Source organism: Manihot esculenta, chromosome 1 (genome assembly GCF_001659605.2).
Source record: "Manihot esculenta cultivar AM560-2 chromosome 1, M.esculenta_v8, whole genome shotgun sequence".
Classification (NCBI taxonomy): domain Eukaryota; kingdom Viridiplantae; phylum Streptophyta; class Magnoliopsida; order Malpighiales; family Euphorbiaceae; genus Manihot; species Manihot esculenta.
Window position 1 is genome coordinate 6193379 of NC_035161.2, and position 144179 is coordinate 6337557.

At 34.8% G+C, this 144179-nt stretch overlaps 10 protein-coding genes across 24 annotated transcripts in view; 5 read left to right on the forward strand and 5 right to left on the reverse strand.

Annotated features, from left to right (window-relative positions):
* Nucleotides 1-13762: 13762 nt before the first annotated feature.
* Nucleotides 13763-17866, forward strand: LOC110625167 (probable WRKY transcription factor 3). The gene is made up of 4 exons (XM_021770721.2): nt 13763-14361; nt 15406-16058; nt 16139-16297; nt 17089-17866. Exons 1-4 carry the CDS (start codon nt 13912-13914, stop codon nt 17351-17353), a joined length of 1527 nt encoding a protein of 508 aa, XP_021626413.1. The 5' UTR covers nt 13763-13911; the 3' UTR covers nt 17354-17866.
* Nucleotides 17867-18121: 255 nt separating this feature from the next.
* Nucleotides 18122-26570, reverse strand: LOC110623232. Of its 3 annotated transcripts, none has more exons than XM_043954370.1 (10): nt 25437-26202; nt 24915-25286; nt 24738-24821; nt 24323-24625; nt 23868-24006; nt 23578-23740; nt 22848-22976; nt 22146-22340; nt 21405-21527; nt 18122-18742 (listed from the first exon to the last, which is right to left on the reverse strand). In XM_043954370.1, the coding sequence occupies exons 2-10, from the start codon at nt 25192-25194 to the stop codon at nt 18632-18634; spliced, it is 1527 nt and encodes a 508-aa protein (XP_043810305.1). In that variant the 5' UTR covers nt 25195-25286; nt 25437-26202; the 3' UTR covers nt 18122-18631. The 3 variants fall into 3 exon arrangements, with proteins under 3 accessions (XP_043810305.1, XP_021623854.1, XP_021623860.1); XM_021768162.2 differs by lacking the exon at nt 25437-26202 and adding an exon at nt 26266-26570 and having other exon boundaries at nt 18124-18742; XM_021768168.2 differs by lacking the exon at nt 25437-26202 and adding an exon at nt 26266-26570 and having other exon boundaries at nt 18128-18742; nt 23868-23997.
* Nucleotides 26571-51451: 24881 nt separating this feature from the next.
* On the forward strand, nt 51452-57038 carry LOC110625177 (probable protein S-acyltransferase 22). Of its 3 annotated transcripts, none has more exons than XM_021770744.2 (10): nt 51452-52118; nt 52211-52324; nt 53301-53711; nt 54031-54099; nt 54188-54259; nt 54793-54921; nt 55028-55108; nt 55235-55423; nt 55812-56596; nt 56674-57038. In XM_021770744.2, the coding sequence occupies exons 1-9, from the start codon at nt 52077-52079 to the stop codon at nt 56592-56594; spliced, it is 1890 nt and encodes a 629-aa protein (XP_021626436.1). In that variant the 5' UTR covers nt 51452-52076; the 3' UTR covers nt 56595-56596; nt 56674-57038. The 3 variants fall into 3 exon arrangements, with proteins under 3 accessions (XP_021626436.1, XP_021626426.1, XP_021626445.1); XM_021770734.2 differs by having other exon boundaries at nt 51453-51976; nt 52070-52118; nt 55812-57038; XM_021770753.2 differs by lacking the exon at nt 51452-52118 and adding an exon at nt 53089-53209 and having other exon boundaries at nt 52220-52324; nt 55812-57038.
* A 2182-nt stretch (nt 57039-59220) lies between these two features.
* On the reverse strand, nt 59221-60593 carry LOC110600797. Its single transcript, XM_021737678.2, has one exon. It carries the CDS (start codon nt 60404-60406, stop codon nt 59384-59386), a length of 1023 nt encoding a protein of 340 aa, XP_021593370.1. The 5' UTR covers nt 60407-60593; the 3' UTR covers nt 59221-59383.
* A 4824-nt stretch (nt 60594-65417) lies between these two features.
* LOC110618535 lies at nt 65418-67465 on the forward strand. The gene has a single exon (XM_021761680.2). The coding sequence runs from the start codon at nt 65785-65787 to the stop codon at nt 66865-66867; it is 1083 nt and encodes a 360-aa protein (XP_021617372.1). The 5' UTR covers nt 65418-65784; the 3' UTR covers nt 66868-67465.
* Nucleotides 67466-77686: 10221 nt separating this feature from the next.
* Nucleotides 77687-78446, reverse strand: LOC122723893. Its single transcript, XM_043957935.1, has 2 exons — nt 77981-78446; nt 77687-77733 (listed from the first exon to the last, which is right to left on the reverse strand). The coding sequence occupies exons 1-2, from the start codon at nt 78444-78446 to the stop codon at nt 77687-77689; spliced, it is 513 nt and encodes a 170-aa protein (XP_043813870.1).
* Nucleotides 78447-85154: 6708 nt separating this feature from the next.
* LOC110617807 (protein UXT homolog) lies at nt 85155-89244 on the forward strand. Of its 5 annotated transcripts, none has more exons than XM_021760818.2 (7): nt 85155-85470; nt 85547-85721; nt 86687-86716; nt 87220-87321; nt 87412-87519; nt 88571-88625; nt 89021-89244. In XM_021760818.2, the coding sequence occupies exons 2-7, from the start codon at nt 85630-85632 to the stop codon at nt 89087-89089; spliced, it is 456 nt and encodes a 151-aa protein (XP_021616510.1). In that variant the 5' UTR covers nt 85155-85470; nt 85547-85629; the 3' UTR covers nt 89090-89244. The 5 variants fall into 5 exon arrangements, with proteins under 5 accessions (XP_021616510.1, XP_021616524.1, XP_021616515.1 ...); XM_021760832.2 differs by having other exon boundaries at nt 85550-85721; XM_021760823.2 differs by having other exon boundaries at nt 85156-85470; nt 85566-85721.
* Nucleotides 89245-93445: 4201 nt separating this feature from the next.
* On the reverse strand, nt 93446-97493 carry LOC110631348 (protein argonaute 7). Its single transcript, XM_021779149.2, has 3 exons — nt 96849-97493; nt 95088-96327; nt 93446-94975 (listed from the first exon to the last, which is right to left on the reverse strand). Exons 1-3 carry the CDS (start codon nt 97213-97215, stop codon nt 93517-93519), a joined length of 3066 nt encoding a protein of 1021 aa, XP_021634841.1. The 5' UTR covers nt 97216-97493; the 3' UTR covers nt 93446-93516.
* Nucleotides 97494-117360: 19867 nt separating this feature from the next.
* On the reverse strand, nt 117361-135564 carry LOC110625196 (CSC1-like protein At1g69450). Of its 7 annotated transcripts, none has more exons than XM_021770796.2 (12): nt 135410-135564; nt 134707-135039; nt 134405-134560; nt 133048-133111; nt 131543-131752; nt 129904-130083; nt 129055-129353; nt 128212-128488; nt 122382-122651; nt 121619-121852; nt 121339-121506; nt 117361-117714 (listed from the first exon to the last, which is right to left on the reverse strand). In XM_021770796.2, exons 2-11 carry the CDS (start codon nt 134985-134987, stop codon nt 121345-121347), a joined length of 2133 nt encoding a protein of 710 aa, XP_021626488.1. In that variant the 5' UTR covers nt 134988-135039; nt 135410-135564; the 3' UTR covers nt 117361-117714; nt 121339-121344. The 7 variants fall into 7 exon arrangements, with proteins under 7 accessions (XP_021626488.1, XP_021626480.1, XP_021626474.1 ...); XM_021770788.2 differs by lacking the exon at nt 117361-117714 and adding an exon at nt 118712-119376; XM_021770782.2 differs by lacking the exon at nt 117361-117714 and adding an exon at nt 120579-120655.
* A 5332-nt stretch (nt 135565-140896) lies between these two features.
* LOC110625234 (26S proteasome non-ATPase regulatory subunit 11 homolog) overlaps nt 140897-144179 on the forward strand; it is a 4197-nt gene continuing 914 nt past the window's right edge. Inside the window, exons 1-2 of the mRNA XM_021770840.2 lie at nt 140897-141050; nt 143570-144179. The exon at nt 143570-144179 is cut by the window's right edge and continues 914 nt beyond it. Coding sequence (XP_021626532.1) covers nt 143594-144179 — 586 coding nt within the window. The 5' untranslated portion in view covers nt 140897-141050; nt 143570-143593. The remainder of the gene's footprint in view (nt 141051-143569) is intronic.

Below are 144179 nucleotides of genomic sequence, written 5' to 3' on the forward strand. Positions count from 1 at the left end.
ATAATACCCCAAACGATCTAAACTCAGCTCAGGAAGGTCAGCAGTTCTCTTTCTCTAGTCCTACCACCCCCTCCAACCAACCACCAGTGTTGTTTAATCCCTCACCTTGCTCGACATCCAACCAATAACTTCAAGCCATGGCTCTTCAACTATAGAACACTGCCCACTGGCTGGGGCAGATGCTACAGTAGAGGGGTCTCAATACCCTATTAAACATACCCCCTATAGTTGAAGGGATCCATACCACTAAGCCTCAACCCACCTTCAACTACCAAATCCCCCGGCAAACTAGTCGGAGAACTGAAGAAGGGAGTAGAGGAGCCGGTAGAGAAGAGGAGCCATCAGTCAGGGCCCGAGGAAGGAGGGTAAGAGAGCTTATTGAAAATGATGAAGCAGAAAGCTATTCTACGGGGACAATGGCGAGGATGGAAAGTAAAGAATGGGGAGAAGGGTATCGTTTGGAGAAGAGGCAAACATAGATCAAAAGTTACAGAGAATGAAGGAGCAGCTCCTAGCTGAGCTAGGGGCAAAAGACAGTAGCCAGACCTTCTTACCCACATCCTCACCATTTTCTGGGTGGATCCAGTAGGAGACCATCCCTAAAAAGTTTATGATGCCACCGATGGCTACGTATGAAGGAGCAGGGAACCATCAGGAGCATATCTTGAACTACAAAACGTTCATGGAGCTCCAGACGTTGTCGGACGCTTTGATGTGTAAGGTCTTTCCCACAACTCTCACAGGACCAGCAAGGGCTTGGTTCAACAGCCTGGAGGCAGGAAGCATTAAAAGCTTCAGGGACCTCGCCAACATTTTCATCAGCCGGTTCATAGCAGGGGTCCCGACTGAAAGAAAGACCAGCTACTTGGAAACAGTCTGGCAAAGGAAGAATGAATCCTTGAGGGAGTATGTGACCCGTTTTAACATAGAGGCCTTGCAGATCCCAGAGTTAGATGAGAGCCGCACCGTGGAGGCCATGCAGAAGGGGACCACATCCCCTGAGTTTTTTGGATCGTTGTGCAGAAAACTTCCAACCACCTTAGCAGAACTGATGAAGAGAGCCAAGAAGTACATCAGGCAGAATGACACCTTGACAACCAACAGGTTCACCAGGGAGGCTGGGGACAGGGGAAAAGCAGTAGAAGAAAGGAGGTCGGAGAGACTAGAGAGATGACAGAATAAAGGGCCTGAGGTGTATAGGCAGCCTTAGGACAGGAGAGAGTAGAGGGCATACCAGCCCCGGATCCCAGAGGCAGTTACTCCCTTAAATGCATCCAGAGCCAAAGTGCTCATGGCAGTACAAGACAAGGACTTCCTCCAATGGCCTAAACCCATGAAAGCCGACACTAGCTAGAGGGATCCTGATAAGTACTGTCAATATCATCGCACCCATGGTCATGATACCAACAACTGTTACCAATTGATCAGTGAAATAGAAAGGCTGATAAAGAAAGGGCATCTTTGGAACTTTGTAAAAAAACTAGAAGGAGAGAGGCCCCAGCAGAATGTCACAGCAGAGAGGCCCCGTAGGCAAGGAGCATGGCCCATGAATGATGGCTCCAGCAGAACCATCAATATGATCATAGGAGGGACTAGAGACCGGATGAGCAGAAGAGGGAGGAAGAGAAGCCGAAGTGGGGAAAGGAGCAGCAGTGAGGTCTTGCAAATAGTAGAACACTCTCCAATGACCATCTCTTTCTCCCCCGAGGATGCTCACGAGATTCAGATACCCCACAATGATGCTCTTGTCATTGAAGCTGTCATTCACAACTACAGGATCCGCAAGATCCTAATCGACGATGGGAGCAAGGTGAACCTGCTACCCTACAGGGTTTTCCAGTAGATGGGGATATTGAAAGAGTAGCTAGTAAGGGATCAGGCCCCAGTCAAGGGGATTGAGGGAACCCGAGTGGCCGTAGAGGGGAAGGTGAAGGTGGCCCTAACCTTGGGAGAACCACCCTTGTCTCGGACTCACTACGCAGTTTTCCTAGTGGTGAAGCTCCCATTGAGCTACAATGCAAACTTGGGAAGGCCTGTGCTATATGACTTCAAAGTGGTGGCTAGCATCAGATACCTGACCATGAAATTTCCAATAGAGACAGGGGTAGGAGTAGTCCGGGGATGATAGGAGGAAGCGAGAGTAGTGTATCTGGCCACGGTGGCAGAACTAAGTACAGCACCTAAGGGGATAAACCCGGAGGTAATGGAGGTCCGGGATGAAAAGAAGGAGGCCAAAACAGAGCCCATTGGAAAGCTAGAGACGTTCTCACTATCAAAAAAAGAGATAGACAAAGACTTCAGCCTCAACGCGAGCCTTGACGACGAGCAGAAAGCGGCAGCAATGGCCCTAATTCGAGGACATGCCTCAAGCTTCACCTGGAAGCCTTCTGACATGCCGAAAATAAATCCCGAGGTGATGACCCACAAGCTCAACGTCCTCCCCGGAGCGAAGCCAATAAAATAGAAGAAAATGGTGTTCGGAAAGGAGAAACAACAGGCCACCAGAGAAGAGGTCTCTAGAATTTAGAGGAGGCAGGGTTCATTAGGGAAGTCATGTACCCACAGTGGTTAGCAAACCCTAAGCCAATGGCAAATACAGAATGTGTATAGACTTTACTGACCTGAACCAAGCTTGTTTGAAAGATTGCTATCCCCTTCCTAACATTAATAAAATGGTCGATTCTACGATCGATTTTGATTATATGTCGTCCCTTGATGCAATGTCTGGTTATCATCAAATTCCAAAGGATAGGTCGGATGAAGAGAATACCTCATTCATAACTGAAGATGGGACTTATTGCTACAGGGCCATGCCCTTTGTGCTAAAAACGCAGAGGCGACATACCAGAGACTATTGAACAAAATCTTTAAAGGCCAGATAGGGAGGAATGTAGAAGTGTATATAGATGACATGGTAGTGAAGAGTCAGACCTTCCAGCAGCACTTGGCCGACCTAAAAGAGGTATTCGGAGTGCTGGAACAACACATAATGAGGCTGAACCCGGCAAAATGTGCTTTCTTCATCAGAGGGGGGAAATTCCTAGCTACATGGTCAGTGGAAAGGGCATTGAGCCAAACCCGGAGAAAGTGGAATCCATACTAAAGATGCCAGAGTCGACCTGCGTAAGAGATGTGCAGAGGCTCACAGGGAGGGTGGTAGCACGCAACCGATTTATGTCAAAATCTGCAGAAAGGTGCCTGCCATTCTTCAAGAAGCTAAGAAAAGTACCCAACTTCGAGCGGACAGAAGATTGCCAACAGGCCTTCAAAAGCCTCAAGCAATACCTCGGTTCACCACATGTGCTCAGCAGCCCTTTAGCCAGAGAAGAACTAATCTACCTGGCAGCCTCAGAGCAAGCCATAAGCGCGATACTAGTAAGGGAAGAAGGAGGAGAGCAAAAGCCAGTCTTCTATGTCAGCAAGGTGCTCAAAGATGCCAAGGTCAGATACCTAAACACAAAGAAGCTGGCATTCGCTCTACTGTCGGCAGTAAGAAAGTTCAAAGTCTACCTTGAGAGCCATCAGGGAGTTGTGAGGATAGATCAGTCTTTGAAGAAAATTCTTCACAGACCGGAAACATCAGGTTGGATGCTCGCTTGGTCTGTCGAAATCAGCCCATATTGTCTTGAATATCAACCTCGGATAGCCATCAAAGCTCAAGCCCTTGCTAACTTCATAGTAGAGTGCTCCTTCAATGAAGAGCAACCAGAGCTCAGTAGAGAGTTGCCAGGAGCAGCAGGGGGAGAGAGCGAAGGACAGCCCTTACGGGAATTCAACTGGAAGTTGTTTGTAGATGGGGCGTCTAGTGTTGAGGGCAGTGGTGCTGGAATACTGTTAAAAGGCCCAAAAGGATTCAAGGTCTGTTACGCCCTACGACTAGAGTTTACAACTTCTAATAATATGGCAGAATATGAAGCCCTAATAAACGAGATGCTGATAGTAATGGAAGTTGGGGCAACTGATCTTAAAATAAGCAGTGACTCCTAGCTAGTGATTAATCAAATAATAGGAGCATACCAAGCAAGGGACCCCATCATGTAGAAGTACCTGGTGAAGGTAAGAGCTATGAAAGCCGAGCTCGGCAGGCAGGGAATTGTGGTGCAATACCAGAGGATACCTTGAGAGGAGAATGAAGAAGCAGACTTATTTAGCCGGTTATCTGAAGAAGAATTAGAACAGCTCCCAGACGAAGTATACATACAACACATCAGCATTTCCACTTTTGAAAAGCCCACCGCAATAATGCAGATTGAGGAAGGGCAGAACTAGATGACCCCGTACCTGGAGTACTTAGAGAATGGGAAGCTCCCTGAAGATAAAGCTGAAGCGAGAAAAATTGCAGCCCGAGCTGCCAATTATCAAGCAGTAAGGGGGACTCTATACCGAAGGGGGAATCTAGCCCGTGGCTTCGATGTGTGGGCCCAGATGAAGCAGCCAAGGTGATTGAGGAGATACATCAGGGAGTCTGTGGAGCGTACAAAGGAGCAGGCACGTTGGCAAACAAAATTTTCAGGTAGGGCTACTATTGGCCCACAGTTAAAAAAGAAGCAGAAGAATTTGTCAGGAGATGCGACATATGTCAAAGGTTTGCCAACGCCATTAACCTCCCAGCCACACCCCAGTCCAGCATATCCAGCCCTTGGCTATTCTCACAGTGGGGCATAGACATCCTAGGTCCTTTCCCTAAGACCACGGGGCAAAAGAAATTTGTGATAGTAGCAGTGGAGTACTTATCAAAGTGGCCTGAAGCTGAGGCTGTCCCCACCATCACAGCACGCAAAGTGATAGACTTCGTCTGGGGCAACATCATCTGCAGATTTGGGATAGCGAGGACGCTTATCTCAGATAATGGAAAGCAGTTCGACTGCAAGACCTTTAAGGATTTCACGAGGAACATGGGCATCTAGCACAAGTTCTCCTCGGTAGCCCACCCTCAAACCAATGGCCAGACGAAGGTCACGAACTGAGCTATCCTTCAGGGATTAAAGAAGCGACTGGATGGAGCAAAGAAGAATTGGGCGGGCGAACTCAATAGCATCCTATGGGCGTTCAGGACAACCCCTCAGATGCCAACAAAGGAAACACCATTTGCACTAGCATTCGGCACCGGGGCAGTAGTCCCCATCAAGCTGTAAATCCCTTCTCACCGTGTCCAGTTCAACAATGAAGACACCAATGGTGAAAAGCTGAGAAGCCATTTGGATGCCTTAGAGGAGATCAGAGAAGAAGCTCAAGTGCGCACTGCCACTTGTCAACAAAAAGCAGTCTGCTACTACAATCAGAGGGTTAGGGAAAGAAGCCTGAAGGTTGGAGATCTAGCCCTGAGGAAACTAAAAGCTACGGGGAAAAGAGCAGCAGTAGGAAAGTTGGTACCAACCTGGGAGGGCCCCTTTAAGATAACTAAAGTTGTCAAGCCTAGATTATACCGGATTAAAGACCTACAGGGGAACCCGAAACCTCATGCTTGGAATATCCAACACCTGAAGATGTACTTTCCTTGAGATATGTACAATGTAATATTCTGTACCCTGAAAATATTAATGAATGAATGAAAAAGACTATTATTATCATCCTATGTGTCTCAATTATTCCTTAAAAAAGAAGAACAGGCACTGGAAGCCCTCAGTGAGGTGGGTGACTGGCCTCAGAAAATAACCGCCAGCACCATAAAATCAAGCTGAGAGGGATTGAAGCCCTTAGTGAATTGGGTGACTGGCCTCAGAAAATGACCGCCAGCACCACAAAATCGAGCTGAGAGGGATTGAAGCCCTCAGTGAGGTGGGTAATTGGCCTTGGAAAATGACCGCCAGCACCATAAAACCAAGCTGAGAGGGATTGAAGTCCTCAGTGAGGTGGGTGACTGACCTCAGAAAATGACCGCTAGACCACAAAATCGAGCTGAAAGGGATTGAAGCCCTCAGTGAGGTGGGTGACTGGACTTGGAAAATGACCACTTGCACCACAAAACCGAGCTGAGAGGGATTGAAGACCTCAGTGAGGTAGGTGACTGGCCTCGAAAAATGACTGCCAGCACCACAAAGCCGAGCTGAGAGGATGAAGCGATAATAAGGCCAAAGAGCCTAAATCCCGTGCAAGGCCAAAGAGCCTGGAAGCTACAGTAAGGCCAAAGAGCTTGAATCCCGTGCAAGGCCAAAGAGCCTGGAAGCGACAATAAGGCCAAAGAGCCTGAATCCCATAAGAGGCCAATGAGCCTGGAAGCAACAGTAAGGCTGACAAGCCTGAATCCCAAGCGAGGCCATGGAAAAGTTGAGCTAAAAAAGAAGCAAAGTCTCTAGTGAGGTCGATAACTAGCCTCAGACAATAACCGCCAGCGCCACTAAATCGAGCTGCGAAGGGAAAAGTCGACAAAGAAAACAACGATGCTAAGCCTCCCCTCAAAAGAAAGGCTAAGGCAAAACAAGAAAATAAATAGACAGACTAAAATATAGCTTGTGCAAGGCCCAACACGGAAACAAGGAAGCAAGTCCGACCTCAGTAACGAGCTCGAGACACCTAAAAACCAAAAATAAAAATATGAGCTCCCGTTGTTGCTGAATAGATGGGCTCACAGTTTAGACAGACTCACAACATGTAAACACCCAAGCAGAATAAAGCTAAGTGTGGAAGAAACAGTAGAGAGCCGAGCTCCCTATACGAAGAGGCCCACAAACGCAGAACACACAAAAAAATAAATGAAAGCAAATGGTCGTGCTCTCAGCTCGGATTAGCTCGTGGTGAACAAATACTTAACAAGATAAACTAAGTAGAGAAAAATGACAGAAGGTCGAGCTCCCCATCCAAGCGGGACACATAACTCAAAATATTTAACCCACACTATCTGTTAGAAGGTTACATCAAGAAGGATAAGGTGTCCGGGCTCGTAACAGGGACAGACTCAAAAAATCATCTCATGCGAGACACTCATACAAACAAGTTATTGTTCTAAGTATTATACATACGAGCTCGCAATACTGAGGAAGGTTGTGAGCCAATGACGAAAATGCCCTCATAAAAATAAGAAAAACCCGCGAGTCAGAAGCATTAGCCAGACACCAAGCTCTTAGTCCGAGCTTGTTCGTTTGCTAAAGACCCAGAAGAGATAGCCTGGTCCATTAATTAAGTGAAGTTAAATAAGTTGGAATTTGCTAAGTAAGCATCCAATTTAAGGCTTTTATGATTAAGTTAAGTTAGAAGAAGTTCACAAGTCAGATGCAAAAGGTAAGTTAAGTCTTAAAGGGTTTAAACAGGCTGGCAAAGCCAAAGAAGCGACCTATGAAGAAAATAGTCTAAGTTTAACATAGGCTGAGGTAAAATATCATTCATTATCATATTTACGCTTTCAAGTCGCCATACATCCAAACATCAAAAAGAAGGAAATAAAAAGGCAAAAAACATCTTTATTCATTTATTCAAAGGTACAGAAGAAGAAAAAATAACATCTTTATTCATTTATTCAAAGGTACAGAAGAAGAGCTCGAACTAACAAGGTTGTTCAAGGGCTTATTTACACTATCCTCTCCTTGGGGTCCAGTTGGCAGAGGAGGAGCTCCCTTAGGTAACGGGTTGTCATCCTTTTCGTAGCACACCTCCTCGCCGTCAGAATCTACTTTAGGAGCTCGAAAGTTTGCCAACGAAGTGGAGGGGGCATCCCTGGCTGCCTTCAGACCTTGATTGAATCCGGAGGCAAACATGCGGAAGGCTGAGTTGTATAGTTCTTCTTTCATTGCATCAAAAGCCTTGTACTCCGTAAGTCGCGCTTCGCAGGCCTGCTCAATCTTGGCCTTCAGCTCAGTAGAGTCCTTGTACTCCTGCAGGCGCCCCTCATAGGCCAACTGGACCCTGTTCTCTGCAAGTCTGGCTTCCTTGAGCAAGGCAAAACACCTCTCCTCCAGAGCAGTAACCTCTTAGCGGAGTTGCTGTTGCTGAAGCCATGACTCCTCCGCCGCCAAGGCCATGCCTTTCAGGTCCTCGATGTGCTTATTGAGCTCCTGCTCAAGGACAACAACCCGGGCCAAGGCTTCCTCCCTCTGAGCCATCATCACCTCGTACCAGGCCTGGGCTGCATCACGTTCAACCTTAGCTGCCTCACATTAGGCTCAGGCCTCGTCGCGTTGAGCTCTGGAATCATCCTGCTCACGATAGGCCTCCTTCAGAGAAGACAACTGTGCCAAAGCCTCGTCACATCGAGACTCTGCCACAAAAGCCCACTTGGAAGCCCTGTCGGCCTCATCCCTCATCCCAGCCAAGTGAAGGGTCAAGTCATCAAGATGGCTCTTAAGAGCAACTATGTGCCTGTGAGCATCACCAATCGCCACGAGATTCTCCTCATGGCGGACTTCATCGATCTGCAGGTCCATCGAGCTCTGAAGTCGAGCTCTGAAGGGATTCATCCCGAGCATCGATTTTCATATAAATGCCTAGTGCCTAGCAGAAGGAGACAACAAGCAAAGTTAGAAAACAACCAAAGCAAAGCAAACTCAAAAATGACAAAGTGACTTACCATAAGGAGCATCTCTCGAAGGCTATCTCCCAGCTCCTCTCGGGACCGTGAGAAAAGGCCACCTGTTGCCTAGTGGAGCAGGTCAAATGGCTGGCAAGGGCAAGGAAGCACGAATCCGAGACATCAGATATCCCACCGAACATCTTCTCCCGCAACAGCTTGGCAACAGAGGTCGCCGCGGACCCAAGAGTTATTTCTACAGCGTTAAGGAGCTCATTGTCAGGAGCAGAAGACAACAGCTCCACAGTTTGCTTTCTTTTCTCAGCAAGAGGAGGGGGAGTGACCTCGAGCAACTTAGCCACGCGAGCCCTCGTGGAAGCCTGGCCCTCAGAAGGGACCTCGGTAGATGGAGCTCGCTTGCCAGTAGCTTCTTTGATCATGATACCACCACTGACAACGGCCTGTTTGGGACGAGGTGCAGAAGGGACGACCTCAGCCCCTCCTTTAGAGCCTCCCTCCGTAGATTCTTCAACGACAATGGGCTCTTGAGAGGCTAGAGTGGAGGCTGGCTTGAGCTGAGGAGCAGCAAGGGATTTGGAAGAGCTCAGAGTCTTACCGCAAGTGGAAGCCTTAGAGGCATAGGAACGAGAGTCCTTGGAAATTGGCACCAAAGCCTGAGAAGAGATAGGGGCAGGAGAAGCAGTCCAGCTAGCTTCCCAGGGAGAAATGACATGAGCGATCTCTCGAGTCACGTCGATTACAGATCGACCAACCCAGAAGGCCTCTAGGGCGGCTCTCATGTTCTCTCGGAACAAGGTGAAATTCCTCGGTGTATTGATTTGCTCCATTGGAAAATTAGAAGCTGCGAAAAATGAAAATACCCAAACAGTTAGAGACAAGTGCAAGAAAAAGTAAAAATAGGAGAAAAAGAGAACATTAGCAAGCAAATACCAGCTTCTCAACGGTCCTGGAGACTGGACACGAACATGCACTTCTCGACATCATACTTCCGAGAAACAGAGGTCAGTCTGAGAAGGCATATCTGTTCAGAAAGGGACAGCTGAGGAAGGTCATTACAGCCTGGGGGCACATCCCTCCATGAGAGGTCTACCTCCCAGGTTATCCCAGAGCCTTCCTTCAGCTCCACACCAAAAAACCTTCAACCCGACCCTTGATGGAATCCTTATACCCCGAGAAGATAGACAATCCTCCTCGGGGAGCAAAATAATAAAACCCCTGGCTAGCCCTGACCAGACGAAAGAAGGTGGAAAATAGGACGGTAGAGGGAGTAAAGCCCCAGTATAAGTTGACGGACTCGAAGGAGCACATGAAAAGAATAGAGTTGGGTGAAAGTATGCAATGGGTGACTCCAAAATATCGGAAAACCTCAATAAAGAAGGGAGAAAAGGAAAAAGTCAAGCCAAAATCATGTTGCTTGATGAAAAAGACCAAGCTACGATCTCGCTGAGGATCGATCAGACCCGATGGAGGAGGAACGGGGAGAACGATCCTCTCATTGCGGAGGGGAGTCCTAATATGATAAATGGAGGTATCCAAATAATCTTAAGAAAAGAAATTAGTGAGGGAAGAAGGGGTGATACAAGATTTCAAATTCATGACAGCGGGAATCCTAGGGGCAACCATTAAAGAGCAAGAGACGTACCTTAGAGAGATTTTTGTAGGAGATGGAAGGAATGAAACACAGAGCAAAGTGAGAAGAAGAGTCTGGAGAAAATTGAGATTTTGAATTTTGAAAAGAGTAAAGGCAAGGAAAGGACGTTTTTGACAGAAGTCATCCTCGGGCCGCGCGGTCATAATAGGGTAAACCCCCTCATCACTCATGAAATAACTGCTGCGGAGGTAAAAGGGCACTTGATGACCGCCAGACTTCCTACACCTAGGGCAAGGCCGGGCCCTAAAAAAGAACGCAGGCCTAAAGCCCATCAAGCCATCCTCAAGCAAAGCGGCCCACTACAGTGACTCCCAGTCCGGCCACATAGGGCAGGCCGGATGGTTCATGAGCGCGGGCCCAACAGGAGAAGCTTAGCTCAGTGATGTGACAGAAGGTAAGGGAAGCAAGTCCAGTCACTTTGCAGCCCTGTCCGCATGTGCGCCGGGAGGAATTAAATAGTCGTCTGGTGTGGAGGTACGGATCTGAGTGACAAAGACAGGTGGCATTGTAGTAGAGAGGCGGATAGACGTCACTAGCGGACAAAAGGAAAAGGAATAAAAAGGGAGGGATGTGATTTTCCCTGACCAAGTTTACACACTCACTGTAAACTCTATTTTCTGGATCTCAGAATATCACCTGTTAATTAATGGAATTATGAATGAAAAAAGTCTCTAATTTGAATGATCTAATTATAAAGAGATTTAAATGTTCAATTTTAAAAATATAGACTTGAATCTATTAATAATATTAAAATTTAGAGATTAAAATATATTTTTTCTTTAATTTTTTTTTTTCTACTTCATCTTCATACAAGAGATTAATCTTATCATAAATCATTAAATTGTGACAAGTTACTCTTATATAGGTTTGACTTTTGCTACCTAATAGATCAATCTTCTTTTTGCTTATTAGGTAACGAATGTCAATTGCCATAACAAAAGTCGGCAGCTACTATTCTCTAATACTATTTGATGAGTTTTTTGATATGGAAAAATATGTAAACAAATATTTTATAATTTCATTCCATTTAATTTTATAATATATAATTTAATTTATGACAAAATAATATTCATAGTAATACACGATTAATAAATAATAACAATTACTAGATACCGTTAAAAAATATTAATATAAAAATAATACTTGCGTCATCTTATTTTTAGGTCTTCTTCATCTTCGAACTATATATTTTGATAATCAAGAATCTCGCGTTTTATATTCTATATGCTTAATATATATGCTCTCTAACATACATAGTGATTTTTATTTTTATCTAAAATTGTATTTTATTGTTTGGAATTAAAATTTTAATTTAATTTATTTATTTTTAATCAAAATTTTTTAATGAGAAAATTGCTTTTTTTAATTTAAAATATTTTTTATTTTAAATAAATTAAAATTATATAATTTTATAAGAAGTTATTTAAATTATTGAAAAAATTATTATTTAATACGAAAATATTCACTCGTTAATTCATTAATTTCAAAAATTTATTAAAATATTTCTATTAAAATATTCCTGATGTTTTAAAAAATCTATTAGTTAATTATTTTATTAATTTTAACCATTAAATATTATAAAACAATTAAAATATTTTTAATATAAAAAGTCTAATTATTTAATTTTTAAAAATTTAATCAACTAATTAATAGATTTTTTAAAATTATTATCTATTTTTTTAAATAGTCTTACATATAAATTAATTATTATAATTTTATTTTATTTAAAAAAATTATTTAAAATATTTTTTAATATGTAATAAAATTTAATATTTATAAAATAAATATTTTTAAAAAAATAGTTAATTTTTTTTAATATGTATAAAAAAATAAATAAATAAAAATTGTGAAAGGAGGATAAAATATTTAAAATGAGGTCACAGGAAGAATCCTGGAGTGCCAGTTTGTCAAACATGAAATGATCTGTGTACTGTCTGTGATTGAAAACAAACAAAAAGCACAGCAATCTATCTACGCTCTTCTCCACCTTTCCATTTATTTTCTCCATTTCAAAACGTGCTTCCTTCCGCCTCCTAGTTCTTGCCTTTTCCCTAAATGACCATTTTACCCCAAGCCGCTTGCTCAAAGCTTTTTTACACTAGGGAAAAATTTTAGGGAAGAAGCAGGAGAAAATTAAAAAAAATATATTTTTTATTTGTAGTGGAGAATGAAAAAGAAGTTATTTGAAAGTAAAAAAGAAAGAAAATTATATTTAATTTATGATGCAGTATTCGTTTAAATTGAAAAAATTAATTAAATTAAATTAATTTAAAATTTTAATTTAATTTTTTTTATTTCGGTTGAATTTAATTTTTAATTTTAAAAATTTTATTTATTTCAATTCAATTTTATTTTAATAAAAAAATGAAAAAATTAATCGATTAGTGATAATAATATATTATTTTTAATTTTTATATTAAAATTAAAATATTTTAATTAAATTTTTAAATATTAAAAATAAAGTATAAAAAATAAAAAAAATTATTAAAAATTTAAATCGATCAAACCGAATCAAATTGAATCAGATTGATTCGATTTGATTTAATTTTTGATCAAAATTGATTCGATTTAATTTTTATACTAATATTTTAATTTTTAATTTATTTAATTTAATTTAATTTTAAATCGAGCAAATTAAATACTCACTTTTTAATGATAGTACAATTTTTAAAAATTTTTTTTTATTATTTTATAATTTAAAAAGAAAATAATGAGAAGAAAACCTTATTTTCATTTTGTTTATTTTTTCTCTTTTTTTCAAATAAAAAAATATCAACTCGTCATTCTTTTTTTAAATTTATTTTTTCTCTCTATGTTTTGACACCTAAATAAAAGATTATAGATTACAATTCGTAGAGTCCTATTTTAAATTTATCATAATTATAATTTAAAAATTAAATTAATTTTTTAAAATTAACAGTAAATTATAATATAATTTGTAAAATTTTATTTAACTAGTAAAATAAATTTTAAAACAAATATTTTTATTTTAATATTTTTTTATAAATTCTATTATTTATCTCTTATTTTCATTTTTATGTACATATCATATATTAATTAAAATTTAAAATGAGAAATAACACTTTATATATTAAAGCATTTCATTTTATTTAAGATAATTGATATAAAGTAGAATTCATATAATTTATCATGTTGTTGAGCAAAAATATTTAATAAAATATTTTAATATAAATTTATATGTAATAAATATTTATTATGGGCGGAGGGAGGGTACTGTAAGGGACACGTGCCGTATTGACGACCGAAAAATAGTTTGAAGGGGATGAAGGTACTGCAACGGCACCACCGACAGTATTACAGTGCGCAACGGTATCCTACTAAAAAAAGTTTCTGACTCCGCCACTGCATATAATAAATTTATTATTATATATAAGAAATATAAAAGATATTTATTTTTAATATAAAATTTAAATTAAAAGATTATATTTTAATGAATAAAAAGTTGTAAAGATTATATTATATTTTATTATTAAATTTTTTAATTTTAATTTAATTTTATTATTATAATTGTAATAAATTATAAAAATTTTCCCACCTTGAATTAAGCGTGCCACTCGTGTCCAAAATGGTAATTTTAGAATTTTTGGAGTCGGAAATTACAAAAAGAAAATTGGTTTTAAACTTGGTTATCTGCAGCGTGGACTTTTTGCTGAATTTCAGATCCTCTTAAGCTAAAGAAAAAGAGAAGAGAAGAAAGAAAGGAAGCTTTTGTAATGTTTGGATAGACAGAAAAAGTGGTTAAGCGCTCATCCAGACTGTAACACGTTTCTTCAATCTGATGGCAGACAATGGTTCCCGCCACCCATCGCCGCCGGTTTCTTCTTCTTCTCTTCCTCCTTCATCGTCCAAATCCTCTTCTGCTACTTCTGCCCGCCCTACCACTATTGCTCTTCCGCCTCGCTCCTCTAATGAATCTTTCTTTACCTCTGGTCTTGGTGTGGGCTTTAGTCCAGGTCCTATGACTCTGGTCTCTAGTCTATTCTCAGATTCTGATGACTTCAAATCTTTCTCTCAGCTTCTCGCGGGCGCAATGGACTCTCCTGCCGCCAATAGCAACAACAAATCGCCCTTACCTCCCGTTCCTCAGGCAGATAAAAATTCTGCTGCTAACGTAAGCAGGCCGGCCAACTTGTCCATAGCTCCTCCGTCGCAGATGTTCACTGTGCCTCGCGGGCTTAGTCCGATGGTCTTTCTGGATTCACCTGCGCTCGGACTCTTATCTCCTGAGGTAGTTCTAGTTGAGAGTTGAACTGTTTGACGGAATCATTTATAAGCAGCTTTTTTTTTTTTGGCTGAACATTGCATGGTGTTAGAAATATATATGCCAATTTAATTCTCTTTCTTTTTTCTTTTTCCATCGTGATGTATCAATCTTCCAAAAATCATAAGATTCCGTTTGAATAGGATTGCATTTGAAATGATTGAGAATTTGGATGTGTGTTTGAAGGCTGTTGTAATTTTGGAATTATATTAGTTGATTTATCTAGAAGTGGAAACTGGAAAAAGTAGTCAGGATTTCAGGAATGGTGAGAAACTGTCACCTCGAATCTCCATTATTTGTGGACCAGTTTTGTTTAATGCTAGCTTCATCAGTGTGACAATATTATTTAATGCTAGCTTTATCTTGATATATGCAAAATGTGAATAATTAAATTTGGATGATAGATGTTATTTTTACCTTTATATGCTAATTAAGGTGCACTGTGTCTTTTAGCCATCTTGGTTGCTCAATCTAGACTGCGATGCATGATTGTTACCTCACTCTGCTTAACATGATTGTGTTATCAGCTACCAGGTGCTTATACTGTAGTGGACTATAATTTTTGTACTATTCTTGTTTCAGAGCTTTCATTCGTCATTGTGTAGGAAATGCTTTAGCTCCTCTTTTGCTTCATTTATAGTTTTTTTTTTTTTCCAGATGCTTCATTTATGGTTTAATATTGTAATTTTGCATCTCCCTCAATGTGACATGGTCATATATCTCTGTGCATAAACTGCATTTTACTGATGCTCGAACAACCATTCTGAAGGCAAATCAAAGTTCAAACTGAATCGCAGTGTGTAGTAGAGTCGTGAAACTATGGGAAGAGTAGCAAGATAAGCATCTTGAAAAATACTTCTTATATTTGCACTTATTATTTGAATTGGACGAAGGTTAATCTCATAAAGACGTAATAAGCCTGGAGTTGTTTGCAAAGTATGTCTCTCTGCTAATAGTTGAAAGGCCATTCTATTAACGCTTACTTATTTTAATGGTTTATGAGGATTGTAGGGAAACATTGGAATGAGACGTCAGCAGGCTCTAGCTCAGGTTACTGCCCAGGCTGCACAAGTCCATTCTAATATGCATATTCAAGCACACTATTCATCTTCTTTACCATCAGCGCCGGCAACATCTTCAACACCATTATCATCAATCCCAGATCCTACTGCTTCTGTTCAGGAATCTTCAGACTTCTCTCCTGATCAAAGATCCCAAGCTTCTTCACTTGTTGTTGATAAACCTACTGATGATGGCTATAATTGGCGAAAATATGGGCAGAAACAGGTGAAAGGCAGTGAATGTCCTCGAAGTTATTATAAATGCACACAACCAACTTGTCCTGTCAAGAAAAAGGTTGAGCGATCTCTTGATGGTCAAGTAACTGAAATTATCTACAAGGGGCAGCACAACCATCAAGCTCCCCAACCCAAGCGTGCAAAGGATGCGGGAAGCTTGAATGGAAACTCAAGTAACCAGAGTAAATTTGAACTAGCTTCTCAATTTCAAAGCGGAAATGTTAACAAGTCAAAAGATAGAAAGGATCAGGAATCAAGTCAAGCTACACATGAACTTTTATCTGGGACAAGTGACAGTGAGGAAGTTGGTGATACTGAAACTGGTGTAGATGAAAATGATGAAGATGAACCTGATCCCAAGAGAAGGTACTTTTGTATGACTAAATGTTTCAACGGGCATAAACGTCTTAGTTTATTATGCATGTCTAAAAGTTTTTGTTGTGCAGAAATACAGATGTCAAGGTAGCAGATCCAGCTTCTTCGCATAGGACTCTCACAGAATCTAGAATCATTGTGCAGACTACCAGTGAAGTTGATCTTTTAGATGATGGCTATAGATGGCGCAAATATGGGCAGAAAGTTGTCAAAGGCAATCCTTATCCAAGGTTGGTTTCCTTAGCCTATATGATTGTGGCTTTTAGCTGCAATGACATATTGATAAAACATTATTCCTTGGTTCTGATAATCATTTGGTATGGTAAGCATTCCTTGTGGCCTACATAATTGAGATTGATAGCCTGTTTGCAGTGTTCGGATTGTTACACATTGGTGATCTGAGAAGCCACATGTCTCTCTCTCTCTCTCTCTCACACACACACACACTCGCGCATTTAGATGACATTGATATTTGCTGGTCATTATGTCATTTCATCATTAACATTTGGATTCTTTTATCCATTGAGTCTTTAATATTTACTATCCCTGCTTTGGGAGGCTTTCTCCAGTATTACGGGTGTTGTCGTGAAACCATGTCTTCCTTGAGAAAGGTGACATCCTTTATGCTGCTGGTATCATTTTGAGCACTTCGGTTGCTATTGCAATTCTGTTGAGAGAAAATATTTGTGCACATACTGCAAGGCTTAGTTTCTTTATGACCTAAGTTGCCATCGCACACTGTGTTGAGAAAACAGTTTATCTAGTTTTGCTTGATCTTAGATCTTTTCATGTCAACATTTACCCCATATTTGGAATGGATGATTTTGAGAGAATTCAATTCTTTTCTATCAATTTTTTTATTTGGAATGGAAGAATTCATTTCATTTTACTTTGTAAAATTTTTATTTTCAAAAAAAAAAAAAAAGAAATCTTTTATAGGAATTCATATGAATTTTTTTTCTTACAAAATGAATAATGTCAAACAAAGGGTTAAGATGTGATCTCCTTCCATGATCTACAGGAGCTACTATAAATGCACGTCTGCAGGCTGCAGAGTCCGTAAACATGTTGAGAGAGCAGCAACGGACCCAAGAGCAGTTATAACAACGTACGAAGGCAAACATAATCATGACGTTCCTGCTGCTAAAGGTAGCAGCCACAGCACAGCCAACAGTAACTCATCTGAGCTAAGACAACAAAATGTAGAAAAGAATGCCTTGGATCACCGGACTAAAAATCAACCTCCTATCACACGGCTATTGTTAAAAGAAGAGCAGATAACATAATGTCCATGGATCATCTTGAAAAGCAGGATATGAATCACGAACTTGATGTAAGATATCTTTGCTGATAATCTTTTTTCATGGTTTTAGAGGCTATTATTTTGATCAAGATCCTTATAACCGAATACCATATACACAAGAAAAAGGAAAAGGTAGAAAGAAAAAAGATAAAGAGAGAAGTCAATCTGGAGCTCACTTTCTTGGATTGATTTACAAGTTAAATATTTGCTGTATGTAAAACTGGCTAGCAGATGTATATTTCATTGAAATCCTGCATAAGTTAAATATTGTTGTATGTAAACTGGCTAGCAGGTATATATTTCTTTGAAATCCAGTTTTCTTTGCATTCTTTTGTACATTATCTGGGAACTAATGTTACCTATAGTTCACGGACAATCAGTACACTATAGATTTAAGACACGAACATAAGTGGATCGCTCTATATAAAAATTAAAAGAGATTCACTTGTTTGTTTCTAGTTCGTGATGGACTGGGTCTAGACAAGTTTTTCCTTTCATAATTGTTGTATTTGGCTTTAATGCAGAAATTTTTATAGCCTTATCATCTGTTGAGTTGGCTTTGTTTTTGACTGGTTTGGTTCAAAAGATTTCACATGGTTCAGCCTTTAATTTTGCTATGAAGCCGAGTCATCAGCCCTATTGGTTTATGTTTTGACTAGTGACTAATTGAAGCAAATGTACAGTGGCTGATGAATACTGGGTGACTTCTCATCCTCCCAGAACTTGAAGATAATTTAATAATGGTAGAAGAAAAAAATAATAATTTTTGGGCTTTGCTGTGTTCCTGTGCCGTACTATAGCTGCCATGGAAGTTTATAACTTGAATTCAATCATGGCCTCTGCAATCTAAAGTCGGTATGAACAGGATCATCTTAGATCCGATAGAGTTTAAGCAGATGGAGAAAACAGTCCGGTTATGAATCTGAATTGGACCATAGCCGGGTTTTTATAGTTGAAAAAAATCAAACTTATCTCCCAGAGTTGATTTCCAATCCTTTGTTCTTACAAATTTCATTATCATAATGAAATAGAAAAAATAATACAGAATTATGGATAAAATTGAGAAGAATTCACTTTTTTGTTCAAAGATATAAACCCCATTAAAAAAAAAAAAAGCAGAAGAGGAATTTTCTTTTCCATTTTTTTGGCCATCTGTGCTGGTGACGATGGTCATGTTTCTACTACAAAATACATCTCTTAATGGATTTGTATGGCAGAATAATTTTGTTGCAGAGGACTTAATCTGAAAGTGTAAAAAAAATCAATCATCTCTAGTTACGATGGTGGGTATTTGGCCACGATTAACTAAATCAATCTTATTCAAACGCACACAGCATAGAGCTTGCTCTGGCAGTTCCTCTGGTTTTTGTGCCTGCCGTGGAAAAAAACAGTTCAGCTTCTCACACTTTGATTCCAAAACAAGTAAATGAAGGATGGCAAGTAGAGAAAATAGCTTAATGGGTGAATTACTTTCAGGTTCTTGTGTTTTGTCGAAGTTTACTACTTAGTTCCTATTTCTAAACACTTAATTAAAACTTCTTCCTTTTGCCAAAGAAAGACTAATCAACTTGTTTTATACTTACATATTTATACTATTTAATTTCATAATTTCAACTATATATACATTATTTAACTATGCAATTTTAGATATTCATATTATTTTTTACCACTCTCATAAGTTATAACAAAGTGACAAGCGTTTTATTTGACAAAAGAACTAAAAAGTTTAATTTTATAAGTAATTTATAATACAAAAATTACTATTTAATTTTTATAATATAATAAAATTCACTAATTGATCTATCAATTTTCAAAATGTACTACTAATTATTCTTTCCGTTAATTTTAGTCGTTCAATATTTTATTGTTTAGTCTTTATGATTTTAAAAAATTCATTAGTTAGTTTCTCAAATTTTTATAAAATCTATTAATTATTCACTTTGTATTAGGGTATTTTAGATTTTTTTTTATAAATTAACAGATAGATTAATCAGTAGACTTTTTAAAACGTTAAAAATATTTTAATATATTTTTTTAAAATAGAAGATCAATTGCCATACTACAAGAATTAAATAGTTATTTTTTTTTTTATAATATAGTATATGAGGTTTAACAAAACCCACAACTTAATTTCTATCATTTTATTTCTATTAATAAAATAGTCTTTTTATTAAAATTCAGTGTTAGAGTATAACAATTTAGTCTTTCGAATTTAAATTTTTATGACAATTTAGTTCCTTTAATTTTTAGTAATAAAATTTATAATAATTTAATCTTATTATATTAATATTTAGGGATAATGAAAAAAAACATAAATAATTTATATTTTAACAAATATACCCCAAATTATAAAAATAAACTAATATACCTTAAACTAACCACTTAAATTTAAACCTTACCGTTAAATTTAATGGAAATACCAAGTTATTATCCTAGTTATCACCAAAAATTAATATTTCAATATAATTGATAATTATTGAAAAAATTCTAAACTTTATTAATTTTAACAATTATACCCTAAACTTTCTTTTTAATAAATATACCCCAAATCAATATTTCAATTTTATTTAATTTTTAATTTTAATTTAGTTTATTTATAATTTTGGACGATATATTTTGAAGGTCCAATAACTCATTTTTTAAATTTTTTTGTATCAATAAGTGAAACTTTTTGCGTAGTTATAAATGATAAGTGTTGTGAAAATATTGACTCTAGTAAATTAAGAATCATAATTCTCTCAATTTAAAAAATTAATTATATCCATTTTGACTAAGCTGAAAATCAATAATCTGCTTAATAAATATGAAATGAATAAATTCATTATATAATATATAAAATATAGTCATAAATTAAATTTATTTTAGCATTTTTTATTAATTAATTGGAATGGTAGTTGACTTCCAACTTTATTGAAATAGATATAATAAGTATAATTAATTCTCAGATAGTGAGGAATGTGATTCTTAATTTACTAGTAGTATTATTAGCACAACACTTAATACTTATAATTAATAATTACATAAAAAATTACATGTATCGATATAAAAAAATAAAAAAAATAAAATATGGACTCTTAGAAATACGTTATCTAAAATTATAAGTCGAATCAAAATTAAAAATCAAACAAATAAAAAATTAATTTGAATTATATTTGTTAAAGAAAAAGTTGAGAGTATAATTGTTAAAATTAATAAAATTTATAAATTTTTTATAATTATATATTTAGATTATATTAAAATATTAATTTTTAGTGTTGACTAGGATGATTGACATGACATTTCTAGATAGATATAAATAAATTTAAGTATAGATATAAATAAATTTAAGTGATTAGTTTAAAGTATATTAATTAATTTTTATAATTTGGAGTATATCAGTTAATACGAATAATTTAAGATTTTTTTTTATCATGATCCTTAATATTTATAATAATTTAGTCCTGCACGACTAATTTATTAATAAAATAAAAAATCAAAAAATTAAATTATTTACTATTAAAAACAAGTAGAAACTAAGTTATAGGTTCTACTAAATCTCAGGAACATAATTACTGTAAATTACCCTACAAAATATAGGCATTTTAATGGTGTGATTTAGAAATACGGACTAAATAGTAAAGTTGACAATCTACAAGGACCTTATAGTAATTTACCTTAGTTTAATTCTGTTAGCTCAAGTAAACAGGAACAAGGAAAACCGTAACACAAACACAAGTGAGGAACAAAGTGCTGTTCTATATCTATTCTTTCATCTTTGAAATCATTTTTCTTAAATTAATACTCTCTTCGTCCTATAAAATTTGTTGATTTTGCTTATTCGCACATATTACGAAATATAATTTTTTTTATTAATTTTTTAACTATACTCAAATTAAATACGTTAAATTTTATTAAATATTAATATTAAAAAATATTTTAAAATTTTTTTTAATAAAATTAAATAGAATTATAATAGTCAAATTATCGGTCAAACAAAATAAAAAAGAAAAAGATAGAGAGAAATTATGAAACAGGATTAGCTACTAGATCAATACCTGAATTGTTAATCCCACATTAGCTATCCCATCCTTCATACGATCTCTGAAAGCTTCAAGTCCTTTTCGAGATATGTAGCTGAACCGGTGTATATCTAAGTCGATCTCCAAATAATTGGGTCCCTGCAGGGAAAAAAAAAACTTTTCTTCATAAGCAACGCGCAGAAAGGCTTCGAATCGATTGCAAGACTCAAATGGGATTTACTGGCTAATGGCAATCCCAGTTCAACATTTTAGCTGTATCCCATTGCATTATCTTGATTCTTATATTTATTCAAGGAAACTTACTATTTGATTTCTATATTTTAGAAAAATTCATTAGTTAGTCTCTCAGTTTTGAAAAATATATTAAAATATCTCTATCTTTTAAAATATCTACTAATTAGCTCCTCCGTTAATTTTAATCGTTAAATATTGTAAAAAAATCTAAAATGTCTCGATAGATAGAGAGGGACTGAATAATAAATCTTTTTATAAAACTAAAGGATGAATTAATATATTTTTTCAAACTACAAAAACTAAATGATAAAATATTTAACGGTTAAAATTAATATAATAACTAATTAGTAGATTTTTTAAAATTTTAAATATATTTTAATATATTTTTAAAATTAAGAGACTAATTAATGAGTTTTTCCATAATATAAGGACTAAATATTAAATTATCCTTTATTCAATGAGTGAATATCAAAATTAAGCAGTGGAATGTGAATGTGAAGTAAGAGAAAAATTATTCTTTACCCTGTGGAACTCGTGCTGAGGGCGTGAAAGAACTGGCTTGTCATTATAAGCATTTATAAGCTTCTTTTCTGTAGAACTCAACTGCAAGTCCTCTGGATTAACCAGCCCTACCAGAATTTTTAGCCTTTCTCTGTAAGGAATTGTTGACTCCTTTGCAAAGCATCTAACCTTCTCCATGTCATCTTCAACCAGTTTCTGATGTAGAAAGCAACAGTAATCAGCTAAAATAATATAAAATGGAAAAAAGGAATTATATGCTTTGCATTTTGCAGTCACACAAAAGCAAAGAATCAAGCAAGTGATTTATGCATTTTGCTCCAACCACCCACTAGATGGATTGGCTAGGCATATATGGGAATCCCATGGTGATCAGAGTTCAATTTCCCTCCCCTATCCCAAATATCTAAGGAGAAAACAAAAAAATCTATGTATTTTGCTTCTGTCAGATAAGAACTTTGAGCTCAGTGATTGTGCCTGCAAGTCACCTTATCAGTCAAACTACTTTCTGTAGAGTGAACAGGTTGATCTAAGGCAATTAGGATAGGCTTTCTTCACCAGATTTGAGGTTTTTTTAATGGGCGCCGAGGAGATATTACTACTGAAGAATTAGTAACTCTCTTTGAACAAAGGGCCTAGACTTTGCATTTTGATCAACTGAAGATCACATAACAAAGGGTGTCTGAATAATAGTTCAGAGAATACCTTGATGGACTCTTGAAAATGAGGAGATATCTCTTTGTCGAAATTCTCAGATAGTCTAAAATATAATACAAGGCTCATGCCTTCTCCATCACATTCACCTTGGAACATGGCGACAGGATAAGTGGGAAGCTGCAATGAAAACACCCAGAATCAGAACGTGAAATCCTCCACCTAAGAAAGGGAAGCAAATATCATAATTTTCCAACTTCATCTAATTCATTTCACTGTTAATATTTAGTTAAAAAATTCAGGTTTCCTGTTTGCAGTTCACTCTACTCCAAATCACAGTTCTGGTAAAACAATTCCCAAGAAATAAAACAAGAAATTCACTTAAGTGCAACTGCAAATTTCTCTCTCTTTTCATATATGGGAAGAATGCCTTTTTGTTTTAGGCTGAACTGATTGAAACTGTAAAGTACTGTTAGAATAGGTGTACAAATCTAAGGCACACATAATCACAGTATAGAGAAGAAAAAAAAAATGGAATTTAAGATTTATGCAGTTTGGGTTAAAGTTTATGTTCATGGAAAAAAAGGTTGCAATTGCAGCATGATCTTTTCAAATTGCATCATAATTGACCAAAAATAAAATCATATCCAAAATACAAAGCCACATCACAGCTTGCTCTTTATCTCTGTAAGAATGAAACTGCTTTCTCTATCCATAATAAACTCTGAAGAGAAAAACTCAAGGGAATGACAGATATTAAGAAAAAAGAGGGAGGGATTACCTGTATGTTAACAATCAGAAGTGATGGCACATTCTCATGTGGCTGCACAAAAGGAAGCTCAAGGTGTTGAGCAATATGACTTATCTTTCGAGGGCATGCAAATAAATCAGCACCCATTGGTATATAGGGGCTGAAATCTGGAGCAGGGGACTTCTGCTTATCTCTGCATAATTAGTTTTTTGATGTTCAAACTCCATGAGAAAAACAGCAAGGAAATGGAAAAACTTCAAAAAACATTCCTGCACTAGATATGCAGATATGACTTGAGACTACAGTATGCAATAACATGCCTGAAATAATTCTCGCCTCGAAGTTTAAAAACTGAAGGTGAAACCTCAGACCAACATCCTGGAGTAGGCTTCTCTCCTTTTGAACTTGGAATTAGAAATCCTGCTCTCGGGCGATATACCAATCTCCCAGCTGCACCAGCTTACACATTGATTCATAATTAGTGAAGAGCAACACTTGTATTCAAACCATTTACAAAAGCTGCAATTTAATTTTTTGCACCTCTATCAAAATGTTCAATTCACAGGTTACAGACATCTGTCATGAATGGTTCTATGAACAAAACATGGCATTGGAAAATAGAAATCATGACCATGTACTTTGCATTTCATTGTATATCATGTGTGGTAGGGATTAGTAAGAAATACACCATATTGCAGATCTGCATTAAGTTTCATAGGAATATTCAAATAATTAAATTCTAAACACACTTAAAACAGCAACTGTGACTACTTACAGAATTGGGTCTTTTCCTGTCCATCGCAGGATTTCCTCTTTAAAGAAACCATAATAACTGTTGATTTCCTTCTAATGTCTTGAACTTTCTCTCCAGAGTCACAAGTGAGCTCTTTAAGACCTTGGAAACTTCCATAGGGATCATCAACTACTTTCTTCGTCTTTGTAGCAATGTCATAATCTTTAGGAACCCCTCCGTCTATTTTCAGGTAACTTTCATAAAACCCCTCATACTTGCTTCCAGTATCTAGGAAGCGTGATGCAGTTCCATACGCAATTGTATTACCAACAGAACCAAAACCATCTGGCAGACCAAAGAAGCCAAAAAAGAAGAAAAGCATTGGCTACCAATAGAAGAGTCAGAATTCAAAAAATAAAAAAAGTCACTTGGTTGTGATGGAATGAGAATGTATTACCTCCATGCACACTACTGAAGTCATCATCCGAATCTGAGTCGATAATACTGACAGAATCAAACCATACTTCCTCTTGGCATATTCCTGCAAAGATCGAATTATTGTGCAATGAGATATGTATGATCTTTCGAGGAGTTAGTATTGCACTGAAACATCGAATAGAGGGAGAGAACATACCATTTGAATCAATTTGGCTATGGTTCCATTGTAGCTGAGTTAGATGGAAATTCTTGTTAGAAGCTTCAGATCTTCTGCAGGTAGTTGCAGCACCCTTCTCAAAATCAAGATGAACATACTCGCTAAGGGTATAATCTCCTACTGCAGAAGAATCACTAAACCGTTTGATAGGTGCATCAGGAATAGCAGTGGAAAGCTTTTCTCTGCGTTTGGTTGATTTGTAGTGGCGTTTCCTATGCAATCTTGTTCTTCTGTCGGCTGTCGAGACGCAACCACCCATTGTGATTACAACTTTATATAAACACCAAACTTGTAAATGTTTATTTCAAAGAGAAGGCACCAAGAATACAAGCCTGAGGAAAGAACAGGAATCTGCAATATTTTCAAGCAAAAAAATTTATCAAAGTGGATGATTGAGTAGAATTCCAATTCTAGAGTAAGGACTATTAACACGAAACTTATAGCACTTAACCGTGAATATCAAGATAGAGAAAAGCTATAAAGAATAACAAGAGCACCCACAGATTAAAACAGTTGTAAAAGAAGAAAGTTCATTTTTGTTGCCTTCAGGTGATGAGAACTTCTGCAGAAAATGCCATGTCATTTTCTTGCAGGTTTCCTCGCCAATTTCAATAATTTTCCGGTGGTTTCAAGTTCTCACAAGCCTATTATCATACAACTAAACGTCTGTCCAGGATGATATCCCAATTGATGACATCATGAACAATTTAAGGCCCAAGAATGAGCAGGAAGGTAACAAAATCATGAATCAGGAAAGGAATCAATTTGGGTTTGATATAAAATATGTAATTCTGTGTCTGCAAGCATATGATAGAATCAAATGAGTTTTTATTAAAGAAATAAAGTGAATCATCAGAGTACAAAAGGAGAGAAAAGATTGCTATGAGACAACATCATATAAGATAGAAAAACAATAAGTAAATCCAGATAATTAGACAGCCAAGTTATGTACTAGACAAATGATGAAACATGAAAGGTATTAAGTCCTTATCAGAAAGTACACATTACTCCTAATTAAAATTTGATGTCCTGAAACATTAGGTTTTTTTTTTAAAAAAAAAATTTAAAAAGGACCCATTTTGAGCATCAGACAGAATCCCATCAACAACAACAAAATCATCAAATTGGGAAATATAATTTTCTACAACAGGAAAGAAAAGAAGAAACCTGTGAAGATACAAACAAGTAACAACAGAACATTGATTCAAATGAACAGAGGCAATGCATGAATGAAAGGACAACATCACCAAATCAAAATAAAGAAAAGAAGACAACAAAGGATTAAAAAGAGACAAAAACAAGAAGAATAAGAAAAAGAAGAAGAAAGAACCTGAGAAGAACGAAGAATTTGGGGGAAATCCCAGCAAAATAAATCAGCAAATTTGGATTTCCCCCATTTCCTTCAATCTATGAGACAACAACCACCAGCAGAAGCTGTAAATCCCACAAATAATAAGAAGAAAGAGAAACAGAGACAGAGATAGATGATGTCATGCAACACAATGCAATATAACAGCTTGAGGTTCCGCTTTCTTAGGATCCTATTTTTACTGCTAATTTCTAGACTCTGTCTATATATTTTCTTTTTCCAATTTTTTGCTTCTCTGTTTTTTTTTTTTCCATGCTTTGTCTGTTGCTCCAGCTTTCGCGGGCAATTCGCTTTAAGACGGAGAACCTCCGCCTACCCCGCTCAGACCGGCCGCGGTCCGGTTTGAATTTGGGGTGAAATTGAAACCGGATTGTAGCATCATCATGTGTTTTGAGTCAGAATGAAATCAGATCAAATAATTTAAGTCTGATCTGGTTCAATATTTCTTTTCAAAATTTTAATTATTAGATTTATTAAAAATAAATTTGAGATATAATTTAAAACAAATAAAAATATATATATTTGTATTATATTTATTATGTTAATCATCAACAATAGTTACATTTCTTTTAATTTTAAAATAAAAAATAGCATTTTTTCTCCGTATTATAAAAATTAAATAATAACTTTTTTAATAATAATAATAAATTTTATTATTTCATTTATAACATTACAGTAAAAAAAATAAATTTTAAATAAATTAAATATTTACTCTTAATTTTAATTTAATAATAAATATATCTGAATAAATCTGAAAAGTTTTAAATTTTATTCTCTTAATTTTTAATTTTTTATTTAAAAATAAAATAAAATAAATATAATTTTAAATTTTTAAATTAAAATATTTAAATATAATATATACACTAAATAAAATTTAATTTTGTATTAAAAACCTAACAAAAATAGTTAAACAGAGCAAAGGTCTTTATCGTGTCAGAGTGGCATTGCAAAAGTAAGATTTGTTATACAGGATTACACGCTCGTGTGCATGTGTGCTAACTCATATGTGAAAATGACTTCTCAGTAATTAATAAGAAACAAACAACTAATTATAAATTAATTAATTAATAATATCATATTACTATTTAATTTCTATAATTTTATAAAATTAATTATTTAATTTCTCTATTTTTAAAAATATATTAATTAATTTCTAATTTTCTCATACCATTAATTATTTAATTTCTTATTTTTTTAAAATTTAATCCCTCCGTTTTCTTAAGTAATTAGTAATGTATGGATAACTAAAATGTCCTTATTTCTAATTAATTTTTATAATTATTTAGTTTTTATATTTTAAAATTATAATAATTAATTTCTATTTTTTATCATAATCATATAGTCACTATAATTTTAAAATAATAATTATTTAGACTTTGTTTATTTATAGAAATAGTTTATATTTAGAAAATATTTTTTATAAAAAATAATTTTTAATAAAATAATATTTAATTTAAATTTAAAAAATAAATTTATTAATAAATTTATATAAAGATATATTAGTAAAATTCTTAAATTATAGTAAAACGACTTCAAAACATTTTTTTAAAATAGTTTAATTTTTCTTTTGATTAAGAAAATATTTTCTATTAATTGGTTTTTCTGAATATTTTAAATGTTAATAAATATGATAAATATTATTTTTAAAGAATATTTTTTGTAAAATAAATTAATATTTAATTTTTATAATTTATGAAATGTAGTAAATGGTCAACGTTTAAAAAAGTTAAGGATTAACTTATGTATTTTTAATATAAAAATCAATTAATTCATTTCACTAAATTATATAAAATAAATAATAATATTTCACAAGTTAATAGTAGAAAAAAAAATATATTTTTAATTTTATTATAATTATACCCATATTTTTTTATCAATTAAAATATTATCTTTTAAAATTATTTTAATTATATCGTGTACCATTAAAAATTTCATTTTTAATGAAATTGTTACGTGACTTATTATATTAATGTTATATCACCATGCTACAACAGTAAAATTTATATAACACCATGCTATATTAGTAAAATTTAAAATTAATCGTTAAAAAAATTCTATATTTTATTTTTATTATAATTTTACTCTATACTTTTATTTTTTTTAATTAAACTCAATATCTTTTAATATCTAACTAAATACCCCTATCATTATTTATATAATTGAAAACTTATAAAATTATTAAGATATTATTTTTTATTATTAAATATATTTAAAAATTATTGTTATTATTATTTAATTTTATTTTATTTTTTATCAATAATTTTTATATTAATAATAATTTATCTTGATTTTATTTTGATTAAAATTATCATTAATTTTATCTTAAAATTTACTTGCGAACTATTAACGTGGCGAATGATGTTGCAATTTTATCAAATTTTAAAGGTAAAAGTAATAATAAATACAATTAAAATAACTTTAAAACGTTAAATTTTAAAAACTCTTAATTAAATATTTAACCTTATGAGTTGGAAGGATATGGGTGGCTAAAGCAAAACCGCGACATAAATTTGGGTAGAAAGACAATTGGACGAAAAAGAAAGGATTAAAAAAATAATTTCCCATAGCTTAATCCAAAGCTTTTCCCTACCATGAGGTATGCATAATTCATTTTCTATGAATGCTTCAATCATTGCTATCTCTTTCTTCATAAAGCAATGTGTGCATAAAATAGTAACAATTTTTGTAATGGGTGTGAGTGGTGAGCATTCGGTCGGTTCGGTTCAAAACCGAACTGAACTAAATAAATCAAAAATCAAAATTTTAGTGTTTATAAAAACCGAATCAAACCGATTTTGGTCAGAAACCGAACCGAACCGGTCTGATTCGGTCAATTCGATTCAGTTTGATCGGTTTCGATTTTTAATAATTTTTAAATTTTTTACACTTTATTTTTAATATTTTAAAATTTAATTAAAATATTTTAATCTTTATATGATTTAATTTCTCTATATTATTGAAAAAACATATTATTATCACTAATCAGTTCGGTTCGGTTTTTTCGGTTTTTTCTGATCAAAACCGAACCAAACCGAAATAACCGAAATTTCTAAAATTAAAAACTGAATCAAACCGAAATGTATAAAAAATCGAACCAAAATTTTAAATCGATTCGATTCAATCAATTTTTTCAATTAGAACCGAATACTGCTCACCGTAGATGATCAATTTAAACATATTAAAATATATAATTTTATATTAAAAATATGTAATATCAAATAATAATTATATCTATAATTATTTTCAAATGTATTAAGAAAATATAATTTAAATAATAAATTTTATATTTTTTTTCCTAATTTACCTCCACTCATTATTATATTATTAAGTTCTTTTTCTAATCAATATATTTTATATTTTTAATGCACATTAAAACTTCATTTATTTGTTCAAAATAATTTATATTTAAAAAATATTTTTTATAAAATAAATAGAGTTGAAAAAATATATTCAAAAGTTATTAATAATTATTATCAAGAAAATAAAAATAATTTATAAATTAAATTAAAAAAGGAAGTGTATATTTATGAAATAAATAGAATAAATCTCAAAATGAAAGATAAATTTTGGATAAAATAATTTTTTTAAAATAAAAAGAAAAAAATAAACGATTTAAGAGATAAATACCCATTAGTTTTATAATTTTTATCTATATTTTTTAATTATTTTAAAATTATTTAAAAAAAACTATAAAGGTATATAAATGAACTATTATAATTTTATTTTATTTTATTTTTAAAAAATTTTTCAAATTATTTTTTAATATTTAAAAAATATTAAAAATTAATAAAAAATTATATTTTTTAATATGTATAAAATAATAAAATAAATAAAAATTATAAAACTCTAGAAGTAATTGTATTTAATAAATATAAATAGTATATTCATTTAAAAAACCCATAAAAAAATAATTATCCTTTCTTCGTTTAATTTAATCGGTTTAATATATTAAAAATTAAATGAAATCAAATTGATTTGATTCTATTCGATTCGATTTAATTTTATTTGATGGATTTAAATTTTTAATAAATTTTTTATTTTTTTAAACTTTATTTTTAATATTTTAAAATTTAATTAAAATATTTTAATATTGATATAATCTAATCTCTAATATTATTGAAAATAATATACTATTATTATTAATTGATTCGATTCGATTTTTTATTTTTATTTTTTATTAAAATCGAATCGAATTAAAATAATTAAAATTTTTAAAATTAAAAATCAAATTGAACTGAATTAAAATAAATAAAAATTAAATTAAAATTTTAAATTAATTTAATTCCATCTATTTTTTTTATTTGAATTGAAAATTCCTGCATACAATTACAGCTGTAATTACTTAGAGGTGAATTTGCATTTGCATGAAATGTGCTAGAGACGTGAGCAGATATTGGAATTCGATACCCAAGCAAATCCCATATGTATATTTTAACAACAATTATTAGAAAGCTTTGCTTGTGATTAAGCATTTAAGATTATGATTAATTAATTAATTAGTAATACTAAAAAGGATTGATTAATGGAAGAAAGTGTGCGGAAGTAGCGGGTTAGGGTTCAGCAGTATTCGGTTCAAATCGAAAAAATCGATCGAATCGAATCGATTTAAAATTTTGATTTAGTTTTTTATACATTTCGATTTGATTTAATTTTTAATTTCAGAAATTTTGGTTCGGTTCGGTTTTAATCAGAAAAAAATCGAAAAAATCGAGTCAAAACGATTAGTAATAATAATATATTTTTCAATAATATAGAGAAATTAAATCATATTAAAATTAAAACATTTTAATTAAATTTTAAAATATAAAAAATAAAAAAAATTATTAAAAATCAAAATCGATCAAATTGAATCGAATCAAACCGAATTGAATTAAATCAGGCCGATTCAGTTTGATTCGTTTTCTGATCAAAATCGATTTGATTTAATTTTCATAAACACTAAAATTTTAATTTTTAATTTATTCAATTCAGTTCAATTTTGAACCGAACAAACCGAATGCTGACCCCTAACTGAGGCCATAAATGCACTTTCATTTAGATAGCTCAAGCTTAGTTTGCCTTCGTCATCTCACCACCTCCCTTGAGCCAAAGACCCAAGAGCCCACTTAAATCATAAACTATCCTATAATAATTAAAATTTTAAATTAATTTAATTTAATTAATTTTTTAGATTTAAATAAAAAAATATTTAAAATTTTTATAAAAAATTTATTATTTTAATACTAAATTGATGTGATATTCAACATTATATCAATCTCAAATTAATATGAAATTCACCATTAATTTTATTTTTTATTTTTAATTTATAATATCTTTCTCTATATATTCATTAATATAGATAAAAACGACACATTATTGTAAAAAATAATAATTAAATATTTAATTATAACAAATTAAGAACTTTTTAGCATTGAGATTAAGAGTGAAAATACATTTTTTCAGAAAATTATCATTTTGAATGTTGTTAAAAAAAAAACAGTTTATTTCAATATTTTTATAACTAAATTATATAAAAAATAATTTTTAATACTTTGTAATTATTATATTTTAAAAAATATTTTTATCAATAGCGGTCATGTTAAATTGCCCTTGTTAGGTAGGTGCTAAATAATTTTTGAACGAAAACTTCTATAACTATTTATTTAAGGATAAACTGTAATTTAATCCTTCTAATTTAATGAAATTTAACCTCTCGTCCCTCTATTTTTAAAAACTTTCAATTTAATCCTCCACATTTAAAAATATTTCATATCCAGAAAATACCCTCAGGGCAAATTCAACATTAATGGATCATAAAGACAAGGGAGTGGGGAATCATATGCATTAATTGATGTAAGAAAAGGGTCAAATTGAACACCCAAATCGATGGAACCATTTCTTTTTTTTTTTTTGTTCTTTTAAGTTTGCCAAGTTGAGAAATGACAAACATTAAAATCACCATGTTACCTTAAATTTATTACCATTTTGCAAGCTGTAAGGTGGCACGTGGATATAGCTGTGTGGCTGGTAACGGTCGGATTTTGGGTCAGAATAGGATGGGTGGTTTAAAGTTAAGATAATTGAAACCGAATTTTAAAAAATCCTTCTACTTTTTTTTTTATTTTAATTTTTTTAAAATTTAGGCTAAATTGATTTTCTAATAAATTATTTTCTATGTTTATTTAGGTTTTCAAACTCTATTTATAAATATTCTTTCATCTGATATTGTTTTAGAAATTTTCGTTTAGTATTTTGAATTTTAGATTTTATGTGTTATAAAAAACTAACAGCAATATTTGAATATTAAATTTTATATAATTTTAATTTTTTTTAAAAAATAATTAACACATAAAATTAGTAGAATAATAATAATGACCGCTGAATCTCATTTACTCTAGAAGTTTGTTTTCAGCAGACCGGTCTAACATTTTAAGTCTTGACTCTAACACATGGGATAGATCGAGTCACCCGCAAGTTCAGATCCAATAATCAGAAATTCAGCCCGTTGATGTAACGTGATAAAAGATATTAGATCCAGTCACTTCACATTTCTGCACACATGTGCATTAGCAGAAATTAAATGGCCGTCTGGCACAAAAAAGGGTTTGACACTCTTGTACGCACAGAGACAGGTGACACTATAATAGAGAGATCGTTAGACGTCACTAGTAAATAAAATAAAAAGAATAGACATTTAGAACATCAAATAAAATAAAATTTTAAAAAATATTAAAAAATTTTAATATATTTTTTAAAATAAATAAATAAATAAATGAGTTATCCACAGTATTGAAATTAAATAGTAATGTTGTTTTAAAATATTTGTTTAAACTATATTTTAAAATAAAAAATATAAATTTTATTATATTTTAATTGAATTATTTTTATTCCCATTTTGATTTTAAATTACACCAATTTAATTTATTCAACTTATTGGGATCAGGACTCTGCATTTCAAACGCTTTGGGAATCCTTCATTGCATTTAGGATTACTAGGCAGCTTCAAATCTGGTCAAATTTCCCATTAAAAAATAATAAAATTTTCAATATAATTATATACCAAAGTATGGAGACAAATCCAAGTAAGAGATTTATTTTATATAAAATGTATGATAAGATTTAGTTATTATATATATAGATTTTATATATTTGTATTTTAAATTTATAATAAATATAAAATATAAAATTTATTTTTTTGGGTAAATTGTTTTAGGAAATCAATATTTAAAATAAATAAATAAATTCAGTTGATGGGCCATTGATTCATGGTGGTCCAAGAAGAGCTGAAAAGTTAAAGACAGTAGGACCGTAGTTGGCCCACTTGCCCTGGACTCAACCAACATGCAATTATTTCTTATTTATATTTTGACTCTATTAAATTTAAATATATTGGACACCCATATTTAATTCATATCGAAAAAATCGATCGAATCGAATTAATTTAAAATTTTAATTTAATTTTTTTATTTATTTTGATTTGATTCAGTTTTTAATTTCAAAAATTATAATTATTTTAATTTGATTCGATTTTAATAAAAAAATAAAAAAAATCAAATTAATTAGTGATAATAATATATTATTTTTAATAATATAGAGAGATTAGATTATATTAAGATTAAAATATTTCAATTAAATTTTAAAATGTAAAAAATAAAAAATTTATTAAAATTTCAAATCGAATCAAATCAAACTGATTTGATTTAATTCAATTTCTGATCGATTCGATTTGATTTTTATAAATACTAAAATTTTAATTTTCAATTTATTTAATTCGATTTAATTTTAAACCGAGCCAAATACTTATCTCACGGCTAATTATCGATCACCGCTAAAACTTAAACCGACATAAAATTTATATTAAATTTAAATTTAATATTTATTAATATATATTATTTTTTAAATTAAAATTAAATAATAAAAAAATTATTTTACTAAAAAAATATTTTTTAAAAAATATTTCTCAAATAAATTAAATATTTTTATAAATAAATAAATATAAAAATATATGATTTCTATTTTATTAAATTTGCCTTGTTTAAAATTAGAAGGTTTTGAATTCGAATCCAGTTAATAATGTTTTTCAAAAGAAATATTAAAAAAGAAAAAAGATTTTACTAGTGTGTAAAAGCTAACAGCAGGCTTCACAGACCATCTAAATAAAGCCCAATAAACTTTAAGTTTTGTTTTACCAACTCATTTGAACCTCCAATCCCAATGCTCCAAATGGCAATCAAGCATACCATTAATTTGTTTTTTTTTTCTTTTCAATTTGATTGCTGAGTAAGGCATAAATTCAAGACATTATAATTCTAAAAATGACAATGAAATTATAGAATTAAAATTCATCTATAAGATTAATTACAATGCAATTATTTACTTAAATTTATTTACACTTTGTACTTAAATTAAAAAAAGTTTATAGTTTTGAAAGTAAATATTATTAATTTAATATATAAATATTTATTTATAATATCTAAAATTAGATATTTAAATTTTGATAATTTTAAATTGTGCTTTAATTTTTTTTCCATTTTAAAAAAAGATAGTTCATCCAATCTTTTACTATAGAGTAAAGTTTTAATTGTTTTGGATATTTTGTTAGAAGTTTTGAATATGTTAATTGAAATGTCTAAGTGTATAAACTTAGAATCACAACTCCTAGTAAAAATAAATTATTACCATTGAAATAAAAAATTTCGTAATTCAATTTATTTATTTTTTATAATTTTTTATTTAAAATAAAATAATTTATCGATTATCTTTGATGATCTCAGATCCAGAAAAAAGTAGGATTTCTTTGTATATAAGAAAACTTAGTATGAGTAGATCGTGCTTCTCTTTTTTATTCATTTTTTCTTTACCTTCTAGTGATACATAACCGCCATCTTGCTATAGTACCACCTGTCACTGTCACATAGAATTGTACGTATGGGCGTACCTGCTTGCCCATCCTGGTTAGGCGGTCATTTAATTCCCTTCCGGCGCCCGTACTGATAGGGTCACGGCATAACTGGACTTGCTCTCCTACTCCCCGTCATGTTAGATGAGCTGGGTCCTTTTCTGATGAGTCTGAGCCCTCGGTCAGCCAGGCCTACTTCAACCGCGGGTTGGGTGGTGCGCTGATGGGTCAGCTTATGTAGTGAGTTCTGATGGGTTTTGGCCCTGGCTCTTCTTCCAAGGCTCGACCTTAGCCTGAGTGCTAGTGGTCCAACGGTCATCAAGTGCCCCTTACCTCCTCATTAGTTATTTCATGATTAATGAAGGGATAAATCCCTAGGTCTCCATTATAACCGCGCGGCCCTGGGGAGGCTCTCATCAAAACATCTCTTCCCTGCCTTCACCCATCTCAAATTTGTGCTTTCAATTTCTCTCTAGACTCTTCTTCTTGCTCTGCTTCCTCTAATACGTCTTTCCCCCTTTCTGCGAAATTTTTCCTGAAGTACGTCTTAATTTTCCTTATGGCCACCGTTAGAATTCCCGATGTTGTAGGTCTGAGGTCCACGATCACCCCTTCCATTCCTTCCAATTTTTTCTCTGCTGACTACATAGACACCTCCATCTATAGGATTAGGGCTCCTCTTCGCAATAAGAGAATTATTCTTCATGTTCCTCCACCAACGGGTTTGATAGACCCCCAACAAGGTCGTAGCTTGATCTTTTACGTCAAGCAACGCGACTTCAGGTTAACCTTTCCTTTATCCCCCTTCTTTATCAAGGTATTTCGTCAATTCAAAGTGATCCCTTGCATGTTATCTCTAAATTCTATCATCTTCGTGTGTTCCTTCGAGTCAATAAGTTTGTGCTGAAGTTTTACCCCTTCTATCACTCTGTTTTCTACCTTTTTCCGTTTGGTTCAGACAAATCACGGGTTTTACTACTTTTTCCCCCGGGGAGGGTTGTCCATCTTCACGAGGTACAAAAACTCAATAAAAGGCTGGGCTGAGGCCTCTGTGGTGGTAGAGCTGAAGGAGGGCTTTGGGATCGACTAGAATATTGATCTCCTCTGGAGGGAGGTTCCCTAGGGCTGTAACGACCTTCCTCGGCTACCCCTGATGGACCAGATTTGCCTTCTTTGACTGACCTCTGTTCAAAGGAAGTATGATGTCGAGAAGTGTATATTCTGTTAGGAAATTCAGAGATTTACTGCAACCCAAACACACAGCGGAAAAAAATAAAATCTCTGATTTTCTTCCCGGGATCCGTGTGCTTCGTTTAATTTGAAAAGAAGGATAAGTTACTAACCTGTTAGACTCGACGAGAAGATACAATCTCGGACTCAAGGTGCTGCTTTTCAATGAACACCCGCTATGGTATCCACACGAACGTCTTCTATCCTTCTAGAGTGCTAGCTCTCTTAAGGATGGATAGATTATGTGCTCCATAGTCTGCAATTGATAGACTGAATTTTCTAAAAACGTTCACTACAGAATTCGTAGAATGAGTTTTTATATGTTTCAGTATTTTATTTTCCCACAACTCTTTTCGTAAAAGAGTTATGTTCAAAACCCACTATCACGATCTCACAGATACTCAAATATTTTATGTGATAGAGTTGTGTTCATAACCAACTACCACAATCTCGCAGATACTCAAATATCTTATGTGATAGAGTTCTTTATCTGTAACAATTACAGATAGACTGCAGATCCTTTTATATATTATTATCTTATAATAATAAATAATTACTATTAATAATAATAACACTTTATTATTATTAATTATACTAATGGGCTTTTAGCTCATTAATAGCACATCAATAACGTTCTTGTGTGTGACCCAATAGGCTCACATTAATTGGCAATAGGCCCAGTCCCATAAGGCTCATAAATCATAAGTGGCCTCTAGTAAGACATTATGACTACCCAACTAATATGAGGATCGATAGTCCAATAAAGCCTAATAAATAGAACATGTACTAATCCCTTTGTCACACGATATCTAGTTTGAACATAAGTCATGGTCAATGTCAAACTTATAATGTTCAAACTTATGATTTCTCGATCTCTAAGTAGACTGATAAATTCAAATGATATTGATCACGCTATCAATTCATTTGAGCACGGCCATGCATTTCTCAGTCTCACTTATCGAGGGGCCCAGAAGATATCTCTCTCAAAGAGAGGGACAAATTCTATCTTGATTATTCAATATCCTCTACATAATTTCTATTATGCTCAATCATAACCTTTATGATTGTCCGATTAAAGACAATGTTTGGTTATGTCAAAATATAACAGTTCTTATGTTGGAAACTATGACAATCGCAAGTCAAAGGATTAAGACATAACTACTTTAAGATCCACTTATGACAATAACCCATGTAGTGATCTCAGTGCGAGTCCATCCAATACTTTATTCTCTAACAAGTATCTATGATTATTGAATTATATCAACATATACATAATCATCTCATGATTATCAATCAATAACCATACTAGTTATATTTTATTATTATCAACATAATAATAAGTAACCACGGATGTTAATCATTATTATGTAACATGCAAACAAATAATAATGATAGTAAAATCTCTTTTATTAATAACCAAAACGACATATAAAAAAAGTCCAAGATAATGGCCTAGGGCAAATACACTAACATATACATGTCTAGTCTTCGAAATTGCGAGGAAGCTGGTACTCATTAATGACTGTTTTCCTGTCTTTTTCTTCCCCCTCCCCCCTTTTTTTTTCTTGTTTAGTTGTGTTTTTCCCTTTATTGTGCTTGGCCTTAACTTGTGCTATTTTCATTTTTTTAGCTTCCACCATGCCAGTGGATAAGATCAGGCCACCTAAGAACTTCACCATGTCCAGGGAGAGCATGAAGGCCACTCTGGAGGCCTTCAAGGCAGGTTGGTCAGTCGCGGATGTGATCCTCGAAGTTTTTCATGCGGTCACTCCTACTGTGACAGGTCGGACTGCTGCCCCTACTTCTTCTCAGGCGCTGGTGCCGTGGCTAAAGGCTCTCGGTCTGCGGCCTCCAAGGCCTTTACTCATGGCAAGGCTCCAGCCTCCTCCAAATCTCCGGCGGCTTTGAAACCCAAGTCAACTGAGAGTGGATCCAAGGGGAGGACCGAGGTCGCTCATTTCGCGATTCAATCCCGTCAGGCTGCTGCTGCCATCGTAATTGGCGGGGCTACTAGCAAGCGAGCCTAAACTTCTGAGGCCTCCCCTGAGGGCCGGGCTGCCAAAAAGGCGTGCGCGGCCCGGCCTACAAAAACTGCTCCTCCTTCCTCCATAGACAAAGGGAAATAGGTCGCGGAGCAGCTATCCCCGGCTCCTGACAACGAGTTCCTCATTGCCACTGAGGTGACTCCGGATTCTCTGCCAGCCTCTGTGGCTGAAATGCTGTGCACTCAGATGTTTAGGGGAACTCCGGACATCTCAGACCCTCGCTTCCTCTCTCTCGTTAGCCACCTTGCTTGCTCCACCACTCAACAGGTCGCGTTTAATTCCCCCTCCCTGGACGATCTCAGAGATAGCCTGAGGGAGATGTTCCTTATGGTAAATCATTGTTCCTTAAGGGTATTTTTAGTAATTTTGCTTTCTCTAACTCTGTTTTTCTTTCAGGCTTTCGGGATCTTCCTCGAAATCGATGCGAGGAACCAGTCTTTTCAGAGCTCGATGGAGCAGTGCCTCATCGAGGAACGGAGGGATGAGAACATCATTGCCATCGAAAATGCTCGAGGGCAGCTCATTGTCTCCCAAGGGATTATTGAGGACCTTACCAAGCGGTTGGGAGACATGAGGGAGGAAGTGGCTCAGGCCGCTGAGCGCGTCTCCTTGGCCGAGTCTTAGCAGGATGAGGCCTTGTCCCAACTGTCTTCCCTGAAGGAGGCTTGCCAGCAACGTGATGAGGCCCGAGCTCAACGGGATAAGGCTTTAGCCCACGTGGACACTTTGCAACAGGAGGTGAATAAATATATTGAGAACTTAAAAGGCATGTCCTCTACGACGGAGGAGTCTTGTCTCCAACAGCAGCAACTTTGCCAAAAGGTCATCGCTCTGGAGGAGAGATGCTTTGCACTTTTGAAGGACATCAGGGCTGCCGAAGATAGGGTCCAGCTGGCTTGTGAGGAGCGTCTCTAGGATTATAAGGACTCCGTTGAACTAAAGACCAAGATTCAATAAGCCTATGAAGCACGTCTTGAAGAGTACAAGGCCTCCGACGAAATGAAGGAGAAAGTGTACCGTGAGGCCTTCTGTATGTATGCTTCCGGCTACAATCAAGGCTTGAAGACAGCTAGAGATTCCCCCTCCACTCCGTTAGCAGTCCTACGAGCCCCCGAAGTTGATTCCTACTGCAAGAAGGTGCCCTACAGAGAGGACGACAATTCTCTGCCCAGGAGAGCTCCTCCCCCGCCAACTGGACCTCAAGGAGAGGACACAGATAAGTCTTTGAACGATCTTGTTAGTTCAGGCTCCCCTTCCCCTATTGTATCTGTAACACACTCTAATGAATAAATAAAGATATTTTCTTTTGTATACTTGTCTTTGTTTTTATTTATTGTGTTCTGTCTCCTATTTTTTGACTTGGAACTTTGTGTATGGTGGCCTGTGGATGTTAATAGTTTTGTAAATTCCTTCTTAGTATATTTTTGTTTGTATACTTAGACTATTTTTGACTGTATGATTTTCTTTACTCTTCCGAGCTGTTTAGTCCTTTGAAACTTAATTTGACCGCGCTTATTTCTGCTTGTATACTTTTTGCTTGTATACTTAACCAATTTTCTAAGTGTGTGACTTTCTTTACTTTTCCAAGCTGTTTAGTCCTTTGGGACTTAGTTTAATCGCACTTATGTATTGAATTACCTTTGTTTCCCAGCTTGCGAGCTCGTTTTAACTTATCTTGGTGTGAAGTACCTTGGGTTGTATGTTCAGCTCGTAAGCTTAACTTGCTTAGCTTACTTATCTTGTATTAACGAATTTAGGCTGTCATTTGCGCAATCTACCAAGTGGATATGTCCGGGCTATGAGCTCAGTTATATATCAAAATTTTTATTATGTATTCGGCTTGTAAGCCTTTCTCTGTTTTTACGGGAGTACATAAGCTATTTTTCTACGACCTCTCCTGGGTCACGAGCTCGGTTATATCATACTTAGCTTATTTTCACGTATTTGCCTTGTGAGCTCATCCATGGTTATGGGAACGGTTTGTCTTATATTTAAGCTATTTCCGCGTGTCATGGGCCCTTGAGCCCGTCCGTACTGTGAGTTCGGACGCTTTATATTTAGGCTTTTTTTTTCGTGTGTTTATGTCCTGTGAGCCCGTCCGTGTCGTGAGTTCGGTCATTTTAGATTTAGCTTATTTTATTACTTGTTTATAGGCTGCGAGCCCGTCCGTACTACGAGCTCGGTCATTTTTATGCTTAGGCTATTTTTGTGTGTTTATAGCTTGTAACCCCGTCCGTATTGCGAGCTTGGTGATAGAGCATATTTTAGACCATTTTATCATGATGTTATTGATGTTTATTTACATCTTTTCTGCCTAATTTTGTGGTTTTGATCTTGTTTTGCAGATATTAGGTGTAAAGAGATAATCTGGTGAAAATGTGCAGACACTTCAGCAGTCAGATCTTCCTATTTAGGCAGCAAGATTTCAAGAAGACGCACTTGCCTCTCTTGCATTCAGCATTCAAGATTTAAAATTTAAACGAAGGCTCCACCTAAAAAGGAAAGATTGGACAGCATATCTTTCCCTCTGCATAACCCCATCCGCGTGCCACCTTCCTCTGAAGAGCCATCTGCGCGTCTCTTTCCTTCTGAAGACCTTGCAACGCTATTCTTTCCTTTTCAGACACAACTTGAGCAGCAAACAGCCTCTTGGGCAGGAAGTAAGGACCTAGGGCAACACTTTCAACTATAAAAAGACATATAAGGAGCCTCCCCAGGCTTTTTCTAGACCCTCTTGGACACACCTACGGGATTGCAAGTGACAATATCTCTTCTTCATCTCTTTCTTTATTTTTGGTTTTTGTTTTAGCCATGAGTGGCTGAAACCTTTTTTTCTAGTTGAAGATTGGTTGAAACTTTAGTTGTTTTATGGATCGGGAAATCTGAATATATATTGTTTACCTTTTGTTTATTTAATATTTATGCAATTTCATGCTTAATTCTATTATTGCTTTGTTATTTTGATCAATGTGGCCAGTTGATTCTTGATTATAAGGTAATATATTGTTAGTTTGAATAATTTTGAGTCCGTAATTGCTTGGATTGTTCAAACACAAGAACACTTGGTGTAAAAACTAAGGAAGTTGCATAATCTAGTAATATCACCATGCGTTTGGGTAGTTAGGATGGGATCTCTCTATCTCTTCATGCAATTAACAGTTGTTTTGATGCCTAAGGCCCAAGGACATTCCTTGGCAACTTGTTGATTAGTAATTAATTAGAGAACGTTCCCTAATTGGTTCAATCTTAAGGAGAGACATGGTGGTGAAAAGCGTTTTCCATCTCCATAACTAATCTATTGAATCAATCAAAAGAACATAAGTTTCAATGATCAATCCCAACAACTGAAGTGGATCCAACTCTTCAACTAGAGCTTTCTCATATTTGATTTCCCTTTTATTTTATTATTCACTTATTTAATTGCTTTCAATAGTTGTTAAATTGAATCAATCTCATAACCCCCCCCATTTTACTTTCAGTTTAGTTGGTTTCAGATTTATCTCGTTTCAATTTATTTTGCTTTCAGTTTCACTTTCAGTCAATTCTCTTGGTCTTTTTAAGAAAAATAGATAAGTTTTCAATTTTTTGTGGATTCGATCCTTTACCACTATCTGCAGTAGTAATATTGTTGATAACCGAAAAGGTTATTTTTGACCGGTTTCGACAACCGCGAGTCACTTGGTCGTTTTATACTTAGCTCATTTTATTAAGTGTTTATAGGCTGTGAGCCCGTTCGTACTGCGAGCTCGGTTATTTTTATACTTAGGCTATTTTGCTTACTTAACTTAGCTTTTCTTTTGCGAGGGCTCAAGTCCTTTACTTATTCTTTCTGCGTTGATCTTCTTCCCCTCAGCTGGTTTTGTGGTGCCGACGGTCATTCTCCGTGACCGGTCACCTACCTCACAGAGGGCTTCTTCCTCTCATCTGGATTTGTGGTGCCAGCGGCCATTTTTTGAGACTGGTCACCTACTTCACTGAGGGCTTCTTCCTCTCAACTGATTTTATGGTGCCGACGGTCATTTTTCGAGACCGATCATCTATCTCACTGAGGGCTTTTTCCTCTCAACCGGTTTTGTGGTGCCAGCGGTCATTTTTCAAGATCGGTCACCTACCTCACTGAGGGATGATCTGAGATCCAGAAAAAAGTAGGGTTTCTGTGTACATGAGAAAATTTAGTCTAAGTGGGTCGTGCTTCTCTCTTTTATTCCTTTTTTCCTTGTCCTTTAGTGACGCATAACCGCGACTCTACTACAATACCACCTATCACTGTCACACAAAGTTGTACGTATGGGCGTACCTGTCTGTCCATCCTCGTGAGACGGCCATTTAATTCCCTTCCGGCGCCTATGCTGATAGGGTCGCGACATAGCTGGATTTGCTCTCCTACTCCCCGTTATGTTAGATGAGCGGTGTTCCTCTCTGATGAGCCTGGACCCTCAGTCAGCCTGACCTGCTTCAACCGCAAGTTGGGTGGTATGCTAATGGGTCAGTTTATATAGTGAGCTCTAATGGATTTTGACTCTTCTTCTAGGCTCGACCTCGACTTGAGTGAGAATGACCCGGCGGTCATCAATCTTATTTAATATAAAATAATTTAATTATTTTAATATAAAAATTTAATTTAAAATATAATTAAAATCACACATAATCTTATAATAATTTATTTTTTTTATAAAGTGTTTCGGCAGAAACATTAAAGTTACATTAAATATTGAAATTAACAAAATTAATTAAATTTAATTTTTAATTTATATAAAACTAGTTGTTTGCTCGCATGCCGTGTGTGAGTGTTAAAATATATTCTTTTTATTTTATAATTTTTATCTTTTTTTTAATTATCTCAAAATTATTATCAAAATTTTTTAAAATTATATGAACATATAAATTTATTATTATAATTTTATTTAATTTTATTTTATTTCAAAAAAATTTCTCAAAATATTTATTGGTATTTAATAAAGTTTAATATATTTAAAATGAATATAATTGAGAAGTTAATAAAAAAATTATATTTCTTATGAAAAATAAAATGGATAAAATTATAAAATGAAAAAATATTATATTACTATTATATAGGATAATATAAAGTTATTTTATAAAAAAATATAAAATTATTTAATAAAATAATATTTTTCTATATGAATTCATTTGGCTTACTAAAAAAACAAAATATTTTCTCTTCTATATCTAAATTATCTTTTAAAATTTAAAATAATATATAAAAAAACTATTGATTAAATTTTTAAATTAAAGAATTTCAACATAAGAAAACAGAACTGCGTGAAAAATTACAGAAAATGAAGATTATACTAATGCAGTCTAGTATTCTATATAAAATGAACATATAAATGTTACAATTTTTATAAAAAATAAAGAGATTAAAATTATTATAATCATTAATATAATATATTATAATAATTCAAATTCAAATAATTTAATTGTTCAAAATTTGTAAATTAGAAATACTATTTTATTTTTTGTTATACTTTAATTATTTATATTTTTTTATAAATTATTTAAATTTTAAATAAAATTATAATTTGATAATATTTTATGAAATTAATTCTATTAATTTTTTAATTATTTTATATTTTATCACAATTAATATTTTTTTAATAAATTTAATCGATTATATATATTTATCCTATATAATTATTCACATTAGAAGAATAAAAATATATAACATTTGCTAATTAAATTATATTAGATGTAATTTTAAAAATTGTCAAATTAATAAACTAACATTATTATGAGATAGTAAAAAAATTCTTACATAATATTTTCTTATGCATTTATATATATATTGATAATGATTTATTTTATTATTTAAATATTTTTTATACGGTAGTTATTCAATTTATATAAATATATTTTAATATATATTTTAATATATATAAATATATTTTAATTTATATATTTATATTTAATTTATATAATGCTTTAAAAAAATATTTAATTTATATAAATATATTTTAATATTTTATTTATTATTAAAATAAAAATACAATAATTTTTTAATAATAAAATACAATAAAACTTTTATTACAATCTTAATAATATATTACATTAAAGAGTATTAGATACTTAAAAGGTTAGTAACAAATAATATAATAAATTGTATTTAATGTATTAAAAATAGAAAATTAAAAAAATTATATATTAATAGTGATAATAAAAATAATAAAATATATTTAATTATTATTTTATATAGAAATTGAAGGACTGATGTTCAAATTTTTTAAAAGAGTTTGAAACTTTTGGATAAAAAAAGAGAGATCATACGATTAGTAAATGACCCAAAAGATGATAAAACGAGGTGACGACCGGTTGACGGGGTGATTTGCTGAAAGGCCGACCTACCAGAAGGAGGACTAATTTACTTAATGGAAACAGGGTTTAAGTAAGACTTGCCTGATAAAAGAAATGTCAGAATGCTCTAAAGCTCAGAATGCACAGATTTTTTAACATGCTCGAAATGTCTGAAAGGATTAAAATCAACAACAGCGTTTTGTTTAACCGATTTATTTAAAAGAACTGAGAGACTTTTTAGTATTTTTATTGGGGTCAAAATTGTTGAGTATGCTATTTAAGGAGTAAACGTTAATCTGTTTTTGATATGCGAAGTGTGAAAAAAAATGTGAAGTACGAAAAGTGAAAAAGCGTTATAATCGTTTTTTCTCTGACATTTGTTGATTTGTAATCGAGTATGATTGTTTTCTTTTCTGTAACTTATCGTGAATAAATGATTTTTTTTTCCGAGACGTAAGAGGATTCTCAAAAAATTGATTGGAACTCATAAAATTTATTTGTGTTTTTCTGTAACTCATCGTGAATAAAGGATTTTCTCTTTCGAGACGTAAAAGAATTCTCAAAAAATCGATTGGAACTAGTAAAATCTCTGTATTTTTTTCTCTATTTTTTTATTTTTTTATTTTCTATTACGTGAGTGACTGAGAATCAAAGTTTAAATCTCACAATAAATGATATCAGAACAGCCACAACAGAAAAAATATATATATATATAAAATTATAAATTTATGTAATATGTCAATAATTTTTTATATATTTATTATTATTCACATGAGTGGTGAAAAATATGTAGTATCAATTAATTAATAATATTAGTTATAATATTTTTTTCATTTATTTATTATTAAAAATAAAAATAATATATATATTAAACTTTTTATTTTAATGTGATTAATATATTATATTAAAAAATTATAAGAAATTAAAAAATCACGTAATAATAATAATAATAAATTAAAAAATTATATATAAATTATAATATGAAAATATAATTTAAAAATAAAAATAAAAATAAAATATATTATTTATCCATTTTTCCAAACTTATCCAGTTATATATATATATAATATTAATTTATAAAAGAAAGAGTTGAGTATTAGATGACCAGCCTTGTCATCATAGCTATTGAGAGGTTTAATATGTTCCCCTTTTGAAGACAAACTATATCTGTGTGTTCAATCAATGAAGAAAATAAGAAAATTTAATTAAATTAAGAGAAAAACAAAGTGGGAATCTCTAGTTTTCCACATCAATACATAACGTAACACAATGTGATTTCTCTTTCCATGAATTGGGATTTGACAAAATCTTCAACTTATGAATTGTGTTTAATGAAAGCAATTGATAATCTTTGGTTTCTTTTCTTTCTTTTTTATTTGCTCCCAAATTAAGCAATTTCTTCTTTTTTGTTTTTGCTGTCATTTGGACCTTATCAACTTTTTGCTTGACATGATGGATAGAATTTATCTCATTAATATTGAATTTCTCTTTAAAAAAATTAGTATCTATAATAATTATATATTAACTATTAATTATTAATTATAATAAAATTTATTATAATTAATAAAATATAAATAAATAAAATATATGTGAAAATTGCTCCAAATTAATATTATATATATTAATTTATTTTAAATTTGATTAAAATTTATTTTAAATTACCTGTTTCAAATTTAATTATTATTATCCGAATAAAAAGAAAACTCATTTAATCTTATATATTTTAATTAATAACTTATATAAAAATACTTTTCATTAATATTTTTCATTTAAATAATTTTATTATTTTTAAAAATTATTAAATTATTAAATTTAAAAATAATATAACTTTTTCATAAATATTATTATAAAATATATATTTTATATTAATTTAAATATTTATAAATACCCGATATATAAAACTCGAATCCATTTCAAATTTGACTATAATTATTTAAAACCGTCGTATTGAATACTCAATAATATTCAAATCTGTTGCCATTCTTTTTTTTTAAGTAAAACTATTGATTGTGTTAATAAAATTTTATCAAATAAAAAAAAGGTATCATTTCAAACAAAAATATGATTATACCTAATAGATTCTCTAATCAAAGTATGAGCAGTTAGAGTAGCATTACGACGAATCCATCTAATATAAATATCAGTTCTAAAGTCTAATAAAGATTTACAATTATTCAAAATTAAATCATCGAATAAGATAATTTGACAAAAATGCTTCTCAAATATCTGTCTAAACCTTGTATAAAATAATTTGATAAAAATATTCCTTTCTACGAGATAAAACTCAAATAAAGTTTTAAAACTGACGTTGTCGTTATGAATTCAAAAGCTCATAATAATTGGTAAACTTAAATCCGTTGGTATTCTAAAGATTTAATGACAATAATAAAATTGTTAAATTATATTATAAAAATTATTATTTTTAAGATTGTAAATCCTTAAATTATGATTAATAGTGGAAGCTAATCATGTGGAAGAAGAAAAAAAAAAACTTTTGGCTTGATAAGACCTCCTCCATTATCTCAATTTTCTTTCACCACCTTGGGTAAATAATTGAGGAATTTTTTTTTTAATAAAAAAACTTTTAGTATAAGAAAATTTTCTATTAGAGTTTGATGATTCAATTTTTCATAATTATAATCTTATCATATCCAAAATGATTAGTGTAGTTAATGAGAATTATGAGTTTTTTCTAATTAAAAATAGTTCAACTCTATTATGAATACACTAACTCAATACCAAAATATTGTACTTCAAAATTATTAAAAAATAATTTAATCTCAATGAATGGACAATGATATCTAGACATATAAAAGAATTTTTTTCTTATAATTTGCTTAATTAAATACCAAAATAATAAATTAAATAACCGTAATAAAAGGGTGAACAGATAAATCGAAAAAATTGATTAAACTAAATTAATTTAAAAATTTAGTTCGATTTTTTATACATTTCGATTTGATTCGATTTTTAATTTCTAAAATTTCAGTTATTTCAATTTGGTTTGATTTTGATAAAAAAATAAAAAAAAATTGAATCGAACCGATTAGTGTAATAGTATATTATTTTTAATAATATAGAGAGAATATATCATATTAATGTTAAAATATTTCAAAATTTTAAAATACTTCAAAATTTTAAAATACTAAAAATAAAGTTTAAAAAATAAAAAATTTATTAAAAATTTAAATAGATTAAATCGAACCGAATCGAATTGAATCAGACTGATTTAATTCAATTCGATTTCTATTTAAAATCAGTTCGATTTGATTTTATATAAATAGTAAAACTTTAATTTTTAATTTATTTAATTTGATTTGATTTTAAACCAAACCGACTGAATGATAACTCTAATTATTATAATATTAAATCAACATTTAATATATTTCTTTTGAAGAGAGGGAGGGTCTCATACACCATATTTGAGTGGAGGTTTCAAAAGGATTTTCTAAGATTCTCTACTCTTCGAGACAGTTGAAAGGTGTTGAGATTGCTCACTAACGTTAATTTTGGACAGAGTGAGTATTCGCTCGATTCGATTTATAATTAAACTGAATTAAATAAATAAAAATGAAAATTTTAATATTTATAAAAATTAAATCAAATTAATTTTAATAAAAAACTAAATCGAAATGATAATTCGATTCAATTTAATTTGATCGGTTTAAATTTTTAATAAATTTTTTATTTTTTATATTTTATTTTAATATTTTAAAATTTAATTAAAATATTTTCATCTTAATATAATTTAATATCTTTATATTATTAAAAATAATATATTATTATCACTAAATCGATATAGTTTGATTTTTTTAATTTTATTTTAATTAAAATTAAATCGAATTAAAATAATTAAAATTTTTAAAATTAAAAATTAAATCAAATTAAAATAAATAAAAAATTAAATTAAAATTTTAAATTAATTCAGATTTTTATTCTCTCGCCCCCTAATTTTGACATGTTCATAAGCTCTTTGTTTTTTTATCTCTATAATTTTTTTTTATTTTTAGCAGCCTTGCATGGTGCTTTTCTTAGTGATACTTCCTCCGTGTCAACCAGTAGTTTGTACTTAGATTAAAAATTAAAAATTTTTAAAATATTTTTAAAATATTTAATTGATTTAATTTAAAATTAAATTAAATTAAATTAAATAAATTAAAATTACAATTTTTTAAAATATTTTTTAATATTTAATAAAATATAATATTTTTAAAATAAATATAATTAAAAAATTAATAAAATTATTTTTAATATATATAAAAAATAAAATAAATAAAAATTATAAAACGAAAATAATAATAATTTACCTAACCTAAATTATTTAAACGGTTGCATGTTTACTCACTTGATAAGTTCAAGTATGAGTTCAGTTATTTTCAATTTTTTATTAAAAAACAATAAATAACAATTCATATTATATTTATAATAGAGCATAACGTAATACTAAATTGATAAAATTTAAAATAAAATTCATTAATTTTAAAAAATTTCATCTATTTATTTTTTACTTATTTCCAATGAAAATAAATGGAAGATATACAGGTCATAGATCACGGGCTTGTCCCGTTAAGGATAAGATGCCTTTGTTTTTATGTATGAATGCATCCATCAAGTTTTCAATTTTTATAATAAAAGTATGGGAAAATCACTTTTTTAGTTCCTTTATAGCGTAATTAATAGATTTGTCTTTCTATTTTTAGAATTCAACACTTTCGTCTTTAAGATTTAATTCCATCAAAATTCAAGGTCTTTCTGTCAAAAGATTATGTTAAGTCAATAATTTTCACTTGGTTAAAGGAAAGATAATAAATATAATTTAAAAAATATCCTTATCAATAATAAAATGAGAAATTACTATTTATTTCTTATAGTATGAAAAGATTCGCTATTTAATTCTTCAATTTTAAAAAATATATTAAAATATTCCTGATATTTTAAAAAGTCTACTAGTTAGTTCCTCTATTAATTTTATCACTAAATATTTTATAATTTAATCCCTATAGTTTAGAAAAAATTATTATTTGGTCCCTCAAATTATTAAAAAATTTACTAATTAATCTCTCTATATCAGGGGTATTTTAGTTTTTTTTTTAGAATACTTAACGACTAAAATTAATGAAAAGACTTACTAGTAGACTTTTTAAAATGTTAAAAATATTTTAATAAATTTTTCAAATGGCGAGCATCGACAGCTAATGATATCACAAAAGCAATTTATATTAAGTTTTAACTTTTAATTCTTAATAATTTAAATTTTATATATTTTAATTTTTATTATCTTTACGGAATTTGAATTTTAAATTTATTAAATTTTTTATTTATTTATGGAGATTGAGTTTGAGATTTTCTTCCTTGAATTTTGATGAAATTAAATTTCAGAAACTAAAGTGTTGAATTCAAAAAATAGAGGGACAAGTATATTAATTATATAATATTTTAGGGACGAAAATATATTTTTTCCTTCAATTCTTTGAGAGAGGGACCTATAAATTTATAAAAATTAAATTTTAAGGATTAAAGTATTGGATTCTAGAAAGGGTAGTTCGGTCATTTTTTCTGTCACTAACGGTATTTTTGACAGAAGGGCCTCTAATTTTGACGGAATTAAATCTCAGAGATGAAAGTGTTGGGTTCTAAAAATAGAGAGACGAATTCGTTAATTACGCTATAATACCGAAACTAAAAAGTAATTTTTTCTAAAAGTATTTTGATTTTTTTATTTTTTATTACCAAACAGTTATTTAACATATTTGTGGGTTAATTAAAAAAAAAATGTTATTTAAAAATTTTTTGTATTACATTATTTTTATAATTAACTCATACTATGTTGTTTGAATAAAAAATTATATTAAAAAAATTATTACAATTAAATAATAAAAAATAAAATTTTCAGCAAATAATTTTTTGTTATTTTTTTATTGAAACAAAAGGGCCATTGCATTTATTTATCATCCGTTCATCGAACCTAATATCTGACAAGAAAATGCCAACTGCATCACTAAAAAAAAAAAAAAATTGAAAAATGCTATTCAAATAAATAAATAAACAAATTCCCCAATAGTCTGTCCCTCTCCTAGGGCCTTATCGCCATCTCTCACCCTCTGTTAGGTCACTCTCCTTCCGCTCTGCCATTGCATATGGTGAAAATCCCGTTTTGTCTTTGGTTTCAAACTTATGCTTATAATCTTCTTTTCCATTTTTTTTTCAAAAAATACATAAATAAGAAAATTTATTATGTAATATTTATATTATAGAATTATAAAAATATAAGTAGAATTTAAATTTATTTATTTATATAATATTAATTTTAATTTATTCAACGAAATTATTCGTAAATTTAATCATAAATTTAAAAATAAATTGAATTTATAAATTTTAATGTACTAAATATTATAAAGTTTAATATTTATTTATTTATTAAATGAGTTTAAATGAATTTAAAAATTAAATTTGAATTTTAATAATTTTTTTAATAGAATGATTAAATATTTAAATTTTATAAAATATAAAATTTTTAATCAAATAAATTTGAAATGGGATAAAATAGGTGATTTTATAAAAGTTCACAAACTTAATAGTATTTTTAAAAAAAAAAAAAAAAAAAGAAATTACTGCTGGCAATTGGTGAGAAGAGAAGCTTTTGAAAAGAGAGAGGGAGAGGTAGTTGGCAATTACAAAAGTGAAACTAATGAACTGTCTGCTGCAGGAGGCAGTGGGTTGTATGGCACATGATTTGCCCAGAGAAAAAAGGTGACTCTACAAGCACCAAATCTAAAAGTAAACACACAGCTTGCTCGGTAATTATAGCCATCAAGCCAAAAACATTATCTCTCTCTCTCTGTCAGATCCTTGTTTGCTCAAGTTGAAAGAAAAAGAAAAGGCTTTTGCTTGAATAGAAACAAAGAGATAAAATCCCAAATCCAAAATCAGTCTTCCTCATCCTCCTTTTCATTCCTTTTCACCTTCCAAAACCTTTGGGTATGATTTGAGTAAACCAGACAAAGGTTTCCTTATTCTCCATTTTCTATTCACTCCCAGCAAATTTGCTCCTTTTTCATGCTTTTTCTCTTTCCCATCTCTCTTTGATTAGAGTTAGGCCCATTACAATGATGGCCTCGCATGGACCTTTTGTTTTGGTTGGTAATGCAGTGGAGTGAATGGTCTTTACTGTTTCTTCCTTGACAAATGTGGGAAAGTGAAGGAAAAATAAGTAAAATCCAAGTCATTTTTTTTTCTTGAGGTTTTTTCTTTTTGGTTTTTACCCAATTATATATTTTCGCTCCTGGGTTGTTGCTGCATTTAGGCTAACAATGAGGAAGCATGGATGGCAACTTCCCTATCACCCCCTTCAGGTACTTCTTCTTTGAATTTGTTCTTCTATTTTCTTGTTATTATGTTTGTTACTTATTGTCGTTATTTTGTTTGTTTAATTTTCCCTGTGAAGGTGGTGGCTGTTTCTGTGTTTCTTGCTTTGGGGTTTGCTTTTTATGTGTTCTTTGCTCCATTTGTTGGGAAGAAGGTATTTCAATATATTGTGATGGGAATCTACACTCCTTTGGTAAGCTATTTCTCATCTTTCCTTTTTTTTTGTGTGTTAGTTGAATAATCTTCTAGTAGGTTGAACAACTGAGATCTGTGCCTTCTTTGCTTGTTGATTCCGATGCATATGTTTGTTCTATGTCCTCTGTGATTTGATTTTCTTTTCCAACTACAGTTGTGTTTAATTTTTGTTCTTGATTTCATAGATCCTTGTGTATGAGACCATATTTACTTTAGTTGATAAGGGAAAATAACTTGCTTGTATTTTGTTCATCGTGACTACTAACTCTATACCACATGTATTTTAATTCTGTTTTATTGAAGATCTGATTTTCTCACTTGTTTAGACAGCAACTGTAGTGTAAATTTCCTCAGAATACTATCTCTATAATGCTTTTTTGGGTTAAGAAACTTGGGATGTTTTCCAAGTGTATTTCTCACTGTGAGTCCCAAATTTGCTTTTACAGGAAAAAAGCACCATATTCTAATACTCTCTAACTAATATATTTAAAACAATTTTTTTCTCCATAACAGCTCCAACAACAATGTCAAACAAACACTAGAGCAACTTCTTAATTGTGGTCAAACTTGGCCCTTTCCTTCGTAGTTAATTCTTATATTTTAAAATTGCTCTAAATGTCAAATTCTTCCTCAATTTCGTTTTGAAACTTTATAGTCAAAGTAAAAAATCTATTATTTTCAACAATGCATTCTTTCATGGTATAGTGAATTGAAGCAAAAATGAAAATTTAAGGACTTAATTGCACAAATTGAATGTTCAAGGGCCACATTTGGAACATTGTGAGTTTGAGGACCAGATTTAGATGCTTCTACTTGGAATTGACAATGGTTAATTATCAAACTTCTGTTGCAGCCAACATAAAGTTCTGATTTTATATATAAGGTGCCAATGATAAATTTCAATGTTTGACTTTGTGTTTCCATTTTACTTGTGGCATCTACTGCTTGGAACTTGACATCTATTTTCTTTTCAGATTACATGTGTCTTTGGCCTATATATTTGGTGTGCGGCGGCTGATCCTGCAGACCCTGGAGTTTTTAGGTCCAAAAAGTATCTCAACGTTCCACATGATGGAAAGCATGCCCAACAAAAGGATTCTAAACTAGGTGTAGGAGGGGAGTCAACTTCATCAATGCATGATGCAAATGCTTCCACTGTCGAGGGTAAATCTCCAAATAAGGGATCAGAGGTTGCAGATGCAACTCTGAAAATGTCCAATACTGATTTTGAGCAGAAGAATGCAACATCAGGAAATTCATCTTGCCTCCTTTGGGCTTTGTTTCCATGTGCTCTTATATGCAATTTGTGTGGTTCGCTTGATGAATCTTCATCACAACAGATGAGTGAAGATGGCATGTTCTATTGCAGTTTGTGTGAAGTTGAGGTTGGTATAACTTCCAAATCAGTTGCTTTCTGTTAACTTCACAAAATTCAAAATTTTTCTTCCTCTTTTGTAATCTATGATAACCTAGAGAAAGGGTCTATTCATTTGTCTTTGAGATGATTTAAATAAGGTAATGTAGGAATTTTTAAGTTCTGCCAAGCAGATCACCTTATAAAAGTTATCTGTTTATGTGATTCATCTGCAGATATTAAGTTCACAGGCCTTACTTGTATCTAAATTATTGATTTTCAGATCTATCATATTACTTTAGCATCAGATTATAAAAAGTTTATGCTTATCAAATTATTACCCTGACCAGGTTTTCAAGTACAGCAAGCACTGTAGAGTTTGTGATAAGTGTGTGGACTGTTTTGATCATCACTGCAGGGTACAAAGGATCTTGACTGCTGGACGTTTCCATTCTTATTTTGACTTGTTCTTATATTTCTTTAGTTCACTTGTCCATACTTTTGCAGTGGCTTAACAACTGTATAGGCAAGCGGAATTACAGACAGTTTTTCACCCTAATGGTTTCTGCTCTCCTCTTGGTAAGCTCAAGTCTCAATTCTGCCTTACCTGGAATCTTCAAATGGTCAGGCCAGTCATCAACAAATTGCAACTGCAAATCCTGTATTAAACTGTTGAAAGTTCATGGATTCTTCGTGTCTCAAATACTTCCATCCTTCCCAATGCAAATTTCTTCATCCCTTTTATGATGAGACATAATCCATCATTGACCATTTGTGTAAAGGACCTTCAACATTCCCACCGAATTATTTCCAGAACATTCAGTCATGATTTTAACCCTTTTTCATAGAATCCTCTAGTTGCTATGCAACATTGCTTTGTTGTGGCATTGGTGGCTTATGCCTTTTTTTTTTTTACTCAATTTTTGCCCAAATTAAATCCCAAATTCTTTGACATAGTTTTTGCATCCTGATTTGCTGCTTTGATTTTCCCAAGCGAGATTGGCAGGACTGAAGATCACCAGAGTAAGAATTTTATTTTTCAGTCATTTTCATTTTAATTGATTATTGACAGGTATATACATGGTTTGTGCACCTTGGGCTTGAGATTGCAGCTTATTCTACAATGGACAACTGGAATCCTTGTACTTGTATGCTGTTTTCTTGAGCGGAAGCGATTCTCTGTGGATATCTCCTCCAAATTAGGAAGCAGTTTCTCTTTGGTCCCATTTGTTATTGTTGTGGTGAGTTTTGTTTATCTAGCAATATAAAGATCAATAAACCCAATTTATTGCTATTTTACTAGTTTTTTCATCAGATGAAGGTAATGTTATTGTTATATTGTTGCAGGCACTGTGCACCATTTTGGCTATGATTGCCACCCTGCCACTTGCTCAGCTTTTCTTCTTTCATATCCTCCTCGTTAAGAAGGTGACATTGATTTATGAATTTCCCTTGGCTTCTTGATGCATAGATATCTTTTTTAGAAATTTCTGGATGTGTGGCAGCCTTTAATGCAGTTTTTGAATCAAGTAAATATGCCCTTTTTGTGTATAGGGAATCAGCACATATGACTACATTGTAGCCCTAAGGGAGCAGGAGCAGGAGCAACAAGGAGTTGGAGGCCAGCAGAGCCCCCAGATGTCTCCTGCCAGTTCACTTACTGGATTGAGCAGTGCAAGCTCCTTTTCTACTTTCCACCGTGGCGCATGGTGTACACCACCTCGCCTGTTTGTGGAAGATCAGGTACTTCTTCATATCAGTCAATTTCTGGAGACTACTTATGATTGTAAATTGCATATTGTTTTATGGGATTTAACTTGAACACTTAAATATTTGTGTTCCAGGCTTATAAATCTGCCATAAATAATAGTTTTAAGCTGTTTTATGTTTGAAATTATGTGATTTGTAAAGTCGAAAGTATGAATTGTTTGTTCAACCATTCTGCACTTTAGCCATGCTCATCCCCAAGTTAAATGACTTGTGCACTGAACTGTTTTTCTTCTCTTTTTTTCCCCTCCCTTTCGCATCGGATTTTGTGTGTCAACACTTGGTATTTGCACTTCAATTTTATCAATGTTGCAACAAGGTGTCCAAGTTTTATTGCATCTGCAATTTTCTTTTTCCTTTTCAGTTTGACGTTGTTCCTCCGGAGACTGGATCTGTCAGTTCCTTGGGAAAAAAGACAGCCAGAGAGGAGCCAATCAGGAAAAAGAACTCAGCAGCAGTAAAGATCAGCCCATGGACATTGGCCCGATTAAATGCAGAAGAGGTTTCAAAAGCTGCAGCAGAGGCAAGAAAGAAGTCCCGAATCCTGCAACCTGTGGTGAGACGGGAAGCCCCATTTGGGCTAGAAGGAGTCAGTAGCATTGACAGCAATGGCCACCGGATGGTCCCAAGGCCTGACAATAATAGAAGGAGAGTTAATAAGAGAGTACGCCTCCCAGCTGACATTCCTATGGAGCCTGTAACCAAGGTTTCTGGTATGGCTGCCGAGACGGGTTTCTCTGGGACATCAACAAATTTGGCTCCTCTTCAACTGGAGGCAAGAAGTGCTTTCCAAATTAGCCGAGCAATGTCAAGCTCGCCAGGAGTTGTCGCTTCTTCTCCAGAAAGCAGTTTAGAATCGCCTGATATCCACCCATTTCGCGTTTCATCATCAGGAGCTGAAGAGTCTAGGAGGCTCACAGGTCTATCAGTTGCAGGTGCTGCTTCTCACAGTGGAATCCCACTATCCAGGTCCACTAGTGATGGATATGAAGCATCCGGAGGGGAAGATAGCGACAGAGTGCCTCCTAGACTTGTCCAGAGGTCGACAAACTGGAACCTTCTCTTCCATCCTGATCAGGATGAGAGTGTTGTTAGATTGAAAGCATCATCATCTTCATCTAGCCAGGCTAACAACAGGAAGCTTTGACTGTGAGTCAATGATGAATGAATATTGCTTCATTTTGATTTCATTAAGGGGAAAAGCTCTACATTCTTTCATTTTTCAGCGAAAAACATTTGGAGGACTACTAGCCTAACGGGCTAATCACGTTGCTCATTGATTTGGCATTTAAGTTTGGAATGTGGAAACAAGGCTTGAAGAAGAGGACAAGACAATGGTGTAAAGAGGTTCCAATTGTTTGTGTTTCTTGAGCCACAACCTCAGCTCTCATGAGGTCTCTTTGTAGCCTTTGGTCCCTGGCTCTTGCACTTGGGACTCACAGTCACAGGCTGACAAATTGGTTGTGTTGTTTATATTACTCTCATTTGTAATCATTTGATGGGCTTTTGTTAGGATGAGTTCATATGGATGGCTTTTGTTGAACATTTTGCTTCTTCTCTCTGAAAAGCGCTTTGGCCATTTTAATTTTTATACTGTGGTTCTAAAGTTCTACCGGCTTGATTATAAATTTACCGGAAAGAAGAGGCTTGAACGTGTGATGAAGAAAAGTATTGGTATCACTTCTGCTCGGTTACTTATCATTGACGTTTGTTGTTCTTTACTTTGTAATAGAATTTTATTAAAGTTAGGGAAAATAATTATTTAGTCTTTCAGATTTAGTTAAATTTATTAGTTAGTCTATTAATTTAAAAAATTTATTAAAACGTCTTTAAAGTATTAAAAATATTTGTTATTATTCTACTGTTTAGCTTGTATAGTATGAATAAAATTTATTATTTGATTTCTTAATTTTATAAAAAAATTAAATTAATTAGTTTTTCAATTTAGACTTTATTAGCATTAAAATTAGTGAAGGGATTAGTTAATATATTTTTTAAAATATTTTGGAGATATTTTAGTGTGTTTTTTAAAACTAAAAGATTAATTAATAAGTTTTATTAAATTTAAAAGACTAAATAATAATTTTTTTAAAGTTAATCCAATTTAAATAAGGAAAGAAATAATTTCTATTAAGTACATGGATTATTAAAAAATTCACTAATTTATTAGCATTTTAAAATTATTCAATTAAAATATATAAAATACAAGCTATTTAATCATTCTTCAAATAAATCGTTAATTTATTTAACTTTTAAATTAAAATGCATAATTATTTAAAATTATATGGATTAAATAATATATATAATTAAAACTATAAAAATTAAATAGTATAAATAATTTAAAATAATTAAAATAAAAATATTAAAGAGTTGAATTTTATGAAATATAAAAGCACTTTTTAACTGACTATTTAATGGGAATAAAATAGTTAATTTCATAAAGTCGGGATATGAAATAAGGTAATTATTGTTAAATTTCACACGTTAAGTCCTTGATAAGTTAAATCAAAGAGCAGAAAGGGGAAAAATTAACAATAATGATATTTTTTATTTCAACAAGTTGACTAACGACTTCAATATTCATGGGAAAAGTTTAACATTGGAATTATGTGTTACACTTCCCAGCAAAAAATGGAATGGAGGCGTCATTACTCTGATGCAAAGTGGCCATCAATGGATAGATTCTCTGAACAGTACAAATCTAAGAAAATAACATTCAATCAAGTTCTTCTATTCATATAAAGAGAACTCCTCTAAAAGTAAACATTTGCCATTCATAAATTCAAATCTGTTTAGCTGTGCTATTTGAACTGTTGGCATCTGCGTGACCTGAATACTTGTTATAGATTGATCCACTTAATGTCAACCCTGCTCAAATTGAATAGTCATTTGCTGTTTCAGAAGTCCTTTGGCAAACCTTAAAATGAAACTATTTAAATGTACAATTTGAAATTTTCTACAGTAGAGACACCTGCTCATAGCCTCATATACACAATTGGAAGCTATGCAATGATTTATCAGTAGAAGGCCAAACAGAGAGATCCTCTCAAATTACACTTCAATCTCACAAATTTCTTTCCAAAATGCTTTGAATTTTCGATCTGCTGTTTCTACTCAAAATCATACATAGATCACATATTCAGTGTCTAAGGGACTTCCTATAACACCATTTTAAATGCCAGACCTCATCAGTGCTCTTAGAATTTCTAGGCTCAAAAATATTACACAGGTTCATCTTTCTTCAAGAAGTTCTATATATCTCTCTAAAGTTCCATGTACGCTAATTACATTCTATTTTCATTACTGCAGTCAATTTTTGCATAAATCGAAATTTCTCCCCTCAACAGTGGAAACAAGGTCACTGGGAGGCTTTGATTTACAAGATTAGTTAAACAAAAAAGCTCAGCTCCTCCTTTGGAGATGCAACATAAAATGCAAACAAGCATGTTTCAACTTGCCCATTTGAATAGTGTCAGCTCATTATAAGCATTTCAAGCTTAATTTCCAAGCACACATGTTTCAACTTGCTCATTTGACACAAGTTATATTTGAAGTTGAATAAATCTATATGTTTCACATTGCAAGCCAACATCTACTGTTGGTTGTTAGTTGATAGAAATATAGCTGTAATTACTCACCAACTCTTCTTCAAATCATGGGATGCTATCATTTCAAACAGTAGTGTCAATAGAGATTAATTCTTCATAACAAAGGCTTGTGTACAGAAAGCAAGCCAAAAAAAAAAAAAATCTAGCCATAAGCAGCAACAGACATAAACCAAAAAAAAAAAAAATTCTAATCATAACCATCAAATGTATAGTGGTATTTACAAATTTAATATTCTAACCACATTTTTTTATACACAAACTATTAGGTATTACAATCAAGAAAACAGAACATCCTGGAGAGAAAGGCATTACAAAGCCACTGACCTTGTTAGTTTTGTAAAGTATAAGCAACAGATACAAGGTGAGGAACTTTTCCATCATCAAACGGCAAGCTGATATACTCCCTGGCAAATTCCTCAGCAATTTCCCAAGCAAGCTCCCCATGTACAGCCTTGCAATACATATACAAAATAGTATTTGCAGCGCTATAGTAAAGAAGCAACAGCATTAGTAGTGTTGAAGTTACTACAATTTGCACAACAAATGCACAACTCTTCCATCCACCATTAGTGCCAATACCCAGTGTGATCCCTGAAACAGAGCTAATGAATAACAAAACACCCACCAAAAACCCAAAAAACAAAGATAAAGCCAAAGCCAGCCCTCTCATTCCCTTTATGAGAAAACTACTCCGCTTCAATGGCTGAAGACCCCAACTCGATTCCACTACCACAATAACGCCAAATAGAAACCAATTAACTTGCAAATAAACTAAAACCAATATCAAAACAATCGAAACAATTACAGAGAACACGATAAAATAAGGAGAAAATAACTCGACTTGAAACCCCAGAAGCTGAATCCCCATAACAACCACAAACAAGAGAAACCCAGTTGCGACAAATATGGCCAGAACAATAATTTGAGCTAAAATCGTTGTTATTATGAGGGGAAAGAAAGAAACCAAAGCCGATCTAATAGATGCTACGAGCTTGACAGGTCTACCATAGAAGCCATGGAGAACACTGTAGGTGATAGAACCAGCAGCAAGAAGGCCAAAAACAAAGACAAAGAGGGAGAAGAGAAGTGAGAGAACAAGGGTTTTGAGAGTAACAAAATTAGATGGGTCTTGATCAAGGAGGAAGGAAGTAGAGAGTAAGATTTTAGAATTGAGAGTGGAGGATGGAGCGAGGAGATTCTGAAGGGTAGGGTAGACAGTGAAAGAGAAGGAAAGAGGAAGAAGAAAGAAGACTGAGAGAGCGAGGAAATGGCGGGTGTGGGCATTGATGATGCGTTTTGATTCAGAGAAAACTGTGCAGAGGTCGATAGAAGGAGGTGCTGCAGTCGCCATGGAAGATTTGGGGATGATGGGGTGGAGAGAACAGAGAAGAATCCGATTGATTGGGAGGGAAAGGTCTGTCGTAAAGGTTGATGGCGTAAAGAAGATAACGAGCAAATGAGTCGCAAGCGATCGATTGGAAATTTTGTTTCCTGTTGTTGTTTGGTCGTCAGCTGAGGTGGGCTTTGGCGGGTGGCGGGCCTGCGGCGAAGGAGGAATGATTGAAGGGAAAATTTATATTTACTCCTTCACGTATAACAAAATTAATTAATTAATCTTCATATTTTTAAAAATGAAAAAAAAATTATCTATTAACTATTTAAAAATATCAAGTTTAATTTTTTATTTAAAATTTTCATAATTTATCATTAAAATATTAAATATATCCAAATAAAATTAAATAAATTAAACAGCACTTCAAATATTTAAAATGTTTTATTTTTTTAATTAAAAAATATTTTTTATTAACTAAATTTTTTTAGTGTTTCAAATATTAAAAAATATAAAAATATAATTTAAAAAATATTTTCCCTCAAATAAATAGAATCTTAGTTAAATTTTTAAAAATATATTAATTATTTAATATATTAAATAAAGTAATTAATTAGTTTCATGGTGACTGAATAATAATTTTTATTATTTATATATATATACAATTTTTTTTGACATAAACGAATAATCATGTAATAAATAAATTGTTTAATTATTTTATTTCTTAAAAAATATATCTATTAGCAGTTATTATTTTATGAGACTTATGTTTTATATATATATATATATATATTGTATGAAATTACTAACGTAATATATAATTTCTTGTTACTGAGAGATGCAAGTACTTATTAGTAACATTAAAAAGTTTGGTTATTGTATTTTATATAATAATCTAATTTGTAATTTAATATATTAGTGATAATAAATAATAATCGCTCAAAATAAGAACTCAAAATAAGTCATGAGTTTTAACTGCGTGGTAATAATATAATAAGTCAATACATAGTCCCACATGTAGAAAGGAAAATCCGGATACTATAATTCTCAATTCTCCATCAACACTCGCCTCATTCTGAAGAGATTGAATTTTCGCATAAAATTATCATTAACAGACACAATACAGTAGATTCTATTATGTTTGTAAATATAGAATTTTCGATTAATTAGTCGGTGAAATTTTTAATTAAATAATCAGTTATATCATTGTCAGATTTTCAAAAGATATTATAACTAATTTCGTTATCCTATAATATAAAAGTCAAAGATTATAAAGATAAAAATACATAATTTTTACACTGTTCTTGAATTCTAAGTAATTTCTTATAATTTTTTTAATTTTCAATTTACTGACTTGAGCTGATGGAGCTGCTGTCATAAATACCAACTACCTCACATTCTTTTCATTATATAATTGATCAATTAGAGTACAACTCTATTTTCGATTACATCAATTAGAAAGATATATGATAAAAATTTTCTTTAAAGAAAATATATGATAAAGAATTTCTTTAAAAAAAAATAATATGCTTACATTATTATACAATATTATTTTATTATTATAAATTATGATTCTCTCATATATATAAATTAATTTATATATTTTTATTTGTGAAAAGAAACTTCTCATTTAAGGGATTATTGGTTACTATTAGACTACACCCCTTTTTACTTTAAATATATGGCTTTTAAAATAAAAATTAATTATTTTACTTTTGTGGTCCTTTTGTGACTCGATATTCTCATATTTTTCTCTTTTTTAAATTTAACTTTTTATTTCCCCTTTCCCGTAAAAGACGACTATCGATTAAGAAGAAAATATTGTTGTCCCTATTAAGAGCTCTAGAGATATTTCGATCATCACTTATAATTTCTGTATAACAGGAATATTTCTCATATACAATCCAATCAATTTTCAGAATATGTAGAACCTCTTTAGCATATTTATGACAGTAATTCCCGGACAGTTATCGCATTGGGATGAGGCCTTTCGTTAACATGGAAGAGTCATGGATCTGTTTTTGTGGTTGGCTTTTCTTCAAATTTTATTGATTCGGTTGTTTCGAAATGTAATGTTCAATGGAAGCTTACTAGTTATTATGGGTTTCCGAAATCACCTTGAAACCTTATTCAAGTTTTATCTCGTAGAAGTTCTCTTATGTGGTTTTGTTCAGGAGACTTTAATAATTTATGCTCGAAAGTTGAGAAAAATGAGGAGTATCTTTATCAAATTATCTTATGTATGGGTTTAAACAGATACTTGAGGAGCATTTTTGCCACATTATCTTATGCAGGGTTTGATTTTGAATGATTATAAATCTTTATTAGACTTTAAGACTGATATTAGATTTTAAGACTGATATTTCTGTTAAATGGGTTATAGCTACTCATACTTTGGTTAGAGAATCTATCAGGTATAAGATGATATCCTTTTAATACAATAAATAGTTTTGCTTTAAAAAAAATTAATTAAATATTTTTAAATATAAAAATATATTTTTAACATCAATTAATAATATAAAAAATGTATTTTTTTAAACAAATCACTTATTTATTGTATTTGTTTTTACCATAAAAAAGCATTATCAAGGTTCTTTAGTAAAAAACTATAAGAGGGTACATTGTTTACCAAGGATTAAAGGGAATAAAGCAAAAATCAAATCGATTGGAATCAAACAATATGAAATGAATTGGAATCAAATATAAATCAAACCCAAATAAAATAATACCACTACTGACCTAAGCACGGTCATATCAATCGCCGATCAAACAATCGATCTATACAATAATCTTCATTGCGGAAGTAATCAAAGAAAACTGTTGACAACATTAAAAAGGCCAACGCAACAACAATAATATCAAAACCATCCAATAAATATGCAATAAACAGAAATACCAACACTCGGAAAAGAGATCCATTACAAACAAACTAAAAAAGCACTAAGCTGCCATTGATGGAGATGATGCGATAAAACTTTCGCTAGAACGATAACCACTGGAAGTATTCGGTGCGATCCTTAATTGCCATCGTCATTTATACAAGAAATCTCTCGAAAACAGGGTAAGAATAATAAGATGCAAAACAACTCCCCTTGAAAAGAACTACTAGAGACCTGGAAAATGATAAAACAACACAAAAAACAAAGAATATATTACTACTCAAGTAAGGGTATATGGATATAAAAAGAAATAGTGACACTAAAACAAGATTAAAAAAAAAAATCTCCTTTGCCCTAAAGGCGAGGAAGACCAAAAATCACTAAAACACCAAAAGCGAGAAACAAATAAATCATTAACTTCGACAACAAACAAAAATAAAACGATACCAAACACCTTCGACTATTAATTTACCGACTTTCTCTCTTTTGATTCTTTATTCTCTTTAATTTGATTAACCTACTATTTTATATTTTATGTAAAGTTACTTAAAAGACTGCAAATATAATTATATCTGATTTTATATAAAAAAATAAAAAAATAAAATCTTGAAGTTTTAGTAGTTAATTTAGGAATCTATTTCAAAAAAACAAAAACTTTTAACATTTTGTTTGTTTTAGGAAAGTGAATAAATAATTTCTCTAATTTTTTTTTTAAAAAACAATTAGAGAAAGTAAAACTAACCTTTCAAAATACTTTTCATGTTAAAAATAAGAAAAATATTTAAAAAATATAAAAGCTGAAATTAACAATAAATTATATTATAAATAAACAGCAAAAAATTTTTCATATTTATTTATATTATACTTCCGCATAAATTAAGTTAAGACATGATTATTAAATTTTTTTAATTAAAAAATAAAATAAATTTATGTATCCATTTAAACTAATTTTCCTATGGCATTCATATGTTTAATCTGGTAATGGTAAATGAATTTGAAAGATCTCAGATTCTATTTCTCATATCTAATTTTCAGTTAAAAACAATTAATTTTTTTATGAAAATTTTGAAAAAAAAAAAAGTAATTTATCCCTTCTGTTTACTATTTAGAATTAACTAATGAAATATTTATAAAACTGAAATAAATTGAATTAAATCTATGTAATTTTGATGGAGGGTTAAATAGGGTTAATTTAATATTTTTTATTAAATAAATTCTTAAATTTTATTTTAAAGATTAAATAAGTTTTGATTTAATAAATTATTATTTTTTAATAATAAAATATTATTGTTAATAGTAAATTTATTTTTTAATTTTAAAAATTGTTTACCATTTTTATGTTTTTTTAAAAATTTTTGTGTTAATTAAATATCATGATGTTTTAAATAATAAAAAAATATTTTATTAAATCAGAATTTATTTATTATTAAAGATAAAGTTTAAATTTTTATTTAGTAAAAGAAAATTCAATTAGACTTATTCACTCTTTAGTAAAAATACAAAATTCTAATTAGACTTATTTTCTTATAAAATATATTAAATATTTAAACTTATAAAATTATAAGAATTAAGCATAAACGAATAATTTCTTTGCAAAAAAGTTAAAACCAATAATATTTATTAGTAATCCTATTTTAAATCGTGGTGATTGTGCTAAATTTTTGTAAAATAATAAAGTTATTCTTTTATTGACTAAAAAATAATAATTTTAATGTTTTTCATATTTATAATTTAAATTTTTAATTTTAAATTAAAAAATTTTTCAATTTTTAAATTTATTATAATTATAATAAATTTTAATTAATTTTAATCAAATTTAAATTAATTTGCACTAAATTTTATATATTATTATTTTTATCACATAAATAACTTAATTAAATAAAATTAACCTTAATTAAAATTTTAACTCTTAATTATACAAAATTTCTAAATTATATAATTAAAATACTTAATTCTCTCATATTTAAATACAAATTTTAATTGAGAATTTCAAGTTATTAAATTAGATTTAAGTTCTTCATTAAAATTTAATTTTAAATAATTAATTTATTTATATAGTAAAAATTCTATGCAAAATAATTCAAATTTGATTAAATTAGTACTAATATCGCATATTATTGGGTTAATATACATATAGCCTTCATCCTAATGATTTTGTTCATTGGCAACTTCAACGCATACACTATAAAATGGCCAAATCTCATACAAAATCAGCCAAGAATCCACCGACTGCTCCTCTTCAGAAACCTCAGGAGGATACCTTTCTTTGGCAGATCTTCTACCTTCCAATTTCCTGAATTCTTCACCTACAGTTTTTCTTCCTCAACCAGGTGTTTCTTTTTTTCTTTCTTCACTCTTTCCCAGATCTGATTCTATCATTTTTATGCTGCATGCATTATTGCTCCTTTAAGCAATCTGTTGGGTTTTCGGTTACAATAGCTTCCTCAAGTTTATTCAAATCTGATGAGGTGATATTGTGCATAATTTTTTGTTGTCGTTATTGTGGTTGTCGTTGATAAGATGGAGATTTCTGGTGGGATTTCTCCAAGTATGAGTTTGGATCAGTTACAAAAGAAGGGATCTGAGGATACCCAGTTGCAGAATTTTGAGTTGGAATTAACTGGACATGGTCATGGATATAATCATCAATTCCATTCAATGAATGCGTTGGAGATCTTGAGAGAAACCGTGAGGATTCTTCGGTATAATTGCTCTTCGTTTATGATAATTGCTGTTTTGCTTATTTGTCCAGTATCTGCCATTGTCTTATCAAATGTATTTGTTGATCAGTCTATAGTTAAGCGACTGACTATTAGGTTTTTGTTAGTTGTAAAATCTGGAGGACTCCCATTGAGGCCTTTTGTCAAACAGTCGTGTCACCATTTTGCCGAGATGGTTGTTTCTTCCGCAATGTGCTTCCCTTTGTTTATCACATTGTCTTTGTTATCCAAAGCTGCAGTAGTTTACTCAGTAGATTGCACTTATTCGAGGAAAAAGGTTAATGTTTCAAAGTTCTGTGTGGTGATAAGCAAAATTTGGAGAAGAATTCTTTCAACGTACTTGTGGGCATGTATGATGATTGTTGGTTGTGTTACACTGTTCTGTGTTCTTTTGTTAGCTATCTGTAGTTCATTCTCAGTAGTTGGTTTTTCACCAGAGTTAAACTTGTATGCTGCAATGATCGTGGGGTTAGCGTTCTCGGTTGTTTTTGCCAATGCAATCATCATTTGCAACATTGCCATTGTGATCTCTGTGTTGGAGGATGTTTCAGGGCCACAGGCATTGCTTCAGTCCAGTATTTTGATTAGGGGACAGACACAGGTTGGTCTTCTCATATATCTAGGATCAACAATTGGGATGGCTTTTGTGGAAGGGTTGTTTGAACATAGAGTGAAGACACTGAGTTATGGGGATGGAACTTCAAGAATTTGGGAAGGTCCTCTTTTAGTGATTATGCTTTCATTTGTGGTGCTCATCGATTTGATGATGAGTGCAGTTTTCTACTTCAGCTGTAGATCTTACAGATTGGAAGCCTCTGATGCTGAATCTCATTCAATTTTAGAAACAATTTCAATTTCTGCTGAAGCATTGGTTGTTCAATGACATGACCTTGTAAATTGATTATCATGCAAAAAACTTTCTTCAGTCAATGCGGATGGAAGCTGCTTGTGGGTAACTGTGAATTTTGTTGCTGGTTGCGTTCTCTTTCCACTGATGAGCAACTTCAGTAACCATTTATGTTCAAGAGCTTATAGTTGTCAATAACATCAAGCGACTTTCTGGTCTGCTATAGAAACGTTACTAAAACGCAGGTGGTCATATTTTAGATATCTAGTGATCCATAGACAAGAAAAGGAAAGGAAAGATGTATGAAGTTTGATAATTACAAGCAGATGTAAAGAGTGGTACTCGGTGAAGGTACACTTTGGAGAACTAAAGTTATTTTTTCTTTTCTATTTATTTTTCTTGGGTGGAAATTTAATTTCTCTGGTCTTTCATATTTAGTATTCTTGTCCTTTGCATAGTGTCCACTATTTGCTGGACTTTGTATGTTTGGCGACTACAAAATTATGTCATCAAAATGTTGATGTTGGATTGTAATTAGTGTCTCGTATAATTAAATGAATTTAAGAGTTATTGACAATAATCTGATGAAAATTCTTGCACCAATTGTAAATGGAAATTTGCTTAATTGCAGACCAAGGATTGCATATTGAATTCCCCAAATTGTACTCTTGTATACTCCATCCTATAAAGATAGTTTTGTTTTCTTTTTTTTTTTAATCTGTCCCAAATTATAGGAAATTTTTTTTTAGATAGTAATTTATTGGTTAGCTTCTTAATGTACACCTATTTAATATACATTGAAAAACTAAAATTTATTGGTTCCATGAATAATTTAGTAATTGAATAATATGAGTAGAGGGTATATTACTAAAGGTAATATAAATTTATTGCTTTTAACTATATTATCTATATTGTCTTTATTCAAGTGAAGTAACAAATAGGTTTGTGGGACGGAGGGAGTATTAAAAAAATTATTTGAGCTTCTCTCTCTCTTTCTCCCTCTCTCTCTTAATGACACTGTAAGTGAGAAATGGTTATGCCGTAAATTGAACTAATTCATCATATGTATTATCAAACATGCCTAACAGATTAAACAGAATCATTTATATTATTCAGAATTTAGTTGGATTTGGCACGGAATCTTAAGGATTTCTCTATGACTGGATATCTATCCAAGTAGTTTTGGAAGGATAATCAGTTTTGGATATGTTCTTGTATCTGGAGCAGTGGTATAGACAATTACAAGGACCTAATGTCCTGATCAGACATGTAATCAATGTCTTTCTGGGTCTTCATTGTTATGTGTTGTCATTATCCAGTAGTCATTTAGGTTTGTGGGCAGAGATTCATGGTTATACAAATGTAGCATTTTGAAAGTATTCCCCGACAAGAGACAGATTCAGCTCATTAGAAATCAGATAATAATCTTTGCATAAGATTTCATTATTCCTTCCCTCCTCCCCCTCCACCTTCAGAAGATCTTTGCATGATCTTTATAGAGAATCCTGAATGCAGCTAAACTCTGCTGTAAGATTGGTGCAAATGCAACCTTTCTTTTGAGACAAAGGCACAAATTTACCAGTCTTTTTTATTAGTTTTTCTCTACCTAAAGTGGTGATTCGTCTTGTTTAATTCTCAGTTTTCTTATTAATAATAAAATTTTGATTCTTCTTGTTTAATTCTCAGTTTTCTTATTAATAATAAAATTTCCTTTCTCATCCTGAGGTGGGTATGTTTCGAAACATTACATCACTTGAAGATAAACTTATATCTGTATAACATATTTAATTAAAAACAAATCCACTGTTTCACAAGCCACCTTAGGGTATGATTTTTTTTATCTTAATGCTATTTATTCTCTTTTATAAGATCCTCAAGATTAGGCATTTGCTACCAAAGGCTAATCCAATCGAGTTCCAAAGGATTACAATTTAATTAGTCCCATTTCCTTGTAAATGTTGTTATCTTTGATTGTACAAAAACTTCTTGTTGAATGTGACTGGTATTTCTTCTGCGTTATATTTGGAACTTGATGTTAACTGTGAACTATAAGGAAGTCCACTTGAATGCTGTGATCCCTAATCCTTGTGCCCTTTAGATGATTCGGTGTTTGCTAACTTTGATATTCAGTTCTCTGCCTCTCCCAGATTGTGTCTATTGTTGCATAATTTCACATTCGCTTCGATGCTTGGCTTGTCAGGTTTAGTTTGGATATTAGTACTTTGAATTTTCTTATTTCTTGGATTTATGTTCCCTGAAAATTAATGATATGAAAGGAAACAATTGATTTCACTTTTATCTAATAAACTCTACATAGACAAAAGCAAAAATAATGTTGCCTACTTGGATAAAAATATAATACTTTTAAGGTTAATTTGATCTTGTTGGATATGTATGGTGTATCTCCTTTTATGGTTTGACAGGATTCTTCCGGCTTCAAATGAGGCAATAAATTCCTGGACTCCATCATTAATAGTTCTCAGTTCCTCTTAGTTGCAGGTAAGGCCTCATGTTTCTATATACCTGGTTCTTGATCTTCCATGCCCCTTCTGTCATTAATAAAGATATTTGCTTCTTGGTATCTTTGATCCTTATTTTTAAGAGTTTGGAGGTTCACTGGAGCACCTCCATGATCTATTTCTTTTGCCTTTGAGTTAATTTGATGCAGTATTTCTGCTAATGCTTTTACAGGGGAAGTGGCTTATATGGATTCTTTGTTTTACCTGTTTGAACTGCATATCCCATATTCACGAAACTGCTTTGCATTTGGAAAAATAAAATTATTCAACACAATCATTGTATTTACATCTATTTACACGTTAATAATTAATTTTGATAGGTATATACATTATTAACATTCTTACACCTTTTTTATTAAAAAATATTTTCTATTAACTAATTTTTTTATATATTTTAAATACCAGAAATTATGATTTTTTTTTTAAAAAAATATCTTTCATGAACAAATCCAGCCTTAATTTTGTTGACTGTCATACCACCTTCTCCATTTACCAAATTAAATTAGTGGGGTTTAAAATAGGGATCCTACCATCTATTCACCTAAACATAAATTTAAAATTTTTAAACTTTAAAAAATCACATTACGTTAGAAAACAAAAAAAAAAACAAAAAACAAAAATCTAAAAGAGGCCCGAATAATGATTTTGAAATCAAGATTTAGATTCCAAGCTGAGGCTGAGCCCATCTCTGATTTTGAATACCTTCGCACAGGAAGATTATCGGACGGGTTCTGACGACTATCTAATCATTCCGAATTAAAAGGTTTAGGTAGTTTCTCTAAAAAATTAATTTTAAAGTTTATTGCTATAATAAAATACTCTTATTGTTATATTTATTATTTTCATAATAATTACCAATCTATTATATATTTTACTATTTAAATATTATCTTATGACATTTAATATATTATTGAAATCTTATGTTATATTTTTCGCATATAGTCTTGTTTTTATTAGGGAAAATGTCAAAAAAAAAAAAATTCAAAATTTACCCTTTTTTACTATTATACCTTTATTTTTTTTAACAAAAATACTATATATTAATGTTATTTTTTAACATTTTCTCCTTCATTTCATGTTGATGATCTGAAATCCAGAAAATAGGGTTTTTACAATGGGCTCTGTAAAACTTAGGAAAGGCTTAAACCTAGAGGCGAGTATTTTTCCTTTTATAGGTTTCCTTTTGTCTGCTAGTGACGTGCCAACAGAACGAGTATCATTAGACCACCTGTCCCTGCTTCGCTGATACGGACGTACGAGGGAATCAGATCTCTACCCCATGCGCAACGGTCTCTGATTCTCTCTGTGCGCGGGTAGGTGGGTCTGCAAGGCGGATGGATGAATCCTCCTTCAGGTTCCGGGCTGGACCGGAGAATAGAAACAAAGCGGGGCCTAAATGGGATCTATCCGAGGTGTAATGAAGATGAGGCAGGCCTGGTGGAGAAAGCCAGATGAAGCCCGGTCGTGAGGCTGAGCGGACTGGGCCCAATTGGCGTGAGTGGCTTGAGGATCTCTAAGTAATGGGCTATTTTCTTGGGCTTGGCCCTAGACTGGGGTGAGGTGAACTCAGAAGTCATCAATTGCCCCTTTACCTTCTCGGCAGTTATTGCCCCAACTGTCGAGGGGGTAAACCCCTAGAATCATTATGACCGCGTCTGTTTGAATTCGGCTTGCCCTTTCATCTTATTGTCACTTATAGCTTTAAATCTTCTCTGTCTTTTTTTATATTTTTAGCTTTCCTCTACTCTTTGTGCGCACTGTTATCCTCGCTTTTTTGCTTTTATCTTCCCGATACGCTTTCTTTCCTTTCTGGTGAATAGCCTTTAAGGATTATGATGCTGTTAGCCTAGAGTATAAAGTCGCCCTGTTTCATATTAAAAGCTCAGCCTCTGACTATATATTACTAACATTTCCTTCTCATCCTTGGGATCCTTAACGAAACAGCGAGATTTCTCTTTTCGATCTTCCTTCTTCTTGTTCAACCAATCTCCCGAAAGATGCGGGTTTAGTTTTCTTTGTTGTGCGGAAGGGGTATGGTTTGCCCTTCCCTTGCTCCAGCTCGGGCTTCCATGTCGAGCTCTCGAGGTTCCAAATCTTCAAGGCTGTACATCAGTGTCAAGTCAGTCTCAGCTGCTCTAATTGTTCGAACTCTCAGGTCCTCTCGGACTTTGAGATCAATCGAGGACTTTAGGTCGACAGGAACAAAGCCTGCCCCACCTCCTGATGATGCCTTTCCACATATGTTTCAAGATATTGAAAGTTTAACTTGTTCCATTGCTCTTCAGAATGTTTCGCTAGTTTTCCTGGGTGTGCACGAGTGTATTGTGCATCACACTTGGGTGTAGATTTGCAACATTCACTTGTTCCATTGCTCTTCAGAACGCCTACCTATGACGGAACAGTGAAGGGTGCTTATGGGAATCGGCCTGTTCAGTTCCCCTATAATAACGAGACAGAGCTTAGCTGGTCTGCAAAGCTCATCTTCCGAACTATGAGAATTCGTCTGAATCGAAAGCTAGGATAGTGGGATAGGCGACAGTGATGTAAACGTAGATGATGATGTATCTGGGCATGTAAATCCTTTAAGGATAGCCTTTTATCCCGTAGTGTTGGTATTTGTGACATGCTGTAATGTGTTTTTCTTTTAATAAAATTTTTGTTTTGCGTTCATACTTGAGCTGTTCTTTCCTTGTCATAAATGAAGTACTTAGATTGCTTGCTCCGTAACTTTTCCCGAGAGATCTGCTGTATTGCTTTTTCCCTCTCGCCCCCTTAGTCGTTCAGAACTAGAGTTCATTTAGCCAACTAAGCTTTTGACTTACTTTTTCCGAGCTGGGCTAGTCGTAACCGTGAGCTCTGTTTTTAACCTGTGAGCCGAGCTCTTGACCTTCTTAGGTAATGAGCAGGTCTGGTCTTTATCATGCTTCCATCTGCTTGCATCTTTGAGCTTTTTATTTATCTTTTTCCGAGCTGGGCTAGTCGTAACCGTGAGCTCTGTTTTTAACCTGTGAGCCAAGCTCCTGATCTTTTTAGGTGATGAGCAGGCTTGGTTCTTATCACTGAGTGAGAGGTCCAAGTGGAGCCCGGTCTTAATGTTTGAGCAAGTTGGGTTTGTTTTATGCAGATAGCATGTGGGCCTTCGGGTGACAGGCTATTGCCATGGGCTTGGCCCTAGACCGGGTGAGGAGAATCCAGCGGTCATCATTGCCCCTTTACTTTCTCGTCAGTTATTGTCTAACTGATGAGGGGGTAAACTTCGAGAGTAGTTAATGACTGCGCCGCTCCAAGACAAAATTGTGCAGAGCAACGCTTCGTCTCATTATTGCCTTTCATTTCGAATTCTTTATATCTTCTGAAGAAACTTGTTCTCGTCTGCTCTCTGTTTTCTTTCGACTTCTGCTTTTTCGACTTTGTTGCGTTTCAGGTACGCTCCCTTACTCTTCCATGGAGGGTCCTAAGCTTCCCGATGTTGCTAATCTCGAGTCGCACATTACTCCTTCTTCCCTAACTAAGTATATTTCTCGGAGTTACTTAGACACTCCGCTCTACCTTATTCGAGCTCCTCTCCGAAATGAAAGGATAGTTCTTCCAAACCTTTCCCCTCCTGGCTTGGTAGATCCCCAAAGGGGTCGTTGCATAATCTTCTTCCTTAAGCAGAGGGATTTCGGTCTGACTTTCTCTTTTACCCCTTTCTTCATCGAGGTTTTCCGGTACTTTAGGATAACCCCCGGATGTTGTCCCCAAACTCCATTTTGTTCATGGCTTGTTTTGAATCCATTTGCTTGAGTTGGGGTTTTACACCCACAGCGTGTCTATTTGTCACTTTCTTCCGCCTTTTTAGCGCGACTCAGAATTTTTACTATTTCTCCCCCCGTGGTGGATTGTCTCTTTTCACGGGCTATAAGGACTCAATAAAGGGATGGGTAGAGAATTTCCTTGTGGCGGAGCTGAGAAAAGAGACCGACTTGTCGTGGGGAGTGGGGCTAGACTGGGAGGATGTCCCCCCGGGCATCAACGACCTGCCCCAACTAAGCCTCACCGAGCAGGTGGGGTATCTTCGACTGACTTCTGTTGACAAGAAGTATGACGTCGAGAGATGTATGTTCGTGTCTAATCTTAGGGATATCCGGGACACAGGTATAATGCCTTGTTTAGCAACTCCGCTTTTTCCTCGTAAGTGATATTAGAAAGTACGCTAACTCTTTCTGATTTTGTGTTTTTTTGGCAGCTTCTAACGTTAAAATGGATGAGATCAAGCCCCCGAAGAACTTAGTTCGTCCCGGGAGAGTATGCACGTCGCCTTAGATGCCCTTCTGGCTGGGCGCCGCGTGTCTGAGGTCGCTGCAGAGGTGGCTCAGGTTGCTTCTGCCAAGAAGGTTAGGCGACCTCCTGCCAGAGCTTCCTCTAAAGCTCCTAAGTCGAGCTCCCACGGTGCCAAGTCCTCTCGGCCGTCTGGCCGTGGCAGGTCGGCTCCTGCTCTAAAACCTGTTCAGGAGTCAGAGTCTGGTCAGGGTTCTACGGAGGATGCGGAGGGAGCTCCCCTAGTTGTTGTGAAGCAGGCTGGGGACATCAAACAAGCGAGGGCGGATCTTGCTCTTCCTTTTGAGGAGGCACCAAGGGGAAGGTTTGAATCCCCTGTTATTGAAGAGGAGGCTCCCGGGACAGGACTGGAGATCATTCTTGTTGAGGATAGTGTCCCGGAGGCTCCTACCAGGGATGCCCCTGAAGAGAGCTCCAGCTCGGAAAAAATCCAAAGCTTCCAAGGGATCAGCTCCAGCTCTCCCTCCTATTGGAAAAGAGAAAGAAGTCCCTGTGATACCACTGCTGTCCGCTCCTGATAACGACATTCTGAATGCAGAGGATATCACTCATCAGTCCCCAGCGAGCGTGGTTGCTGAGATTGTCAAGGAACGGATGTTCGGTGGCGTCTTGGAGGCTTCGGATCTGCGCTTGCTTGCTCTCACTGGTCTTTTAGCCAGCTCTACTAGGGAGCAAGCAGCGTTCCGTTCCCGACCTCGCGGGGAGCTCGGAGACACGATCAGGGAGATGCTTCTGATGGTAAGCTAAGCTACCTCCTTTGTATTCATTCTGGTTTTCTTTGTTTTAACAGCTTTTTCCTTTGTTTTAGGTGATGGGCCTCTTCATGGAGGTGGATGCCCGCGATCACTCCCTCCGGGAATCTGTGGACCGCCGGATAGAGGAGGCGCGTCTGGAGGAGAATTTGTCCGCAACTAGTGATGCTAGAGGCAACCTTACAGCAGCTCGAGCTCATACCCAGTCCCTCCAAGCGGAGCTGCATTCTGCATTGGAGGCCCTCAAAAGAGCTGACGGGAGAACGACTGAGGCGCAAGAGCATACCAAGTCCCTGGAGGCAGAGTTGTCTCATACTCGCAGGGTTCTCAAGGAGTCTGATGAGAGGGCGGCTGCAGCAGAGATTCAAAGTGAAGAAGTTTTGAAGCAGCTGTCCTCCCTGGTGGAGACCCTTCGTGAAAGGGATGAGGCTATAAGCCAGAAGGAGGAGATCCAGTGCTAGTATGAGGCCCTGAAGGCTGATTTTGAGGGGCTTCAAGTTCACCTGAATAAGGTGAATATTCAAAAGGAGGGGGCCTTGGCTCGGGTGGAGGTCCTTGAGCAGGAGCTGAGCACGAGTTCTGAGCGTATCAGAGACCTGGCTTCATCGGTCGAGGAGTCTACGCTTCGTAATCAACAGCTTAGCCATGAAGTCAGGGCTTTAGAACGTAAATGTTCGGCCCTGCTCGAGGTGGCTAGACAGGCTGAGGATAAGATCCAGCTGGAGTGCGAGAAGCGTCTGGAGGAGTATCAGGAGTCGGATGAGCTGAAAAGAAAGATTGAGCAGGCCTGTGAAGCTCACCTCCAAGACTATAAGGATTCCTCTGAATTGAAGGCGGTTATAGCTGAGGCCTGTGAGTCGCATCTGGACGAGTATAAAGCCTCTGCGGAGATGAAGACTGCTATTTGGCAAAAAGCCTTCCGCATGTTCAGGTTTGGGTACAATAGGGGTTTAAGAGAAGTCAGACGTGCTCCTGATACTCCTCTGGCAGAACTTCGAGCTAGAGAAATGGATTCTGATGGCGAGGATGTGCTATACGGGGAAGATGATTTCCCCTTGCCTAGAGGAACCTCTCGCATTGCAGCTGGGTCTTTTAGGGAAGAGTCCGAGCAACAGGGGGACAATATGGAGGACTTCGGAACTGAAGGTGACGACCCCGAGCCTGAAGAGGGAGACCCCGGCCCAGGGTTGGAGATCGTGCCTGTTATTGGCGTTGGGAGATCTGAGTTGAAGGGTGCCAGATCTCCTTCAGATGTAAATGTAAATAAAGATACTATAGGCGATGACATTCCGAGAAATGTAAGTCCCTTAAGGACTGTTTGTCCTTCAAACTCAACAGATAAATAAGTTGTAATATCTTTTTGTCTTTAATGAAATTTCACTTACATTTACTTTGCCTGTTGCTTCAGCCTCATTAGGCCTGACTACTTATTCTGTTTAAACAGTCTGACTTGTTTAAATTTGATGATTTTGACAAGAAATGCTTAAGCCGTGCTTAATAAGCTTTGTAAAGAATTAACTACATCGTTTTTCATCTTTTGGCGCTCAGCTAATCAAGACTGAAAATTTTAACCGGGGATTCAGTTATTCGTAAGCTCTTTCCGAGCTGGGTTAACCATGCTTTATGAGCTTTGTTTTTGAGTCGTTCAATTTATAAGTTTTTATCCTTGTTACTTTATTAATGTGAGCTCGGGCACATAGCCTCTGTTGAGTAATAGTGAGTCGAATCATGTACCTGTCGTGATGATGCGCAGGACTCGCCTTTCTGCCTCTAGTTCTGTCTTGACGGGGACTGGAGCTGAAGTTTTATCTGTTTCGTGCCATTAGATTTTCCTCGGATTGCCCTTTTACTTCCTCAATATTTATTACATGAATAGTGAGGGAGTGGATCCCTGTATTTTATTTGTACTTGCATGGCCTCCTCTTAGGTGATTTTACTTTGCTTTTTTAGTTGTGAGCTCGGCTGTCTGGTCCTCTTCGAAGTGACCTTTCGTTGGGTGGTGCCACTTAATCTTCGTGCTCTACTGGGACGGGGAGGTCGGCTTTTGTCGTTTTCCTTCTGCTTGGGTTGTTCTTTGCTAAATGTTTGTTCATGACCGACTGGCTCGAGCTAGGAACACGATCCTTTGCCCGTATTTATCCTCCTGAATGTTGCATGCTGCGAGTCTATCCGAGTTGGGAGATCGATTCTTTGCTTTTTGCTTAGGCTTTTATACCTACAATCTGCAACGCTTCTTGTACCCCTGAGTATTGTCCAGACTCTTTGCTGTTCGGACCTCTTTCTAGGCTAGCTAGTTCAGCGCCAGAGGTCAATTTGCGAGGTGGATGCTGTACCGAGCTCGCTTTTGAAGATTGGCCTGGGGCTGTGGCGCTCTTGGTTATTGCGCCCCGAGCTCCTTCGGGAGGTCGAAATTTGATTTTTCATCGGTAGCTTAGGATTTGTCTTCTTTGTTCTCCCGGGAGTTTTAGGGGATCCCGGTCTTCCTGCTTCGGGAGGTCTTTTAAGGTCCTCACCGGTCGTTTTTATTTTGTTTTCCCGAGAGTTCTTAGGGATCCCGGTCTTCTTTGTTTTCCCGGAAGTTTTAGGGGATCCCGGTCTTCATGCTCCGGGAGGTCTTTTAAGATCCTCACCGGCCGTTTTTGTTTTGTTTTCCCGGGAGTTCTTAGGGATCCCAGTCTTCTTTGTTTTCCCGGGAGTTCTAGGGGATCCCGGTCTTCATGCTCTGGGAGGTCTTTTAAGATCCTCACCGGTCGTTTTTGTTTTGTTTTTTCGGGAGTTCTTAGGGATCCCGGTCTTCTTTGTTTTTCCGGGAGTTCTAGGAGATCCCGGTCTTCATGCTCCGGGAGGTCTTTTAAGATCCTCACCGGCCGTTTTTGTTTTGTTTTCCCGGGAGTTCTTAGGGATCCCGGTCTTCTTTGTTTTCCCGGGAGTTCTAGGGGATTCCGGTCTTCATGCTCCGGGAGGTCTTTCAAGGTCCTCACCGGCCGTTTTTGTTTTGTTTTCCCGGGAGTTCTTAGAGATCCCGGTCTTCTTTGTTTTTCTGGGAGTTCTAGGGGATCCCGGTCTTCATGCTCCGGGAGGTCTTTTAAGATCCTCACCGGCCGTTTTTGTTTTGTTTTCCCGGGAGTTCTTAGGGATCCCGGTCTTCTTTGTTTTCCCGGGAGTTCTAAGGGATCTCGGTCTTCATGCTCCGGGAGGTCTTTTAAGATCCTCACCGGCCGTTCTTGTTTTGTTTTTCCGGGAGTTCTTAGGGATCCCGGTCTTCTACCCCTGAGGTTTCTCTGCCACAGGGTCTTCATATTCTGTTTTTCCTTTTGAAAAGTGACATTCATAATAGAAATAACATTATCATATAAAGAATGGCGTTATTTTATTCAGTTGTGTTTTTCAGAGTATAATATTTTTCTTTACAAATATTTTAAGGGAAATACCTCTTCAAGTGTTGGATATTCCAAGCATGGGGCTCAGGGTTCCCCTGCATATCTTCAATTCGGTATACTCCCGGCCTGACCACTTTTGTTATTCTGAATGGGCCCTCCCAGGTCGGTGCCAACTTACCCATTGCAGCTCTTTTTTCCGTGGCTTCCAAGTTTCTGAGGGCTAGGTCCCCTACCTTTAGACTTCTTTCCCTGATCTTTTGGTTATAGTAACGAGCTGCCCGTTGTTGATAGGCGGCAGCTCGGACTTGTGCTTCCTCCCTAATTTCTTCGAGAGCGTCCAAGTTGCTCCTTAGTTTGTCGTCGTTACTGTTCTCGCTAACAAATTGGACTCGATGGGTGGGGATTTGCAGCTCGACTGGGACTACGACTTCTGTGCCGTAAGCAAGTGCAAAGGGCGTTTCTTTTGTGGACGTTCTAGGGGTAGTTTGGAGTGCCCATAGGATACTGTTGAGCTCTTCTGCCCAGTTCGCCTTTGCCCCATCTAGCCATTTCTTTAATCCCTGGAGGATAGCTCTGTTGGTAACCTCTGTTTGACCATTAGTTTGAGGATGAGCTACGGAGGAGAATTTGTGCCATACGCCCATGTTTGCCGTAAATGCTCGGAAGGTGCTGCAGTCGAACTGTCTGCCATTGTCTGAGATAAGCACTCTTGGTATGCCAAATCTGCAGATGATATTTCCCCATACAAAGTCTATCATCTTGCGAGCTGTAATCGTGGCTATTGCTTTTGCCTCTGGCCATTTTGAGAAGTATTCTACAGCCACCACCACGAACTTCCTCTGCCCCGTGGTCTTGGGGAAGGGTCCTAGGATGTCTATTCCCCATTGTGAGAATGGCCATGGGCTGGATATGCTGGCTTGAGGAGTGGCTGAGACTCTGATGGCATTAGCAAATCTTTGGCATACGTCACACCTTCGGACGAACTCTTCTGCTTCCCTTTTAACAGTGGGCCAGTAGTACCCTTGCCTGAATATTTTATTGGCTAATGTCCTTGCCCCTTCGTGAGCTCCACATATTCCCCTGTGTATCTCTTCTATCACCTTTGTAGCCTCCTCCGGGCTTACACACCGGAGCCACGGGCTGGACTTCCCTTTTCTGTACAAGGTCCCCCTTACTGCTTGATAGTTGGCGGCACGAGTTGCTATCTTTCTGGCCTCGTCGTTATCCTCGGGAAGCTTTCCCTTCTCCAGGTATTCTAGGTATGGGGTCATCCAAGTCGGGCTTTGTTCCACCTGCAGCACCGTGTTTGTTTTGCTAAAAGCAGGGGTATGGACATGTTGTATGTACACTTCATCGGGGAGCTGTTCTAGTTCTTCTTTGGACAACCGGCTAAGCAGGTCTGCTTCCTCATTTTCTTCTCGTGGTATTCTTTGAAATTTGATGGTAACTCCCTGATCTATGAACTCAGCCTCTATTGCTTTTACTTTTGCCAGATAACTCTGCATGGTTGGATCCCTGGCCTGATATGCCCCAGTTATCTGATTGACCACCAGTTGTGAGTCGCTATTTACTTCGAGGTCGGTTGCTCCTACCTCCATTGCCACCATCATTCCGTTTATTAGGGCTTTATACTCCGCCACATTATTGGAGGCCTTGAATCCTAAGCGCAGGACGTAGCAAACCTTAAATTCTCCAGGCCCCTTAAGCATTATTCCTGCACCGCTGCCTCCGGCGCCTGAAGCCCCATCCACATATAACTTCCAGTTGAACTTTTGGAAGAGTTCTTCCTTTCTTTCCTTCCTTGATACTTCTGAAGATGATTCTCCTTGTTCCTTACTGAATGTGCACTCTGCTATGAAGTCGGCAAGGGCCTGAGATTTTATAGCTGTTCGAGATCGGTACTCTAGGCAGTAAGGACTGATCTCAAGGGACTACGCTAGCATCCGACTTGAGGTCTCTGGTCTATGCAGAATCTTATTCAATGGTTGATCTGTCATCACTACTCCTTGGTGGCTTTCCAGGTAAACCTTGAACTTCCGGACTGCCAGCAGTAGAGCATACGCTATCTTCTCAATATTCAAATATCTGACCTCGACATCTTTAAGCACCTAGCTGACATAGAAAACAGGCTTCTGCTCTCCTTCTTCCACCCTTACCAATACGGCTCTAACTGCTTGTTCAGAGGCTGCCAGGTATATCAGAAGTTCCTCACCTTCTATGGGACTACTAAGCACGTGAGGCGAGCTGAGATAACTTTTGAGTTCTTTGAAGGCTTCTCGACAGTCTTCTGTCCATTCGAAGTTTGGCACTTTCCTCAACTTCCTGAAGAATGGTAAACACTTTTTTGCCGACCTTGACATGAATCGATTAAGTGCCACTACTCTCCCGGTCAGTTTCTGGACGTCCCTTACGCAGGTCGGTTCTGACATATTTAGTATGGCTTCTACCTTCTCCGGGTTGGGCTCGATGCCTTTCCCACTCACCATGTATCCCAGGAATTTTCCTCCTCTGATGAAGAAGGCGCACTTTGCTGGATTCAACTTCATTCTGTACTGATCTAACACTCCGAACACCTCCCTCAAATCTGCCACGTGCTGTTGGAAAGTTAGACTCTTGACCACCATGTCGTCCACGTAAACTTCTACGTTTCTGCCGATCTATTCTTTGAAGATTTTGTTCATCAGTCTTTGGTAAGTTGCCCCTGCGTTTTTCAATCCGAAAGGCATGGCTCTATAGCAATAAGTCCCATCTTCTGTTATGAACGAGGTCTTTTCTTCATCCGACCTATCCATTGGGATTTGATGATAACCAGACATTGCGTCCAAAGACGACATATAATCAAAACCGGCCGTAGAATCGACCATTTTATTAATATTAGGGAGGGGATAACAATCTTTAGGGCAAGCCTGATTCAAGTCAGTGAAATCTATGCACATCCTATATTTGCCATTGGCTTTTTTGACTAGTACAGGATTAGCTAACCACTGCGGGTACATGACTTCCCTAATGAAGCCTGCCTCTTCTAACTTCTGTACTTCCTCCCTGGTAGCCTGTTGCTTTTCCCTTCCTACCACCCTCTTCTTCTGCTTCACTGGTTTGGCTTCGGGGAGGACATTCAGCTTATGTGTCATCACTTCGGGATCAATTCCGGGCATGTCAGAAGGCTTCCAGGCGAAGCTTGGTGCGTGACTTCGGACCAGAGTCATGACCTTGGTTTTCTGCTCTTTTGTGAGGCCGGCGTTGAGACTGAAGACTTTATCTGTTTCCCCCTCTGATAATGGAAAAGTCTCCAGTTCTCCTACCGGCTCTGTCCTTGCCTCTGTTTTCTCGTCCCTGACCTCTAAGACTTCTGAATCCATCCCTTCCTCTGTTATGCTCGGCTCTGCTACTGTAGCCAGGTATACTGCCCTTGCTTCCTCTTGGCTTCCCCGAACTATCCCCACCCCTGCTTCTGTTGGGAACTTCATCGCCAGATATCTGATACTGGTGACGGCCTCAAAGTCGAACAGCACAGGTCGCCCCAGGATCGCGTTGTAGCTCAGGGGGAGTTTAGCCACCAGGAACATCGCATAATGGGTGCGAGCCCTCGGAGCCTCTCCCAAAGTAAGGGCTAGCTTTATTTTCCCTTCCACCGTCACTGGTGTTCCTCCAATCCCTTTAATCGGGGCTTGATCCCGAACCAGTTGCTCTTCAGGAATTCCCATCTGCTGGAAGACTCGATAAGGCAACAGGTTCACCTTGCTTCCGTCATCCACCAAGATCTTCTTTACCCAGTAGTTGTGAATGACAGCTTCAATGACAAGGGCGTCGTCATGAGGCATCTGAACACCCTGAGCGTCCTCCGAGGAGAAAGTGATGGTTGCTAAAGAGTGTTCGACGATCTGCATGACCTCAACACTGCTGTTTTCTCCCTCTCGGTTTCTCTTTTTCCCCCTTCGGCTCATCCGACCTCCTGTGCCTCCTACGATCATATTGATGGTTCCACTGGACCCGTCATTCACAGCGTTAGCTCCTGCTCTTCTTGGCGTTGGGACTGCCGGATTGGGTTGAGGTCTTTGTCCTTCCGGTTTCTTTACAAAGTTCTTCAGGTGCTCTCTCTTTATCAACCTCTCGATTTCTGCAATCAACTGGAAACAGTTATTAGTGTCGTGACCATGAGTACGATGGAACTGACAGTATTTGTCAAGATTTCGCTGGTCGGCTTCCGATTTCAGGGGCTTGGGCCATTGTAAGAATTCTTTGTCTTGGACGGCTACGAGCACTTCGGCTTTAGAGGCATTAAGTGGGGTCGGCTTCTCCGGAACCCATGAAGGGAGTAGCCTCTGCTCTGAGGCCCGAGGGGGAAGAGGTCTTTGGTCCCTTCGCTCCTAGGGCTGTCTGTAAGGCTCAGACCTTTTGCCATGTTTCTTTTCATGCTTCTCCTGCCTCCTTTCTTCCGGGGCTTTCTCCTTACCTGCCACTCCCTTGGCGAATCGGCTTGTCACTAGAGCATCATCCTGTCTTATATACTTCTCAGCCCTCTTCATTAGCTCGGCCAGTGAGGTCGGAGGCTTCCTGCTTAATGAGCCGAAGAACTCGGCAGAGGTCGTCCCCTTCTACATGGCCTCCACCGCCCTTCCCTCATCGAGCTCGGGAATCTGCAGGGCTTCCGTATTGAAACGAGCTACATACTCTCTAAGCGATTCCTCCCGTCTCTGCCTTACTGTTTCCAGATAGCTCGTCTTCCTATCCGCTGGCACCCCGGCGATGAACCGGCTGATGAAACGAGTGGCCAGATCTCCAAAACTTCCAATGCTTCCAGTCTCTAGGCTGTTGAACCACGCTCGCGCTGGCCCCGAGAGCGTCGTTGGGAATACCTTACACATCAAGGCATCCGATAAAGTTTGCAGTTTCATGAAGGTCTTGTAGTTCATGACGTGTTCCCTCGGGTTACCGGCTCCGTCATAGGCTGCCATTGATGGCATCATAAACTTCTTAGGGACAGTCTCCTGCTGCACCCACTTCGAGAAAGGCGAAGAAGTGGGCAGGAAGGTTTGGCTTTGATCCTTCTTTCCCAGCTCGGCCAAGAGCTGCTCTCTCAACTTCTGCAGCTTCTGGTCCACATCCTCATCTTCCGGCCTGGGCTTCTTCTCCAGGCGATATTCTTCCTCCTCTGCTTCACTTCTGGTCCACCTGGTTGTCCCGACGGAACAGTTGTCAGCCTCATCATTTTCTATCATCTCCCTCACCCTCCTTCCATGGATTCGGGCCTCTGGCTCTTCCTCTTCTCCGGCTCTTCTCTCCCTTTTCCCGGCACCGCGGCTACTGGTTTGAAGGCGGTCGGGGATAGGTTGGGGCTCATTGGTTTGGGGTTCTTCTACCACTAGGAGTGTATTCATCGGGGTGCTGAGGCCCCTTTGTTGCATTATCTGTCCTAACCAGTGGGCGGTGTTCTGTAGTTGGAGGGCCATGGTTTGAAGGTCTTGGTTGGATAAGGTAGCGGTGGGAGCATTCCCTGCCAAACTTGGCGAGGGATTGAGAGGAATGGGTGTTTGGTTGTTTAGTGTTGTAGGGCTAGAAAAGGAGAACTGCTGCCCCTCTTGAGCAGAGCTCAGGTCATTTGGGATGTTAAGGTTGCTTTCATTGTGATTAGCCATCGTGGATCTCAGTAGGTTAGGTTAAGAGTGAAACTCCGGTGATGAAAAGATCTCCTTCGTTTCCCACAGACGGCGCCAATTGATGATCTGAGATCCAGAAAATAGGGTTTTTACAATGGGCTCTGTAAAACTTAGGAAAGGCTTAAACCTAGAGGCGAGTATTTCTCCTTTTATAGGTTTCCTTTTGTCTGCTAGTGACGTGCCAACAGAACGAGTATCATTAGACCACCTGTCACTGCTATGCTGATACGGACGTACGAGGGAATCAGATCTCTGCTCCATGCGCAACGGTCTCTGATTCTCTCTGTGCGCAGGTAGGCGGGTCTGCAAGGCGGATGGATGAATCCTCCTTCGGGTTCCGGGCTGGACCGGAGAATAGGAACAAAGCAGGGCCCAAATGGAATCGATCCGAGGTGTAATGAAGACAAGGCCGGCCTGGTGGAGAAAGCCAGATGAAACCCGGTCGTGAGGCTGAACGGACTGAGCCCATTTGACGTGAGTGGCTTGAGGATCTCTAAGTAATGGGCTATTTTCTTGGGTTTGACCCTAGGCTGGGATGAGGTGAACTCAGAAGTCATCACATGTATTAATATTTTTTTTTTTTAATTTTCAATAAATTGTTATACCTCTATATCATTATATGTTAATTGTTATTATCAATACACCCCATCTCTCTCTCCCTATTTCAATATCTAGATACAATGCGACCGTTTATTTTAGAAAAATATATATATTTTTTATATTTTTTAATGTTTAGAATATTAAAAAAAATATACTTAATAAAAAAAATTAAATTATTTTTTAAAAAATAATTTTTTATTTTCAAAATAAAAAATTATTTTCCACTGCTTAAAATTTTTATGAAAACTTCTATATAAATTTATTAATATATTTTATTTTTTTAATTAAGATTAAATAATAAAAAATATATCATATTGGTAATATATTATTACTCTTTATATATAGGTCATTCATATTTCATTACCCTTGCTCTAAATTTCCCCTCTTCCTCAATTGTATATCTCCTTCGTTATATTATTATACTCCAAAAAAAAAAAAAAACTATCATCTTTGCATAAACTGAAATCTTTAACAAATTTTATATGTCAATACAATTGATTTATTATCAAAATTTATAATACTTTTATTATAATAATTTTATTATTTGCGTTGAGAACAAATTTTATATGTCAATATAATCCTATTCATTAAATTAATAAATAATTAAATTTTAATACTAAATACATAAACGATTTCTTAAAACTAGAATAGTTTTCTTAATCCCATAAGCTATATAATTAAAAAAAAATCTCAACTAAAACGCAGCACAGCAGCACCATTACTAAGGCGTTGTTTGTTTGATTGAAATCCTTTGTCTCCTTCAATTTTTGGAAAGTGAAGAAAAAATAACAATCAAATAAATAATTCATAGAAACGTTTTTTTTTTTTTTTTCTGAAAGAATGTTTTCTAAGGTAATGAAAAAATTTTCAAAGTGTTTGGGAGACAATATTGGTTTTTAAAGTAAAGCAAACTTTTAATTTGAACCCACTAAATTAATAAATTGAGAATATTTTATTTAAAAATTTTCAATTACCTTAAAAAATATTTCATCCTTCTCAAATAATAAAAAATTAATAAATTAAAAATAATAAAAAAATATTTTATAAAACTATACAAGACCTTCTTTACTCTACCCTTCCCAAACGTCGGTTAAGTTTGTGAATTAACCCAAACCAAACAAGATCCAAATCTTACTTTTCGTGTAACTGTCTCTCTCGCTCTTTCTTATATAAAAAAAACAACTTTCTCTCTCTTTTAAAAAAAAAACCGCAGCAAGCGGGCTGCCAGCAGCATCCACTTCATTGTTCAGCGGCACGTCGATCATCGCATCTGCAGCTCCTCATCGGCACGTAGCCAGTCAGAGTCGGTGCAGCTCCTCCTCGGCACGTTTCCAGGTTGCTCCTCCTCCGCAAGTGAAGCCGTCTTTAGTTTACTATCTGCAACTAATCCATTGCTGCTCCTCCACCACAGGTTTTTAACCTTTCCCTATTCTATTTCGGCAGTTTTCTTCTTTGTCTCCAGTGGAATATTGTTTACTTTTCTATAGTAGTTTTGTTTCTCTGCAGTTATAGCGCTTGATAAAATGCCTGGATGAACTCCACATTGGTTTGTTATATATAGGACCTGAAAATGGAAAGCTACCGTCAGGATAAAATACAGAAATTTGAGGAATTTGTCGATCGTCGTTTGAAACCCGATCTTGTTAGAGCTATTGCTGAACGGTAATTAAGCCTTGGGCATGCGATTTTGGAATTCTGAATCTATTTTTATTGATTGATTGAATGAAAAAAATTATTTGTTTCAGTTATTTATAACTTGTAGCAATTGTTATATAGAATCTGTTCTTGAGATTAGTATATATTGTTTTAATAAGGAACATGAATACGGCTCAGTCCATATATTTTGTATGAATTTCTCATTTATTAGCAGTTTTTGGCCCCCTTCTAGATTTACGCACGGTCTGTTTGGAATCTTGATGTATTCCATTGTGTTAGCCTCATAGTTTGAATATGCTTTTGGTACTGCATTTTGTTGGTGTAACTGATATTTTTATTTGAAATACCTACTTATGTTGTGGTGGCTAAAATTGGAGTTTTTCAAATTTTATTAGTTCTCTTGGAGGATGGATGCAAATAATTAGTTGATACTTTTTAGCAATTTCTGCTGGAATTGGTGTATACCAAGATTCATAAGTTTTGCTGAATCCCACATCGGTCGGTTGTGTAAAGGAGTAATATGCCCCTTATATGGCGTATAGGCACTCCTTCCCCTTGGGATAGCTTTTGGGTTGAGTTAGACCTGACCTAAATTTAACATAAATTTAACATAATATCGGAGCCTCCCATCCGATGTTGGGCCTCCTATAAATATATCATGCACCAGTAAAAATTCTAGGTACGAGGAGGGCGTTGAATTCCACATTGGTTGTGGAAAGGGTAATGTGCTCCTTATATGGGCCATAGGCACTCCTCCCCCTTGAGCTAGAGCTAGCTTTTGAAGTGAGTTAGGCCTGGCCTAAATTTAACAAGTTTAAATGAGAATGATTGCCTCAAAATATATGCTGCTGAAAGGAAATGCTTTGGATTCTGCTTTTTTACTTGTTCTATTTAGACTCAAATAAGGAAGCAATTATAGTTTAAGCAATGGCAATTGCATCTTAACCATTTTTCCTTTTCTTACTTGGCAGGGACAAGGTCTTCGAGCAACAAAAGACTTTGTATCCTTCCCTATTAGTCATCTTTTAATTAAAATTCTATAATGTTTTGCTTTAATTTGATCTCCTCAATTATGAGAATTGTGCTGCTTAAATTTTGATGTGATAAGAGGAACATTATGAGCAACGGTTTTGTTTCTTAGGCGTTTTAATACCTTATTTTTTGTGATTGGAAGGTCACAGTTTCTATTAAAAACAGGAGATGGCTTTTACATTCATGGCCAGATCTCAGTCCTTGAAAAGTGAGGGGCCTTGTGCACTTGAGACATCTTTATTTTGGTTCCTCAAAACCAACCAAAGATGCAGGACCTAAGGCACTAATGCTTCTACAAAATGACTATAATTAATGGACTTATATGTTTTGTTTTTCCTTTCATTCTTTTTAATTGTTATAATTTCTGGTGGCGAGAAACTATTTTTTCGCTTGTTCTTCCTTTTTCTAAACTTAGGCTAGGGTTGCAAATGACTTCATCTATTTATCAACATTTACTTGACTTTGTTTCTAGCTCAGATTTGCGGAAAAACATAGAAAATTTAGAGAAAAATAGTGTGACCAGACTTCGGACATTGATTAACCTTGGCTCTGAAGTATACATGCAAGCTGATGTGTAAGTTTTGGTTACCTTGATATACTCCACTTTCTTGTAGCTTATGGGGAAGGGTGTTTGTGGATTATGGGTATTTTTTGAATATTGCAGACCAGATACACAACGCATATTTGTGGACGTTGGATTAGGATTTCATGTGGAGTTTACCTGGTCTGAAGCATTGAATTACATATCACAAAGGGAGGAAAAGATAGCCAGGTATGCAACTTCCCTCGGTTAAATGAACTAGTTTTGTGCAAGTATGTGTTTGACACATGCACCCACAACGAAGAGCAACAGATGAAGACCTAAACAGAAAGATGACTTGTTAATGTTTCGATAGAAATATATACCAACCATAACTGTGTTATGTTCTCTAGCAGCAGCTGTTATATAAGGGGTTACATCATGTATCTAGTTTGTAATACCAAATGCTGTGGGGTCAATGATATTCATTTTGCAATATGAAAAAAAAAAAAACACCTTCATCAAACCAAATATAACTATCTATATGTAAATTAAATTTCATTATTTAGTTTCTGGGTTCTGTCGCGTTAATTCTGTGCTACTAACATGTAATGATATATCACTTTAGGGATAGCATTTAATGTGCTCTGATTCTGAAGGGCATATGGGGCAGAAGTTGGTGCTTGGTGGAGCAAACCTGAAATATTTATAATGTTGGTGCACTGGCTTTGGGGTAGAAAACCTCAATGCCCCAGATTTGGTTCATTAAGTTACACTGGTTTAACAAAGGCTTCATTCCATTTGTGGATCATTCGCCTTTAATGATGAGCCTTTTTATCACCACCAAACAAAGATTAGTCTTTAGAAACTCAAAACATAATTTTACCAGTATAATAGAATGCTACAATCACCAACTTTCACATAATTCAGTAGTTATGTGATGCTTCGAGCAGTGCTGGACACAACATTTACATTTAGTGGGGGCTAAATTGCATACTTAACAAGTAAAATTAACCTTTTAAATTTTTACTAAAAAATCTAGGGAGGTTAAATGTGGCTGTCTATTGAAAACAAATTCATGTTCAACCTACTTCCACTTACAAATTAAAATTTCAAGTGGGCGATGGACCCTGCTAGCTTCCCTTAGGTCTGTCATTTGCTTTTAGTTCTGTGGGCTTGTCTTGTGCCTCTGCTTTTGTATCAACGCTTTGGCGTATCACTTGTCCTGACATAACCCAGTTCCATGGATGCATTAAATTTATTATGTATTTATACCTAAAGAATCTGTAAATTGTATTTGCAGGCAAATAGAGGAGTACACTAACCAAATTGCATCAATTAAAGCTCAGATCAAGCTGGTATGTGTTTCTAACGATTGTTGTTTTCTGCTTTTTCGCTCTTCCATCCCTTCATCTAAGATCCCAAACACCCAATTCCCGTCTTTCACACAGCTTTCCCATTTGATGTGCTCCTGCTTCTACTTCCAGTTCAGTCCTTGTGCCAGGGTATTTTGTCCCATTTAAGAGAGTTGTTTGGTTACTTGAATTCCAGTGGCATTAAGATTGCATCATGAAACCTTTGCTGTGCAATTCAAAATTTAAATTGTGTCAGAAGACATTTTTGGTGATATTTGAATATGAAAGCAGTTTTACAACTTGCCTTAAGCTTTTTGCCCCTGATCAATGTAAAAAAGTGTTATTGTTATTTTTCAGGATATTTGAGTAATAATAGCATTCTTGTTGGTTTCACACAGGTTTGTGAAGGGATTCGTGAGTTGCTCCAACTTCCAGCTGAGAAACCTTTACCAGGACATGTTTTCTAACATTTACCAGTTAAATTTATGCTGTAATCCCTTCCCTTTATTGCATAATCTGCATGTTTCATAGGAAGAGGTGGCTGAGAGAGTAAATTGAAGGAGACAATGACTTGTGTAAAGGATAATGACGACATATATATGAAGCTCCATTGATTTTGACATTTTGATTAATTTTATCGACTCTGGTTTGAGTTGTTTTGTAAACGTCATCTTAGATATGTTTATCAATCCATATGAAGATCAAAGTTGAAATCACTGAACCATGGAAGGCAGATTGCTGGATGGACTCTTTGAAAGCTGCAATGTTATGAATTTCTAGCAATCTGGACCACCTTGGTTCTTTAGCACTATACTACCGCGCAATTTTATTTTATTTTTATCGAGTAATGGCTGGGTTACATAAAAAATCTCTCTCCTTCTCTGTTTCAGCCCATTTTCATGTTCTATTGCAAGGTACTGCCATCTTCCTTAAGAGCCCACTATATACTGTAAATGACTTGGGAGGTTTTGGGCAACACAGGAGCCTCTTGGTAAAACTAACCACCTAATTCTTAGTTTTACCTTAAAACTAAGAATTGGGTATGTCATTTAAGACCCAACTGAGATTGGGTTAGCCCAATGCAAAGGAGGCTCAATTTAGAGAGAACTGAATTTCTATTCTTAACTATAAGAGCAAGCACGTTTCTGTTCTGCAGCTCAGAGCAAGCTGCTGTTTACCCAGCTGGAAAATGGAAGAGGACACGAAGCCATACCTATACTAAAGCAAGGGATTAGCATCTTTTTGGTGAAGTGAAAGCTCGGAGGTACATAAGCAGAACTTGAATCTTGATGCTTTTCTTTATCTTCATTTCTTTGTTGTTCTCAAAATGATTCCACCCGAGCAGCTGGAAATAGTGTCTCATTTGGTTACAATAAAACAGAAATAAATAATTTTTTCCTTTCATAATTTTAGATAAATTAGGAGAAAAGCAACAAGATGCCTCAAGTCACCTGATGTAACTTGGCATTAGACAGCACTGAAAAACCTATACAAAATACAAGCTCATGGAGACATCAAACTGTACAAATTTTGTGAGAAGATAGTGGTCCTTTATCTGACCAGACCAGACCAGACCATTTACTTGGTGGTGGTCTAGTCTCTAATGGCAGTATTAGCTAGGCATTAGGTGCAGGTAGGAGGATGCTTCCGTCCGTTGGATCAAAGAAAAAGTCTGAGTTGACAAGTATATTTGATGGGATTTTAGGATGGAGAATTGATGGGACCACTAATGCAACCAAATTATCATATGTTTGTTAGATTCTCTCATGTATACGGCTGCTTCTGGATATTATTTACGGGTCCTTTACTTTCCCATGAACTCTCTTCCGTCACCGACAAAAGGAATCCTGCTCCTTTTTACTCCCTTGGTATTGCTTTGATCTTTGTGTCAACACTCAACATAGAAATCTTGAAAAGTGATCTCCTACTCCTACTCGAGATTTAGTTGAAATTTTGCTGAAAATATCATTTACCCCTTACTAAATATTTCAATTTTAATTTTCCGTTTAGATTTATTAGACTTAAAATATTATTAAAATATCAAATAAATTTAAATAAGTAACATATCTTATACTTTAAAATCAGTCTAAATATACCAAGTAAAACATAACACATATTTTAAAATCATAACGAATAGTAATTTTATTAGATATTTTAATAATAATCGAAGGATATATTTATTATATAGTTTAAAAATAAATATAATATTTTTACAGTTAAAATTTAAGATATTGGAATAATTACTATTTTATCTTTAGATTCTTAGAAATTTCACAAGTTCGTTTACATTGAAAATTTATTTAATTTAATTTTTTATATTTTATAAAATTGAAATGTTTAATCTAAAATCATTAATCAATTCATTTTAGTTTTAGTCAAATAAATTAAATAATATAAATATTTAAAATAATTAATAATTTTTTGAGAAAATAATTAAATAATTTGATTTTATAAAATATGAACATATTTTTATTGAATAACTTTGAAAGAGTTGATGAAGTATTGAATTTTCTTAAAAGTATAAAGATTTAATAATAAAAATTTTCCTAGAGGTTTGTCAGAACTTTCAACTCAGTCTTTCTATTTTCATTTTAGAATAATTACATTATTTAGATTTATATTTTATTTACAGCTTGCTAGTTTTGATTCTATTTTTGGTTTCATTTTATTAATAAAATAATTTCCAAGTGTAAATCAAACAATAATTACCTTCCCATTTCTCTCCCTCCCTCGCTCGTGTGATGGGGGCAGCTGTGGAACTACATTGTGCTTTGGAGGCCATGGCCCCAAAACTTTTAGAATTAAAATTTCACCCACAATTTTAGTATATTATTTCAAAAATTGTTGCTTGTCTTTCTAATATTTTTATCTTTATCTCGATATTTTTTATTTTTAAATATTCTTAATCCACATATAAACTTAGTGATAATTTAAGATCCAGAAAAGAAAAGGTTAGATTTTACAAGAGGTCCCTATACTAAAAATAAAATTTAGTTTGTGAGGAGGGTGCCTCCCTTTTTTATCCCGCCTTTCCCTTAGCGTGTCACGACCTTTCTGCCACAGGACCACACTTGCTGTTGTATGGGTCCATACGTACGGATAATGCGGCTACCCTCTCTGTGTCAGGCGACGATTTAATTCCTTCCTGCGCGTGAGTGAACAGGGTTGCGAAGTGACCATGCCTATTGTCATTTCTTCTCATGACAGGGTTGGAGAGAAGTGGACTGATTCAGGTGGAGATCCGGTCTCAGAGTTCACTGGGCTGGGTCGGTCTTACTATCTCTAATTACATACAACTATATATATGCACACGTGCGTACACAAAATTAATATTTAATTAAATTTATTTTAATAATTATTTAAAAATATATAAATATTAATACAATAAAATATTATCACTATAATTTTACAAATTTTATTTAGTAGTATGTCAATTTAATATTAAATATGTAATTTTACAAGCTAAATTTGAAAACCTATATGTTTTCTTAACTCAAATAATAATTATTTTTAAAAAATAAAAAATTATTATTTAATTTTTTTAAAAAATATTAATTGATATTTTAATTTTAAAAAATATATTATTAAAAAATTTATCAATTAATTTTTCTATTAATTTTAATCATTAATTATTATAATAAAAGTTAAAATATTTTTAATATAAATACATTAATTAATAAATTTTTTATAAAATTAAATAATTAATTAATAAAATTTTTAAAATATAAAAATTAAATATTAAAATATTTAATGATTAAAATTAATAAATTAATTAATTAATAATTTTTTTAAAAATATTAAGAAAATTTTAATATAATTTTTTTTTAAATTAATAATTTTTTTTATAATATGAGAATTGAATAGTAATTTAGAGAGAGAGAGAGAGTGATGAGAATTAGAGGAGAGGGAAAAGGAAAATGATCCTAAAAAGGGCCACGTTAATCTGAGAGTACTTATGATAGATGTCTCATCTGGATTCTGCATTCCCATGGCCGTGCTGTACTTAAAAGTTTGAGTCAGTCAGTCACTCTTATCTCATCTCATGCAAATAATAACAGCAAAATATAAAAATAATAAATAATAAAAAATTAAAACAAATAAAAAAAGAGAGAGACAAAAGGGAAAGTCGAAAGTCAGAGTACTGGTACAGTGATTAAATGGCTGGCACTACAGCAGCTGCTTCCACTGCCATTGCCCATTCACACTCACCTTCTTTCATTTCAATTGCATGGCCACAGCCTTTTGTAATACTTCATTTCCTTCTTTCCCCTCTTCTTCTTTCTTCCTTTTTTTCTCTCTCTCCTATTCTTTCTGTTCTTATAGTAAAATATGAAATTCTTACTTAAAAATTTCAAATACATTATTTTAAATGTAAAATATATATAATTTTCATTCAAAAATTTATTATTTAATTTATATAATATAAAAAATATTCATTAATTAAAATATTTTTAAAATTTTAAAAAATCAATTAATTAATTTTAATTATTAAAAATTTCACTATTTAACCCCTAAAATATAAAAAAACTCATTAATTAATAATAAATTTTATAAAAATATTTCTCAATTAATTCTTCAGGTATTTTAGATTTTTTTTTATAATTTTTGTAATATTTAATCTGATGCTTTTTTGCAATTAGCTTTAACTGAAATCTGATCTCAAAACTTTAAAACCCTAAAATGACTACCATTAAGCTAAAGCTAATGGATTGATTTGTGACACTTGGCCATAAGAAGGTTCATAATAATTTGATTCACCTATTAAATTCACCATCCAATGCAGCAATTTAATCCTTGATTTGCCTACCTATAAGTTCTAATAATTGAAAACTAGCTGAAGTGATACTGTACATACCAAATTGGAACTACATCAGTGTGGAAGATATAACAAAACTCAGCAATAGAACATGAGATTCTTTACATTCTCATTGAGCTTTGGCAGAGGTGTTGCCTTTGGTGGAGCAGCTCTTGAGATCTTAGAACCATTTCTCATGGAAGCCATTGACTCCGATCGTTCGAGGTAAAGCCTGCCCCTGTATGCAGCTAAGTGTGCATAGTAAGCAGGAGGCACCAAAGAAATTGGCTTTGTGCACCTTACAAATGTGTAGCAGAGATTGTAAACTAGCTTCTGTAATTCATCAGAAGTGAATTGGTTCTCATCCCACAAGACATGGTAATGAGTTGGCCTACTTGTTCCTTTTACTCCCCAATGGCTGCATAGATAAAAATCAAATTCCTTTGGATGAGTAATAACAGTATCCACAACTGTTCCTGGGGGTATGTTTTCGCCGTAAAACTGGTTTTGAATGGAAGATTCATCTGTTTCACAGTGAAACAACCTTGTATGGTGTCTCTTTTGGACAACTGCAAATGTAATGAGAGGTCTATAACCTGGGTATCTCGAACATGCTTCTTGAATCGCCCGCAACTCCTCTTGAAGCACCTTGTAGAACTGGGTTTCGCTTACTCCATCCCTGAAGAATATTATCCTCTTGGGAAGTTTTCTTGCTTCTTGATAAAATTCATCTAGCAATTCTTTCACCATTGCACCAAGGTCCTGAATAATTTCTTGTCGATGCGTTTGCGACCTCATTCGTGATGCATACTTGTTTGTTTCTGGCCAGTTCATGCTACCAACAACAGCAGCAACTGATGGACTGAAGTCATCAAGAGGGTGAGGATGAGTTACATCAGCTCCCATGAAGATCACAGGTTCATCAGAATGAAATAGGCGTGGAATCTGCGAGGGTAACGAATTGTACAAAGCGACTGTGCATCCTCCAACTTTAGCATTGATCTTGAGAGCCAAATTAGCTAGAAATTGTGGATTCAACTTGCCGAGGTTCGGAAACAAGCAGCACTGGCTTACAACACCAACATTTGTTTCTGCTATTCGCTTCAAATCTGCATATCCTTTGTGTCTCTTCTCCATTATACAAATAAGCAGCTGGAGATTGTTGGCGGCAGCCTTCTGGATTTTCTTCAGTTTCGATTCCAGAAGGGCGACATTGTTAAGCACTTGAGTCGACTCGTATTGTGGGCTAATTATTGTGTTTTTAGTAAGAAAAATGCCTAACTGTTCACACCTTTGTGATAGTTGGTTTATAAATTTTGGAATGTTGGACTTCTGATCAAGGGTGCCTCCAAAACTCATTAGTGCCCACCTTTCTATTCTTGTTCCTTCAAAGACATGGCTGTCCACAAGGTTCCATTGCCGATCATGGCGAGAAGGAGTCAGATCTCTTACCAGTCCACCATCACCAAGTCTTAATTTCGGAGGCTGCAGGATCCTCCCGTTCAGTCTTGTCATTTCTCTTGAAACATTGAGTTTGAATTCTCTGCTCTGCTTGCCACTGTCAATTAAGATGATCAAATAATTAGAAAAAATCAAGTGCAGAATTGAAATCAATTTTCATGGAAAATTTTCTTTAGTGCATAGTTCATTAAGGTACTTTATGAAATCACCTTGTTGGTCCAACAGATCCTCTCATGACCTCATTAATAATGGTTTTTCGTTCTTTAGGTCTTTGGCAGCCCATCTTGAGAATTTTTGCTGTCTGATCATCGGACAGTTTCCCAAGAAACTTCTGGCCTTCACAAATCATACAAAGCTCCATGGGAAGATAACATGGTTTACTTCTACTAATCTGCAAACATGGCAAGTTCCTGAATTTTATGTCATAATTGTAGTGATCCTTGAAGTAACTCACCAGCCTCAGTTTCTTCCCGTCCCTGTCGGCGAACCAGATATTATCCGTAGCTTCTTCAGTCAAGCCATAAACCCGGTATCTCTGAACAGTTTCTCTGTGGCAAACAAAGACCCTGATATTCTTCAAAGTTATCTCCACTTCTTTCCTTTCTTCAATAATCAAACTCCTTGTTTTGTTTTGAGGAAGGTCCCTCAGAAACTTGAGACGCTTTTGCAGGTAGGGGATCACTCCGATACTTTCATGAAAAGCGGTCACGGAGAAATCTACATTGAGAGCTAGTCCTTGTTGTGTGGGTCTAAGACTTTGAAAGAATCCTCTCAATCCAACAGCTCCTCCTCCAATTTCCTTTGTTCCGCCCATTAAACTTGAATAGAATGATCTCCCTACAGGTATGCATTTCTCCATCGGACTCTCGCGCAAAACAACATCCAAAGCATGTAGATAATCCTGAGGAAGTGGGATCCAATCATCACCTTCTTTGCTCAAGTACCGGCTCAGTTCCTTCCCGTCCAACTTCGACGCCAACTTGATGTTTATCCGGAATAGTTTGAGCTGCAGATGCTTCTCTTGAAAGTCATTTAGTTCTCCAAGAGGCAATGATGATTTGCTACTTGGGATTGGGAGGCTCATGTAGAATTCAAGCCTATCATTTTGGAATTCAACTGGGCTGTAAAGATTCTTCCGGCCATCATAGGCTGGAAAAGTTCCAGAGAACACAGCTGAATTGTCTTGGACCAGTTTTTCTTTGATCATCCTGGCAACTTCCTTGGAAGGATTTGGAGAAATTTCTACATTGTAATGGAAAATTCTCTGCGACGAATTGAATTGGACAAGAAAATGGTTGGCCACAAGAGTAACAACTGATCCTTCAACACCACCAGAATCTGGTCTCCTTGCAGCTATAAGAGCTTGGGAATGGGGGGTGGATTGCACAGCTGTTCTTCCATCATTTCTTTTGACAGGAGGGCTCTTTCGTTGCTGCAGCCCCTCTGGAGCTGGATGCACAAGCACAAAGAAACAGGACATTCACTGGAATTAAATTTCTTTTTCCTTTTTGTTAATTTCTTTCACTAATTAGATATGGTTTGCTCTCATTCTAAATCATCTAATACTAAAGGTTGAAAACACTGGAGCTTCAACAGAATCAAGAACATACTGTATCTGAGTTCTATGCATCAGAATCAACAACAAAAAAAAAAGTTTCTTCATTGCTCATGGGGCTGCTCTATAGTTATCAGATTATCACAGTATGCCAAAATAAATAAAATAACATAGTGAAAGAGATTGAAACAATCACTTGACAACAATTCAGTTTCTAAAGGACTCTGTTGCCAAAACTAAAAATTGAAACACAAAAAAAGAAACTTTATCAATAATCTTTACATAAAAACTATATGTGAAAACTTCCCTACAACATCAATGGGAAAAGGGGAAAAATAGTAATAATGATGATTGAGAGAAAGAAAATTTTAGTAAGAACAAAATTAGAGAGGTTGTCTTAGATAAGCAATGTCACCTGATGAGATTGTGACAACAGGTCCTTGACTAACAGAAGAGGTAGGAAGAGGATGATTATTTAGATTACAAGAAGGTTTCTGCAAATGGGTTTTTGATCTAAAGCTATGATTTTGAAGCAAAGGTGGGGTCAGAGCAAGTTGAATAGGTATTGGAGGAGGCAGAGGAAGAAGAGCTGGGTAGTAACTTGGGTATTGGATTTGGTTGTGATTAAAGAACCCATACTGGTTTGAATATTGAAAGAGCTGATGCTGATATTGATATTGATACTCATGCTTATGGGTGGAGTTGGTCTTAGCCCTGGCTCTCAAAGTTCTAGCCTTGGTGGTGCATTTGTTGCCACCATTGGATTCATCTGAGTCCTCCATCTACCTGATTGAGAGAGAAACAAAACAAATAGAACAACAAGGGATTGATATGAAGCTCATGAGATGAGGATTCAGAAGAACACTGAAGTTATTACAGACAGAGAAAAGGAGTTTGGGTTCTTTGTGTCAGGTTCTGACATCTTCTGAGACACAGACATGGAGAGAAGATGAAGAGGTCTGGTTGGTATTGAAGGTCTGGAGGGGCTTTAAAAAGAAAGTTTGAAAAGCTGCAGTGATGAAAATGGGTAGGGGTCTGATTGGAGTTGGACTTATTACAATGTGTGTATCAAAAGCAGAATGTATCTTATAACTTTTGGAGTACTAATATACTCTTTCTCATCTATTGACTATCTGTCAAACACAAGAGTCTATCTACCTATTTTTTTTAAATTATTTTTCTACTTTTATGAAATCCCATTTTGAGAAATTTATTAGTTTATTTATATTTTAAAATTATTTAATTTTTTATTAAAAATAACATTAATTGTGTTAATATTTATATTATTATTTTTTATAATTTTAAATATATATATGTTATTTAGTTTTTTTAACTGAAATTAAAATAAATTAATTAACAGATTTTTAATAAAAGTACAAAATAATTTGATAAAATTAGAGAATAATTTTAAAATAAAAGTAAAATAATTAATTTTTTAACAGTAATTCTTTCTTTATTAATATAAACTAATAAAAAATTCAAGAAAAATAGTCTTAGCTGATAGTGATTAGACTTTCATGTCTACAGTGGTCAAACTTATAATTTCTTTTTTTTTTTTTTTTTTGTTCTAAAAAGAATTCTGCTAATTTTCTCTAAGCATTACTCCATTGATCATCCTCATGATTACCTTCCAATTAACATAAAATCAATGAATTGAGACTAAAATAGGCATGTTACATCTGTTAGACTCTTTTGCAGACCAAAAAGTAAGACATGACAGAAGCATATGAAATGCCTTTGTTTAGGGTCAAAAATCAAAATTAGTCTATGTTAGGGATTTGGAATCAACACATTTCCAATTCAACTCTTGATATATTTCCTACCTAAATGACTGAAATTTATGGAACAAATATTTAAAAATCAAAATTTATCCAAAATAAAATCAATAGTAATTTTTATATTTTGAATATCAAAATTGAATATATTTCTAAAAATTTTTACCATTCAAACTCATAATTCAAATATAATTTATGTCTTTGTAAAACAATATTTTATTTAAAAATAAGATTATGTGTCTTATCAAAAGAGAATTTTTTAAATTTGGACGGCGAAGAGTTATTAGTTAAATAAAAAAATAATTAAATTTTCAAACTCACATATTAAATCATTATTAGTGACCATTTTTAGAAAATTTTTTTTCTTTTTGATTATTTGACAAAGCTAACTTCAACAAAAGTATTGCATATCTAAAGTCTCTCTAAGTCCAATGATGTTGTTGCCCTTTTTGACATTAGTAAAAACTATGTCATAATAGAACAAGAATTTTCTATTCCTCTTCTCCTTTTGTGTTCAAAGAATAGTCAACTTTAGCTATTTGTCCCATCTCAAAATATAATCTTAATATCATATATATACATAGCCAGCATCTCAATTATTAATTCAATTAATTTAAATTTGTATCCAACAATATTTAGTGATATATACATTAGCCACCAACTCAATTATTAATTCAATTAATTTAAATTCGCATCCAACAATATTTAGCATCTCAATTATTAATTTAATTAATTTAAATTCGTATCAAATAATATTTAGTGATATTATGAGATAAGAAAAAATAAAAGTATAAAAGTGTGTCTAAACTTAGTTTGATGAGTTACATATTTTCTCTTTTTTCTTTTTTTTTTTTTCTTTAGTGACGCCTAACCACTATCTTATTACAGTGTCACATGTTCCTCCTGTCACTCAGATTCGTACATACGGACATATCAGGCGACCATTTACTTATCCTCCAGAGCGTATACTGATAGTACTGCGGATAGCTGGACCTACTCTGTTACTTTCCATCACGTCATACGAGCTAAACTCTCTTTGATAGATCCAAGTCTTGGGTCAGTTGCTTTAGTCACGGGTTGGATAGCATACTGATGCATCAATAGTGAATTTTATTGGGTTTTGAACTTTTTTTTTTCTCTAGAATCCGACCTCAACCCAAATGTTAAAAATTCGACTATCATCATAAACAAAACACTATTTTTAAAATTTTAAATTTAATCCATATTTAAAATTTAAATTTAAAATTGCAGAATAAAAAAAAATTATGGCTTTGATCTAAATTATTACACAATATGTATATAAAAAGAGAGGATAAACACCCTTTGAATTTGGTGATGAAACAACATGATTAGAGTGGAGCCTAAGATAATTCAATTTTAAATAAATAAAAAAAAAATTGGGATCACATCAATGGCTAGTCCACTATCTTTTGTTAATGAATTGCTGAGCATATATTGATAAAAATAAAAGACTAGTCAAACAATAACAATTTCCAAATGAGTACACATGGAATTTTCAAATTCCATTTGTGTCCCTCTAAAATGGCAAAATAGTAGCAACTACCTTCCAAAATCAAAAAAACAAGATTTACCCAACTGATTAAATCTTTGATTTAATTAGTAGTTGGTTGATTTGTTGATTTTTCACTCTTTGATTTTGTGTAGAAAAATCTCACTTAAATCACTAGCTTCCAGTAGAAATTTGTGAGGTTGTCTTTTTATTCTTATTTATTTGGGTTTCTATCATTTCTTTAATTTTTTCTATTAATTTTATGATTTCTTTTTCTATAAAAAGGGAAAATTTAAAGATCATTTGCAAAGCCAGAAGATGATACATCATTGTAGGAGAAGGAAGGATTGTGACCCATCTAAGTGACAAAGCCGGCACAATTCTTTGCTTACCTTTTTTTTTTTTCCTTTTTTTCTTCTGAATGTAAATAATACATTGATAAAGGATAAACTCAAGTACTGGAAGTTGACTAACAACTTAGTCAAACATAATTATAGGTCTATGACTTTAACAACAAAACCAACTAAATTATCCAAAACTACTTGCAATTGTGCAAGACCACCTTTAAAAAAAAAAAAACTCTTTAATAATGGAAATCCATGTTGATGACTACTGCACCTTTGATACTAGGCTATAATTGAGTCCACGTTGGAAGATTAGTCCGGAACCCATCAAAATCTAAAACTTAGGTTTGTCCTCTAGTGCGCAGTTTAGGTTTCATTTGGACAGGCCGGACAGGGTAGAGATCAGGCCCAAGCGAAGAAGGTCCAACCCAATCGACTTGATGGATTCGTGGGGCAACAGATCTCTAAACATCCGGGATCATATCAATATGGTACTGGAGGGAATTAAATGGTTGCCTGATGATGAAAAACGACACAGTATGTCTGCATGGGCCCCACATGATAATGATAGGATGTATAGGTGCAGGACGATGGTTATGTTTCAATAAAGGATAAAAGGGAAAAGAATAAAAGAAGGAAGGCACGAGCCAACCAAACCAAATTTATCAAAATACACCTTGAGCTTACCATCTATTGGATCTCAGGACATCAATTGGCGCTGTCTGTAGGAATAAAAGAGATCTTCTCATCATTAGAGTTCTCGTCATTAGAGTTTTCATCCTCATCACACCCATTGAGATTCACATGGCCAATCATGGCAAAAACCATACCAAAAACACCTGCTCAGAAAGGACCACAATTCTCATTCTCCAGCTTTACCGCCCCACTGAACTGAATCAACCACCCATGTTGCTTAACCCTTTGCCAAGCTCGATAGGAACTATGTCTTGAACCACCCTATCTGACCAAGAGCTGCATAACATGGCCCTCTAACTCTAAAACACTGCTCACTGGCTAGGCCAGATGTTGCAACAGAGGGGACTCAGTACTCCATTGAGCATACCACCAGTAATTGAAGGAATGAGCCCCAACCCACATTAAATCACCAAACCCCTCAGCAAAGCAGTGGGAGAATGAGTGATGGAGATAGAGAAGCCAACATAAGGAATGAGCCACTAGCTTGAGCAAGAGGTCGAGTAGTAAGGAAGCTTATCGAGAATGGCGAGGCTGAAAGTTACTCTTTTGAGCCAGTAGAAAGGTCAGAGAGTGAAGAGTTAGAGAAAAACTACCGCCTGGAGAAAAAGCTAAGGAGAGAAGAGGCAGATGTAGATAAAAAACTAGAGAGGCTGAAAGAGAAACTATTAGCACAGCTAGGGTCATGAGACAACAGCAACCCCCTGCTACCAACTTCATCCCCATTTGTGAGATGGGTACAACAAAAAATCATCCCCAAGAAATCCATGATGTTGACAATGGCCGCGTATGATGGCACAGGGACCCCCTGGAACACGTCTTGAACTATAAGAAGTTTATAGAGCTGCAGACCCACTCAAATGCCCTGATGTGCAAGGTTTTTCCTACCACCCTTACTGGACTGGCCCGAGTGTGGTTCAACATCTTGGAAGCAGGAAGTATTAAGAGCTTCATGGACCTGGTCAGCGTGTTCATCAGCAGGTTTATTGCTGAAGTCCCGGCTGAAAAGAAAACAAGCTATTTAGAGATGGTCCAGCAGAGGAGGAATGAGTCCCTAAAGGAGTATGTGCCCAGGTTCAACTCAGAGGCTTTGCAAATACCAGAGTTCGATGAGGCAAGAGCCGTGGAAGCCATACAAAAGGGCACCACCTCCCTAGAGTTCTTTGGATCGCTGTGCAGGAAGCCGCCAATTGGCAGAGTTAATGAAAAGAGCGAAAAAGTATATAAGATAGGATGAGGCCTTAACACTAGCAGATTCGCCAAGGAAGCAAGAGACAGGGGGAAGACTGGGGAGGATAAGCGACCAGACATATAGGAAAGGAGGCAGGATTGGGGGCCTGAGGCGTTGAGCAGACACCAGTGGGAGAGGAAGGAGCAGAGACCCTATCAACTCTAGATTCTCGAGATGATCACTCCTATGAATGTATCTAGAGCCGAGGTGCTCGTGGTAGTCCAAGACAAGGACTTTATACAATGGCTCAAGCCGATGAAGGCAGATGCAAATAGGAGGGACCCGAATAAGTACTGCTAGTATCACCGGACTCATGGCCATGATACAAATGATTGTTACCGATTAATAAATGAGATAGAGAGGCTCATTAAGAGGGGACACCTTAGAAATTTTATGAAAAAGCCGGAGGGCCAGAGACCATAGCAGAATGTAGTAGGGGAAAGGCCCAGGAGACAGATAGGGGTACTGGTGAATGACAGCTCTAGTGGGACAATCAACATGATCGTAGGAGGGACTAAAGGTCGTATGAGCCAGAGGGGGAAGAAAAGAAGCAGGAATAGGGAGGGAAGTAGCGCTGAAGTAATGCAGATTGTGGAGCATTCCCCAATGACCATCTCTTTCTGTATGGAAGATGTTCAGGGGGTGCAGATAGGGGTGAGCAGTATTCGGTTTAAACCGAAAAAACCGACCGAACCAAACCGATTTGAAATTTTGGTTCGGTTTTTTTTTTGGTTCGGTTCGGTTTGAAATTTTTGAAAAATCGGTGATTTCGGTTCGGTTCGGTTTTAAACGTAAAAATTTCGCTTAGACCGAACCGAACCGAAATAACCTATACTACGTCGTTTCAATAGTTCCCTTCCTATTTCCCTTCCCTTCCCTTCCCCGCCCCTGCTCTACCCTAAATCTAAAACAACTTTCTGTCTCTCCGTGCGTGCCGCCAGTGCTCCATCTCTCATCTCTGTGCTCACCTCCAACCCTAACGCCCTCCTCAAAGTGCCTCGCCTCTAAGCTCCATCCACTTCCGGCGGCGGTTCCACCATTCACTGTCCAGCCTCCAGTCTGTTTCTGAGTAAAGCCACCAGCCACGCATGCATCTCGCCGTGAGATTCTCTCGCCTGTGCCTCCACTCTCCTCTCGACTGGACTGATTCACCATCGTCGATTGACTGGACTGATTCACCATCATCGATTAACTTTCAACTCGTCGCTCTTCACCGATCTTTAGTCTCTCTTTCCACGCAATCATCGGCGTCGGCCGTCGCTCTCTATCGGCTCTCCACGCATCGTCGGGCAGTCGGTAATTTAGTCATGCTTATTCCACAGCCCTCAGTCCTCTCCGAGTCTCTGTGTCGCACTTCTAGCCTTGAGCCTTTCACAGTCCGTGGACCAGACTCCGGGACCAAGAGTGCCTCTCGCGCCTCCAGCCCTCGGTTGTGTCGTACATCGCTATCTGCGAGCGCCACCGTGTGCTGTTGAACTTGAGTCAACTGTAGAAGGTAAGTAAATATTTGTGATTTGCTGTTGATTGTTGAATTTGTGTACCCTTAATTGTTAAATTTGGGTACTCTTGATTGTGAATTTGTTTGCTGTTGATTGTTGAAGTTTTGTGCTCTTGATTGTTGGAAGTTTTGTGCTCTTGATTGTTGAAGTAAACCCATGGCCATGAACCGATCGAACCGACCGAACCGAACCGAACCGAACTAGATTGGTTCGATTCGGTTATCCCTCTTATTCGGTTCGGTTCGGTTTATGTAAAATACTGCATTTCGGTTTTCGGTTATATCGGTTCGATTCGGTTTTGAACCGAACCAACCGAATGCTCACCCCTAGGTGCAGATGCCTCGTGATGATGCCTTGGTCATAGAGCCCGTCATTCATAACTTCCGAGTTCAAAAGATTCTAATGGACGATGGCAGTAAGGTGAACCTACTGCCTTATCAGGTCTTCCAATAGATGAACATACCTAAAGAATAGCTGGTGAGGGACCAAGCTCTAATAAAAGGGATAGAGGGAACCCCAATGGCAGTAGAAAGGAAGGTAAAAGTGGCCCTCACCCTAGGGTAACCACCTCTATCCCGAATTCACTATGCAGTGTTCCTTGTGGTGACGCTACTCCTAAGCTATAACGCCATCTTGGGTAGGCCGGTGCTGTATTACTTTGAAGTAATAATTAGCATCCGGTACCTGACCATGAAGTTTTCGACGGAGGCGGGGGTGGGGGTATTCTGGGGAAGACAAGAGGAGGCCAGAGCCGTATAACTAGCCACAGTGGAGGAACCAAGCGCCCAGCTAGAAGAGATAAACCTTGAGGTTATAGAGGTCCAAGATGAAAAGAGAGAGGCCAGGACTAAACCTGTGGATAAGTTAGAGACCTTCCTATTGTTTGAGGAAGAAAGTGACAATGTCTTCAGCATCAACTCAAGTCTCGAAGAAGACCAAACAGAGGTTGCGATGGCTCTGATCAGGGGGCATGCCTCAAGCTTCGTCTGGAAGCCCTTAGATATGCCGGGGATTGATCCTAAAGTGATGACCCACAAACTGAATATCCTCCCTAGGGCCAAGCCGGTGAAGCAGAAGAAGGGAGTATTTGGGAAGGATAAACAACAAGCCACAAGAGAAGAGGTGCAGAAGTTAAAGGAGGTCGGATTTATTAGGGAAGTGATTTACCCACTGTGGTTAGCCAACCCTGTGTTAGTAAAAAAAAAAGCCAACAGAAAATATAGAATGTGTATAGACTTCACTGATGCAAATCAAGTCTACCCAAAAGATTGTTATCCCCTCCGAGATATTAATAAAATGGTCGATTTTTTAATTACTTATCGTCCTTAAATCCTATGTCCGGGTACTACCAGATCTCTATGGATAGGTCAGACGAAGAAAAGACCTCTTTCATAACTGAATATGGGACATATTGCTACAAAGCTATGCCTTTCGAGTTGAAAAATGGCGGGACAACATATCAGCAGTTGATGAATAAGATCTTTAAGAATCAGCTAGGGAAAAACGTGGAGGTTTACGTTGATGTCATGGTAGTTAAAAGCCAGACCTTCCAGCAACACTTGGCTGATCTGGAAGAGGTCTTTAAGGTATTGCAACAATACAGAATGAGGTTAAACCTAGTAAAGTGTGCCTATTCATCAGAGGGGAAAAATTTCTAGGCCACATGATTAGTAAGAAAGGCATAGAGCCAAACCCGGAGAAGGTAAAAGCCATACTAGCTATGCCTGAGCCAACTTGTGTAAGGGATGTACAGAGGCTTACAGGAAAATTGGTAGCACTCAACAGGTTCATGTCCAAATCAGCAAAGAGATGCCTACCTTTCTTCAAGAAGCCGAGGAAGGTCCCAAACTTTGAATGAACAGAGGATTATCAGTGTAATGACCCGAAAAATCGGACCGCTACCGGCGCTAGGATCCAGATCGGCTTAAAGCTGCCGGGACCCGTAGCAAGCCAAACATTCATCCTGTGAACCTGTTTAATCCCATACATGATCAACAACATACATAAAAATTTTGAACTTTTCTTTCCATTCAATCACCAAACTCAACCTGTGCATGCACTATTCATAAACATAAACATCAACCCACACTGGAGTCCTCAACAATGCTCCAATGGGGTAACATACATACATTAAGTTTGGTTTTCCATAATCATCATTAAATATTTGAGATCATGTACTAAAAAGGGATTAACAATCAGGAAGCCTTCAGAAACCTCAAGGAGTACCTCAGCTCCCCACATGTGCTTAGTAGCCCCTTGGTAGGAAAGGAACTATTAATTTACTTGGTTGCATCCGAGCAGGCAGTGAGTGCTGTGCTGGTGAGAGAAGAAGCAGGGAACCAAAAGCATATCTTCTATGTTAGTAAGATGCTCAGAGACTCCAAGGTCAGGTACATGAATATTGAGAAGCTAGCATTTGCTTTGTTGTTGACTGTGAGGAAGTTTAGAATGTATCTAGAAGGCCACCAGGGGGTGGTAATGATTGACCAACCCCTGAAGAAAATCTTACACAGGCCTGAGACTTCAAGACGAATGCTAGCCTAGTCTGTGGAAATCAGTCCGTACTCCCTTATCTACTGACCTTGGACGACCATCAAAGCTCAGGCCTTAGCTGACTTTGTAACTGAGTGCTCCTTTGGCTCGGACAACAAAGAGCAGAATGACACATTACTGAGTTCAGTAGAAGAAAAAGAGGGGGGATCAACAACCACATGAATTCAGATGGAACCTACTCATAGATAGGGCATCAAGTTCCACGTGTAGTGGGGTAGAAATTCTATTGAAAGGGCCAGATGAGTTCAGAGTGTGCTACGCTTTATGCTTTGGGTTCCTGGCATCTAACAACATGGCAGAATATGAAGTTCTCCTAAACGGGATGCATATAGCCTTGGGAGTAGGGGTAACCGACCTTAGAATAAACAACGATTCTCAACTTATTGTGAACCAAATAACAGGAGTATACCGAGCAAAGGATCCCATTATCCAGAAGTACATAGCCAGGGTACGAACTCTAAAAGCCGAGCTCGGTGGATAAGGGATCATTGTTCAGTATCAGAGAATACCCCAAGAAGAGAATGAAAAAGCAGATCTACTCAGTAAGTTATCTGTGGAGGAACTAGAAAAACTTCCAAATGAAGTGTATGTGCAGTAAATTGGCACCCCCACCTTTGGGAAGCCAACACCCGTCATACAAATCGATGAAGAACGAAGCTGGATGACCTCATACCTAAAGTACCTTGAAACGGAAAAATTGCTTGAGGATAAAGCAGAAGCCCAAAAAATTGCAACTAAGGCTGCCAATTATCAAGCAGTAAGTGGAACCCTCTATCAGAGAGGTAAATCCAGTTCATGGCTAAGATGTGTAGAATCAGAAGAAGCAACCATGGTGATCTAAGAGATACACTAGAAAGTATGTGGAGTTCATAAGGGGGCAACCACGCTGGCAAACAAGATCTTCCAGTAGGGATATTACTGGCCCATAGTCAAGAAAGAAGCTCGGGAGTTTGTCAAGAGATGTGATATCTGCCAGAGGTTCACCAATGCTATCAACAGCCCGGCTACACCATAGTCAAGCATATCGAGCCCATGACCATTCTCTCAATAGGGGATAGACATCCTGTGCCCATTTTCTAAGACTGTGGGGCAGAAGAGGTTTGTGATCATAGTCGTGGAGTACTTTTTCAAGTGGTCTGAGGCAAAAGCTGTACCTACCATCATAGCTCGGAAAGTAATAGACTTAGTATGGGGGAACATTATATGCCGATTTGGAATACCCAGAATGCTCATATCAGACAACAAAAAGCAGTTTGACTGCAACTTTTTTAAAGACTTCACAAGGAACATGGGCATATGGCACAAGTTCTCCTCAGTAGCTCACCCACAGACAAATGGTCCTACTGAAATGATAAACTGAGCTATCCTCCAAGGGCTAAAGAAGCAATTAGACGGTGCTAAGAAAAACTGGGCAGCTGAGCTACATAGTATCATGTGGGCCTTCTAGACTACATCTCGAACACCAACAGGGGAGACACTGTTCACGTTAGCATTTGGAACAAGGTTGTAGTCCCTATAGAGCTGCAAATTCCTACTCATCGAGTCAAATTCAGTGATGAGAGCACCAACGGTGAGAAGTTAAGAAGCAACTTGAATGCTCTCAAAGAAATCAGAGACGAGGCATAAATAAGAACAACCGCTTAACAACAGAAGGCAGCTCGGTACTACAACCAGAAAGTCCGTGAAAGGAACTTGAAGGTCGGGGACCTAGTTTTAAGGAGATTAGAAGCAACAGGAAAGAGAGCAGCTGTGGGGAAGCTAGTGCAAACATGGGAAGGCCCATTCAGAATCACCAAGGTAATCAAACCTGGGGTATATTGAATTGAAGACCTGTAAGGGAATTCAGAGCCTCACACCTGGAACATCCAATATTTAAAAAGGTATTTCCCATAAAAGTGTACAATGCTGCTGTTCTTGAAGATATGAATAAAATTGCCATCTTCCCCCCTCCAATTAGTATTCCTGAGCAAGTATCGAAGCCCTCAATGAGGTAGGTAATCGATCTCGAAACATGGCCACTGGTACCACAAAATGGGTTGAGGAGATGAAGACCGCAATGAGGTAGGTGACCGGTCTTGAAACATGATCGCCGGCACCACAAAACCGGTTAGGGAAATGAAGCCCTCAATGAGGTAGGTGACTAATCTCGGAACATGACCACCGGCACTACAAAACCGATTGAGGAGATAAAGATCCCAATGAGGTAGGTGATCGGTCTCGGAACATGACTACGAGCACCATAAAATCGATTGGGGAAATGAAGCCCTCAATGAGGTAGGTGACCGATCGTGGAACATGACCGCCGGCACCACAAAACCAATTGAGGAGATGAAGACCCAATGAGGTAGGTGATCGGTCTCAAAACATGATCGCCGGCACCACAAAATCGGTTGAAAAAATGAAGCCCTCAATGAGGTAGGGGACCAGCCTTGGAAATAAGACCGTCAGCACCATAAAATCGGTTGAGGAGATGAAGACCCCAATGAGGTGGGTGACCGATCTCGGAGTAAGATCATCTACACGACAAAACTGATTGGGGGATAAAGGCCTATAATGAAGGTCCAACAACAGTAAGGCTATAAGCCCAAGGAAAGACAAACTGAGAAATACGCTACCGACCTAAGAAAGGACCTCAACACTTATAAAACTCAACAAACAAATAAGAACTGGCTCCAACCTCACAAAAAGGCCCAGATCACAAGAACACAAGTGAAAAAAACCTGGGTCCGACCTCACCTAAGGGAATGGATCACATAAATAAGAATAGAAAGCTTGGCTCCGACCTCACAAAAGAGCTCGGATCATAAGAAAACAAGATGCCAATCTCATAAAACAGCCCGGTGTGTAGAGAAACTGGCCTAAGGCATGATGCCAACTTCATAGTAGAACTTGGCACATGAAAAATTAACCTAAGGCATTAGAATGCCAACTTCATTATAGAGTATTGCCCACTGAAAAGCTAATTTAAGGCTTACATAGCCAAAACACCACGCCGACTTCAAAAATAAGCTCAGTGCTCCTAAAGACCAAAGAAAAACAAAGTTAAGATAAAATCAAAATAAAAGCAAACCTTAACATTAAAATCCAGAAATAAGCACGCGAAGGACAGAACACGAATAAGGCAAAAATATGTAACTTAGAAGCAATATGAATTGAGATGAAGGGATGCATGAAAATTAAACCCATATGGCCAAAGGCTTCAAGAAAACAAAAAGCATTCAATAGACATGAAAAATAATACGATAAGTAAAACGCTCTACAAGCAAAGCAAGTTAACGAACTACCAACCCTGTGCAGTTCACATGCTGTATACATAAAAATAGCCTAAGTCTGGAAATACAAGTAAAGCAAGTTAATGAGCTGCCAGCTCATTGAAATTCACAAGCAATATACATGAAAACAGCCTAAGTGTAAACATGCAAGCAAATTCGATAAATAAGAGAGAAAATAACAAAAACTCAAAGTTTTATTAATTGTTGGAGTGAGTTACAAAGGCAGTAGGGGAAGGAGGAGCAGAACGAACTAAATCATTTACATGGTTATTTATAGTATTTTCTTCCAAGGTCCAGAAGGCAAGCGAGGAGCATTCTTGGGCAAAGGCTTGTCATCCTTTCTTAGCACACCTTCTCGCCATTCCATTTTAGGGACTCGCAGTCTGCCAACAGAGCGGAGGGGGCATCCCTAGCCGCTTTAAGGTCCTGGTTAAAGCCTGAGGCGAACATACGGAAGGCCTCTTTGTACACTTTTTCACTCAGCTCTGGAGAGGCCTTGTACTCCTCTAGTCATGCTTCGTAGGCCTACTGGATCTTACCTTTCAGCTCTACAGAGTCCTTATACTCTTGTAAACACTCCTCATAAGCCTGTTGGACCCTATCCTCTGCAGCCCGAGCATCACTCAATAACGCAACACAGTTCTCCTCCAGAGCAGAGACCTCTTGGTGGAGTTGTTGTTGCTGAAGGCGAGACTCCTCCGCCGCCAAAGCCATACCTTTCAGGTCCTCGATGTGTTTATTAAGCTCCTGCTAGAGAATAGCAGCACGAGCTAAGGCCTCATCACGCTAGGCACTGGCCTCATCACGTTGGCGGCAAGACTCCTCCAAAGAGGACATCTGTGCTAAGGCCTTATCTCGCTGAGACTCAGCTGCAGAAGCTCGTTGAAAAGCCCGAGCAACCTCTTCCTTTACCTCCCTTAATTGCTTAGTGAGGTCCTTGATCTGCCCTTAGAACTCAATGATATGTTTGTGGGCCTCATCAGTGGTAATGGTATTTTCATCCTAGTGCTTCTCGGCAATGCGTTGCTCCACCGAGCTTTGGAAGGACCGATTTCAGACATCAATCTCCATGAATACCCTAAAGGCCTGCCACTGATAAATAAAAACAAGGTTAAAAAAAAGTTAAAGAAATTGAAAATATCCTTGAGAGAGTAGATGACTTACCATGAAGAACATCTCCCTCAAGCTATCCCCGAGGTCATCTAAAGAGCAAGAGCTGAAAACTATCTGTTGCTTAGTAGAGTAGGCAAAGTGGCTGATAAGGGCCAAGAAATGAGGATCAGAGGCATCCGAGATCCCCCTGAACATCTTCTCACACAACAACTTGGCTATCGAGGCAGATGTGGACTTAGGGATCACCTTAGCAGCATTCAAAAATTCATTATCTAGGGCAGACGACAACTGCTCCACCGCCTTCTTCCCCTTGTCGGCTGAAGGGGGAGGGGTTATCCTTGTGGGCTCTATAATACGAGCCCGTTTAGCAGCCCTGCTCCCAGTAGAAGGCTCTAAGGTCTGCGCCCGCTTGCTAGTTGCCCCTCCAATCAATATAGTCCCCACAACCTGGAGAGTCAGGACGTCTAAAGGGACAACTTCAGTGCACTCCTATGGACTGCTCTCGATGGACTCGTTGAGTGCGATAGGCTCCTTGGAATTCTTTTTAGGGGTAGCCGAAGTTTTTGCTAGAGTCGATGCTTTGGCAGGAACAGACGTCCTCGAGGCTGCAGACCGAGAACCCCTTGCTGCAGGCACCAATGCCAAAGTAGGGGCAGGGGCAGTAGAACAGTTCGCAGTTGCTGGGTCCACCGCCTGAAAGACCTCTAGGGTTATGTCAGCCACCGTCTTGTTGGCCTTAAAGGCTGCTAGAGTCGCCTTCATGCTTTCTCGAGATAGGGTGAAGTTCTTTGGAAGCTTAATGGTGTCCATGGATATGGTAGAAGCTGAAAAGAAAATACCAATTCGGTTAAAACTCAAAGTAACAAGAGAAAAATACAGTAAGAAAGAGAAATAGAAAAATAGTAATACCAGCTTCTCGACAGTCCCGAAGGTTGGACATGAACATGCACTTCTCGACGTCATACTTTTTCCTTATAGAGGTTAGTCGAAGAAGGCAGACTTGGTCCAACAGGGTTAACCTGGGAAGTCATTGTAGCCCTGAGGGACTTCCCCCCAAAAGAGATCAATATCCCAGTTGATTCCTGAGCTCTCTTTTAGCTCAACTACCACAAAGGCCTCAGCCCATCCTTTTATCGAGTTCTTCTACCCGGTGAAGATGGACAACCTTGCCTGGGAACCAAAATAGTAGAACCCATGGTTGGATCTGATGAGGCGAAAGAAGGTACAAAATAACGCAACAGAAGGGGCAAAATCCCAGCACAGACAGACGGACACAAAGCAGCACATGTGAAATAGCCCAGCCCAAACTGGCCTAAATAACTTTTAGACCCACTTTTCACTTGACCCAAAATGATTAACCCAAGTTATTTAGTAGTTTCATGCTAGCTATTATGTTCAATTTGAAATTGTTGTATTCCGCCGATGTGGGACGTCGCCCACATCCAAGCAAGCAGCTGGATGTTACAACATGAATAGGATGAAATTAGGAGACAACATACGGGAAGTCACCCCAAAGTGATGGAAGATTTCGATGAAGAAATGGGTAAAAGAAAAGGTCAGTCTGAAATCGCGCTCCTTGATAAAGAAGATCAAGTTGCGCCCTTGCTGAGCATCTATTAAGCCCGCAAGAGGTGGATTGGGAAGAACAATATTTTCATTAAAAAGGGGAGCCTAATCCTATAAATGGTGGTATTAGCATATTCGCTGGAGAAGTAATTAGAAAGGGAAGAAGGGGTGATGGAAGATACCAAATCTACAACATCGAAGACTCTAACGGAAGTCATGAGAAGAGTAAGACGTACCTTAAATTAAGAAAACAAAAATTACAGAGAAGAAGGAGGGCAAAGTAGTAGAAGTAGCGCAAAAGATAGAACTATAAGTGAAATCAAAAGTATGAACTTGAAATGGGTAAAGGCGAAGAAAAGACGTTTGACAAAAGCACTCCTAGAGCCGCATAGTAATAATTGAAGCTTTGAGATCTACCCCATATTAATCATAGAATAAATCATGAGCGGATAAAGAAGCACTTTATGACTACTGGGCCTTGGATACTAGACTATGACTGAGCCCACATTGGAAGGTCAGGCCGTAACCCCATTAAAATCCAAAACACAAGTCTGTTCTTCAGTACGCAGCCCAGGCCTCGCTTGGACAGGCTAGACAGGACAGAGATTAGGCTCAAGCGAAGAAGGTCCAGCCCAATCGACTTGATGGATTCATGGGACAACAAACCTCTATACATCCGAAATTGTATCAACATGGTACGGGAAGAAATTAAATAACCGTCTGACGATGAAAAATGACACAGTACATCCATCCATACGGCCCCGTGTAATAATGACAGGATGCATAGGTATAGGACGGTAGTTATGCATCATTAGAGAATAAAAAAAAAAAGAATAAAAGAAGAAAGACACGAGCCAACCAGACCAAATTTACTAAAATATACCTTGAGTCTACCATCTATTCAATATCAAGATATCACACCTAATAAAGTTAGGTAAGTTATAATTGTATAAAATTCTAAGACCCACATCCTTTACATAACTCAAGTTTCTATAGTTGGCTTACATGGAATTGAAATCCACAAACTGTGGCCACCAAGTTTGGCATAAAATTTATTTTTATTTTCAACAATTTGCCTTCTGTCCTCAAAATGCAATCATTCTCTCTTTTCAGTTTCTATAATTGCACACAACAGAACTCCTTTGGAATTATGGATATCTTGACTTTGCCCTTTGTTTATATGATTTTTGTTTGAATTTTAACACCTAGTTGAAACATATTGAAGTGATCAACAAGAATTCATGTTTTGTAAGTGGATTGAATTAATATCTAGAATAGAATGGTTGAAATTATTTTGCTTTATATTTTTATTTTTATTTCAAATTCAATTATATTAATTGATGCTGCTTCAATGCAAATAACAAGAAACATGAGTGGTTTAATTGGTAAAATTTTCTTTACTTGAATCAATAAAAAATCAAAAATAAATTTAGAAAAAAGATCAAATAGATCACATAGAATTTTAATTTTGTGATTAAATCCTAATAGAACAAGGAATTTTATTATTTAAATAAATAATTTATCAAATAATTTAATTTATTTTTTAAATACATATATAATTTTTACTTATTAATTATATTTATTTCATGGTTAAAATAAATAAAAAAATTAAAAAGTAATAAAAAGAAGATAAGAATGTTACTTTTATATAACACATATGATATAGAAATATATAGGCTTAACAACAAAGGGGTAAAGTGATTTTTTCAGATTGAAACAACAGCAACCGGTTGCGAATAATAATTTTTCTAAATACAGTAGTTCATGGGATCTATCAATTGAATAACAGCAGATTAATGGTACGGAGCATTATTCTTCCTCATCTCTAATTCAAACACCTCTTAATTTCAATCTAGAAAATTGGAAAATGGTTGATACTCATTTTTTAGAAATTATTTTATTTAAAATTATATGATATTTTTAAATTTTATTTTTATTTTTATTAAATACACGGATGACCAATATTCAGTTTAAATTAAAAAAATCGAGCGAATCGAATTAATTTGAAAATTCAGTTATTTCAATTTGATTTTTAATTTTAAAAATTTCAATTATTTCAGTTCGATTTGATTTTAATAAATAAAAAAAAATTAAATCGAACCGATTAGTGATAATAGTATATTATTTTTAATAATATAGATATTAGATCATATTAACATTAAAATATTTCAATTAAATTTTAAAATACTAAAATTAAAGTGTAAAAAATAAAAAAAATTATTAAAAATTCAAATCGAATTGAATCAAACCGGTTCAGTTCGATTCAGTTTCTGATAAAAATCAGTTCGATTTGATTTTTATAAATACTATAATTTTAATTTTTAATTTATTCAGTTCGATTCGATTTTAAACTGAACCGACCGAATGATTACTTATTTTTATTAAAAAGTCTCCAAAGTTTTCAAGCCTTAGCTTCCAGGTCGCGTTGGATGCAAAAAATAACAGAGGTGCAGTTGTTGTGAGTATCAGGTAGGGGTGAGCATTCGGTCAGTTCAGTTCAAAATCGAATCAAACCGAATAAACCGAAAACTGAAATTTTAGTGTTTATGAAAATCGAACCGAACCGATTTTGGTCAGAAACCGAATCGAACCGAACCGGTCTGATTCGGTTCGATTCGGTTCGGTTTGATTGGTTTCGATTTTTAATAATTTTTTTATTTTTTACACTTTATTTTTAATATTTAAAATTTAATTAAAATATTTTAATTTTAGTATGATTTAATTTCTCTATATTATTGAAAAAACATATTATTATCACTAATCGGTTCGGTTCGGTTTTTTCGATTTTTTTCTGATTAAAATCGAACCGAACCGAAATAACTAAAATTTTTGAAATTAAAAACCGAATCGAATCGAACCAAAATGTATAAAAAATCGAACTAAATTTTCAAATCGATTCGATTCAGTTGATTTTTTTGATTTGAACCGAATACTGCTCACCCATGATATATCAGGCTTAGAACGTCAAGTACCTTACATTTCTGATCCTTTGTTCCTGCAAGGCCTGTCTTGTTGTCATGGAGTTGATCGTCAATATCCCCAGCAGCTGCATGATGCAGCTAACATAAATCACCAAACTGGCCATCTCCTACTTTGCTTTCTTGCTTTGAATCTGTTTTAATTGAATCTCTCTACTTCAAAATACATCTTATAAAAGGAGAATTGCCCAAATTTTATATTAAACATAGTTATCTTATACCAATTGATGTAACAACACCGAGTGAAGATGAAGTATTTTTCTTTGTTTAGATAAGTCAAGTATATGCTCCATTAGCTATCAGAACTTCTAATTTCTTTTGCTCATCATTATGCAATTGCATAGATAGTGATGTTTTGTTTCTTTTGAAGTAGACTATTGTTTAATTGACCCTAAAATTAACGTTTTTGCACTGTAAAATCAAGTCGAGCTAAGGATATATATGATATTATAAGAATAAATTAATATCTTATTTAATTATAGTAAATTGACTAAAGAAGTAAAATTTTTCTAAAAAAATTTTTTTTATTTAATTTATAGTACCAAATTAACTTGGGAGATTTACAATTTAGTTTTTGGGTATTGGGAGATTTACAATTTAGTTTCTGGGTATTGCCATTATTAATAAGTCAGTTTCTGTATTTTTAAAAACCTATTAAAACGTACTTATATTTTATTTTCATCAACAAAATAGTCATTCTATCCTATTTTCTGTTAAAATTAGATAAAGGAGGAGAGAGAAAATTTTTAAAATCCAATTTTATTCTCAAATAAAACTATTTATTTAGTCCTTATATATTGCAATTATTAATAAATTAGTCCTTACATTTTTGAAAATCTATTAAAATATTTTTATTTTTTTTATATCTATTAAAACGTTCTTATCATTTTTTTCCGTCAATGAAATAGTCCCTATCTTTTCTCATATATATTAAAACATCCTTATCGTTTTTTTATGTCAACGAAATAATCCCTCCCTATATTTTTAGAAATATATTAAAACGTCTTTATTGTTTTCTTTTTATCAACGAAATAATCTCTATCTTTTCTCAGATCTATGAAAACGTCCTTAAGAAAAATAATGGAGTAATTTAGTCTTTTACTATATTTTTAACGGCAAAAATAGACGGAATGACTATTTCGTTGACGAAGATAAAATATAAAGACATTTTAATAGATTTCTAAAAATACAGGAACTGACTTGTTAATAATGGTAATATCCAGAAACTAAATTGTAAATCTCCCAATTAACTTCTGAAAATAATATGTAAAGAAAATAATTTACCCACACGAGATTAAACCAAATGAAAAATATACCAAAACTGCACCGTTTTATTTAAATATTTTTATTTTATTAATTTACTAGCTTGTGTTCATCAAATTTCATATACATAAAATAAAGTCACCTATTTTAATCCTTCATAATTAAAATCAATAGATTTGTTCATATATTTTTTTTTAAACCATACTTTTTGTTAGTTTTGAATACAGTTTTGATTAGTTAAAAACTCAACTATTAACAAAGTTCAAAATAGATTAAAAGCATATATAACTCACCTGTAAACTCAGATTTGATTGCATCCAAACAACAACCTGGCAAATAACTTCACAATTGTATCCAAACAACTGAAATTAATGGAAGGGCAAAAATATGAGGGAGCTCAGTGCTCCACATGTATCGACAGTTCCAACTTATATGAATATTAATGGAGATCTCGAATGGAGATCTCGAATTTTAACCGGTAAACTGTTGAACCAAATTAATTTAAAATTTTAGTTTAGTTTTTTATTCATTTTGATTCGGTTCGATTCAGTTTTTAATTTTAAAATTTTCGATTATTTCATTTCGATTCGGTTCAATTTTAATCAGAAAAAAATCAAAAAAATTTGAACCGATTAGTGATAATAATATATTATTTTTAATAATATAGAGAAATTAGATTATATTAAGATTAAAATATTTCAATTAAATTTTAAAATATTAAAAATAAAATATAAAAAATAAAAAATTATTAAAAATTCAAACCGATCAAGCTGAACTGAATCGAATTGAATCAAATCAGTTCAGTTCAATTTGATTTTTGATCAAAATCGGTTAGATTCGATTTTTATAAATACCATAATTTTAATTTTTTATTTATTCAGTTCGATTCGATTTTGAATTGAACCGATCAAATGCTCACCTATATTTGTGCCATTGAAATCCGGCTAAAAATTACAAGATCCAAGATTTTATATATATATATATATATATGCACGTTCGACTAATTCAGATTTCTATCAAATAAATGGCAAAGAATTTTCATAGAATTTAAAAATGTTTTATACTCATGATTTAAACTTAAAACCTCTAATTAAGAAAAAAAAGACTTTTATCATCACATCTCACCTCTTAGAGATAATATAAAGAATTTGTTACATTCACCGTTTTCATTATTACATCACAAACTCTAAGTTTTGCCATTGTGATTATATTGGGCAGTACTTCAACTTCATAACATTTCACAATCACCATTCACCATTACTACTAATGCACAAAATCAATTGGAAATTCAAACTCCCACCCTCCATTAGTACCAAGGACAATCACCATCATCATTACCATCTCCTAAATGTGCTCTAACAATGTTGGTCTGATGTGTTTCTTTTGCGAGTGCATGTGTGCGTGCGAGATAGAAATATCAACAAATCAATCACTTTGGCAATCCTCCCACTACCCGTTGCTCTATCCATCCAAAAGAATCGAATCTAAAAGGGATCACAAATGACATCAAGTGCTCAATTAGTGATATTGAACTAAATGCTATAGTGAATAGGATGATCATTAATATTCATTACATTGGTGCAGCTAGACTTGCGACTTACTTTGATGCTTGGCTTAGATTAGTTTGTTTTTTTAAATAATCTGAATTTGAGCATAACATTTATACTTGTTTAATAAATGAACCGTGTTTGAATTTATTGATATTCAACTCGTAAAAGTTAATGAACAAGCTTGTTTAATATAGGTTTACGAGCCAACTCAGAACGGACCCATAAACTTGCTCATTTAACAAATATACTTCAGTTTTAAACTATTATCTTAAACCTAATCAAACTAGGTAGTTTGGACTTCATAACCTTAAACCCAAATGTTAATTAGGCTACTCAAGGATGAATGGCTATTCAAGGCTCCGCATAATAAAATCTCAGCTTGGCTAGGGCTCATTTTTCAAATAATCCAAGTTTGAGCTTCTTGATATTTGATTTGCTTTCTAAATGAATCAAGATTAAGCTTGTAAATTTTGATGAGTCGAGTATGAACTCTTTAAAATTCAGCTCAGTTCAGTTTATATACATCCCTAACTATACTTGCCAAATAACTATTATTTCTAGGTATATAGCCGCATTAGAAAACAGACTATCAAAACTTGAAGGGGCTTCAAGGTGATATGGATCAGTATTTTTCATCTTAATTTTCCAGCCTATTAGAGGATATAGGTTGTTGATCTCACTATAACATGATAACAGAGCTAGAAGTGCAGTCTTTTTCTCAGAACATAATGTACTCTTAATCATATATGCACTAAAGAACCATGCTTTTGAAGTTTATCCTGAATTCTATAGTTAATCCATTAGGACTTGGGAGTGATTGGGATATATAAAAGAATGGAATGAACTTAAAATAAATAAGTCAATACACAGATGGACATCACATCAGCATACTAAAATGCCTTGAATAAATTTATAGAAAGAAGACTCTCTATGAAAGCTGTCCACAAATGTGTTATTTTTAATGTAGCAAAAGAAATATTTATCAATTCAGATAGGGAATTTCAAAATATTTCAAAGGCCTAATACCATAAAAAATCTTAGTATTTCACTCGTGAAAATTTGATACATGAACTAATCAATTGGAGACAATTTTAATATGCAACTGGTTGAGCCCTAAGCCATCTGAAAAGCAGTCTGCGTGGAGGTTAGCATATCCTTCTTCAAACTCACCATTTCATTCTATTTCTCAAAAAAAATCACACTCACTCCTTCTCCTAATGTTGTGTTTAGCAGCTTCTCTCCCCAGTCTGCAGATCGTGGCAAGAAGCTCTCAGTTTTTCCTAATCTTCTCCTTTTCTTTGCCGAACCAACAAAATAGAAATTCAGCAACTTCATTGAAAATATTTGAAGTCACTCTAATCTAATCTCCAGCAATTGCATTCCCCTCTGTTTCTCTATCTGCAATCCTCAAGCCAGATTACACCCTCCATGGAATTCACATATCAACTAATCAAATACAATAGAACCATCAATGAGACGGACCCATAGCCAATCAACTCATCCAATAAATCGGTCTATATTCATATCAACTAAGGGTCGGATTTTCGATGTTACCACCAACAAGTCCTATGGGCCAGCAGCTCATATGCCATTCTCCTGCAAGGACTAGCCAAGATAAGCAAGAATGCTGAAGATAACTCTCCTTTGGAGGACCTCACCAAGAAGGCAATGGGTGTCCTCAATGACTGGGAGAAGAAGTTTGAAGCTAAGTAGCACATTGTGTTGACCGTGTTGTCTCTTGAATTTTCTCCATTCCTATTTAAAATTTGTTAAAATTCTATTTGGAGCACTAACCAAACAGATTAATTACCTCTCATGAGCATATTTAAGCATGACTTGGCAACGTTTAATGATATGGATGTAATCTATCATTGAACAAAATATTGGATAAGTTTTGCATTTTTATGGTATTTTATGTCCTCTTTTCCAGTTGAAGAAAGAGGGGGATAAACAGAGCATATGATTGTTTGGGGAGGGGTTTGACATGGACCAGGAGGCAAATATGCACCTCTTCTGTTCTCCACCTCCATACATCATCACTCTAAGTGCCTCTTAACATATATCCTCTGTTCTTGCAATCCTTTTTTGTGTAGCAAAGACTCTGGCTTCCTCCATAGCCATGGCAATGATGTGGAAAGGGCAGAGGCCAAAGGGAAGTTGTTTGTATTAAGAGAGCTATGGATGATGAATCAGGTAACGGGCAAGTCTTGGGAGGAGAATAATCACGAGAAGGATTTGGGATTGAGGATATGGAAGTTGCTGGGAGGCGGTATTGAAAAATCTGTGGTGCATACACGAACAAGTGAAAAAGAAACAATCAAGAGGAGCACACAAATTTTATATGGTTCGGCAATGCGTCTACATCCATAAAGCCATTCCAATACTTTTACTATGATAAAAATCCACATAACAACATACTAGGGTTGCCCTTGTATAGTCAGCATCCAAGTACCTAAATTACAATAATGCCTCCGCCCCCCACAATAAAAATTATCCCCAACTCAAATTACCATACCATATAGCGGAAACGTTGCCCCATGGCCCTCAACTATAAATATCTACCAAAGGAAACGAAGCAGTAATTACTGGCGATGCAATCCCTCCCTTGCCAGGCCTTTAGGTGTCAAGTAATTTTTCTAATATGAGCCACTTTAACTCACTAGGCAGATATTATCGGAACAATACAGAGAGAAGGAAAGAGGATAGAAGAACGTGTGAATCAGTGTGTGAGAGAATGGTGAGGGAGCGGTGGAGCATTCTCAAAACAGTGAGTTATGGATTTTTTCTCTCTTATTTTGGGGCTTTTAACCATCACGTCACCTTAGTTCCCAGCGGCTCAACCAGTGAATTCATAAAATCATCTCATATGGATTACCTATGGCGTCAAATTGAAGAAAAAAAAAAAGGGTCAAAAGCACAATAGTTCAGTTTTTCTTTATGGTTTTAGTCTTCGTTGAAATATGTTGCCAAATTAAAGAGAAAAAAAAAATCCTGAGATTGCTTTCTTTAGAAAATAGGGCAAAAATCAATCACCGCTTGGAATTAAATAAGATGATGACTTCCAATCAAAAGATGCACAGGAAAAACCCATGGGTAATCAAAACAGGAAAACATTCTAAGAATACAATTTATTGCCGCGTAATAGCACCATTTTAATTCCACCTTCAAGTGGAGCCCCACGTTTTTCCTAAAAGATAAAGCAATCTTAAAGGCAATACACAACAGCATTGACCAAATGTTTATTCTGGAGAGGGATACATGAAGATCAGTTCATGTGTCAAGTAACATGCTTACAAAAATGGGGCTGATACATGCTTGTACACATCAATGTCTCGGTTAACTTACAAACAAATGTACATTTCTAAATTGAAAAAGGAAAATAAAGAACCACCCCCACTGGACATACATGTACATACACGCAAGTACGAATGTGCATGGAAAATGCTTTTCATTGGGACACCAACTCATAGCAGAAAAAGGTCATTGCTGATAAAAATGACAGTAGATAATAGAAACTGCCATTACCAGTAGGTCAATACAATATAAATGTAGTCATACCTTTGATTAAAAATCAGCAGATGACATAAGGGGACGGTTAAGACTTTCGGAGTTCACAGAGTACTGAATTGGCATTAGAGCCGGATCTCGATAGGCAGTGACCAATTTATCATAAAATTCAGCCATTGCAGGGACACTGGCCTCTTCCTTATCCTTTTTTATTAAAACCTAAGAACATAAACCCAGCTCAGTCAACAAGTAATAGGAACTCTAAAGCCAACACAGTGAAGAAAATTATCCACTTGGGCATAGGGTGGAAAAGAATGGGATACGAACATACCTCAGCAGGGTAAGCAATAAAAATGGGTAGAAAGCGTTTTCGGCAGTACGCATTGAAGAGCAACGTGAGGACTGGAAGCGGAAAAAGTAAAGTTGATGCAATAGATAGCTTCTTTAATGTAAAGATTCCAATTGCAATCGCATGCATGAGTACCAGAGAGAATATCATTGAATTATGCACAATAGGCCAAAACTTCCCTGCCGTCTCATACTTAGGCATGTATACATTAATGAACTGTGTCATACAAATTGCAAAGAGTCAAGTCGGTAGAAATTTTGTACAGGTCTAGGCATTATAAACAAATAAAAAATAATAATAATCCAATAAAAAAATCTTTACAACTAAAGTTATGCAGAGCAATGATGAAGGGGTAATCTCTTTAGTGACCTAAAGTTGGTGATCAGGAAAAATTATCGTTATGCAAACTGAAAGAGGATCTTACTCAATAGCTAACATAAGAACATGATTGCACACATTCCCATATTCAGTAGAATATTACCACTTTCCCACATCTGTTACAAGCAGGAATGAACTGAGACCACCGCACATTATTACTTGTGGATTCTGTCAAAGTGCACTTCCATGATTGTACAATTACCTTTACCAATATACAAAGAAAAGTTGACTGCAATATCAATATTGCATTTAGCGGATGGATAAATCTATGCAACTAATGCAATTTTATCCCTTTTAAAATTAACTTTCCATGTGTGAAATTATAAATAGTAACCAAACAAAGGAAAATTTTTGCAGAGATCCTAACCTGATTACTGAAGATGATGTATGCAAGACAGAGGTACGCCAGGAGGAAGGGCAAAATTAGTGGAGCTAGGAAGAAATATGTAATACCAAGAAGTCCAAAGAAAAGAATTTTCGGGATGTCCCTGTGATAAGGAAGAGATGGAACTTCAAGTTCATCTGTATTTTTACAACATCTTGTTACTAGAGAAAAAATAAGGGGGATTATGCGAAAGAGTTCTGAAGAAATGCTTGTCCATCCAGATGTCACGACATAAGCAATGAAAAATGATGCCTACAGACAGAATAATTTGTCACAAAATAAATATGATAAACTAATTTCATAGTAAGTTGTATTGTAAACGCAAAGGTTTGTAGAACTTTCTTCAAAAAGGACAAAAAAATAAATAAATAAATGGCATCAAAGCTGGTACTTTGAAATTCAGAAGAAAATTTCCACTTTGAATATAGAATTTTCCCATGCAAGCCACATCAGATCTATGAACAAATTGTAACTATATCCAGGATATCTGCACCTGAGATCTGTTTAGGATTCAAAAACTCTATTGTTAGCCCATTACCTAGTTGTATGAATGCAATTGATAAAATACTTTCATTTTTGCTTATTGTTTACTTCTTAAAAAATTTATCCTGCTTAAATAATGCACAAGTGTTTGTGAATTAGCATAGAAATGAAGATAATATTAATAACAGCCAATGAATCTTTAACATCCTGCAATGTAGGTCAAGCAACAACAATATCAAAAAGCTTGTCACCTGAATTCAATTCATCCATGCTAAAAATAAACAGAAACAAAACTAGCCAACGGCTAATTCGCCCCCACCTCCATATAAATTATTCCACCCACCACTCTATACATCACTTTAGCCTGCCCCTTTTTGATCTCTCTATAAATTACCCCACCCACTACTCTATAAATTACTCAAAATCTGTATTATATCTCAACAAATTGCGTTCTATAAACTATTTATTCCCCTCTACAAATTTCACAAAATTATTATATCTACTCTTATCGATTCGACTACAAAAAAAGAAACGCATGTAAGTTTTAAATATTTTATATTCTAAATTTTTATTTTTTTTATGTATATAGTAAATTGAGATCAAATTATTTATTATTTTATTTTTTTTATCGGAGAAATAACAGTTCCTGCATATGCTAATATTCATTGGGATGATAATATTATAAATAGTTGTAATGGTTACGATTATGATGGAGGTTTTTTAAAGATTATTCCAATGGGTAAACGGATAAGTTTTAATCAATTGGTCGGTAAAATTGCTCGTGCAATTGGATTATTCGAGAATAATGAATTTATAGAGACAATTAGTTTTAGAAAGCCTACAATTGTGGATGGATCCTTAAATTTTGAATGTATGGAAATATGGGGTAAAGATGATGTATCTAGTATGTTTAATTACTTGTATCAAATTAGTGGTATACCTGGTATAGAAATATATGTTAAGATACTTCGTTGTATTGATACTATAAATGAGGATGCTGATATTGGTACATCAAATTACAAGTAGGGATTGATAAATCAGTGGATATGACCAAATATCAGAGGTTGGTAGACACACTGATTTTTCTTTCGCATATTCGATCAGACATAGCATATACAGTCAACTTAGTCAGTCAATTTATGCATGACCCTTGTGAGTTTCACATGCAAACTGTTTTTCACAATTTTGCGATATTTAAAGTCTGCTCCTGGAAAAGATCTCCTATTCTCTAAATACGATCATCTCTGCATACATTCATTCATAGATGCAAATTGGGCTATATCCTTGATGATAGAATGTAATACCCGGCTAGACTCCGGTATCGGAATTCCTACCGTCCGGTGAAATCTCGGATGTCGGAAACCTCTAGAAGGGTAAAAACATGTTTTTATAAAATGTTTTCATGTATTTTATGGTTTTAAGTAAGAAAGAAATTGAGTTTTGAATGAAAAAGACCATTGAGGGAAATCCAGGTTCGGCCGCCGAACCTCATGTTCGGCCGCCGAACATGCATGAGTTTTGGAATCACTTTCGACTTCCGAAGGTGGCCTGGCCAGCCATCTATAAAAGGATCCATGGCCGAAAATGGGCGAGCTTTCTCCCCTATTTTCGGCCAACGGTGAGTCCATGCCCTCCCATGGTTGGTTTTAATGATTTTCCCCAAATCTTTCAAGTTTTAACAAGTTTTAACTTGGTTTTGAAGATTTTTGAAGCTAAGAGCAAGTTTTGGAGCTTGGAGGTCCAAGGAGCTAGATTTCTCCCATCTCCAAGTTAGGATCGTCTCTCCTCTCGATCTTCAAGAGGTAAGCTTAGATCCGACCTTTCTAGAATGTTTTAAACAAGTTTTGAGGGGTTATGGGGTAGAAATGCATGTTTAGGTTAATGTTGAGTTTGTGGATAATGTGTGTTGTTTGTGTTGGGGTTTAGGATAGTTTGAGACCCCTATATGCTTATTTGCTTGAGTATGCATGTTGTAGAATAGCTAAATGCATGTTTGAATGGTTTGGGAGGCAAAATGTGCATGAGGAGGCTGAGTTCTACCCTTTGGAAGAACTCAGGTTCGGCAGCCGAAGGACTTTCGGCCGCCGAAGGACTTTCGGCCGCCGAACCTGCCTGTGGAGGCAAGCTTTCGGCTGCCGAACCCTGCCCCCAAAAGTTGGACTTTCGGCTCTGGAAGGGAGTTTCGGCCGCCGAACATGCACGAGTTTCGGATCTGGAGAGAACTTTCGGCCGCCGAAAGTGCATGACTTTCGGATCTGGAGGAGGGTTCGGCCGCCGAAGGTGCCCTGTTCAGCCTTCCTTTGCATGTTTTCTATGATTTTTTTAAGGTGTTTTAGGGGGTTTTTGGGGAATAGTTTAGAGTCATGTTCATATATGTTTGGTCCCTCATTTGAGTCCACCTGTGTAGGTTCGGACCCGAGGAACCGGAGACCCCAGCAGTGAGATAGCTGCTTCAGTGTCTTGTCAGAGCTAGCCTGAGGTGAGTAGAATGACTCCTTATGTTTCAAAGCAAATAAATTTCAAGCATGTTCATGCATCACGAATGTCATGATATATATTAGGTTGTTTGCATTAGAATTCACGAATATGTGCATTGCATATTATGTTGTTGATGTGGATGAACATTGGATGATCCTTTAGCCCTTGTATGAAATGACATGGTATGATATGATGATGATACGGTACGGAAGTCCAGGAAGACCCATTCTACGTCCCTGGCACTTTGGAATGTTATGATATGTTATGTAAGAGAAAGAACAGGACCCATTCCACGTTCTGGCACTAATGAAAATGTAGAGGGCTATTGGTGACAAGTTCATCCTTAATGTGATTTGTCTGTGATGTGATGCATTTCATGAAAGCATGAATTTTAATAAATGTTTTTACTATTCTGCTCATTGGGCTCTAGTAGCTCACCCCATTCCCTTAATCCCCCAGGTTTGCAGGTACGGGATAGATCAGAAAGTCAACAAGAGTAAAGTCATGTTTTATGTAATAGCTAGCTGTGGACATGAGAAAGACATTGTATTGTAAATTATAGTAATGCAGTGTAATGTAAAGAATTGTATTGAGGATAGAATTGTGGTTGGCCCTAGTGTATGTTAATCCCTTTTGCACATGATCTATAAAAAAATGTTTTATGGATGTTTTATGTAAACCAAGCGTATTGTATGATATGTAACCCAATTGGAGTATTTGTTGAGGGCTCCAGTGTGGGGTTTTATGTTTATGAGTTTGTGCATGCACAGGTTAAGCTTGGTAAATGAAAAAAAAAGTCTAATGTTTTATGTATATGTTTGATCATGTATGGGATTTAACAGGTATACAGGATGTATGTTAGGCTTGCTACGGGTCCCGGCGGCCTTATACCGATCCGTATCCTAGCGCCGGTAGCGGTCCGGTTTTCGGGTCGTTACATAGAAGGTCGACTAGTGGTTAATATACTGGGAGAAAACCTTGTCACTTGGACAAGCAAAAAGTAAAGTGTTATTGCTCGATCAAGTGTTGAGGCGAAATATAGAGCGATGGCACAAGGTGTTTGTGAACTTTTATGGTTACAGAGATTGTTGGAGGAATTGAAATTATTAGAGAGGGACAAACTCCTCTTGTACTATGACAACAAAGTTACCATCAGTATAACTCACAATCCGGTTCAACATGACCGAATGAAACACATAGAGATTGATCAATATTTCCTTAAAAAGAAGTTAATAAATGGCGTCTTCAGATTAGATAATGTGACTTTCGATGAACAACTAGCTAAAGTGTTTACTAAAGAGCTCAGCAACAAAACTTATCATACCTTGATTTTAAAGTTGAGCATGTGTGATATCTATGCACCAACCTGAGAGGGAGCGTTGACCAACATAGAATGTTTCTAATTAGGAGGATTCAAATCTTTGGGATCCTAATTAAGATTGATTTAAGGGATTTTATTTTTATTGTAAATATTTCTAATTTAAGTTGATTCTTTGTGTATAAATACTCAAACCTTATAAAGATCAATTCAATTGGAATAGAATAAAAAATTCCTTCCAAAATTCTTCAGTTTGAAATTTAAGATTAAAACCTACATGAAATAATACTATTTTGAAGGCAAATTTGGGGATTTCTTGTTTATTGATGATTGTATTAGAGAGAGAGAAAGAGAGAGAGAGCAATAAGGAAATGGATAATCAGCAAACACATTGTTCATAGTATAAAATTATGGCAATCATTAACTTTCATGTATGAAGTATGAACCCATAGTTCATATCACCAAATGTGTTTCATAAACACAGTAACAAAGAAACGAACTAAGTCTCCTGGTATCTGAATTATTTCCTGGAAATTTTGAAAAAACTTACTGCTTTGGCCTTCAAGTTATGTATGTTTTGGTTCCTTTATTAGTACGTTCAAATATAAACTCATTTAGATTTATTTAGTTCCCAGTCACATATTTTGAAGCTTCAAGGTTTAAAATATGCAAGGGTTTCAGAAAAGAGAACTACAGAGGAAATAGAAGAATAGAAAGAAAGAGTTTAGGTAGACGAGAAGAGAAAGCATTATTCTTGATAAATTTAAAATGAATTAAAAGATCACATCACTGAATTTATATAGTAGATCCAGTAACTTCCAGTAACCAACTTCTAGTTACTATCAGTAACTCTATAATAATCTAACTGCCTTCAGCAACCAACCATCCGACTCTTCCTTGCTCATTTAACAACTGATACGCAGCTACTACTATTCACAGACTTGCCACTCATCCTTTAACTACTTTTCTTAATTTATACCTTATTTTGTGACAAAAACCAGGAGCTATGTCAAACAAATCTGATAAACTCGAATCCAACAACAAACACTTTCTTTCAGTATCAAAGAGGGCATTTGTTATGACAGCACACAAATTTAAGGCATACACTCAACACTGTCACACAACTACAGTATAGAGACTAGAGAGAGATTAATAGCCACAAGATTACATAGTTCGACTGTAAGGTTTACATCTATGAGCAAGATATGAGATAAAAGTTCCACTATAATGAAGAGGAATATACAATCACACAAAACTCTCAAATCCTAACTCCAGTATGTTTCCCAATCCCGAAACTCTCATAATGTTGTCCCAATAGGCATAAAATACGATATGTATACTGGTCCATACAACATGGAACTTTTTAGGCTTGGTCATAATTAGGTCCATGATAACATATCCAAATTCATGCCACATGAACAAAATATTAAAAGAAAAAATAAGGAGCATCAAGCTGGTGCAAACCTAATAGGCAATTAAAATCTCAATTCTCATTGAAAATTTCCAAATTAATTTTGAGCTATATATTCTTACCTGAGCAGGAACAGCAACAGCCAGCTTTGCAGGAATATTTTTGGGTTCAAGAAAGATGGAAACCTTGGATAACACTGACCCAGAAAACACAGTTGCAAAAAAGATGTTCCATATTGTGAACCAAAGTACTTTCTTACATGCACTCTTCTCAATATCACTGTGAGAAATGTATCCTTGAATGGAGGAAAGGAACTCCATGATTGGAGGCACAATCTTAAGAAACAACTGAAGAATTAGATTTGGAAGGTATCCTGTGATTACTTGACCAAAAAATGTGCTGCAAGAAATACAGGCCAAGTTTAGTATTAGACATCATTACAAGTAGAAAAATATATAATAAAAAATTCCAAAACACAAGTATTTGATTCTTATTTGTTAACAAGCTGCCATGCTGTTGTTATTTTTACCAAATGATAGATAACACTGTGAAATCATATTGCAAAATGTGAATTGCCTTAATGACAAGTGTAGAAGAACAACACTCTCCAAAGCCAGGGGGAGAAAAAGTTAAAAAGAAACCCTGCTGTTCCTATTTGTTTTCAAGCCATTCCAGTTATGCATCATCTAATATTGTTAATCTGGTTGAAGGATTTCACTATGGCTTCCTACTTTGATGGAGAATGCATTAAAATGACTATTTAACTCAAATGAACTGAAGGTACCCCACATTGATAAGTAGCAGTACCATATGGCATCCGTTCTCACATGAGAATATCAGAGCATGTCAAAAAAGTTAGCAAAATGACAACTTTAATTACTCTCAGAGAAAAAGTACAATGCATAAGGCTGAAGAAGTGAAGATAATACAGAAGATTGAACTAATAAATTAAGATCGTTACTCACATGGTTAGAATGCTTTTCAAGAATGGAAGCCAAGTCTCCAACTGACTAAGGTTAGTAAGACCTTGCACAACTACAACAGGAATGAGGAATAAAATTGTTAGGAGAATACATGCAACTATGACCACAAGCTTAGAAATCCATGTCCGCATGAATGATGAAGAAAAAAAGGGCCAATAAACATCATCAGGTTCAGGGGCTTGCTCCGTGACCCACTGTGTGGGGTTGGTTGATTGCGGTAGGTGGAAAGCAATGGCAGCACCATACCGAGATTTGAAGGACACAAAGGCAGCCCGAGTTTCCTTTGCACAGAGAAGCAATTTAGTTTAATCCCATGCAGCAGATAACATATCAAAAAGTGGAAAATCTAAAGAACTTAATCAAAATGCCAAATTACCAACTCATGGAGGGCAACAAGAAAAATATGCATTGTGAACATTACCATGCATATATCACATTGTGAATCTCCTGAGATAAATGTGCTAGTATAACTATAAACACTTTCCAGTGTGCACAATGGCAACTACCATAAGAGCAAGGCACTAAAATTATCCATACATTTGAAGTAGGCCGCTGACACACGTATGAGTTTCCTCTATCAGAACTGTGAACATGTTGAAGCATTGATTCAGTTACCTAAGATGCATGTCAATGCATTGCTTAACCTGCTGGCTATCAGATGTTAGTAAATGAGATGAATGTAATGCACATAAAAACTTTACAAGATCCAACACCTTCAGGAATCAGGAGTGCCAATGAATTGTCAAACAAGATGTAAAGATAGATTACAGAACACAAAAGGAAAAAAAAAAGTAAAGATTATTGGAAGGATTAGAAAAGAATAGCACATACTTCCGCCAATGATACATTAGATTGCTCCAGCCTCACACTCTGCTCTATGTCTACTAATTTCTTTCCATAATGATCCACAAGATCAACCCTTTGTCCAAATAATCCAATATGTCTATACGTGTGCTGAGAAGGTTCTGATTGCAAGTGAAGAAGTCTTTTAGACAATGTCTTTGCTTCATTCTACACAAAAGAAAAAAGATGAGAAAAAGGGGCAAAGGGGAAACTAAGTGACAATCTAGGAAAGTTGTGTTTCTTATGTTAACAGAGTACTGACTTTGAGATTCTACAAGCATTTATCAAAATGAAATAGTGTAATATTTTTTCTCCTGTGGTATGTTTCATGTTTCCTACAAAGAAGGTGGTGAGCTATCAGGTTCAAATATCAACTATTATTTCTAGATGCTAATGAAAGACGATTATTATTAAATTTTGAACTAGGTAACCTGAGACCTACTTTTCTACTGCCATGAAAGAATGAAGTAGTAACTGAACAAGCTTAATAGTTTATTTCAAGGGCAGATCCAAGATTTAATTTTAGGGGAGGCAAATAATTTATTTGAGTATGGCCTAAACATATAGGTAAAATAGGCTATATTATGCGGGTATACATAAATAACGGGCTAAAGTAACTATTAATTTATTAAACCCAATAAAGAAAAATAAATGTTAGTACTATAACTATAATAATTGAGGGTTTAATAAACTAGTTGGGGCAAAATTTTATTTTTAAGTGGGGGCAATGCTAAAAATCATATATCCCTATAATGAAACTCTTGGAGGGCAGCAGGGGCAGGTGCCTCACTGCTTCCTGTGTATATTCACCCATGGTTGATTTCCAATTTCAGTTTAGTATTATTCCCTGAGAAGCCCTTTAGTGCTGTTCAAGTATATAAAACTAGAGTGACTTTATAGGATGACTACTTGTGAGAAGTTGGTCTTGTAGTTGAAATATTTAATTGATTATTGAGAATTACAATTCTTATCCTGAAGTCTTACACAACAACAAATATCCATCTATTTCAGATTCCTTAGGTTGTGATTACGATAAGATAAAAGTTGAGAATTTCAATAATTAAATTGCATTAGTAATCTCTCTCTCTCTCTCTCTCTCTCTCTCTCTCTCTCTCTCTCTTCCTTGACGCACATATACTTTTCATGTGTGTATCTTTCTGGCAACACATTGAAGCCACAAAACATGAAAGTAGCCACTTCATGCAATAGGACTGTCTTCGGATTTTCTTTCTTAAAAACACATTTAGATCATAAATTGAGTACTGACTTTTATCTAGGCATCATTATCCTAAAATGGCCCCAAAAACCAGATTCCACATTCCTAATCCAATAACCAGTTCTTAAAACTACGGTGTTCAGTGGTCATTATTGGGTTGTGACCTTTTTCAGCTACTGGTTTTCTTAAATTGGCTTAAAGCCCCTTTTTCATATACCTCTACAAATTAACAAGCATGTCACCACCATTCCCTTTCTAGACATATCTAGATGTCACGCAATACATACATAAGTAGGGATTACTGAAACAACCACATGATCCTCCCCAGTAGCTCAAATATATAAAACTAGTCTAAAACAAAAATCAGGCAATACAACCTTGGAAACAGGACAAAAAAAGTGCTGGACATACAATGAGATTCCGAAGTTTACTAGTTCGATGAACAACCATATGGGAAAGATAAGTTGTAGGGTGAAACTCTGTAAAGAAGGTCTCAACACTTTCACTAACACTGCTGCAAACTGAAACAGGGATACCACGAACTAAGATGGTGAACTGATGTGGCTGAGGTTTGGATGAATAAAAATAAGCAATCCTTTCTGAAGATATATATTTATATTCCTGCAGAACAAATATCGCATCAGCACCATTTCATATATCCACCTACTAAGTTTAAAAGAAAAAAGCAATTAGCTCCAGCATATAGATTCCTTTCCACAATGACAATAATAGATCTATCACCAAAATATACATTTAATTTGGGGATAATGGCCAGAAAAAGCCTAAACCTTTTGTGTGTTAACAGAGATCCTAAACAATAAAAAGAATTATTAAAATACCATTTTCTAACTGCCTAAATTTATCTATACCCTATTGTTTATTTGAATAGTTAAATGTGACGAAAATACCACATCATCATCCTGGTCAGAATTCTGCATTCTAAATTAATATTTTAATATAACCTAAGAGAGATAATTGTTAAAAAGTCTCAAATTTTATCCGTTTCAACAATTCAGTTTTTCGGTTCGATTTGATTTTTCAATTCAATTCAATATACTTATAACTTCAAATGACACATTTCTAATAGTTAATAACTCATTTCTTGACAATTTTTTGCATCAGTAAGTGCAATTTTTTGTATCATTATAAATCATAAGCGTATAGTGACGCTATCTCTAGAAAATTAAGAATCATAATTATCTCCAATTGAAGATAAATTTTAGTTATAAGTTAGACTAAACTTAGTCATTTTCCGTTAAATATTGATTGATGACTTTCAACCTTGTCAGGGTGGATATGGCAAATATGATTAATTTCTTAAATAGCTTCGATCATATTCTAATTTCCTCGAGGTTATCTCGCTATAATACTTATGACCTGCAACAATGTAAAAGACTTGCACTTACCGACACAAAAAGTATTGGATAATCAGTCACCGACTCTTAGAAATATGTGATCTAGAGTTATAAGTAAACCGAATCAAATGGAAAAAAAAATTGAAAAACTGATTTTGGGATATATTTGTCAAGAAAAAAAATAGGATATAATTATTGAAAATAGTAAAGTATGGAGTTTTTTACAATTATTTCTTTTGGTTATATTAAAAGATTAATTTAAAATGTTGACTAGGATGATGATGTGTAATTTTCATTACATTCAACCATTCAAATTACCGATAGGCTATAGATAAATTTAGCAGTTAGCATAGGGTACATTAGTTAAAATTTTTTATTTAGGTATATCTATCAAAATGCGAAAAGTTCAAGGTTCATCTTTTTCGCCATTGTCCCTTTAAGTATCACCAAACCTATATAAGGTAAACTTGCAATCCTACTGATAGGCACAAGGAGTTGGAGGTAGCTGAATTCTGATAACGAGTATACATAGTGAATTGTAACAACATAGAATTGACTTACATTATAAAGTTGATAACAAATGAAAATAGTGACGATATACACAGCAGAAAAGTGAATCCACAACCTGCCAAAACGGCCAAAAATACATGAGTTCTTCATATTAGCATCAGTCATCCACTTGGACTTCCTTTGCTCAAATTTTATCACCTCATTTTTTTAAAAATGATTTTTAATATAGTTCAAGAGCCATTTTCTATAACTCATATGCCTCATTCTAAAATAATGATAATTGTAACATATAGCCTGCATGCCTAAATTCTGATTGATTGGCAGAAACAAAGCCTAAAACCTAATGATTCCTTTGAGAATGATAAAGAAAAGGTGGAACTTTCTAACACAATCAACCAAAAAAGAAAACAGAAGAAAAGATAGTTTCAGTTACAAATTATAGATGAGTAGACTAGGCCAAAGACCATGTTAGGGTGGAACCATTGCATATTGGTCAAACCCAGACTTGGGAACATTAATCAGTTCATAGGCCCCACACGGACTGGAACTACCGATAGGGAGAGTCGGTCTTGGTCCTTCCAACAAACCACGAACTGGACCAGAACTGATAATTCGGTCCAATCTAACCTACCAATTTAACAAAGAAAAAAGAATTTACATGCGCCACCTGGCATCTAGTAGGCGTGCAATGATCACAACTATTTCAATTTCCTTTTGAAATATTTACACTTCATAACTTTGCCATTTTGAAAATTGTAACATTGTTTTATAAAAAAATAGTAAACTGTAAATGGCAAATTTTACTTTGTAACAACCATAAAACAATTATTATTGTTAGGGTGTTTGAGAAAATAAATATTAAAAATTGCCTATAAATACTAACCAAAATCCTATTTCCTGGCCATATCAAAAGAAATTATCTCAATTTCTTTAATTCTCCTAGTTCTTAAATTCTCTCGCTCTCAAGCTCTTAATTATCTTATCCCTTTTTTCAAAATATTATCAATTCTCATTATTTCTATACTCTCAACTATATTCACACAACACTTAGAACTGTATAAAAACTGGATTGAACAAATGACTGAATCATGCACTAATGTACAAACGGGACCATTTCTGAGGAGTAATGGACAACTATCAAAATTTGAGGTTTCTGCCTAGGATTGCCACAAAATAAAAGATGTGAAGCTTAAATTTTGTTTTTACAAAAATTATCACTAGGGGCTAAAGCAAATGCGGATTAGTGGATAGAAAATGACAACCAAAGAACATAAATAAGCAACGCGTCGACCAAACTTACTTAGAGAAAAGTACTAGGTTCTATAGCAACAAATATGTTCTTATGAATGAATACTAAACTCAACAGAATTACTGTTCTGGAACAAATTGAATTGGAGGTGAATATTACCATTTGGAGCCGATATTTACATTCGAAATGGTAAACAAATCCAAAGAATTATTTGACAAATCTGTGAAGTCAATTTCATGAAGCTGAGTTCCCATGCAGTTCACTGGAAGAAGAACAAAGACCCCTATTATCCCAGCAAATGAAAATACTCTCAAACTGCAGTATTAAGACAAAAGCCGAGTATGAAATTGAGTTCAGATGAAATGAGAAAACAAATACCATAAAAATGTCAATCCCGAATGCTGCTTCTGCTTGTTCATTGTTGGCAAAGGAAATTCTGCTTAGAAAAGGATTAAAATTACCTGAAGGAAATAATTCGCATAAAAACCAGAGCGTCCAAGCCTGAGGACGACAATATATCTTCTTCAGATCGTTTCCATGCTCTTTTAATCCAACCAGTAGAAGGTATTAGCCTTTCTAGGTTGAAATGACTTCTTCTTCTAGAATTCCCTTTAGCCAGCAACCGTGGTACATAAACTTCATAATTACTTGGTTGCTTGCTTATAATGGAGTAGAGTAAGAAAAATAAAACACATAGACCAGAATTTATTCCCAAAGATGTTAGAAGAGCAGAGACTAGCATTTTGTGAAAGCACTCTCAATACCATAAGAAAGCTGACCAATCAACCCCTAAACTGCACCAAGCACAAGGCGAAATACTTCATTATTTGCAACTACAGAAGATTAACTAAAATATCTAAAAGATATAATAAAAATTAGAGTACAACACCACTCAAAAGCTTTCATGATACAAACTTATTGAAAGTGCAGGAAGTTACAACTGAAGATACTCTCAGCAGCAATTAAACAAAACCACAAAAAGAAATTCCAAATAAGAGGTAATTTTACACATTTTTCCCCCAATTATAAGCTCAATAAACAGACTGACATAGAAAGAAACCCTAGGAAAGCAATTAATGAAGCAATCAGCAATCAAGAGCAAGAGATTATGCAAAAATGTCAGAAATACAGAGACAGAGAGAGTCGCGAGTTGAAGGAATCAACCTAAAGTCGTTTCGATTTGCTATAGACAAGCTGCGAATGCTTCACAGAGCAAATCAAAGAATTTATAAGCATAATTTGGCAGCGAATGCAGATTTTGGCATTTGGTGCTGAAGTAAGAGCTTGCTTCTTGCAATTGCTTTGATTGCTTGTGTATTTGTTTAATTACCAGAAATACCCCCAACGTGTTCGTTATTTGCTTTTCCAAATTCGACGACGTATTGTGTTGTGAGGAGAGCGATAGATGACAGAGGAAGGATTATTTGGCGAGTTTCTCAGTTGAAAACAAGGAGATTTTGGGGAATTTGCATAGAAGGGTTGATTACAGGTCAACGGCTTTAAAACAGTGATCCGCTTGCCAAACACGAGTCAACGCACTGTCATCTTCAAAGCAGCCCCTTTCTTATTTTTAAATTTAGGCAAATGGGGTAAAAACCACTGGACAAATATCGAAAGTCCCATTAAATATATTGCGATCTAACTAAATTCTTTGCTTATAATTTAATAAATTCAGCTTTTGTTCATTGAATCTGTAAAACTGAATTTAAATTGAGGAAAAATAAAGGAGAATCAAAATTAAAAAAATGAAATGAATTTATTTTCTATTTTATGTTTGATTAGGAAGAAATTTCGAAGGAAATAAAATCTGAGAAATTAATATTGTAACCGTTATCTCTTCTCCTAATTATTATTTATTTTTTATTGTTTTTTTATTTTCCTTTCCCTCTTCAACCACAATGCTACTATTAAACTAACCTTGTAACCATATCACAATTTGATTTTAAATCAAAATTAATTTATATAATTTTATTTGGAATTGAACTAAAACTTTTGGCTTTATATTAAATCGGATTGAATTAAAATTAAAATTGAAATTTGGATCAAAATAATAATATCTTATATTATAAGATGTATAATTATATTTTTTATTTTAAAATGAGAATCGAAAATTGGAGAAATAAATATCTCAGATATACTTACTGTAATACCCGGCTAGACTCCGGTATCGGGATTCCTACCGTCCGGTGGAATCTCGGTTGTCGGAGACCTCTAGAAGGGTAAAACTATGATTTTATGAAATGTTTTAATGTATTTCATGTTTTTAAGTAAGAATTAAATGAGTTTTTGCATGAACAATCTTTGGAGGAAAACCCAGGTTCGGCCGCCGAACTTTGAGGTTCGGCCGCCGAACATGCATGCTTTCGGAGGGACTTTAGGCGCCCGAAAATTTTGAGTGAGGGAAATGCAGGTTCGGCCGCCGAACCTTGCATGCATGCGGAGGCACCTTCGGCCCCCGAACGTGGCCTGGCCAGCCACCTATAAAAGGGGCACTTAGCCGAAATGGGAGAGTTTTCTCCCATTTTCGACCTCAGCGAGCTTCCGACCTCCCTCTCCCAAATCTTGTGTTTTTCCTTCAATCCCCACCATTTTCTTTGGGTTTTAAGGTTCCACAAAAGTTTTTGAGTGTTTTTAAGCAAGTTTGGAGCTTGGAAGTCTTGGAGCTAAATCCCTCCATTTTCCGAGCTAGGGTCGTTCTTCCTCTAGATCTTCAAGAGGTAAGCTTCGATCTATGCTTCTTTTATGTTTTATGAAGGTTTTATGCAAGTTGATGGGGTAGAATGCATGTTTAGGCTTGTTGTTAGGTTTATGGGTTTATGTTGAGATTTGAACAATGTATGTTGGAAATGTGTTGTTTGAAGTGTTGTAGTTGGGGTATATTATAGTTTGAGACCCCTAGGTGTGGTGTATGATGTGTATGCATGTGTAGAAACAAGTTTATGCATGTTTTGAGGCGTTTTGGAGGCTGTGGACACAAGGGAGCCAAGTTTCTGCCCTTCGGCAGAAACTCAGGTTCGGCCGCCGAAGTGACTTTCGGCCGCCGAAGTGACTTTCGGCCGCCGAACCCCCTTGTGGAGGCAGTTTCGGCTGCCGAAGCCTGCCCCCGAAACTCAAGTTTCGTCTCTGTCTGGGAGGTTCGGCCGCCGAAAGTGCCGCCGAACCTGCATGACTTTCGGCTGCAGAGGGACTTTCGGCCGCCGAACCTGCCGCCGAAAGTGCCCTGTTCAGCCATTTCTTGCATGTTTTCATGTGATGTTTTCAGGATGTTTTAGGGGTTTTTGGGGAATATTTTAGAGTCATGTTCATGTACGTTTGGTCCCTCATTTGAGTCCACCTGTGTAGGTTCGGACCCGAGGAACCGAGACCCCCAGCAGTGAGCCAGCTGCTTCAGAGTCTCTTCAGAGCTAGCCAGATGTGAGTGGAATAAACTTTAAGTTTTAAAGCAAATTAATGAAATGTTTTAGCATGATTCACGCATCATGAATGCCATGAGATATATTAGGTTATTTGCATTAGAATTCACGAATATGTTGCATTGCATACCTTGTTGTTGATGTGGATGAATGTTGAATGATCCATTAGCCCTTGTATGTCATGATAGCCTATGTGAGTCCAGGTGTGCCTGCTACGGCTCTACGCCCCTGGCACTATGACAGATTATGGAAGTCCGGGTGTGCCTGCTACGGCTCTACGCCCCCGGCATGTATAAGTAAGAAAGATAGGGGCTAAATGGTGACAAGTTCATCCTTGTTGTGAAATGTTTGTGTTATGGCGCATACATGAAAGCATGATTTAAATTGATGTTTTATTATTCTGCTCACTGGGCTCTAGTAGCTCACCCCACTCCCTTTATCCCCAGAGTTGCAGGTACAGGATAGATCAGGAAGTCGGCTAGAGGTGGCTCTAGTAGCTCACCCCACTCCCTTTATCCCCAGAGTTGCAGGTACAGGATAGATCAGGAAGTCGGCTAGAGGGAAGTTAAGTCATGTATGTTGTAATAGATAGTAGTGGACATGAACATGATGTAATGAGTAATTATGACCATGTAATGTAATGAATGATTTGATGATGTATTGAGGATTATAGTAGTGCTTGACCTAGAGGTGTGTGAGTCCCCATTATGTACAGAATGTTTAACGAGTAATGATGTTAATGACCATGATTATCCAAGCTGATATGTATGATGATGATACCCCATTGGAGTATTTGATGAGGACTCCAGTGTGGGGTTTATGTATGATTTTGTGCATGCACAGGTTTTGCTTGGATAAGAGAAAAGAAAAATTTTTTACAGATCATGTATATGTTGTTATGTGTGGGATTCCACAGGTTTACAGGAGGTATGTAGGCTTGCTACGGGTCCCGGCGGCCTTAAGCCGATCTGGATCCTAGCGCCGGTAATGGGTCGGATTTCCGGGTCGTTACACTTACCATCAAGTTAAACCTATAAGTGCATATCTAATTGTTTTTATTAAAGATCTTTTAGATATTAAAGTTTATTTTAGCTTTTTTAATTAATATGCCTACAACTAATTTTTTAATTAAAAAACTTTTTACACTAGTCAATTTTTATAATTCTCAAACATTAAAAAATTTAAATATTTACATTTATCACAAAATAAATAAAATTTATAGTTCATAAGATTTAACAAAATCTACATTTAGTCACTGTATTTTATTGATAAACAATTGAGTTTATCCTAATCCAATAGTTTAATTACAATTATTGAACAATTGTAAATAAAAAAAACTGTGTTTCAATGTGTGGAATCGAAAGCTTTAAATCAGATAGTATGAAAATTGATTATGGTCGATTTTGGGTGAAAAATCAATAGTTAAATTTGCAAAACCAAAAGTTATAAATCATATCACATAAACGCATTTTAATTCAATTCAAATTAAAGTTTTATTTTATTTTATGAAAAAAATATATATTTTTTAAGATATATTTCTAAAGAACACGTTTTTTAACTTGGGATACTCGATAAAATTGTGAATGAAAAATTATTTTTCATAATTAAGGTGAAATTAAGGAATTTTTAAGAAAATAATTATATATTTTAAAATATTAAATCATTTTATAAAAACTGAAAATTTAATTAACACCACTAAATTTTGTATATAATTATATTGATATAATTTATAATAATATGAGATTTAGAATAGGGTAGAATTTTGAGTATATATGTAAGTTTAGTCTGAATGTTGACATTCTCTTTCTTTATTTTTTTTCTCTAGTAATATATAACAGCCACCTGATTATAGTAATATATGTCATTATTATATAGAATTGTACGTATGTATGTATTGTCCCATGCTGACATAGTTCTGGATGTGGAGAGATCTATTCTTCCACTGATTCATCAAGTCAAGTGAGCTGGATCATTTTTTGTTAGGTTCGAGTCTCGCTCCGACCAATTTACCCAAGCGTGATTTAGGCTGCGTGTTAGAGAACATAATTGCATATTGAACTCTAATGAGTTACGACATGACTCTCGTATATAGGTTTGACCATATATATTTAAACAAACAAAGCAAAACTCAATATAATGTTTTATTTTTTATCATAAAAAACCAATTAATTTAAATTAAACTTAAATCACTCAATCTAATTTTATTGAAAGAAAAAGAGGACATAGTTTCATTATAATTCGAGTTGATCAATAATTGTTTAGTGCTAATTTCGAATTAGATTGAAGCAACAATTCAAAATGGACTTGCTTTCATTCTAATTTAAGTTAATAAACAGTTTATTAGTGTTAACTTTGAATTTGACAATATTATTTTTGTTCCAATTAGAGATCTAAATTGAATAAGATCTATGAATGGCAACAAAGCAATGATGCGTGTGGAAGGGAATCTCTCCATTCCCTTTTTAATATATTAATGAAAAATATAAATTATGTCTTAAAATAAGTTCTATATTAAAATATAAGCTTAAAAAATTGATATTAACAATATACATGCAATTTTATTAAAAAATTAAATAAGTAAAACAAATTAAATTTTTAATATAAAATAATAAATAATTATTCGAGCAGATTACGATTCTCAAAAAGTATTCTGTTATATTTGGACAGCCGTGGTCATCAACTTTGAAGATGGGAAAGACTTCGAAATTTCTAATAAATTTAAATTGTAATTTAGGTTGATTTGGTTGGTTTGGATTTTACGACGGGTTGGTATTCGATCGGTTTGGTTAAAAATTAAATCGAATTAAAGAAATTAAAAATTAAAATTTTAATATTTATAAAAATCAAATTGAATCGATTTTGATAAAAAATCAAATCAAATTGATTTTGATCAAAAATTGAATCAAACTAAATCGATCTGATTCGATTTGATTTAATTTGATTTGATGGATTTAAATTTTAAATAAATTTTTTATTTTTTACATTTTATTTTTAATATTTTAAAATTTAATTAAAATATTTTAACTTTAATACAATTAAATTTCTCGATATTATTAAAAATAATTCAGTTTAATTTTTTTAATTTTTACCTAATTAAAATCATACCGAAATAATTAAATTATATGAATATAATTGTTGATTTTTTATAATTAGTATATTTAAAAATTATTTTGCGTACCGCAGATCTAACAGAAATGGAAAATAGACATCGCTTGGTGAAGAAGGCAGTGACCTTTTTCATATTGGGCTTTTGGCCTTTTACTGTTATCAGTTCTCACAAGTCACCAGAAGAGCTCGCTCTCAGTCTTTTATTCGAGTTTCCAACCACGAAGCCAAGCAAGGAAGAGACGATTCGATCTACCCCATCAACAGCTCGATCTTCTCTTTATCAGGCATGTCCCCTTTTCTTTTTCTCTTTTTTGATGATTTTCTCCCTCTATCAACTCGTTTCTTCTCATGATTCATTTGCTTTATTTTGAAATAATTATTTCTTCTAAATTTTAGAGTATAATGAATTTGATGCCTCTCTAAATGAATTTGTAAAACCCTAGCGAAGGATTTTTTTTTCTTTGTGAACTATTATTTCTTTTGGTTCTGTTTAACTCTGAGCTAATTCGTGAGCATGCATGTTGCGCAATCTAGGGTTTTGCCGCTTGAAACTGTATCCCTAGTTATTTTTATTACCTTGTGGGCGCATTGTAGATTCGTTTCTTTTGAACATATATCCCTATTAGTGGCCTCATACCTTGTTACAATGTATATATGTAGTTTTTATAGGCATTGTTAGCAAGCATTTATGACTAGGAATGTTTTTTGCGGAACTTATATTAGGCCATCCAATCTCAAGAACAAAGTGTCATGGTATTATTTTAAAACTGGAGAGTAACTTCAATCATGTGGGATGATGCTAATTTTAAGTGTTAGTTTAATAGTGTTAAGTTGGAAAAAGCATTAGTTTAATAGTGTTAAAATGGAAAGAGCCACTGATCCATCGGAGGCTCTATTGAGAAAAATTTGAGTGTGTAACGTATGGATTCATTTGATGATATCTCACGGAATGCGCAGAATGATAGGATGGAAGAATCTGGAGACTAGGGCATAGGTCGAGCCTGATTTGACATCTTTGTTGAGCAATTGAAAATTTTGTTCTGAATCAACTAATAGGCAATTTTCTGTTGTATATTTGTTGCTTTGTTATTTTATTGGTATTTGGATTGAAAATTAAATTGTCCAACAAAAAGAAAGAGTGCTTGTTTTCCAACAGTGATAGTATTAACTCAGCATGTTAGCTAACGCTTCTAGTGGTCTACTTGCAATGTGCCTTGTGAGTTGTAGCCCCTCTTTCAGTCCATTCGGTGCTTGATAATTAGCCCTGAAGATTACATTAGGTTCAACTGGGCACTTGGTGCAATGATAACCAACTCTTAGTAGCCTAAGCTTGCCTCTCTTGCAAGAATTGGGGTTTGATTAACTATAAATAGGGATTTCAAATCGGTTCTTTAGTAAAGTGCCACCTGGGTCAAGATCCTCTCATGTTTGTGCAAAATTGGTCTATCATGTTTAAGCAAAGTTAGCCCTTGAGTTCAAAATGAGTTGTAGTTTAAAAAACTAAAATTTAATTTATAGCAAAATCTCGACTTTAATTTTGAATTCAAGGGATTGTACAAATATGATAGATCATGTTTGTACAAAAAATAAGAGGATCCAAATAAACTAAATGAAATATTTTCTTTTGTCATTTCTTATAATTTATTTTACATAGCTTAATTAGTTACAATGACATCAATTGCATATATATAATAATCACTATGTAATATGGCTTCTAGCTATTCCTTAATTATATGTTATTTTTAGTTAGAAAATATATATATTGTATAATGCATCTCAATCTATTGAAAAACTTCATGTATAAAATTGGATTTGGCTTCAGTTCTTTAGTTGGTTAGGATTTTGATAAAGATCTAGAATCAAACAAATTAATAACGTAAGTTCGGTTTAGCCTGATTCCTAAAATGTTGGTTCTTTTTTGGTTTCGGACCTTTCGGTTTGGGGTACCTGAGAACTGTGCACAACCCTTCTCCTTAGTGGTGTTCTCATTACTTGAGACTTAGGGGGTGTTTGGCTTAGCTTGTGAAAATTAGTTCTTATAAGCATTTAAAATGTTAGAAACTTATGTGTTCGGTTAAAATGCTTTTAAGTGGCTAATAAGTAGTTAACGTGTTTGATAATAAATAACTTATAAGTATATTTATTATTAAAATTATTAAAAAAGATATTAAGTAAAATTTGTGGTGAATTTTTAAAACTAAATGAGGGCAATATAATAACTTAGAGGGTGTTTGGTTTAACTTATGAACATTAGCTTATAAACACTCTTAAATAACTTATAAGCTATTAGTGTTTATAATTATAAGTTATTTATTATCAAACATGTTAACTACTTATAATTAAACATTAATAGCTTATAAGTTATTTAAGACTTGTAAGTATTTAAAATTTTAAGTAATTAAGTGTTTGGTTAAAATGCTTATAAGTGGCTGATAAGCAGTTTAGTGCTTATAAGCACCAAAAATGAAAAGCTGCTCACCCCCAATTTAATTTTTTTAGCTCATAAGCTGAAGTTATAAGTTATAAGCTCATAAAATGCTATAAACGAACAGGTCAACACATTTCTAAAACTTATAAGCTAATTTGACCAGTTTATAAGCCAAGACATACCCCTTAATATTTAGATTTTACAAACTGGTGCAGCAAAAAAGTTTTTGGCTGCAGCAATTAAGTCAAGTTCTGTTGTTGTTAATATAAGTTAGAACTGCCTAATCCTTTTGTTTTTCTATTTAGATAACCTCGTTTGTTGATTTCATTGCTTGATGCAAGCTAAGAAATATTAAGTTAATTATTCATTTTTCAGGACTGACATTTGAAAGCATTAACAATGTCCACATCATATCTCCCTGCAACTACTGATTCAATTGCTCAGGCTTTAGAAGCAAAAGCCCCATCTGAATCCATTTCTATTTATTACCGCATACTAGAGAATCCATCATCTTCTCCTGATGCCCTAAGGATAAAAGAACAGGCTATCACCAATCTCTCAGATCTCCTCAGACAAGAGAATCGGGCAGAGGAACTTCGAAGCCTTCTGACCCAGTTAAGGCCCTTTTTCGCCTTGATTCCAAAGGCAAAAACTGCCAAAATTGTTCGTGGGATAATTGATGCTGTAGCTAAAATACCAGGGACATCTGATCTCCAGATTTCTCTTTGCAAAGAAATGGTGCAGTGGACCCGTGCTGAGAAAAGAACTTTTCTCCGGCAGAGAGTTGAAGCTAGGCTTGCAGCTCTTTTGATGGAAAACAAGGAGTACTCTGAGGCATTAAATCTCCTCTCTGGGTTAATCAAGGAGGTGAGGCGATTGGATGATAAGCTGCTGCTTGTGGACATAGACTTATTGGAAAGCAAGCTTCACTTTTCTCTAAGAAACCTCCCCAAAGCCAAGGCTGCACTCACTGCAGCAAGAACAG

Bases quoted from the DNA above. Each gene is read 5' to 3' on its own strand.
- LOC110625167 (XM_021770721.2), top strand. From the start codon at position 13,912: ATGGCAGACAATGGTTCCCGCCACCCATCGCCGCCGGTTTCTTCTTCT. The intron at 14,362-15,405 runs GTAGTTCTAGTT...TGAGGATTGTAG, and splicing joins TCGGACTCTTATCTCCTGAG to GGAAACATTGGAATGAGACG. The intron at 16,059-16,138 runs GTACTTTTGTAT...TTTGTTGTGCAG, and splicing joins GAACCTGATCCCAAGAGAAG to AAATACAGATGTCAAGGTAG.
- LOC110623232 (XM_043954370.1), bottom strand. From the start codon at position 25,194: ATGGGTGGTTGCGTCTCGACAGCCGACAGAAGAACAAGATTGCATAGG. The intron at 23,741-23,867 runs GCATGTTATTGC...CTAATTATGCAG, and splicing joins CGAGGCGAGAATTATTTCAG to AGATAAGCAGAAGTCCCCTG. The intron at 22,341-22,847 runs GTATTCTCTGAA...TTTCTACATCAG, and splicing joins ATTTTCAAGAGTCCATCAAG to AAACTGGTTGAAGATGACAT.
- LOC110625177 (XM_021770744.2), top strand. From the start codon at position 52,077: ATGAGGAAGCATGGATGGCAACTTCCCTATCACCCCCTTCAG. The intron at 54,922-55,027 runs GTGAGTTTTGTT...ATATTGTTGCAG, and splicing joins TCCCATTTGTTATTGTTGTG to GCACTGTGCACCATTTTGGC. The intron at 55,424-55,811 runs GTACTTCTTCAT...TTTCCTTTTCAG, and splicing joins GCCTGTTTGTGGAAGATCAG to TTTGACGTTGTTCCTCCGGA.
- LOC110600797 (XM_021737678.2), bottom strand. From the start codon at position 60,406: ATGGCGACTGCAGCACCTCCTTCTATCGACCTCTGCACAGTTTTCTCT.
- LOC110618535 (XM_021761680.2), top strand. From the start codon at position 65,785: ATGGAGATTTCTGGTGGGATTTCTCCAAGTATGAGTTTGGATCAGTTA.
- LOC122723893 (XM_043957935.1), bottom strand. From the start codon at position 78,446: ATGGGCGTATGGCACAAATTCTCCTCCGTAGCTCATCCTCAAACTAAT. The intron at 77,734-77,980 runs GTAAGTTGGCAC...ACTTTTCAAAAG, and splicing joins GGAAAAAAGAGCTGCAATGG to GAAAAACAGAATATGAAGAC.
- LOC110617807 (XM_043954381.1), top strand. From the start codon at position 87,047: ATGACTATAATTAATGGACTTATATGTTTTGTTTTTCCTTTCATTCTT. The intron at 87,520-88,570 runs GTATGCAACTTC...TTGTATTTGCAG, and splicing joins AGGGAGGAAAAGATAGCCAG to GCAAATAGAGGAGTACACTA. The intron at 88,626-89,020 runs GTATGTGTTTCT...GGTTTCACACAG, and splicing joins TTAAAGCTCAGATCAAGCTG to GTTTGTGAAGGGATTCGTGA.
- LOC110631348 (XM_021779149.2), bottom strand. From the start codon at position 97,215: ATGGAGGACTCAGATGAATCCAATGGTGGCAACAAATGCACCACCAAG. The intron at 96,328-96,848 runs GTGACATTGCTT...TTGTGCATCCAG, and splicing joins TGTTGTCACAATCTCATCAG to CTCCAGAGGGGCTGCAGCAA. The intron at 94,976-95,087 runs GTGATTTCATAA...CTTAATTGACAG, and splicing joins GGATCTGTTGGACCAACAAG to TGGCAAGCAGAGCAGAGAAT.
- LOC110625196 (XM_021770796.2), bottom strand. From the start codon at position 134,987: ATGCTAGTCTCTGCTCTTCTAACATCTTTGGGAATAAATTCTGGTCTA. The intron at 122,652-128,211 runs GTAAGAATATAT...TTCTGTCTGTAG, and splicing joins CTGTTGCTGTTCCTGCTCAG to GCATCATTTTTCATTGCTTA. The intron at 121,853-122,381 runs GTTAGGATCTCT...TGTATGACACAG, and splicing joins ACATCATCTTCAGTAATCAG to TTCATTAATGTATACATGCC.